Source organism: Oncorhynchus clarkii, chromosome 7 (genome assembly GCF_045791955.1).
Source record: "Oncorhynchus clarkii lewisi isolate Uvic-CL-2024 chromosome 7, UVic_Ocla_1.0, whole genome shotgun sequence".
Classification (NCBI taxonomy): Eukaryota; Metazoa; Chordata; class Actinopteri; order Salmoniformes; family Salmonidae; genus Oncorhynchus; species Oncorhynchus clarkii.
The window spans coordinates 42,981,067-43,102,962 of NC_092153.1; the positions used below are offsets into that span (position 1 = coordinate 42,981,067).

The following is a 121,896-nucleotide window of genomic DNA, read 5'->3' on the forward strand; positions in this document are numbered from 1 at the left end:
CAGGGGAAGTCTGTGGAAGGTCAGGGTTGTGTTGGGAGGCTCTCTTAATTAATACCAGGGGGCCAAAGGCCTCTGAGTGAGATGTCATGAAAGACGAATGCTCAGTCAACTATTTTTTTCCGACAGGGAGGAATCCACAAGCATCAGCCAAATGTTTGTGTTTATCTTTTTGTGCAACGCCCATACACAATATATTATTGCAACTCATTGGACGGTTTATATTGAGATTGTCAGGAATGCGTCAGCAGTTGTGTAAACATTTATGATGTGTTGGTGTTCAAAAGTAACTCTGCTTTGGAACTTTAGTTCTTTAGTATTGATCAGTCAAAACAGTTACCCACACATGTACAGTGCATTCGGAAGGTATTCAGATCCCTGGACTTTTTCCACATTGTTAGGTTACAGCCTTATTCTAAAATGGATTCAATTGTATCCAGACCCTTTACTCAGTACTTTGTTGAACACCTTTGGCAGCGTTTACAGCCTCGAATCTGACGGAGTATAACGCTACAAGCTTGGCACACCTGTATTTGGGGAGATTCTCCCATTTTAATCTGCAGATCCACTCAAGTTCTGTCAGGTTGGATAGGGAGTGTCGCTGAACAGCTATTTTCAGGTCTCTCCAGAGATGTTCGATCAGGTTCATGTCCGGGCTCTGGCTGGGCCACTCAAGAACATTCAGTGACTTGTCCCGAAGCCACTCCTGCGTTGTCATAGCTGTGTGCTTAGGGTCATTGTCCTGTTGGAAGGTGAACCTTCACCCCAGTCTGAGTTCCTGAGCGCTCTGGAGCAGGTTTTCATCAAGGATAACTGTATGTTACTCCGTTCATCTTTCCCTCGATCCTGACTAGTCTCCCAGTCCTTGCCTCTGAAAAACATCCCCACAGCATGATGCTGCCACCACCATGCATCACCGTAGGGATGGTGCCAGGCTTCCTCCAGACTTAACACTTGGCATTCAGGCCAAAGAATTCAATCTTGTGTTCATTAGACCAACAAATCTTGTATCTCTTGGTCTGAGAGTCTTTAGGTGGCTTTTGGCAAACTCCAAGTGGACTGTCATGTGCATTTTACTGAGGAGTGGCTTCTGTCTGGCCACTCTACCATAAAGGCCTGATTAGTGGAGCGCTGCAGAGATGGGAGAACCTTCCAGAAGGCCAACCATCTCCACAAAGGTGTCACGTCCTGATCTGTTTCACCTGTCCTTGTGATTGTCTCCACCCCCTCCAGGTGTTGCTTATTTTCCCTGGTGTATTTATCCCTGTGTTTCCTGTCTCTCTGTGCCAGTTCGTCTTGTGTGTTTCAAGTCAACCAGCGTGTTTTCCAGTGCTCCTGCTTTTCTATTCTCTTCTACTAGTCCTCCCGGTTTTGACCTACCCACCTCCATTCCCACCTACCTGACCATTCTGCCTGCCATGACCACGAGCCTGCCTGCCATTCTATACCTCTGGAACTCTGAACTGGTTTTGACTTTTTGCCTGTCCACGACCATTCTCTTGCCTACCCCTTTTGGATTGTTAATAAACATCTTGGACTCTAACCATCTGCCTCCTGTGTCTGCATCTGGGTCTCGCCTTGCGCCCTTATAAGAGGAACTCTGGAGCTTGGTCAGGGCGGTCGCCACCCTGACCAAGGCCCTTCTCCCCCTATTGCTCAGTTTGGCCAGGCGGACAGCTCTAGGAACAGTCTTGGTGATTCCAAATTTCTTCCATTTAAGAATGATGGAGGCCACTGTGTTCTTGGGGACTGTCAATGCTGCAGAAATGTTTTGGTACACTTCCCCAGATCTGTGACTCGACACAATCCTGTCTCGGAGCTCTACAGACAATTCCTTCAACCTCATGGCTTCATTTTTGCTCTGACATGAACTGGCAAGTGTGGGACCTTATATAGACAGGTGTGTGCCTTTCCAAATCATGTCCAATCAATTGCATTTACCACAGGTGGACTCCAATCAAGTTGTAAAAACATCTCAAGGATGATCAATGGAAACAGAATGCACATGAGCTCAATTTCGAGTCTCATAGCAAAGGGTCTGAATACTTATGTAAATAAGGTGTTAATTATTTTAAATTCACTTGCAATTCTAAAAATACATTTTGGGGTATTATTCGTAGATATTTTTAATCCATTTTAGAATAAGGCGAACATAACATGGAAAAAGTCAAGGGGTCTGAATACTTCCTGAAGGCACTGTATATTTCAAAAATAATACATATGGGAGGAGTCAGCCTAATACATCAGGATGCACAACTGCAACGCATTAAGACTTGTATTCTCTTGGGTATATTATGTTAATGGTGGTCCAACTCAAGGTGTTTATAAACATGGATATCTACTTCCCTTTTATGGCACAGTCAATGCCAAACAGGCAACTAGCCAGAAGCTTGAGGGTTCTGACGACCAGAGGAGGAGCACATTCTCCATGCCTGTTTCATGATCAGAGCCGGTTGCTGCCATTGATCAACAAGGGGGAAATCTGATTTTCATATGTCGTGATTTGACTTTTAACATTAACCTCTCTAGGGTAGGGGTCAGCATTCGGAATTTTGGATGAAAAGCATGCCCAAATTACACGGCCTGCTATTTGGGCCCAGAAGATATGATATGCATATAACTAGATATAACTAGATATAACTAGATTTGGATAGAAAACACTCCAAAACTGTTAAAATAGTGTCTGTGCGTATAATAGAACTGATTTAGCAGGCGAAAACCTGAGAAAAATCCATTCAGGAAGTAGTTTTTTTTTTGGTTTTTTAGTTTTCTATTCAATGCCATTACAGTATCCATTGACTTAGGACTCCATTTGCAATTTCTATGCCTCCCACTAGATGCCAACAGTCTTTAGAAATCATTGCTTGTATTCTTATAAATGATGGAGTAAGACCAGTCTGAACGACTGGACCCTAACGTGACACAGAGTTTTTTTCAGGCGCAAGTGCATTTCTTGTTTTCCTTTTATATTGACAACGTTATTGTCCGGTTGAAATATTATAGATCATTTAGGCTAAAAAACAACCTGTGGATTGAATATAAACATTGTCTGACATGTTTCTATGAACTTTACAGTTACAATTTGAATTTTTTTGTCTGATTGTTTTGACTGAGTTTGAGCCTGTGGATTACTGAAGAAAACGAGCTAACAAAACTGAGGGTTTTGGATATAAAGAGACTTCATCGAACAAAAGGAACATTTATTGAGTAAATGAATGCCTTCTGATTGCCACCATATGAAGATCATCAAAGGTAAGGGATTAATTTTATCTCTATTTCTGAGTTTTGTAACGCTTCTGCTTGGCTGGTTACTGTTTGTAATAATTTGTCGACTGGGCTATGTTCTGGGCTAGGTATGTTTTGGGCTAGGTATGCTTTCGCCGAAAAGCATTTTATAAATATGATACTGTGGTTGGTTTAACAAGAAGTTAGGTTTAAAGACTATGTAAAATATGTTTTGTTTTCTGAATTTTTATAATGACCATTTCTGTAATTGAATTTGGAGCTCTGCAACCTCATTGGATGTTGGCCAGATGGGACGCTAGCGTCCCACATACCCTAGAGGGGTTAATCTGAACACTGTTATTTATCTAATCAACTAACTATGTTTAATTGTTACCCAATTAAATTAATAATGCAACAATTAACTTTGAGAGCAGTTCTTTAAACCTCTTGCGGATCAGTGGGATGCTAGCGTCCCATTTTGACAACTTCCGGTGAAATTGAAAGTGCCAAATTCAAATTACTATAAATATTAAACTTTCATGAAATCACAAGTGCAATACAGTGCAATAATCGTGAACTTGTTAATCCAGCTGCCATGTCAGATTTCAAAAAGGCTTTACGGTGAAAGCAAATCATGCCATTATCTGAGGATAGCGTCCAGGACACAAATGCATAACAAATCATTTTCAACCAGGGAGTTGCGACACGAAAGTCAGAAATAGTGATATAATATATGCCTTACCTTTGAAGATCTTCTTCTGTTGGCACTCCAAAAGGTCCCAGTTACATTACAAATGGTCCTTTTGTTTGATAAACTCCTTCTTTACATCCATAAAAACTCAGTTTAGCTGGTGCACTTCAGTCAATAATCCACAATAATCCATAATCAATAATCCCTCCTTCAAAATGCATACATATTGAATCCCAAATGTTACCAATCAAGTCAATCAACGTTTATAATCAAACCTTAGGTACCCTAATACGCAAATAAATGATAAAATTTAAGACGGAGAATCATTATTGTCTTTACTAGAGAAAAATACCAAAGAACCCGCTCTCATTCACGTGCTTGGAAACACTACAGCCAAAATGGGAGCTACCTAGAAAAACTACAATTTCTGGCTCAATTTTCCAAAAACCAGCCTGAAACGCTTTCTAAAGACTGTTGACATCTAGTGGAAGCCATAGGAACTGCAATCGGGAACGATTTCACCCTATTATAAAAGTGCCAGTCATTGAAATCAGTGGTAGGATGACATTTTTGGGGGGGATGGTTTGTCCTCGGGGTTTCGCCTGCCATTTCAGTTATGTTATACTCACAGACATTATTTGAACAGTTTTAGAGTGTTTTCTATCAAAATCTACCAATTATATGCATATCTTAGCTTCTGGGCCTGAGTAGCAGGCAATTTACTTTAGGCACGCTTTTCATCCGGATGTCAGAATACCGCCCAATATTCCAAAGAAGTTAAAGAGGTACCATCTCCCGAATTAAACTCTAAAGGTCTTTACCTATTACATCCAAAACAGTCAACTTATTAATCATAACCTTATACCATATCATCCTTCTGAACAGTCATAACCTCCTTGCATCTGCAAAAACCTGAGCCTTACTTATGATTCAGTACTACACAAATTGTTACAATTATTTATTTACTAGCTAACTAAGTGGTAACACAGGATAAACATACACACGTAATACATTAAAAACAGGTCCCTAGCGGACTGACAACATATATATGTGTGTTACAAAATACATGGAGAGAGGGAGAGAGAGAGAGAGGGACAGACATATTTAACATTGATATATTAACATTGATATATTTAGAAACTACTCACTTATACTTTGCACACAAACCGCCGCTTGCTTGGAGTAAGAATGTATTATTATATATATTATTATATATCAATGTATTTACGTGAAAGGTTGTATCTCTCGGAACCGGGCCACCTTGGAAAGTTGTTTGGGCATTTCTGGCGGCACACTTGTAAGGCTCTGATTGTCCAAGAGCGACATAATTTACATATACAGAGAAAAGAGTCGGCCTGAGAATTTAACCCAGTGGCATTCCCATAGAGACTGCCAGAGGTCCGGACAACAGGCCCTCTGATTTGACACACGGAACTCTATCTGAGAAGTAGTTAGTGAACCAGGCGAGGCAGTCATTAGAGAAACCAAGGCTGTTGAGTCTGCAAATAAAAATACGGTGATTGACAGTCGAAAGCCTTGGCCAGGTCGATGAAGACGGCTGCCCAGTACTGTCTTTTATCGATGGCGGATATGATGTCGTTTAGGACCTTGAGCGTGGCTGAGGTGCACCCGTGACCAGCTCGGAAACCGTATTGCCTATCAGAGAAGGTACGGTGGGATTTACATTTTGGAATTAGTGCAACAGGATGCAAATTTCTGTTTGAAAAAGCGGGTGACTTAAAAAAGCTTTCCTAACTGAATGTGTGTTTTGGTTCCTGACTTCCCTGAACAGTTGCATATCGCGGGGACTATTCGATGCTAGTGCAGTATGCCACAGGATGTTTTTGTGCTGGTCAAGGGCAGTCAAGTCTGGAGTGAACCAAGAGCTATATCTGTTCTTAGTTCTACATTTTTTTAAAGGGGCATGCTTATTTAAGATGGCGAGGAAAGCACTTTTAAAGAACAACCAGACATCCTCGACTGATGGGATAATGTTAATATACTTCCTGGATACCCGGGCCAGGTCGATTAGAAAGTGATGAGGGGTGGTCATTTAACCGCAGACCCCTAATGGACGCAGGCAATGAGGCAATGATCACTGAGAACCTGGTTGAAAACAGTGCAGGTGTATTTAGATGGCAAGATGATCAGGATGATATCTATGAGGGTGCCTATGTTTATGGATTTGGAGTTGTACCTGGTAGGTTCCTTGATAATATGTGTGAGATTGAGGTCATCTAGCTTAGATTGTAGGACTGCCGGGGTGTTAAGAATATCCCAGTTTAGGTCACCTAACAGTACCAACTTTGAAGATAGATGGGGGGCAATCATTTCACATAAGGTGTCCAGGGTATGTGATTTGTAGCTTCTTGTGTTTCTTGTTTTAGTCCATGTGCCGTTTATGATTCCACTCACCACCTGCACTTGCTTCCCAACTCCCAGCGTCCACATTACAGAATACTGCCTAACAAAATGGAAGCAGCAGGAAATCAGAAAATCTCCCAGACGGTCGACGAACAAAGATTACTACTTCATAAGCACCACGACCAGCTGGCGCAACTGGGGACGGCTATGAAAGAGGTTCTTCGCAGACTTCAATGTCTCGAACATGCCCGAGAGGCGTTGTCTTTCGCTAGCAAAGGATACTCTGCCACCAGCCAAGCCAGCACATCAGTCCATTCAGCAGGATAAATATGATGGAACCCCATCTAAATACCATGGATTCCTACTCCAGTGCTCCCTCTATTTTGTGCAACAAATAGGAACCATAACCACCAAGAGGTCCAAGTTTGCCACGGTTATTTCTCTGTTGACTGGGCAGGCGTTGTAGTGGGCTACTGCCGTCTGGGAGAGAGGAGAGGAGGAGCTGGCTTCGTATGAGGGGTTCATGGCTCTATTTTTGATCATCCACCAAAGGGCAGAGAGGGGGGTGAGTGCCTATTACAACTACGACAGGATGACCAGACCACTGCAGAGTACGCTTCACCTTCCGGACAGTAGCAGCATCCAGCAGATGGAATGAGCCAGTGCTCCGTACGTTAGAGAGGACTGCGCAAGGAGGTCCAAACGGAACTGGCAAGTCATGACATCAACCTCTTCTTGGAAGCACACATCGCGATGGCCAAACCCTTTTTAGTGTCGATCACACTAGCTGGCTGTCCCTCATGTACTGTTTCTAAAGCGCTAGTGTATTCCGGTGCTTTATTACCCTTGCCTTCTCTCAGAACATCCCCCTCATACCTGCTCTCCTTTCTGGTTCAAGCCATTGATAATCGGCCACTAGGATCCAGAACCATCACACACATCACCACACCACTCACCCTCACCATGGAGTCCATTCACCAGGGAAAACGTCCACTACATCACTAGTGCACCACCTCACAAGATCATCCTTGGGCTCCCATGGTTCCAACGCCATAACCTTACCATCTCATGGAGGATGAGAATCACAGACTGGTCACCCAAATGCCGGAGGACCTGTTTTCCTGCTCCCTCTTGTCTCGTAGCCCCTGTGGTCTGGGACGTGGATTTGGACATTCGTAAGGCTCTGGAGTGGTAACCCGCTCCCACTACCTGTCCCCCTGAGCGCATCTACGTTCCCACAGGAATAAGGGCACAACTGTTGACCTGGGCACGCACAGCTGTCATCGCTGGAAATCCTTGGATCATCCGTACTATACAATCACTCTCCGAAAGGTATTGGTGGCCCATCTTGGTGCAGGATGTAAATCGCTACTTCAAATCCTGTTATGTGTGTGCCCAAACTAAGTCTAAGTCTCCCCGGCATGCTCCGGCAGGGAAACTCCTTCCCGTGCATCAGCGTCCCTGGTTTCATCTGTCCATTGTGGACAGATTTTCAAAATCATGTCAGTTTATTCTTCTCTGGTCTCCCTACCTCTCTCCAGGTCGCTGAGGCACTGTTCCAGCAGGTCTTCCGGCACTATGGCCTTCCAGAGGACATCGTCTCTGACCGTGGCCCTCAATTCATGTCACGGTATGGAGGGCTTTCATGGAGAAACCAGGCATCACGGTCAGCATCACTTCCGGGTACCGGCCTCAGTCCAACATGCAGGTGGAGAGGATGAACCTGGGGCTGGGGAGGTGCCTGAGTCACTGGCAGGACCGACAGGGGGAGTGGGCCCAATTCCTTCGCTGGGTGGAATACGCCCAGAATTCATTGTGTCACTCCTCCACTGGGCTTACTCCCTTCCAGTGTGTCCTGGGTTATCAACCGGCCTTGGCTCCATGGACTCCAAGCCAGACCGAGGCCCCTGCAGTGGACGAATAGTTCTGGCACACAGAGGAGGTTTGGTGTAATGCTCATGTGAGGCTCTAGCGTGCCGTCCGTCACCATCCTGGTGATCGCATCTGGATCCCCACCAGGAACCTCCCACTCTGCCTGTCCTGCAAGAAACTGAGCCCCCGGTTTGTGGGGCCATTCAAGGTCCTCCAGAGGGTCAACGAGGTGACATATAGGTTACAGCTTCCCAGTGACTACCGTATCTCACCTTATTTATATGTACTTGTACTTATTCCATTCCTTTAGATTTGAGTGTAATAGGTAGTCGTTGGGGAATTGTTAGATATTACTGCACTGTTGGAACTAGAAGCACAAGCATTTCGCTACAATTGCATTAACATCTGCTAACCATGTATGTGACCAATATAATTTGATTAGATTTTCTTTTCATGTCTGCATTCTCAGGCCGGTGTTTCCTGGTCCCCTAGCTGATGTTGCCCCCCACCCCCCGGATATTGAGGGGAGTCTGGTATATGCCATCAGATCCCTACTGGACTCCTGATGTCATGGGGGTCGTCTCCAGTACCTGGTGGACAACCCCTCGTTCTCGGGGTTGTCCATCTGGTTGGAGTTATCCTGCGGCGGGAGCCATACATCAGGGGGGGTACTGTTCATGTCTACTCCCGCTCCTCCCATCCGGCTTTTTGATGTTGCCGGTATATTAAACACTGGTCCTGGGATCCATCATTACGCACACCTGGAATCCATCATTACGCGCACCTGCAGATCATTATGATACCCACCTGGACTCCATTACCTTCCTGATTATCTCCCCTATATCTGTCACTCCCTTGGGTTCCTTCCTCAGTATTGTTCTTGTGTTCATGCGTAAACGCCACTGTTATGTTGTCTTGTTTCATGTTGTTTTTTTAAACGTTTCACCTGCACTTGCTTCACGACTCACAGCGTCTCCGTTACACTTAAATTCCCATGTACCGAATATAAATACAAGTTAAATGAGTTTCCATCACATTTTCAACTCCAGGCCTACTGATGATTTTGTTACAAAAAAAAAATAGAAAAATAGAAAAAAAAGGTATAGAAAATGTTCCCACTCTGGTATTGGCATGTACACTCTAGCCAACAGCTTGCAGATACAGTGCTACTACCAGGTTAGGTTATCATTTTACATCTAAGTCATTTAGCAGAGCGACTTAGTTAGTGCATTCATTTTAAGATAGCAAGGTGGGACAACCACATATCACAGGCATAGTAAGCATGCTTTCCCTCAATGTGGCTATCAGAAAAGTCAGAGCTAGGAAGGGGGGTGACAGGGGTCAAGAGCAAGTGTTGGTTTTGTGGAGGAGAGGGGCTCAAGGTGAGGTGGGGGATTATTTAAGATACTCTTTGAAGTAGGGTTTCAGATGCTTTCGTAAGATAGGCAGGGACTCCGCTGTCCTAGCTTCAGGGGGAATCTGGTTCTACCACTGGGGGACCAGGACAGAGAAGCGCTTGGACTGGGCTGAGCGGGAGCTGCCCTCCAGTAGTGGTATGAAGGCAGAGAGACCAGAGGTGGCAGAATGGGGTGTAAGGTTTGACCATAGCCTGAAGGTAGGGAGTGGCAATTACTCTTGCTGCTCCGTAGGTAAATACCATGGTCTTGTAGTGGATGCGAGCTTAGACTGGAAACCAGCTGAGTGTGCAGAGGAGCCCCAGTCCTGACGGGGTAGAGAGGAGGATCTGTGCGTTCATAGTGTCGAAGGCAGCGAATAGATCTAGGAGGATAAGAACAGAGGAGAGAGAGTCAACTTTGGCGGCAGTGCAGGGAGCCTCCATAGCACAGAGAAGAGCAGTCTCGGTTGAGTGACCCGTCTTGAAGCCTGATTGGTTTTGGTCAAGAGGATCGTTCTGAGAGATATAACGAGAGTTGATCAGAGATAGCACATTGAAGTGTTTTGGAATGAAAAGAAAGAAGGGATACAGGTCTATAGTTTTTGACGTCAGATGAGTCAAGTGTTGGTTTCTTGAGGAGGGGGAGCAACTCTTGCCATTTTGAAGTCAGAGGGGACACAGCCAGTGGTCCGGATGAGTTGATGAGGGAAGTGAGGAATGGGAGAAGGTCTCCAGAGATGGTCTGGAGAAGAGAGGAGGGGATGGGCTGAGCAGGCAGGTTGTCGGGCGGCCAGACCTCACTAGTCGTAGGATTTCATCTGGAGAGAGGAAAGAAAGAGGTCAAGGTGTTGGGTAGTTCTTCATGAGTGGGATGAGTGGACTCAATAGAATGAGTGAATGAGGAGCGGATGTCATCAACCTTCTTTTCAATGTGGTTGACAAAGTCGTCCGCAGAAAGGTGGGAGGAAGGGGGGGTGGAGGATTAAGGAGGGAGGAGAAGGTGGATAAGAGTTTCTTATGGTTATAGGCAGAAGCTTGACATTTAGAATGATAGAAAGTGGCTTTAGCAGCAGATACAGAGGAGGAGAAGGTAGAGAGGAGGGAGTGAAAAGATGATAGGGCCTCTGGAAGTTTAGTTTTCCTCCATTTTGGCTCAGCTGCCTGCAGCCCTGTTCTGTAAGCTCACAATGAGTCACTCAGCCACGGAGCAGGAAGGGAGGGCCAAGGAAAGAGGACAACATGAGTCAAAGGATGCGGAAAGGGAGGAGAATAAGGTTGAAGAGGCAAAATCAGGCGACAAGAGGGAGAAGGATTTAGCAGAAGGGAGAGATGATAAGATACAATAGGAAAGAGTACTAGGAGAGAGAAAGGGAAGATTGCGACATCGCATGACCATCTGGGCAGGGGCTGAGTGGCTAGGGTTGGAGGAAAGGGAGACAGAAAAGGAAACAAAGTAGTGATCAGAGACCTGGAGGGGATTTGCAGTGATATTAGTGGGCGAACAGCCTCTAGTAAAGACGTGGTCAAGCGTATAGACTGTCTTGTGAGCTGGAGGGGATTGGGAAAGGGTGAGGTCAAAAGATGCAAGTAGGGGAAAAGGAGAGTTGGAAATAAATGAAATCGCCAAGTGCAAAGAGCGATGAGCCATCATCAGGAAATGAGCTTATCATGGTGTCAAGCTCATTAAGGAACTCTCCATGGACACCTGGTGGGCGATAGATGACAACAATGTTAAACTTGAGTGGACAAGTGACAGGGACAGCACGGAATTCAAATGAGGAGATGGACAGGTGAGTGAGGGAGAACATCTCCAATTAGGAAAAATTAGTAGCCCTGTGCCACCACCGTGATAACCAGATGCTCTTGGACTACGAGAGAAAACGTAGTCAGATGAAGAGAGAGCAGCTGGAGTAGCAGTGTTCTCTGGGGTGATCCATGTCTCTGTCAGGGCAAAAAGGTCAAGGGATAGTGAAGGGATGCATGGGTATAGCAAATGTGCCCACTCTGGTATTGGCACGTGCACTCTAGCCAACAATTTGCAGATACAGTGCTACTACATGTTGAGATTATTATGGACAAAAGTGCCAGATTATTTATATTTGCCAAGCATTGATAATCATGTCATCAGAATAAGACCCTCAATATTTATTGAAAGGAGCATCAACCTTATCCCTGTACACTTTCACCACCCTGTGAAGTTCATCATAATTCATTTAATCTCTAGGCAGCCTAATGAACTGCATGCTCTTCCCATAATGTGGTGACATTTTTATCAGACATGTAGACTACTTTACTCGCATTAAAAAGGTTGGATGGACCTAGTTCATGTCAAGCCTTTTTGAGGGTGCTGGAATTATATTTTGGATGAACGTGCACATGCTTAGAGGATATGTTTTAAGTAGCCTAATCAGATTAAAACATTGTGACTGGTTGTGTTTATGCCCAAAAAGTTCAATGTTAAATATTTTGGTTATATTGAAGCATTAGGTTCGAGGTGAGCGAGGAATAGTTGCTCCGATTGGAGAGGAGGCAGAGCGTGTGCTAAGCTTTCCTGAGTGACTGGGCCTGCTGGGAGCATGTGTCCGTGTTATCATAGGACGACTTGGGAGAATGATGATCTGCAACAGACAGCGCATTCAGTATCAGAAGTAAAAAATATAGCCAGACCGGCCTGCTACTGTAACTTTCTAGACCTTATAGACTGTCGAGAGTAGACCCACAACTGATCCAAATGAAATGAACCATTCAAATTAAAGGACAAGTGCATAAGGGAAGTACCAGAACACCTTTATACAGGGGAGGTGCGCATGAAGCGCATGAAGAAATGTGGCTAGGATGCAAGACATGACTGTGTGAGTGGGTGTATGTGTGGGTATGTGTCTGGGTATATGAATGGGAGAGTTAGGGAGGGTGCATGGGGATCTGTGTGCGAAGGAGGACGGCGGTTTATGTTGTGTGTAAATGGATGAGTGGGTGGAGGTATAAAGGGATGTTTAAAATATATATATATTTAACCTTTATTTCACTAGGCATGTCAGTTAAGAACACATTTTTATTTACAATGACGGCCTACCAAAAGGCAAAAGACCTCTTGCGGGGATGGGTGCTGGGATTAAATGTGTTTTTTAAAAATATAGGACAAAACACACATCACGATAAGAGAGACAACACTACATAAAGAGAGACATAATACCACAACATAGCATTGCAGCAACACATGACAACACAGCATGGAGTAAACACAATATGACAACAACATGGTAGCAACACAACATGGCAGGAGCACAACATGGTAGCAGCACAAAACAGGGTACAAACATTGTTGGACACAGACAACAGCACAAAGGGCAAGAAGGTAGAGAACAATACATCACGCAAAGCAATCACAACTGTCAGTAAGAGTGTCCATGATTGAGTCTTTGAATGAAGAGATTGAGATAGAACTGTCCAGTTTGTGTGTTTGTTTGCAGCTCATTCCAGTCGCTAGCTGCAGCGAACTGAAAAGACGAGCGACCCAGGGATGTGTGTGTTTTAGGGACCTTTAACAGAATGTGACAGGCAGAACGGGTGTTGTATGTGGAGGATGAGGGCTGCAGTAGATATCACAGATAGGGGGGAGTGAGGCCTAAGAGGGTTTTATAAATAAGTAACAACCAGTGGGTCTTTTGATGGGTATACAGAGATGTCCAGTTTACAGAAGAGTATAGAGTGCATTGATGTGTCCTGTAAAGAGCATTGGTGGCAAATCTGATGGCCGAATGGTAAAGAATATCTAGCCGCTCGAGAGCACCCTTACCTGCCGATATATAAATTACGTCTCCCTAATCGAGCATGGGTAGGTTGGTCATCTGAATCAGGGTTAGGTTGGCAGTTGGGGTGAAAGAGGAGCGATTACGATAGAGGAAACCAAGTCTAGATTGAACTTTAGCCTGCAGCTTTGATATGTGCTGAGAGATGGACAGTGTACCGTCTAGCCATACTCCCAAGTACTTGTATGAGGTTATTACCTCAAGCTCTAAACCCTCAGAGGAAGCAATCACACCTGTGGGGAGAGGGGCTTTCTTCTTACCTCCTGTTTTGGAGGTGTTCAGAACAAGCTTAAGGGCAGAGAAAGCTTGTTGGACACTAGGAAAGCTTTGTTGTAGAGCATTTAACACAAAATCCAGGGAGGGGCCAATTGAGTATAAGACTGTATCATCTACATATAAATGGATGAGAGAGCTTCCTACTGCCTGAGCTATGTTGTTGATGTAAATTGAGAAGAGCGTGGGGCCTAGGATCGAGCCTTGGGGTACACCCTTGGAGACAGGCAGTGGCTGAGACAGCAGATGTTCTGACTTTATACACTGCACTCTTTGAGAGAGGTAGTTAGCAAACCAGGCCAAAGACCCATCAGAGACACCAATACTCCTTAGCCGGCCAACAAGATTGGAATGGTCTACCGTATCAAAAGCTTTGGCCAAGTCAATAAAATAGCAGTACAACATTGCTTAGAATCAAGGGCAATGGTGACATCATTGAGGACCTTTTAAAGTTGCAGTGACAAATCCATAAACCAGATTGCATACCAGAGAGAACACTATAGACATCAAGAAAGCCAGTCAATTGATTATTGACAAGTTTTTCCAACACTTTTGATAAACTGGGAAAAATAGAAATAGGCCTATAACAATTACGATCAGCTTGATCTCCCCATTTAAATAAAGGACTAACCGTGACTGCCTCCTCCCAAGCAATGCAAACCTCACCAGAGAGGAGAGACCGGTTAAAAAGTAGATGGAGAAGGGAGGGGTGGTTAATGAAGGAGAGTAAGGAGGGGAGGTGGTCTTGGGGGGCAAGGGTGGGTAAGGATGGTAGGGTGGGACAAGCTTAGTTTGGGGCGCAAGGGGGAGTAAAGATGGGAGGTGGGGATAAGCTTGGCATGGGCGGGATAAAGGGGGAAACAGGGAAGGGGTGGTGGAGAGGGGTAGATTTTGCTTGGGAGAGGACTTTGATTATATATTGTTGTTATTGATGACTTATAAACCCATGGTAAAATGATTTAAAGTTCTGGGTAGATTATTGTATTGGGAAATTTTGATTGTATGTGACTAACATTGTAGCTTGCACCTGCGTCCTTGTACAGATAAAGTCCTGCCCAAGAACAAGAAACTATAAAGTTATGTGCTTATCACCCATTGCTTCGGAATTGACTGTCTACACTGTGCTGTGTAACTCTGTTCCCTATGAGCTCAGAAATAAATAATCTTAGTTTGACTTGGACACCAGCAAATCCTTATGTTATAATATCCACCACAATTATCAAAAGTCTATTTTTCTAATATGCGTACAATGTATGCATCCACAGTTTAATTTTTGGTACATTAGGAGAAGAATTGTTTGCTTTATATTTTGTTGTGTGTTTTTTGTTAAATGTCTGCTCAGCCCACATGCCCACACGCTCTATACACACTATATATACAAAAGTATGTGGACACACTTCAAATTAGTGGATTTGGCTATTTCAGCCACACCCGTTGCTGACAGGTGTATAAAATCGAGCACACAACTCACTACCGAGTTACAAACTGCCTCTGGAAGCAATGTCAGCACAATTCAATCATGCTGCCAAACATACCCTTGTAAAACTGACCATCCTACCAATCCTCGACTTCGGCGATGTCATTTACAAAATAGCCTCCAATACCCTACTCAACAAATTGGATGCAGTCTATCACAGTGCAATCTGTTTTGTCACCAAAGCCCCATATACTACCCACCATTGCGACCTGTATGCTCTCGTTGGCTGGCCCTCGCTTCATACTCGTCGCCAAACCCACTGGCTCCATGTCATCTACAAGACCCTGCTAGGTAAAGTCCCCCCTTATCTCAGCTCGCTGGTCACAATAGCATCACCCACCTGTAGCACAAGCTCCAGCAGGTATATCTCTCTGGTCACCCCCAAAACCAATTATTTCTTTGGCCGCCTCTCCTTCCAGTTCTCTGCTGCCAATGACTGGAACGAACTACAAAAATCTCTGAAACTGGAAACACTTATCTCCCTCACTAGCTTTAAGCACCAACTGTCAGAGCAGCTCACAGATTACTGCACCTGTACATAGCCCACCTATAATTTAGCCCAAACAACTACCTCTTTCCCTACTGTATTTATTTATTTATTTATTTATTTTGCACCCCATTCATTTTATTTCTACTTTGCACATTCTTCCACTGCACATCTACCATTCCAGTGTTTTACTTGCTATATTGTATTTACTTTGCCACCATGACGTTTTTTTGCCTTTACCTCCCTTATCTCACCTCATTTGCTCACATCGTATATAGACTTGTTTATACTGTATTATTGACTGTATGTTTGTTTTACTCTATGTGTAATTCTGTCGTTGTATGTGTCGAACTGCTATGCTTTATCTTGGCCAGGTCGCAGTTGTAAATGAGAACTTGTTCTCAACTTGCCTACCTGGTTAAATAAAGGTGAAATAAAAACAATACACTTTTTTTTTTTAAATAACTGTTCGTCTGGAGCTTCATGAAGTGGGTTTCAATGGCCGGGCAGCCGCACACAAGCCTAAGATCACCATGCACAATGCCAAGTGTCGGCTGGAGTGGTGTAAAGCTCACCGACATTGGACTCTGGAGCAGTGGAAAAGCATTCTTTGGAGGGATGAATCACGCTTCACCATCTGACAGTTCGATGGACAAATCTGGGTTTGGCGGATGCCAGGAGAATGCTACTTGCCCCAATGCATAGTGCCAACTGTAACGTTTGGTGGTGAAGGAAGAACAATGGTCTCGGGCTGTTTTTCATGGTTCGTGCTAGGCCCCTTAGTTCCAGCGAAAGGAAATCTTAACGCTACACCATACAATGACATTCTAGACGATTCTGTAATTCCAATTTCCAAGCGAGGTCCATACAGAAATGGTTTCTCGAGATTGGTGTGGTAGAACTTGACTGGCCTGCACAGAGCCCTGGCCTCAACCCCATTGAACACCTTTGGGATGAATTGAAACGCTGACTGCAAGTCAGACCTAATCATGCCCATCATCAGTGCCTGACCTTACTAATGCTCTTGTGGCTGAATGGAAGCAAGTCCCCACAGCAATGTTCCAACATCTCGTGGAAATCCTTCCCATAAGAGTGGAGGCTATTATAGCAGCAAAGGGGTGACCAACTCCATGTTAATGCCCATGATTTTGGAATAAGATGTTCTACAAGCAGGTGTCCACATACTTTTTGTCATGTATTGTACAGTATATAATGTAAATAATAACTATTTATACTATGATCCTCCCATTATATGTAATGCCCACCACCCTTATATGTCAGGTCTGTTCAAATGTTTTACTTGGTTCTTTAATGACAGACAGAACGGAAAAGGTTAAGTTAGATTCTATACAAGTAAAGACCAACAAAATCCAAATTTACCACATGGAATGTGCACGGGCTCCATGATGGGGGAAAAAATGGTTCTCGAAACCTTAAAGAGATGGTCAGCAGATCAAATCAAATTGTATTTGTCACATGCGCCAAATACAACAAGTATATATATATATACCTTACCATGAAACGCTTACTAAAAGACCTTAACCAATAATGCAGTTTTAAGAAAAATAACAGTTAAGAAAATATGTACTAAATATAAAAATATATAAAAAAGTAACACAATAAAATAACAATTACGAGGCTTTATGGGGGTACCGGTACCGAGTCAATGTGCGGGGGTACAGTTTAGTCAAGGTAAATGAGAGAATATGTACATGTAGGTAGGGATAAAGTTTCTATAAAAATGTATATGAATCAGAATTAAACTGTGGGATGGATCCCATAGCCTTTTAAGATTCAACAACTCTGAAGCAATCCCGGGAAGTCTTCCTGTGGGCTCGGAAGTTGCCTCGGACCACTCCGCGATTCCCACAGAGTACCAGGACATCCAGGAGGTATTAAGTAAGGCCCGGGCCACTTTGCTTCCTCCGCACTGACCCTATGACTGCGGGTGTCAACCTTCTCCCTGGCACCACACCACCGGGGGGCAACTGTACTCTCTGTCGGTGTCAGAGACCAAGGCTATAGAGACCTACAGCGAGGCGTCCCTAGCTGCAGGGTGTATGCAGGGCGTCCTTCTCCCTACCCAACTGGCAAAGGGTTCTTCTTTGTGGAGAAGAAGGACAAAACCCTGCGACTGTGCATCGACTGCAGGGGCCTCAATGACATCACGGTTAAGACACGTTACCCCCTACCACTCATCGCCTCTGCCTTCGAGCTGCTCCAGGGGGCCACCATTTTCTCCAAGTTGGATCTGCAGAACACCTACCACCTGGTGCGGATACGGGAAGGGGACAAGTGGAAGACTGCCTTCAACATGGCCAGCGGTCACTACGAATATCTGGTCGTGCGATTTGGTCTCACCAACGCTCCAGCTGTGTTCCGGGCCATCTTCGTCTACCTCGATGGCATCCTCGTTTTCTCCCACTCACGTGCTCCATGTCCGACAGGTCCTCCTGCGCCTCCTGGAGAACCAGCTTTTTGTGAACGTGGAGAAGTGAGAATTCCATCGCTCCACCATCCCCTTCCTTGGTTCCATCATTGCTGCGGGGAATGGACAGATGGATCCTGGAAAGGTGAGAGCGGTGGTGGATTGGCCCCAGCCTACGTCCAGAGTGCAGCTGCAACATTTGCTTGGATTTTCCAAATGTTATCACCACTTTATCCAGGGTTACAGCACCCTGGCTTCCCCCTGTCTGCTATCACCTCTCCCAAGGTCCTGTTGAAGTGGTCCCCAGCTGCTGACTGGACCTCAAGCACCACTTCACCACAGCTCCCATATTGGTGCATCCTGACTTGTACCGTCAGTTCCTGGTGGAGGCCGACACTTCGGATGTTGGAGTGTCCCAGCGTTCTGCCCGGGACCTCAAGTTCTTCTCTCATCGTCTTAATGCCACAGAGAGAAATTATGATGTGGGTAATTGTGAGCTTCTCGCCGTGAAGATGCCGTTGGAGTAGTGGAGGCACTGGTTGGATGGGGCGGAACATCCTTTCATTGTGTGGACGGATCACAGGAACCTGGAATATCTCCACACCACCAAGCATCTCAATTCCAGACAAGCTAGGTAGCCCCTGTCTTTCACCTGGTTCACACTCTCCTACCGACCGGGATCCAAGAATGTCAAGCCGGTTGCGCTGTCACGCCGCTATAGCCCCATGGCTACACCCTCAAACCCTGAGACCATCCTTCCCACCACGTGCCTGGCGACGGCACTCAGCCGTCCCTGATGCCGCCCGCCCCTGAGGTGGGCCCACTCCTCCAGACTTGCCTGCCACCCGGGCTCCCATCGGACCCTGGTCTTTGTGCGACAACACTTTTGATGGCTTACCATGGTCCTTGATGTCTCCGCGTTTGTCCCCACATGCACGATCTGCGCGCAGAACAAGACTCCTCGGCAAGCTCCAGCTGGTCTGTTTCAACCACTTCCTGTCCCTCACCGTCCCTGGTCTTTGTCACAGGTCTCCCCCCGTCTGATGGCAACACCGTCATCCTGACAGTAGTGGACCTGTTTTCCAAAGCTGCCCATGTCATTCCTCTCCCCCAGCTACCCTCTGCCAAAGAGACGGCATAGCATGTCTTCTGGATCCATGGATCTCCTACCGGGGTTCTCAGTTCTTGTCCCGGTTCTGGAAGACGTTCTGCACACTCATTGGGTCGTCGGCCAGCCTGTCCTCTGGGTTCCATCCTCAGTCTAATGGCCTGACAAGAATTCTCTGCTGTTCATCTTGTGTTGCACCGTATCCTCTGTATACTGTACATCCCACATTTCATGTGTCTAGGACTAAACCTATGTCTCACAGCCCTTTGTCTCCCGTTTCCCTGTTTTCTAGTTTTCCTGGATTTTGACCATTCTGCCTGTCCTGCTATTTTGTACCTTGTGACACTGCCCTGGATTACTGTCCTCTGCCTGCCTTGACCCTGAGCCTGCCAGCCGTTCTGTACCTTTTTAACTCTGCTTTGGATAACTGACCTCTGCCTGTCCTTAACCTGTCATTTGGCTGCCCCCTGTTTTGGTAATAAACCTTTGTTACTTCAAACTGTCTGCATCTGGGTCTTCTCCTGAGCCGTGATAGCCATCCTATGGGACTACCAATCACGGCCAGATGTGATACAGCCCTGGAGTCGAATCAGGGACTGTAGTGATGCCTCTTGCACTGAGATGCCGTGCCTAAGAGAGCAGCGGTCAAATGTAGCAGATATCAGTATTGGTAAACATTAATATAAACTCAATTTATTTGCAGATGATCACTTTATATACCTGACCAATATTGAAAACTCAATGCCCGCTTTAGTAAAGATGTTCTCAGAATACTAAAACAATATTAGGTTATAAATTTAACTTTGAAAAAAACGAAATAATGGCAAAAGGAAAAAAAAATGAATAACTCATAATTTACAGTAATTCTTTAAGTGGACCACAAAAAATATTAAATACTTGGGATGCTTAATAACTGAAGAAACAACAAATATATAAAGATACCTTTATTCCATTACTCAAAAATATGACAGCAGATCTGATTAAACGGAAAAAAGAAGAAAAAAACATTTTTATTTCACCTTTATTTAACCAGGTAACCTAGTTGAGAACTACAGTGGGGAGAACAAGTATTTGATACACTGACGATTTTGCAGGTTTTCCTACTTACAAAGCATGTAGAGGTCTGTCATTTTTATCATAGGTACACTTCAACTGTGAGAGACGGAATCTAAAACAAAAATAGAGAAAATCACATTGCATGATTTTTAAGTAATTAATTTGCACTTTATTGCATGACATAAGTATTTGATACATCAGAAAAGCAGAACGTAATATTTGGTACAGAAACCTTTGTTTGCAATTACAGAGATCATATGTTTCCTGTAGTTCTTGACCAGGTTTGCACACACTGCAGCAGGGATTTTGGCCCACTCCTCCATACAGACCTTCTCCAGATCCTTCAGGTTTCGGGGCTGTCGCTGGGCAATTCGGACTTTCAGCTCCCTCCAAAGATTTTCTATTGGGTTCAGGTCTGGAGACTGGCTAGGCCACTCCAGGACCTTGAGAGGCTTCTTACGGAGCCACTCCTTAGTTGCCCTGGCTGTGTGTGTCGGGTCGTTGTCATGCTGGAAGACCCAGCCACGACCCATCTTCAATGCTCTTACTGAGGGAAGGAGGTTGTTGGCCAAGATCTCGCAATACATGGCCCCATCCATCCTCCCCTCAATACGGTCGTCCTGTACCCTTTGCAGAAAAGAATCCCCAAAGAATGATGTTTCCACCTCCATGCTTCACGGTTGGGATGGTGTTATTGGGGTTGTACTCATCCTTCTTCTTCCTCCAAACACGGCGAGTGGAGTTTAGACCAAAAAGCTATTTTTTTGTCTCATCAGAACACATGACCTTCTCCTATTCCTCCTCTGGATCATCCAGATGGTCATTGGCAAACTTCAGATGGGCCTGGACATGCGCTGGCTTGAGCAAGGGGACCTTGCGTGCGCTGCAGGATTTTAATCCATGACGGCATAGTGTGTTACTAATGGTTTTCTTTGAGACTGTGGTCCCAGCTCTCTCCAGGTCATTGACCAGGTCCTGCCGTGTAGTTCTGGGCTGATCCCTCACCTTCCTCATGGTCATTGATGCCTCACGAGGTGAGATCTTGCATGGATCCCCAGACCGAGGGTGATTGACCGTCATCTTGAACTTCTTCCATTTTCTAATAATTGTGCCAACAGTTGTTGCCTTCTCACCAAGCTGCTTGCCTATTGTCCTGTAGCCCATCCCAGCCTTGTGCAGGTCTACAATTTTATCCCTGATGTCCTTACACAGCTCTCTGGTATTGGCCATTGTGGAGAGGTTGGAGCCTGTTTGATTGAGTGTGTGGACAGGTGTCTTTTATACAGGTAACGAGTTCAAACAGGTGACGTTAATACAGGCAATGAGTGGAGAACAGGATGGCTTTTTAAAGAAAAACGAACAGGTCTGTGAGAGCCGGAATTCTTACTGGTTGGTAGGTGATCAAATACTTATGTCATGCAATAAAATAAATAAAAAAATCATACAATGTGATTTTCTGGATTTTTGTTTTAGATTCCATCTCTCACAGTTGAAGTGTACGTACCTATGATAAAAATTACAGACCTCTATATGCTTTGTAAGTAGAAAAACCTGCGCAATTGGCAGTGTATCAAATACTTGTTCTCCCCACTGTATGTTCTCATTTACAACTGCGACCTGGCCAAGATAAAGCAAAACAGTGCGACAGAAACAACATGGAATAAACAAGCGTACAGTCAACACAATAGAAAAAAATAAAGTCTATATACAGTGTGTGCAAATGCCAGGAGGAGGTATGGCAATAAATAGGCCATAGTAGCAAAGAAATTACAATTTAGCAGATTAACATTGGAGTGATAGATGAGCAGATGATGGTGTGTAAGTAGTGATACTGGTGTGCAAAAGAGCAGCAAAGTAAATAAAAACAATATGGGATGAGGTAGGTAGATTGGGTGGGCTATTTACAGATGGACTATGTACAGCTGCAGCGATCGGTTAGCTGCTCAGATAGCTGATGTTTAAAGTTAGTGAGGGAAATGTAAGTCTCCAGCTTCAGCAATTTTTGCAATTCGTTCCAGTCACTGGCAGCAGAGAACTGTAAGGAAAGGCGGCCAAAGGAGGTGTTGGCTTTGAGGATGACCAGTGAGATATACCTGATGGAGCGCGTGCTACGGGTGGGTGATGTTATTGTGACCAGTGAGCTGAGATAAGGAAGAGCTTTACCTAGCATAGACTTGTAGATGACATGGAGACGTTGGGTCTGGCGACGAATATGTAGCGAGGGCCAGCCGACTAGAGCATACAGGTCGCGGTGGTGGGTGGTATAAGGCGCTTTGGTAAAAAAAACGGATGGCACTGTGATAGACTGCATCCAATTTGCTGAGTAGAGTTTTGGAAGCTATTTTGTAGATGACATTGCCGAAGTCGAGAATCGGTAAGATAGTCAGTTTTACTAGAGTAAGTTTGGCGGCGTGAGTGGCTTTGTTGCGAAATAGAAAGCAGATTCTAGATTTGATTTTGGATTGGAGATGTTTGATATGAGTCTGGAAGGAGAGTTTACAGTCTAGCCAGACACCTAGGTATTTGTAGTTGTCCACGTATTCAAGGTTAGAACCGTCCAGAGTAGTGATGCTAGTCGGGCGGGCGGGAAAGGGGACCGAACTGTTGAAAAGCATGCATTTGGTTTTGCTAGCGTTTAAGAGCAATTGGAGGCCACGGAAGAAGTGTTGTATGGCATTGAAGCTCGTTTGGAGGTTAGTTAACACAGTGTCCAAAGAAGGGCCGGATGTATACAGAATGGTGTCATCTGCGTAGAAGTGGATCAGAGAATCACCCGCAGCAAGAGCGACATCGTTGATATATACAGAGAAAAGAGTCGGCCCGAGAATTGAACCCTGTGGTACCTCCATAGAGACTGCAAGAGTTCCGGACAACAGGCCCTCCAATTTTACACACTGAACTCTATCTGCAAAGTAGTTGGTGAACCAGGCGAGTGTGGCTGAGGTGCACCCATGACCAGCTCAGTAACCGGATTGCACAGCGGAGAAGGTACGGTGGGATTCGAAATGGTCAGTGATCTGTTTATTAACTTGGCTTTCAAAGACTTTAGAAAGGCAGGGCAGGATAGATATAGGTCTGTAACAGTTTGGGTCTAGAGTGTCACCCCCTTTGAAGAGGGGGATGACCACGGCAGCTTTACAATCTTTAGGGATCTCGGACGAAATGAAAGCGGTTGAACAGACTGGTAATAGGGGTTACAACAATGGCGGCGGATCATTTTAGAAAGAGAGGGTCCAGATTTAGACAATCTGATTTGTACGGGCCCAGGTTTTGCAGCTCTTTCAGAACATCTGCGATCTGGATTTGGGTGAAGGAGAAGCTGGGGAGGCTCGGGCAAGTAGCTGCGAGGGGTGCATAGCTGTTGGCCGGGGTTGGGGTAGCCAGTAGGAAAGCATGGCCAGCTGTAGAGAAATGCTTATTGAAATGTTTGATTATCATGGATTTATCAGTGGTGACCGTGTCGCCTAGCCTCAGTGCAGTGGGCAGCTGGGAGGAGTTGCTCTTGTGAAAAAGCTCTGAGCTTTTCACAAAAGTCTCCACCTCTCTATGTGGAGTTTAATTTTGGATGTGTGATGACATCTGACTGCTTTGTATTCTATCACATAATTTCTTCATTAAAGATGCACTCCTGGTTCTTAAGCAGCACAAATTGGATTTGTAACATACGCAAAATTCATATCATATCACATGAAATGGATGACGTAGTACACAATTGAATGACTTAGTACACAAATAACAGGGACACGTTTTGGCTCGTGGCACCACTTCCAAATTACTGACTGAAATTATACGAAAGTTTAGAGGGCTTATGGGCTGCAATCCATTTTACAAGCTGTTAGCTAGAAATATGATACATTATTTGATTTGTTTGAGGGAATTCAGAGATGAAGAGGGTGAAACGAGATGCTTGAATCTGCACCAAACTCTGTCTGTGCGGAAAATACAATGAGAAGCAAATCAAGTGGGGATTTGTGTGTTTGGAGGTCAATGAGAAATTGATGAATTCAGTCAACATAAAATTGAATAGCTAATTTGATGTGAGGCTTATTTGATCAAATAGAAGTTGTCATGTTTAGGTTCTTACGAATGTAGGAATATAGGTGCCATTCCGGAAACTTGGAGAAAAAATATTTTATATCATATACAGTGCCTTGCGAAAGTATTCGGCCCCCTTGAACTTTGCGACCTTTTGCCACATTTCAGGCTTCAAACATAAAGATATAAAACTGTATTTTTTTGTGAAGAATCAACAACAAGTTGGACACAATCATGAAGTGGAACGACATTTATTGGATATTTCAAACTTTTTTAACAAAACAAAAACTGAAAAGTTGGGCGTGCAAAATTATTCAGCCCCCTTAAGTTAATACTTTGTAGCGCCACCTTTTGCTGCGATTACAGCTGTAAGTCGCTTGGGGTATGTCTCTATCAGTTTTGCACATCGAGAGACTGAAATGTTTTCCCATTCCTCCTTGCAAAACAGCTCGAGCTCAGTGAGGTTGGATGGAGAGCATTTGTGAACAGCAGTTTTCAGTTCTTTCCACAGATTCTCGATTGGATTCAGGTCTGGACTTTGACTTGGCCATTCTAACACCTGGATATGTTTATTTTTGAACCATTCCATTGTAGATTTTGCTTTATGTTTTGGATCATTGTCTTGTTGGAAGACAAATCTCCGTCCCAGTCTCAGGTCTTTTGCAGACTCCATCAGGTTTTCTTCCAGAATGGTCCTGTATTTGGCTCCATCCATCTTCCCATCAATTTTAACCATCTTCCCTGTCCCTGCTGAAGAAAAGCAGGCCCAAACCATGATGCTGCCACCACCATGTTTGACAGTGGGGATGGTGTGTTCAGCTGTGTTGCTTTCACGCTAAACATAATGTTTTGCATTGTTGCCAAAAAGTTCAATTTTGGTTTCATCTGACCAGAGCACCTTCTTCCACATGTTTGGTGTGTCTCCCAGGTGGCTTGTGGCAAACTTTAAACAACACTTTTTATGGATATCTTTAAGAAATGGCTTTCTTCTTGCCACTCTTCCATAAAGGCCAGATTTGTGCAATATACAATTGATTGTTGTCCTATGGACAGAGTCTCCCACCTCAGCTGTAGATCTCTGCAGTTCATCCAGAGTGATCATGGGCCTCTTGGCTGCATCTCTGATCAGTCTTCTCCTTGTATGAGCTGAAAGTTTAGAGGGACGGCCAGGTCTTGGTAGATTTGCAGTGGTCTGATACTCCTTCCATTTCAATATTAGCGCTTGCACAGTGCTCCTTGGGATGTTTAAAGCTTGGGAAATCTTTTTGTATCCAAATCCGGCTTTAAACTTCTTCACAACAGTATCTCGGACCTGCCTGGTGTGTTCCTTGTTCTTCATGATGCTCTCTGCGCTTTTAACGGACCTCTGAGACTATCACAGTGCAGGTGCATTTATACGGAGACTTGATTACACACAGGTGGATTGTATTTATCATCATTAGTCATTTAGGTCAACATTGGATCATTCAGAGATCCTCACTGAACTTCTGGAGAGAGTTTGCTGCACTGAAAGTAAAGGGGCTGAATAATTTTGCACGCCCAATTTTTCAGTTTTTGATTTGTTAAAAAAGTTTGAAATATCCAATAAATGTCGTTCCACTTCATGATTGTGTCCCACTTGTTGTTGATTCTTCACAAAAAAATACAGTTTTATATCTTTATGTTTGAAGCCTGAAATGTGGCAAAAGGTCGCAAAGTTCAAGGGGGCCGAATACTTTCGCAAGGCACTGTATCTGTTGTTCACACACATAACTGTCCTCTCATTGGCTAGAATGTCCCCGCCTGATCCCCACCTCCCCCTGCCTGCCTTCGGTCTATGTGGTCATTTATTCCCAATGTTAGTGCTGCCAGTCCCATTACTCGTCAGTGTATAGATCATCTTTGACGAAGTCGATGCAACATGGCATATGCTGTCATTCACTGCATCAGGATTGTTACGATAAAACAAGGAGTCATGGCGATCAGAAATTAAACTCATTGCATCTTGTGGAATTGTTAGTGTAATTATTATTAATTGAATGTATCAGTATGAGCAAAAGTTCAGAGTACTAATTTAAAACAATCTGTGTTGTCCTTGCAAGCATCAGTATTTATTGAGATGCCCATGGAGGTTATGGGGGATATCTAGTGGGCCATCTTCCACACCTCTCTAAGCAAACATCTCAGCTAATTTCCTGACTTCAGGGGGAGTTTTGTCTGTGCTTTCCATCCATGCAATTTCCTCCTTCTATCTCTGATGGGTACCTGCAGTGAATTTGTTTGTTAGACACTGCTGGAGGTGTCTGATGGCTAATATTTCCAAGGCAGTCTAATTTGTTTTTATTAGATCTGTAACTCGTGTCTTTCTCCCTCTCTAACCTCAGATGCTTTCTGGATTTTTTTTTTCTCTGCATCTTTGGGGGATGTACCTAGAGTAGCTTCTGTAATTACTGAACGTCTAAGGGAATATGGAAAAACTGAGTTCAGAAATAGTTCAATGTGGGTATTAAAAGTCAAATTTCATTCAGATTGTGCTGCATCTACATACGCACCTAATACGTACATTAAACATTACTTGCTTGCTGATGAAAGTTGTCTTTATCGATATGATTATGAAACTGTGCATTTTATTGGAACATTGACAGTGGACCACAATGAAAGGCTTTACCTTACAATAGCTTTTACCACAGATAAGTAATGATCAACAACACCTGTGAAATATAATACAATTCCAAGTGTGAATTTACTACCCCAACATTGTTGATGCCTCTGGCTGAATCCTGTACCTGTTGTTATCAGAGGGCTGAGTCAAAATTCCTAGAGGCTGCGTTTCCTCTCGAAGTGGCTCTGTTAAAATTGCATGAATACATTTCCACAGTAATATTCTATCAATAATGTCTGAATGAAGAGCCATTAATGATGCTTGAGAAGAACTGAGGAAGAAGTGTCAGGCTACTTCACTGGGTTTTCCAGGCAATGCCATCTGTCATTTTCAAAAGCTTGGCTCCGAAGACAATTAACGGAGTTTAGAAAAGGCAAAATTGTCAATTGTGTCTTTACAATGTTCAAAAATCAGCAACTCAGCACTTGACAATCAGTAAAGGGAGTGAAGGACCTTATATTCATGCTCAACTCAGATTTGCTAATCTGTTTGGAGAATCGTTATTTACGATGCATACAGTGAATCAAATACAAATGAGGAATTATACATACAAAGAATCGAGTGACACAGATACGATATGGCAAATTAGAATATGGCATTACCATTCATTTCAAAAAGGTCTCCTGAAGCAGCAGATAAACCAAATGGGATCTTCCACACCTGCTGCCTTTGATGTGAGAAATCCCAACAGGAAATTCCCCCAAATGAGGGATCAAATTCTGTTTGATGCTGTCTACCACTGCATCGCAACATAAAACAATGCACTGACATGTTTTTGTGATGGGCCACTGACTAGCACATAACCAAGCTTGAAGTATTCCTCTCCGCACATGCACCTGCTTATGACCTGCAGTTGCAACTATGACACCACATTCAGGTTCAAATCATGTCATCAAGCCATCTGTTTTAATGGGTCACACATTTTGAAATTGAGTGCTCACAATCCATGAGGCTGGTTTAAAATGTTTTTACAATGTTACCAGTTCACATGGTAATAACAATTATTCCTGAATCATTATTATTATTTTCTTTCTTTCTCCGTTATTTTGCCAGGTAAGTTGACTGAGAACACGTTCTCATTTACAACGACCTGGGGAATAGTTACAGGAGAGAGGGGGACAGTAGACTACGTATGAATCCTAATCATTCATACTATTGTCTTTAGTGTGTTAGCATCTGGTTGGTATGTCAGTAATTCTGTTAGAATGTTTATAGATTTAATAATATCATATATGAAAGCAGCAACCATGTACACGGTGGAAATTGCCTTGCAGTGCTCACAGACTTATTGTTGACCTGGAAAGCAACATCTTTGCTGGATTACAAGACAGCACCCCAGGACATACAGATACTGTTGAGTGCACATGGTGTAAGGGTCGTGGTATTGACCACCCTGTTTTTATTAACCCACTGCCCCCTTTCACAAACATGCCGCATCTCTTATCTAGCCTGCTCTCTTGCTCTGACATGAGATTAGAGGATAGCCTACCCTCGGGCCTTTTAAAGCTCATTGAAGCTGTGTCCAACGAAATGGAATTGTATGCTCAAACCACAATGCTGCCCTAAGTTCATTAATACACTCTTAACTGTAGCATACGCGTGAACTTTATACCCTTAAATTCAGTGCTCTTACATTTACATTTTATTTTTTAGGAAAACAGATAACATCCTGTATTTCTACACATTCTGCCATGGGGCAGAGAACAAATGTGATGTGTAAATGGCATGAGATCGTCTATAAAACATGTTTACATGTTTTAAAGCTAATTTCCTGCAATTCTAATCATTTTGCAATGGGGCAGAGAGAAAATGTTGCAGTTTTCATGTGATCACTCAGGATGAGACTCAGATGCAAACACAGGAGGCAGATGGTTTGAGCCCTTGTTATTTATTAAAATACAAGGGGCAGGCAATAAGCAGGTCGAGGACAAGCAGTTCATTAACCATGTCAGTATCTGAAAGGTACAGGGGGGCAGGCAGGCTCAAGGTCAGGGCAGGCAGAACAGGTCAGAACCGGGAGGGCTAGAAAACAGAGACTAGGAAAAACAGGAACACAGAAAAACACGCTAGTTGGCTTGACAAGATAAGACGAACTGGCAACAGACAGGGAACACAGGTATAAATACACTAGGGATAATGGAGAAGATGGGCAACACCTGGAGGGGGGAAGACAACCACAAAGACAGGTGAAACAGACCAGGGTGTGATATGTAAAGCTAATTTCATGTAATTATAAACATTTTGTCATGGCTTATGACGTGTTCTGTGTACATTTGTCTTAAACAAATCTACTTTGAAATAAAAGTATACACCTCACACACACACACATGATTATGGGCTTATAAAAAGAAGACACCTGTACCACGTCAGGTATGTAATACATTGAGTTTACATCCCAATATTACACGCTATTTACAGTACATCACAGAAGACTGAAATATAAAACTGTTTGACATAGAAACACCGGATTTCCGTCGTAAAAATAAAATGTAATAAAATATTAACATTCCACCCATGAGGCCAAAGGCCTTTTGGTCATTGACTGCAGGAAAGGGCTACAGCTAGAATTCTTAATTGAAACAATAACAAACCGGACACCCAGCCTCTGTTTTGGTATAAAGCTGAGGGATGGGCCCTGGAGAAATGTAGCCCATCTCAAATTCATAGACAGAGCTATGGATGCAAGGACCATCCATGATATATAAAAATATATATATAGTTAACCATGTTGAGACAATAGTGTTTGTTTACAAACATTGGAGTAAATAAAACAAGCTTTTATTTTGGGTTCTCATGGGGTATGACAGTTGAACCAAGCTCATGGAGCATTTATAGGTTATAGTCTTCAATAATCAATATATCATTCATTTATAAGTCCAACAATGGATGTGGCAACTCAGGATTCTAGCTTTAAATAATGAATGTTGACCTACTGAATATGACAATATTGGTTGTCTGTGAGTACACACTACAAACTGTTTTTGTACCTGGGTTTTGTACCTGGGCACTGTACCATTTACTATGTGTTCAGTTCTGTTATGTTTTGGCAAGCTTTGGTATTCCGTGTAATATTTGTGACATGTTCAATCATTTTCAGTCACGCTAGCTCATTAGCATAAAGTATTGGCTTGATATGTTTTCTGATCAAAATTCACTAGAACAACATGTTTTCTAGTCAATCCAATTCGTTTGAATGTAGAAATCATAGTGTAAGTACACTTTAAAAGCCTCAGATGTTAATCAAGATCCCCCTTTCAAAATGAGTCATTCATTAACAGTCAACTAAAAAGCTAGCGAACTAGCTGTTTAGCTTGCTAGCACTCCCACTGTATTGAATACTGAGGGAGAAAAAGGTGTAGAGTCATACGCAGAGCATGGCAGATGTTTATTAAGCCTTTGCAGAGGGCAGGAATCATGGTCACAGGCAGGCAATGGTCAACCACAGGTAGGCAGTCAAAAAAAAATAACAATACCTCACAACCATACAAACAGAAAGAACTGAACTAAATCGGGAGCTGATTTGACCAGGTGAGAAACAAACAGGTGAAATCAATGAAAAAAAATGGAAAAAAAAGACAGGGCTATGTTCCAGAACAAAGACAAAGGTTGTTCCGAATGAACAGGCGCTAGAAGTTACAGAACCCAATGAAACGTTGGAGTTCCTTAACAGTGGTGGGTTTGGGCCAGTTACTGACGGCGGTGACTTTGTTCTCATCCATGCTGACCCCTCCAGGTATCAGTATGAAGCCGAGGAAGTCTACCGAGGTTACATGGAAGGTACTCTTCACATGAAAGTCAAGGAGCAGTTGAAGAACCTTTTAAACATGATGTACACGTATGTGTTCCTTCAGGGAGTAGGACAAAATCAGGATGTCATCAATGTAGACGATGAGAAATCGGTTGATCATATCCTGGATAACCTTGTTCATAAAGGATTGGAAAACGGTGGGGGTGTTCGTAAGGCATGACCAGGTATTCGTAGTGCCCTCGAAGCAGTGATGAAGGCCGTCTTCCATTCATCACCTTCACGTATACTGACAAGGTTACATGCACTTTGCAGGTCGAGTTTAGTATAGATGTTGGCGCGGCCCACTTGTTCAAGGGTCGCTGCGATCAGAGGAAGAGGGGAAACGATTCTTGACGTCATTCAGGGAACAAAAGTCAATACAATAAATGTCAATTTATTTGGTGCGTTTGATCCAAAAAACACTGGTTCCAACTTGCGCAATGTGACTACATAATATCTCAAAAGTTACCTGTAAACTTTGCCAAAACATTGCAAACTACTTTTGTAATACAACTTTAGGTATTTTTAAAGTAAATAATCGATAAAATTGAAGACGGGATGATCTGTGTTCAATACAGGAAGAAAACAAACTGACGCTACCTTTCTGGTCACAGTACACTTGAAGTGACCCTCATTTTGAACAGGGCTACTTCTTCATTACACAAAGGAGAAACTTCAACCGATTTCTAAAGACTGGTCCAGTGGAAGCGGTAGGAACTGCAAGAAAGACCCTTAGAAATCTGGATTCCCAATGAGGTTTCAATGGAGAACTACACTGCACAAAAAAATAAAGGGAACACAAGTCAATCACACTTCTGTGAAATCAAACCATCTGAATGGTTAATCCTCTGGGTTTCGCCTTCTACATAAGTTCTGTTATACTCCGGCGCCGACAGAGATGGCCGCCTCGCTTCGCGTTCCTAGGAAACTATGCAGTTTTTTGTTTTTTTACGTGTTATTTCTTACATTAGTACCCCAGGTCATCTTAGGTTTCATCACATACAGTCGAGAAGAACTACTGAATATAAGATCAGCGTCAACTCACCATCAGTACGACCAAGAATACGCTTTTCGCGACGCGGATCCTGTGCTCTGCCTTACAAACAGGACAACGGAGTGGATCCCATGCAGCGACCCAAAAAAACGACTCCGAAAAAGAGGGAAACGAGGCGGTCTTCTGGTCAGACTCCGGAGACGGGCACATCGTGCACCATTCCCTAGCATTCTTCTTGCCAATGTCCAGTCTCTTGACAACAAGGTTGATGAAATCCGAGCAAGGGTAGCATTCCAGAGGGACATCAGAGACTGTAACGTTCTTTGCTTCACGGAAACGTGGCTTACTGGAGAGACGCTATCCGAAGCGGTGCAGCCAACAGGTTTCTCCACGCATCGCGCAGACAGGAAAAAACATATTTCTGGTAAAAAGAGGGGCGGGGGCGTATGCCTTATGACTAACGTGACATGGTGTGATGAAAGAAACATACAGGAACTCAAATCCTTCTGTTCACCTGATTTAGAATTCCTCACAATCAAATGTAGACCGCATTATCTACCAAGAGAATTCTCTTCGATTATAATCACAGTCGTATATATCCCCCCCCAAGCAGACACATCGTTGGCTCTGAATGAACTTTATTTGACTCTTTGCAAACTGGAAACCATTTATCCGGAGGCTGCATTCATTGTAGCTGGGGATTTTAACAAGGCTAATCTGAAAACAAGACTCCCTAAATTTTATCAGCATATCGATTGCGCAACCAGGGGTGGAAAGACCTTGGATCATTGTTACTCTAACTTCCGCGACGCATATAAGGCCCTGCCCCGCCCCCCTTTCGGAAAAGCTGACCACGACTCCATTTTGTTGATCCCTGCCTACAGACAGAAACTAAAACAAGAGGCTCCCACGCTGAGGTCTGTCCAACGCTGGTCCGACCAAGCTGACTCCACACTCCAAGACTGCTTCCATCACGTGGACTGGGACATGTTTCGTATTGCGTCAGACAACAACATTGACGAATACGCTGATTCGGTGTGCGAGTTCATTAGAACGTGCGTTGAAGATGTCGTTCCCATAGCAACAATTAAAACATTCCCTAACCAGAAACCGTGGATTGATGGCAGCATTCGTGTGAAACTGAAAGCGCGAACCGCTGCTTTTAATCAGGGCAAGGTGTCTGGTAACATGACCGAATACAAACAGTGCAGCTATTCCCTCCGCAAGGCTATCAAACAAGCTAAGCGTCAGTACAGAGACAAAGTAGAATCTCAATTCAACGGCTCAGACACAAGAGGCATGTGGCAGGGTCTACAGTCAATCACGGACTACAGGAAGAAATCCAGCCCAGTCACGGACCAGGATGTCCTGCTCCCAGGCAGACTAAATAACTTTTTTGCCCGCTTTGAGGACAATACAGTGCCACTGACACGGCCTGCAACGAAAACTTGCGGTCTCTCCTTCACTGCAGCCGAGGTGAGTAAGACATTTAAACGTGTTAACCCTCGCAAGGCTGCAGGCCCAGACGGCATCCCCAGCCGCGCCCTCAGAGCATGCGCAGACCAGCTGGCCGGTGTGTTTACGGACATATTCAATCAATCCCTATACCAGTCTGCTGTTCCCACATGCTTCAAGAGGGCCACCATTGTTCCTGTTCCCAAGAAAGCTAAGGTAACTGAGCTAAACGACTACCGCCCCGTAGCACTCACTTCCGTCATCATGAAGTGCTTTGAGAGACTAGTCAAGGACCATATCACCTCCACCCTACCTGACACCCTAGACCCACTCCAATTTGCTTACCGCCCAAATAGGTCCACAGACGATGCAATCTCAACCACACTGCACACTGCCCTAACCCATCTGGACAAGAGGAATACCTATGTGAGAATGCTGTTCATTGACTACAGCTCGGCATTCAACACCATAGTACCCTCCAAGCTCGTCATCAAGCTCGAGACCCTGGGTCTCGACCCCGCCCTGTGCAACTGGGTACTGGACTTCCTGACGGGCCGCCCCCAGGTGGTGAGGGTAGGCAACAACATCTCCTCCCCGCTGATCCTCAACACTGGGGCCCCACAAGGGTGCGTTCTGAGCCCTCTCCTGTACTCCCTGTTCACCCACGACTGCGTGGCCACGCACGCCTCCAACTCAATCATCAAGTTTGCGGACGACACAACAGTGGTAGGCTTGATTACCAACAACGACGAGACGGCCTACAGGGAGGAGGTGAGGGCCCTCGGAGTGTGGTGTCAGGAAAATAACCTCACACTCAACGTCAACAAAACTAAGGAGATGATTGTGGACTTCAGGAAACAGCAGAGGGAACACCCCCCTATCCACATCGATGGAACAGTAGTGGAGAGGGTAGCAAGTTTTAAGTTCCTCGGCATACACATCACAGACAAACTGAATTGGTCCACTCACACAGACAGCATTGTGAAGAAGGCGCAGCAGCGCCTCTTCAATCTCAGGAGGCTGAAGAAATTCGGCTTGTCACCAAAAGCACTCACAAACTTCTACAGATGCACAATCGAGAGCATCCTGGCGGGCTGTATCACAGCCTGGTACGGCAACTGCTCCGCCCTCAACCGTAAGGCTCTCCAGAGGGTAGTGAGGTCTGCACAACGCATCACCGGGGGCAAACTACCTGCCCTCCAGGACACCTACACCACCCGATGTCACAGGAAGGCCATAAAGATCATCAAGGACAACAACCACCCGAGCCACTGCCTGTTCACCCCGCTATCATCCAGAAGGCGAGGTCAATACAGGTGCATCAAAGCTGGGACCGAGAGACTGAAAAACAGCTTCTATCTCAAGGCTATCAGACTGTTAAACAGCCACCACTAACATTGAGTGGCTGCTGCCAACACACTGACACTGACTCAACTCCAGCCACTTTAATAATGGGAATTGATGGGAAATGATGTAAATATATCACTAGCCACTTTAAACAATGCTACCTTATATAATGTTACTTACCCTACATTATTCATCTCATAGGCATACGTATATACTGTACTCTATATCATTGACTGTATCCTTATGTAATACATGTATCACTAGCCACTTTAACTATGCCACTTTGTTTACATACTCATCTCATATGTATATACTGTACTCGATACAATCTACTGTATCTGCCTATGCTGCTCTGTACCATCACTCATTCATATATCATTATGTACATATTCTTTATCCCCTCACACTGTGTACAAGACAGTAGTTTTGGAATTGTTAGTTAGATTACTTGTTGGTTATTACTGCATTGTCGGAACTAGAAGCACAAGCATTTCGCTACACTCGCATTAACATCTGCTAACCATGTGTATGTGACAAATAAAATTTGATTTGATTTGATTTGATTTGACATGATTCAAACAGTTTTAGAAACTTAAGTGTTTTCTATTCAAATCTACTAATAATATGCATCTTATTTTCTGGGGATGAGTAGCAGGCAGTTGAATTTGGGCATGCATTTTATCCGGACGTGAAAATACTGCCCCCTGTCACCAAGACGTTAAGGGAGGGGTGACAGGTGTTAGATCAATGTCAAGCGCTTGTACTAGCTGGTGATTGATAAAATGACCTGCTGCTCGCGAATCTATCAAGCCCTCTACATACTTAGTAACCCCCTTCAGTTATCAATACTAGGATGGAGAATTGCCTCGGATATATTTAGAAATAAGGTCACACCTACCTGCATGGCAGCGGAGGGAGCCTTCTCATCCCTCCGTGGGGGGCGAACGGGGCAATGGCTGAGTAGATGATCTTTCCCTCCACAGTATAGGCAGAGCCCTTCTTGGATTCGCTTTTGACGTTCAATACACGCGAGAGGAGCATGGCCCAACTGCATGGGTTCTGGAATACTCAGACGGGATCATGGAAAGAAGGTTTCGGGTTCCTGGATGGCAGAGTTCTTCGGCGGTCGGCAATTAGGTGGTCAATGGACATACGAATGTATTGATTTAAATCCTGAAGGTCACCTAAGTAAAGCAGCCTCACTCCATCCACTCCCTGCAGCCATGGTGCGGAACTCGAGGGCATCCTCGGAAGCTGAATTGTGTCCTTGTTGAAGTTCTATGAGGAGGTCTCCTATAGGACGACCGGGCAGAGTGATCAAATACCTCTATGAAGAGGGGGTGGAAGTGGGTCTTGGTTCCGAGTTCTGTGCTGTTGGCAGTCCATATCGTGGTGGCCCAATCCAGGGCTTTGCCTGTGAGTAGAGACAACAAAATACACCCTGCTCTTGTCGGTGGCAAAGTTAGTGGGGTTGTGCTCAATGTATTTGCTGCATTGCATCAGAAATCAATGACATTTCCCAGGCAAACCGTCATATTTTCCAGGCATGGGTGTGAACGAAGGAGGGCTATGGGTTATGATACCTGGCTGGCGGAGAAGATGGCAAATTTCCTCCATAAGCTCCTCTTGCTGGGTTAGGTGCTGCTGTAGCTCCACTGAATCCATTCCATTTTTAGGTGAGGTATTCTGTAATGAATACTCAGGGAGAAAAATGTGTAGATTCATGCGCAGAGCGTGGCAGATGTTTATTAGGCCTTCGCAGAAGGCCGGAATCGTGGTCGCAGGCAATGGTCAAACACAGGTAGGCAGTCAAAAAACCTCACAACCATACAAACAGAAAGAACTGAAATAAATAGGGAGCTGATAAGACCAGGTGAGAAATGAACACAGGTGAAATCAATGAACAAAAATGAAAGACAGGGCTAAGTTTCAGAACAAAAAGAAACAGGGCTACGTTCAAGAACACAAAGACCAAGGTTAACTAAGAAAAGAAAAGCAGAACCTTACACCCACAAACTTATTTTTAAACATATTGACCACACATTATTTTGTGAAACTGTCAAATGAGTAGCAAACAAGCCATAAGTTATGCAAAATATTTACATTGCAACATGCAGAATGAAAAAAGCGCAGGGCTGAAAACTGAAAACCAGCTGGCTGGAGTGTTTTTGGAAATATTTGATCTCTCTCTATCCCAGTCTGCTGTCCCCACATGCTTCAAGATGTCCACCATTGTTCCTGTATCCCAAGAAAGTAAAGGTAACTGAACTAAATGACTATCGCCCCGTAGCACTCACTTCTGTCATCGAGAAGTGCTTTGAGAGACTAGTCAAGGATCATTTCACCTCTACCTTACCTGACACCCTAGACCCACCTTCATTTGCTTACTTACCATAGCCCCAATAGATCCACAGATGATGCAATCGCAATCACACTGCCCTATCCCATCTGGACAAGAGGAATACCTGTGTAAGAATGCTGTTCATTGACTATAGCTCAGCATTCAACACCATAGTACCCTACAAGCTCATCATTAAGCTCGAGGCCCTGGGTCTGACCCCACCCTGTGCAACTTGGTCCTGGAGTTCCTGACGGGCCACCCCCAGGTGGTGAAGGTAGGAAACAACACCTCCACTTCGCTGATCCTCGACACTGGGGCCTCACAAGGATGCGTGGTCAGCCCCTTCGTGTACTCCCTGTTCACCCATAACTGCGCTCCCATGCACGCCTCCAACTCAATCATCAAGTTTGCAGATGACACAACAGTAGTAGGTCTGATTACCAACAATGATGAGACAGCCTACAGGGAGGAGGTGAGGGCCCTGGGAGTGTGGTGCCAGGAAAATAACCTCTCTCCCAACATCAACAAAACAAAGTAGCTGATCGTGGACTTTAGAAGGGAGCACCCCCCCCCCCCATCGACGGGACCTTAATGGAGAAGGTGGAAGGCTTCAAGTTGCTCAGCATACACATCACTGACACACTGAAATGGTCCACCCACTCAGACAGTGTGGTGAAGAAGGTGCAACATGGCCTCTTAAAACTCAGAAGCCTGAAGATATTTAGCTTGGGACCTAAAACCCTCACAGACTTTTACAGATGAGCAAGCGAGAGCATCCTGTTGGGCTGCATCACCGCCTGGTACGACAACTGCACCTCCTGCAACTGCAAGGCTCTCCAGTGGGTGGTGTGGTCTGCCCAACGCATCACCGGGGGCAAACTACCTGCCCTACAGGACACCTACACCACCCGATGTCACATTAAGGCCGAAAAGATCATCAAGGACAACAATCACCCGAGCCACTGTCTGTTCACCCCGCTATCATCCAGAAGGCGAGGTCAATACAGTTGCATCAAAGCTGGGACTGAGAGACTGAAAAACAGCTTCTATCTCAAGGCCATCAGACTGTTAAATAGCCATCACTAGCACATTAGAGGCTGCTGCCCTATGTAAATTACTTGAAATCACTTTAATAATTGAACACTAGTCACTTTAATAACGTTTACACATTTTGCATTACTCATCTCATATGTATATACTGTATTCTATCCTATTCTACTGTATCTTGGTCTATGCCGCTCTTACATTGCTCGTCCAAATATTACATTCCTTTACTTTAGATTTGTGTGTATTCAGGGCCTAAGCTACAGGCAGTTAGATTTGGGTATTTTAGGCGAAAATTGGAAAAAAAAGGGGATCCTTAAATTAAACAACATTTTGAAGCTAGGAATCTCCTCTTTTCAACAATATAAACAGCTGAAAATGTATGTTGGGGTCAATACGACTGATATTGATGGAGCAAGTCACATGTATTGCTTTTATTATACAATGGATGGGTCTATTCCGGGATGCTGATTGGTTTAAACTGCGTTCCAGCTGTTCTATCAGAGAAATCACTGTGCTTCCACTGTCCCGTCAGCCCAGCCAGGCATAAACTTGATCTACACTGTAAAAAGGCCTTTAGAAAATATTTCCCCTTGCTTTTAACCTAGCATTTGGTTTGCAACAGCAGGGACTTGTATAAACCTTGCAGTCTGGTCTGTCTTTCTGACTTCTGCGACGTTGTTTTAGTTTTGAAACGTGATCTCCAACATCATCTAGAGAGTGAACGTGTCTGGACAATATAGACAGCTTTTTTGAGCGAGGCGAAATCAAGATCAGCATTATTTTATATAGACAAATGCAACAAAAAAATCCAAATAGAAAACAGGTAAAAGGAAACTAAATGCAGCTAGCATGCTGTCTTTCCATCTTCAGTTTGAAGTGATTTCTGTGTAGTTGGCTAGATAACAAGGGAGAAGAGCCTGCATAGCAACCATTTTTATTTGTCATAGTAACTGCAAGTAGGTTGTTATCAATAAACGTCACAATAAGGTGCAGAACGTTCGATTTGCCTGTTGGGGGGCAAGGCACCGCCAGCTAAAACTATTGTTAACGATTGCCAAATAAATGTTAATATTATTTGGTTGTAATGTGATCACCTCTTGAAGAGCAATTATTCCATGAAAAACAATTGAGCACATTTAGCTCAATAAATAGTTACACAGCAAGTAACTGCATTCATTCCATGATCAGTAAACATAATTTCAGATGTGTGAGGGTAGCCTATCCATTCGGGCATGTAGCTAGTCAAAAAAAGGGTTTTAAACATCAGCAAGTAGCCTATATGTTGAGTCAACACTCAGCTTGGTAAAGTTGTCTGTCTGACTAACAGACAAACTGTCATCAGTACTATAAGCAAATATAAACAATATTTAGAGATAACTAGATAGGCTATCCAACGAGACTAAGCCAATTTGCCCAAGCGAAAATCAATGGCGTCTATATATTTTTTAGCAAGCTAGCTTCATACTTTTTCTGACATGCCGAACATACAGCCTTGTTGATTTAATTTGACACTTCACGGCCACCAGAGTTTGACATGTGACGACAGTTTGCATTGAATTGTGGGTCATACCAACCCCGCAAGTGACCAAAGTTCTTCAAGGCCGAGGGGGAAACGTTTGTGAATTGTACCTCCACTTAAGATGGCAATCAAACTGCATCTGGTTTCGACAGGTATTCCCCGAGGGAAAGTGGCTAGTGGAAGGGCTGAGGGGGTAAAAATAAAATGCTTGGACTGCAGCCCTATAGTACATTTTAGGTAGGGGGAATGGCGCGCTACAGTCACAGTCTGTACATGATCATCACATGGGGATTTACTTCAGAATTAAAGGGTTTTTCCACCTGGGTGCTGAACTTTACCGTACCCAAGTTGGTTATGGTGGGTCTTTTTTTCTATTACTTTTGGGTGAAGTACGGTTCAATTAATGTTCAGCTCAAGTCGGAAGTTTACATAGCCAAATACATTTCAACTCGGTTTTTCATAATTTCTGACATTTAATCCAAGTAAAAATTACCTGTCTTAGGTCAGTTAGGATCACCACATTATTTTAAGAATGTGAAATGTCAGAATAATAGTAGAGAGAATGATTTATTTCAGCTTTTAATTCCTTCACCACATTCCCACTGGGTCAGAAGTTTACTTACACTCAATTAGTATTTGGTAGCATTGACTTTAAATTGTTTAACTTGGGTCAAACATTTCGGGTAGCCTTCCACAAGCTTCTCACAGTAAATTGGGTGGATTTTGTCCCATTCCTCCTGACAGAGCTGGTGTAACTGAGTCAGGTAGGTAGGCCTCCTTGCTCGCACACACTTTTTCAGTTCTGCCCACAAATGTTCTATGGGATTGAGGTCAGGGCTTTGTGATGGCCACTCCAATTCCTTGACTTTGTTGTCCTTAAGCCATTTTGCCACATCTTTGGAAGTATGCTTGGTGTCATTGTCCATTTGGAAGACCCATTTGCGACCAAGCTTGAACTTCCTGACTGATGTCTTGAGATGTTGCTTCAATATATCCACAAAATGTTCCTTCCTCATGAAGTCATCTATTTTGTGAAGTGCACCAGTCCCTCCTGCAGCAAAGCACCCCCACAACATGATGCTGCCACCCCCGTGCTTCACAGTTGGGATGGTGTTCTTCGGCTTGCAAGCCTCCTCCTTTGTCCTCCAAACATCACTATGGTCATCATGGCCAAACAGTTCTATTTTGTTTCATCAGACCAGAGGACATTTCTCTAAAAAAGTACAATATTTGTCCCCATGTGCAGTTGCAAACCGTAGTCTGTCTTTTTTATGGTGGTTTTGGAGCAGTGGCTTCTTTCTTCCTTGCTGAGCGGCCTTTCGGGTTATGTCGATATAGGACTCGCTTTACTGTGGATACAGATACTTTTATACCTGTTTCCTCCAGCATCTTCACAAGGTCCTTTGCTGTTGTTCTGGGATTGATTTTCACTTTTTGCACCAAAGTACGTTCATCTCTAGGAGACAGAACGCGTCTCCTTCCTGAGCGGCTGCGTGGTCTCATGGTGTTAATACTTGCATACTATTGTTTGTACAGATGAACGTGGTACCTTCAGGCATTTGGAAATTGCTTCCGAGGATGAACCAGACTTGTGGAGGTCTACAATTATTTTTCTGAGGTCTTGGCTGATTTCTTTTGATTTTCAAATGATGTCAAGCAAAGAGGCACTGAGTTTGAAGGTAGGCCTTGAAATTCATCCACAGGTACACCTCCAATTGACTCAAATGATGTCAATTAGCCTATCAGAAGCTTCTAAAGCCATGACATCATTTTCTGGAATTTTCCAAGCTGTTTAAAGGCACAGTCAACTTAGTGTATGTACATTTCTGACCCACTGAAATTGTTATACAGTGAATTATAAGTGAAATAATCTGTCTGTAAACAATTGTAGGAAAAATTACTTGTGTCATGCAAAAAGTAGAAGTCGTAACCGACTTGCCAAAACTATAGTTCGAACCTCTTTGGGGTGGGTGGGACGCTACCATCCCACCTGGCCAACATCCGGTGAAATTGCAGAGCGCAAAATTCAAATTACAAAAATCGTAATATTAAACATTCATGAAAATACAAGTGTCATACATCATTTAAAAGCTTAACTTATTGTTAATTAGAAGTTTCAAAAAGGCTTTAAGGCGAAAGCACACCATGCGATTATCTGAGGACAGCGCCCCGCACACAAAAGCATTACATTAATTTTCCAACCAAGCAGAGGCGTCACGGAAGTCAGAAATAGCAATAAAATATATCACTAACCTTTGAATATCTTCATCTCGTTGCAATCACAAGGGTCCCAGCTACATAACAAATGGTCCTTTTGTTCGATGAAGTCCTTCTTTATATCCCAAAAATGTCAGTTTAGTTGACGCGCTTGATTCAGTAATCCACCGGTTTCCCTCGTTCAAAATGCATACAAATAAATCATGTAAGTTACCAATAAACTTCTTCCAAACAAGTCAAACAACGTTTCTAATCAATCCTCAAGTACCCTAATATGTAAATAAACAATAACATTTAAGACGGAGAATAGCATGTTCATTACCGGAGATAAATAACGAAGTGCGCACCCTCACCGAAACGCGTTACAAACACTACAGCCAAAATGGGAGCCACTAACAAAAACTACAAATTCTATCTCATTTTTTTTTAAACAGGCCTGAAACTCTTTCTAAAGACTGTTGACATCTATTGGAAGCCATAGGATCTGAAATCTGGGAGGTATTCTTTTTATATTCCCATTGACAGTCATTCTAATCAGTGGTGAGCTGAAAAAATTTAATTCTAGATCGATTGTCCTCGGGTTTTCGCCTGCCATATCAGTTCTGTTATACTCACAGACAGTACAAGTTCAGTAACTGCAGTCGACTGTGCTATTTTGGACGCAGTAATTTCAGTGTACTGCAGTGGTGTAAAGTACTTAAGTAAAAATAAGTACTACTCAATTAGTTGTTTTTTTTAGGTTTCTGTACTTTACTTTACTATTTATATGTTTGACTACTTTTACTTCACTACATTCTTTAAGAAAATATTGTACTTTTTACTCCATACATTTTCCTTGACACCTAAAAATACTTGTTACATTTTGAATGCTTTGCAGGACAGGAAAATAGTCTAATTCATGCACTTATCAACAGAAGATCCCTGGTCAACTCCTACAGCCTCTGATCTGGCAGACTCACTAAACACAAATGCTTTGTTTGTAAATTATGTCTGAGTGTTGGAGTGTGACCCTGGCTTTCCATAAAAAATATAAACAAAAAAATGGTACCATCTGGTCTGCTTAATATAAAGAATGTTAAATGATTTATACTTTTACTTTTGATACTTAAGTATATTTTAAACCAAATAATGTTAGACTTTTACTCAAGTCGAATTTTACTGGCTGACTTTTACTTTTACTTGAATCACTTTCTATTAAGGTATCTTTAATATAAATTTTACTCAAGTATGGCAGTTGGGTACTTTTTCCACCACTGCAGTTAAACTGCACTCTGACTGCAATATTTTTCGTAAGGGAACCAACACGGAGGTGGACCGGTTAGTACTTAACAATTTCACCAGAGTGCAGGTAATAACAGAGAGTACTGGTACAGCACACCATATACAATCGCCCTCTGGGCCACCATAATCACACCATATTTCAACTGGTCGATCAGTACAGTACCGTTTCCGTTTAATTAAACGTTGAACACAGTTCTGTCGTACTGAACGCACCCCAGGCAAATGCAATCGAGCAAAGCGCCGTGACATTGATCAACCAATGGGTGTGTAAGATACCACCCACATACGTTTGCTTGACACCCCCGCGTGATAATACTGGAGGAACAAAGATAGATCCAACGGTAGGGAGTGCTGTTTTGTCACAGGTAGCTTGTGCACTGACGAGACAGGACTGTATTTGTTGAATGTAGCCTAGATAAATACAGTTATGTAAACCGTTGAGAGATCAACACAATTTGTGATACATTTTAGTAGACTATTGCATATAGACCTACTTGTAAATAGATCTAGTCTAATAGCCCTACAGTGGAATACATTTGAATTGGGCCTATTGACTTGAACACTGGTCTTAATGGCATAATCATATCAGTGACAATGTGATGCTCATTACATTCCCCATGCAATTACCACGAGGTATTCAAATTACCTTGGCAGTCGTGAAAGGAAACTACTGCTGTAACTCCCTCTATCTGGATGGCTGTGACTAATTCCAATTGGGCAACGTATAGCCTATAAATGACCGTGTGCCATATAAAAAAAGATACTTCAGATCATCTTTTTGGCTTTGAATACGTGTAAATTAGAGCATGCTGGGTGAGTATTGAGCTCCCGACCAGTGGTGCATTTCATTTGTGCGCGTGTTTTCACGTGTCAACAGTGGGCGCTTCACTGCCCTTGTACAACGGGTCTGGAGCAAGGGGATGCGCAGAATGTAAATCTCAGCTCAGAGGTCTCTCTGTCACTCACTCTCCGTCCAGACTGGCAGCATTTCCTGGGGTGTCTTCGTTGTTGAAAGACTAGACCAAAGCACCTGTGATTGAGTACAGTTGGCATCCCGACGTCGGAGCTGGAGCCCTGTGACTCCTGAGCTAATTGCGTGGGTGCTTCGGGGATTACAACGAGGAGCATCTCCTCCAAGCCAAGAGGAGAGACGGACTTGCGGGGCTCTTTACGAGAAGTGTGGTGCTGCGATTCCGTGGACCAGCGTTTATCCGCAAACTCTCGTTGGGATCCTGAATAAGAGAGCCACGGCTCTTATGAAAATGTTTATTCTTTAGGAAAATACATATAGACAATCGATAAATACCACTGATGTATGTCATTTGGACAGTGGAATCAATTAAATAGACTAGCCTACTATTTTCTCTGGTCGTCCAATTCCTTGAAGAGGAAAAACACCATTCTGTTTAATAACTCGGTAAGTGTTTATTAGTTTACGTTGATTTGATAAGCTTCCACATAAGGTAAGACGCTATTTTAATGTTTCATAATAGTGGTTACGTTGCATGCGAGTCCGAGTGTCTATCAATTCCACAATATGTCATAGGCTATATAGCCTACTAGTATTTTTCGACATGCTGAGAACTTTTTCTTTATGTTTCAATAATCAAAAAGGCAGTGTGAAATATAACAATTATTTGATAACTGAGCATGTTATGGCAACTACAGTGCAATTCACACGGTGCCTATAGTATAGCCTATTAGGCCAGGGTTATAGTTGGATTTTCTTGCTTGTTCCCATTTCCAAATATGGGAAGTGGCGAGGGTGACACATTTAAACAACACCCTGATTCAAGCACTTATTCAACTTTCTATCTTTTGAATTGCAGAAAAAGCTATTTCCTCAACAACAGCAAAAAAAAAAAAAGATGTGTGTAGCAGACATTTATCGAGATAATGGTTGTGCATGATCATCTCATGCATAATGCTGATATAGTACTCCACCAGGAGCCTTGAATGGCTTTTCCAGGCTACTGAGATTTATCTTGCTGCTCAGGCTCATTTTCTTCATCTAGGGCACAAGTCCACATGGGGCCTGCTTTGTGCCATGCAGTCAGGGAAGGTATAGCCTTCATAGCTCTGACTGCAGATAGGCTAATGCTGGTTGCAATACAGCCCCTTCCTCTACATACAATTCAGTCAGGAGCACCTTATGGATCTTTTGCTCTCTAGCTTTTTTTCATTTTAAGCTGTGATTAGTCATCCAACATAATTCAATTATGCTTTTAATTATGTTGCTGGCACTATTGTATTTCTCATTGACTCCTCTGACTGTGTAAAATGATTGTCTGCATCCCAGGTGGCTGCCCTCTGGGGGACCTTTGTGACCAAAACGGTCTCTCCTTTGTTCTGTTTCCTTTAGATAGATACATATATTAATGTCTCAAAACTCTTCTGGTTGGACCATATTTTGAACCCCTTAAAAAAGACAGAACACCAGCTGCAGCAGAATTGCAGATGCTCAGCCAATATACATCTTCAAAGTATGTGCTATTCATTGGGGAATTTGATCCCTCTCTCCTCTATTCATGTTTATTTATAGATTTCTCTAGCATGCTTTGCTCATCTCGTTTTGTGGCTAACAAGCACAGCCAAAAGAGAGGTGAAAACATCATAAGCAGCTAGGTGCTGAATTATTCCTGAACACTGCAATATGCCGCTGACATTGCTACAGAGGAAAGGACTGTGGCCTTTCTATTTTAGCTCAAATGGTTTTGAAATCCCTTCTGAAGAACATCAGAGTGGCAATCTTGGTACAAAAAGTGCATTTCTGTTTGAAAAAATCTAGGCGGTTCGAATATTCTGTAGTGCTGTAAATTGATGCACAGATCCAGAGGTCTAACTCTAATCTAGAAAGCATCTGTCCCTCTCTTCATCCCACACCTCCAACCCAGTGATGTATCTGTGGCTATTGGGATGGGGGTCTGGGGATATGTCACGACGATGATAGGGTGGTAGAACGGATCACTGCTCCCTGTCTCACTCTCTGTTAAGTGCACTTACTTTTCTGGCCCCATGGTTTGCAGTAGCTGTGGGGTTCACCGATGCACTGGCCCCTTGGTTAACATCTGAGGAAATCACTGGAGCTTCCTGTTGTCTTTAGAACAGTGAGGCCTTCCAGGAATTCTCTAGTTTTCTCAGTTACTAGATCCTTCCCTCTTTGGGTGAAATGTTTTCGACCCGATAATTATCAATCCTTTCACCGTTTGTACACAGCTGCTATTCGGGTGTTAAACAAACTCTCTCACTCACTGTGTGAAAACAGTTCATATCTCCTCATGAAAGTATCTTGATTCATTCCATTTAGTTTAATAGATAACATTTGTGACATTGATTGTGTCTTCAAATGCAAATCATTTTCAGTTTTGAGGTTTGGCCTCAAAAAAAAGAAGTATTTTTTTGTTGTGTACAGTATTTGCTATACTATAATGTACTGTATAATGCATAAAACAATTGTGACTCAATGTCACTATGATGTTTCTCTGAGTGACAAAAGTGAGAAACGTAATAACATCTCCCTTGTCTAAGAGCTCAGTCTATGTTAGTCACCGTTGCGTGCTGTGTATGTTTGGTCTTAGTCACAGCCAGTTTGTCAGTCCTAATCACATTTATCTTATGCACGCATGTATGTAACAACATGCCAATCAGACACCTTCATGGAGTGACTCAGTGTTCTGCGTTATGTGATGTGCTTCCATGGCAGCCGCACTTGAAGCGGCTGACAGAGACATCTCAGGAGAGGTATTCATATGATTATGTAAAACCATTCTTTAATTGGATGAAAATGGTACAAAGCTGTACGGAGAGGAAAGGGGGCAGTATAGTGAGAGATTACAAAAAATATTCCAAGTCAGTACACTTAATTGGTCTTGGACAAACATCATTCAGTTTCTCAGCACGGAGCATTTAGACCTTAATTGTGAAACAATCTCAAAGACTTCTTTCAATGCCCTTGTTCGAAGTCTTTAATACCTAACTTTGATATACTAACATTTATGCGTCCTCGTTGGCCCATGTGAAATTAAGTTTACTCAGCAGCTGGATCGCTGGATAAACTAAATAGTGAGGCACAGATGAGATGGGCTCATTATCTTTCTTGGGTAAATCACAGCTCATGTTGGAAGTTAGAACTTAAATCATTCCGCTTGTTCATACTGGCCTTAGAGATTTTCTAGTGGAGGGCAATAATAGTGATTACAGTAATTATATGTATCCTTTCTCAAATTAGAGATAATCTTCAATATGAATGAGGTTTTAGATGCTGCTGTCTTGTGATATGGTGAATAGCCTACCCAGTGTTTCCCCTAGGATTTATTTCAGAAGCATGGGGTCTTCCTGGGGTCTTCCTGCAGGGGGCGGCCGATGGGCTCTTCCTGGGGCATACTTCTATAACTCTAACAGTGCAGTGACAGCAACGCACCAAAGCATGCATATAGGGGAAACGCTGGCCTACCTATTATCTGTTTTTCTAACTAACTGAGTAACAGTGTCTCCTTTTGAGATGTACACTACAGTCCTTGCTGGTCCAGCTTTGTTTGCCATAGGTCTTGTTGCATCTGAAAACAGCTCAGCCTCCCTCTCATGTTGTGATAGAACCTCTCTCCTTTCTCCCACCCTTATTAGATTCTTTGCTATTATGCGTCCCTTCAGGGGGAAACGGACGCCTTTAACCACCTTTTCTATCAATTATGCACCAAACAACAGCCCCTTTAACCAAGAAGTCATGTCATTTACTCAGGGGTACGTTTAGCCAACGACTTTCATTAGGCTTAGCTATTGTGGAGGTGAAACTGTGATGCATCATTACATTTGGCAGAGAAATCTCGTGTTCATAATTTCACTTCACCTCCGCCAGTGCATAGTGATAACCAGCCACCCTTACCTCTACAGTACACGGCCAAATAGAAGACAGACTTGAATGATAATGCATACCTATGTGTCCCGGCATTAGACTGGGAATGATAGGATGGGATGACTGGGATGGAGCAGAGCAAACCAGACAAACTGGGGAATGTTGCACACATTTCTACCCGGGTATGATCTCAAAGCATGTAATCCAATGTGACACGATTTACAGTGGCAAAATGCCCCCTAAAACTTGAAAGACACCAGGAAATCCACTCTGAGACACACTGTGTCCCACAATTACAGCAGATGAGGAACCATTACTGGCACCAGGAGAATGGTGCTAAGCCAGCACTGGCCGGAAGATTATGTAATCTATAACCAAATGAGATCACTCCCCTGAAGAGTGTGTACTGGGCGACAGTAGGTAGCTGCAGGAGGCTGGTGCTTTGGGCTCCTCACAGAATGTGACTCATAACAATGGTTATGGAATAACAGCTATATTCCTCCCCTTCAAACTAAACATACACAGTTCTGTAGCTATTGAAATGACTGCATGTTTTGTTTTGTAAACATTTGTAAGACGATGAAACAATAGTTTTATATGCCATTTTACTACTATATTAAGAATACCAAAGTTAGTAGCCTATTGGGTTAATCCACAAAAAAATGTAAAGTTTTAAGAAACTGGAGAAGGGTTAGGAATCTTAATCCTGAGAGGAATATCAGTTACCAGTGGTAACAGTGATGTAGGTCAAAGCATTAGGAAAGAAAGCTTTTTACCATTGAAATAATTGGAATTATATAACAATAGGCACCACTTCCAGATCCCAAAATTTTTAAAGGCCCATTACATTACTTGTCAGACAATATTATGTACCAGGCATTGTGAATTCAGTTCACAGACTTTGCAAGCATGACACAGGCTCAATGGAAAAACGTCACTCAATCTACTGGCTGTGGAACCAGGCTTTCAAAGCTTTGACAATTGAAAACCTTAGAGACGTATCAACTAAAATAAAATGCTATTTGTCACATGTGCCGAAAATAACAAGTGTAGACCTTATAGTGAAATGCTTATTTACAAGCCCTTAACCAACAATGCAGTTTTAAGAAAAATACCAAAAGAAAATTAAGAAATAAAAGTAACAAATAATTCAAGAGCAGCAGTAAAATAACAATAGCGAGGCTATATACAGGGGGTACCGGTACAGAGTCAATGTGCGGGGGGCACTGGTTAGTTGAGGTAATTGAGGTATTATATACATGTAGGTAGAGTTATTAAAGTGACTTATGCATAGATAATAACAGAGAGTAGCAGCAATGTCAAAGGGGGAGGGGGCAATGCAAATAGTCTGGGTAGTAATAAGTAGTAATGAGTCAATAAGTATTCAACCCTGTTGTTTTGGCAAGCCTAAATAAGTTCAGGAGTGAGAAGGGTAAGCGTTTCTTTCTCATTGTGGACAAACTCTTTATAGATGGACAGCTATTCCAAGACAGCTCCATAACACCATGGATGTACTAAAATCTACAAGGACTTACAAAAAAAAAGTATTGGAACTAAAAATATCTGAACACTATGAAGTGGCTATAAACACACAGGTACTCAATTACATGCTCGCTTACACATACGGACTTATACATACAGTACACACCTGATCTCGCGCTCTTCTCTCACTCTCTCTTTCTCTCTTTTCTCTTCTCTCCCTCTCTCACCTGTCTCTCTATTGTCAAACTGTTTGTGTATAATTTAATATGATTCTTGTTTGTCTCTTTTTTTATGTATTTGTCTACATGTTTATAAACTCAGCAAAAAAATAAACGTACAGGCCTCGGAGTAATGTTCATTCCTTCGACGATAAACGCGAATCCCGACCATCACCCCTGGTGAGACAAAACCGCGACTCGTCAGTGAATTGCACTTTTTGGTAGTCCTGTCTGGTCCAGAGACAGTGGGTTAGTGCCCATAGGTGACGTTGTTGCTGGTGATGTCTGGTGAGGACCTGACTGGCCTTACAAGCCCTCTTGAATTCTAAATATCAGACATTTGAAAGCTCTAATATTTACCCTCATAATACCTCTGATGGCAGTAACTTTACAAGCACAAATTATGGTCAATTTAGACTGAGAATAGTATCTATTTATGGTAAGGGCTGAAATAAGAAAAGCCAGTTAGAATTGTAACGGTTTAACAGATTATGAAAGAAGATCAGTCTCTATGTGGCTAAAAGGAATATAACATATAATGTTTACAGGAAACTCTACATCCTTAGATGAAGTTGCTCTGGAAAAGGAATGGGGTGGTGAAATAATTTTCGGTCATGGACAAAGGAACTCAAAAGGTGTGATATTAATTAGTCAGGAATGATTCGCAAGTAAGGTGGATCATTTTGGATATGAACGTGGTCGAAAAAGAGTTTTGGCTCATTAATCTATATGGTCCAAATCAGGATGATCCATACTTCTTTGAAAATATTTATACCAATTTATTGAACTTACAGGCAACAAATTATCAAATCATTATGGTAGGAGACTATAACACAGTGTTAAGTACCTCAATTGACCGTAAAGGAAATCACTCTTCAAACTATCATCACCATGCCCTTAAGGAAATCACAAATATTATGGACACATTAGAAATAGTGGATATTTGGAGACTAAAAAACCCAGACCTAGTCAGATATACATGGAGGAAACGTAATCAACTTTCTTGTCTCTTTCTCTCTTGCGTCAAAGGTTCAAAAAGTTTTAATAGGAGACAGAATGCGATCGGATCATAATCTAATGGGCCTTCCCATAACTCTTATAGAATTTCCACGTGGTCGGGGATATTGGAAATGTAATGAAAGTTTACTGGAGGACAACTTATTTTTAACTAAGACCAAATAATTTATAACTGAATTTTTCCAGTATAAAATAGGTTCTGCAAATCCACTCATTGTTTGGGATACCTTTAAATGTACCTTCAGAGGTCATTCAATATCCATCAATATTTTTTTTTAAAGCAGTTTCTGGCTAAAGAGACAAGACTAACAAGGAAAATACATGAACTAATAGTACAGGTAGATAGCAATAAAAACGATCCTATGGAGATACAAAATAAGTTAGAGGAAAAAGAACTTGAGGAACTTATTCAAGAACGATCTAATGTAATCTATTGCAAAAATAAAGCAAACTGGATGGAATATGGAGAAAAAGGCAAAAAATTATTTATGAATCTCCAATACAGGAACACTAACAAAATTAATTTGCGGAAACTCGTTACTGAAAAAGGAGTCATTTATGATTCTCTGAATTATATTTTAAAAGATGAAGCTAAATATTTTAGGCAGGAATATCAAGCCTTTTTGATATATTAAAAGCTCCATTGTTCGATTGTTTTAACTACTCCTATAGAAATGGTAGTCTGCCGGGTACTCAGCAGGAAGGTCTGATTTCACTATTATTAAAACAAGACCCAGATGGCAAATATAAAGATCCAGTCTATCTAAAAAAAACTGGAGGCCCCTTACACTTCAATGTTGTGATGCAAAAATACCTGCAAAATGTGTAACACTCAGAATTAAAAGGGTTTTACCAGGTATTGTTCATCCTGATCAGACAGATTTTTTTACATGGACGATTCATTAGATATAATATATGACAACTACTAGAAATAATTGAACATCATGAAACATCTAAGAAGCCAGGCCTGGTATTTATAGTGGATTTTGAAAAGGCATTTGATGAAGTAAGACTGGATTTTATTTATAAATGCCTGCGTTTTTTTCAATTTCGGTGATTCTCTTATAAAATGGGTAAAAAATAATGTATAGCAACCCCAGGTGAAAAATAATAAATAACGGTTACTACTAAAGTTTTCAATTGTCAAGAGGAGTTAAGCAAGGGTGTCTGCTGTCACCATATCAATTCGTTATGGCCATTTGAAATGCAAACTATTAAAATCAGATCCAATAACAATATTAGAGGATTAGAAATCCAAGGCTTAAAAACAAAGGTGTCCATGTATGCTGATGACACAAGTTTTATATTAAGTCCACAAGCTAGATCCCTGCAATGTCTCATTGAAGATCTAGATAACTCTTCTGTACTTTCTGGAGAAAAAAAACATAATTATGATAAGTGTACAATATTACATATTGGATCTTTAAAAAATACAACTTTTACATTACCCTGCAGTTTACCTTTAAATGGGCTGATGGTGAAGTAGACATACTTGGTATTCATATCACAAAATATATAAATAAGCTCTCCACAATTAATTTCAATAGAAAACTTGTAAAAAAAGATCCTGCAACCATGGAGAGGTAAATAACTGTCTATTTATGGAAAAATTGCCCTTATTCACCCCTTAGTCATATCTCAGTTTACTCACTTACTTATGGTGCTGCATACTTCTGATGATTAATTTTCCAAATTATATGAGCTAAAAATATTTTGCTTTATCTGGGATGCTAAACCAGACAAAATATAGTGTGCCTATCTAAACTCAGCAAAAAAAAGAAACGTCCCTTTTTCAGGACCCTGTCTTTCAAAGATATTTTCGTAAAAATCCAAATAACTTCACAGATCTTAATTGTAATGGGTTTAAACACTGTTTCCCATGCTTGTCAATGAATCATAAACAATTAATGAACATGCACTTGTGGAACGGTCATTAAGACACTAACAGCTTACAGACGGTAGGGAATTAAGGTCACAGTTCTGAAAACTTAGGACACTAAAGAGGCCTTTCTACTGACTCTGAAAAACACCAAAATGAAGATGCCCAGAGTCCCTGCTCATCTGCCTGAACGTGCCTTAGCCATGCTGCAAGGAGGCATGAGGACTGCAGATGTGGCCAGGGCAATAAATTGCAATGTCCGTACTGTGAGAAGCCTAAGACAGCGCTACAGGGAGACATGCCAGACAGCTGATCGTCCTCGCAGTGGCAGACCATGTGTAACAACACCTGCACAGGATTGGTACATCCGGACATCACATCTGCAGGACAGGTACAGGATGGCAACAACAATTGCCGGAGTTACACCAGGAACGCACAATCTCTCCATTAGTGCTCAGATTGTCCGCAATAGGCTGAGAGAGGCTGGACTGAGGGCTTGTAGGCCTGTTGTAAGGCAGGTCCTCACCAGACATCACTGGCAACAATGGTTGCCTATGGGCACAAACCCACCGTCGCTGGACCAGACAGGACTGGCAAAAAGTGCTCTTCACTGACGAGTCAAGGTTTTGTCTCACCAGGGGTGATGGTCGGATTCACGTTTATCATCGAAGGAATTAGCATTACACCGAGGCCTGTACTCCGGAGCGGGATCGATTTGGAGGTGGAGGGTCCGTCATGGTCTGGGGCGGTGTGTCACAGCATCATCGGACTGAGCTTGTTGTCAATGCTGTGAGTTACAGGGAAGACATCCCCCTCCCTCATGTGGTACCCTTCCTGCATGCTCATCCAGCCATACTGCTCGGTCTGTGTGTGATTTCCTGCAAGACAGGAATGTCAGTGTTCTGCCATGGCCAGCGAAGAGCCCGATTCTCAATCCCATTGAGCACGTCTGGGACCTGTTGGATCGGAGGGTGCGGGCTAGGGCCATTCCCCCCAGAAATGTCCGGGAACTTGCAGGTGGCTTGGTGGAAGAGAGGGGTAACATCTCACAGCAATAACTGGCAAATCTGGTGCAGTCCATGAGGAGGAGATGCACTGCAGTACTTAATGCAGCTGGTGGCCACACCAGATACTGACTGTTACTTTTGATTTTGACTCCCCCCTTTGTTCAGGGACACATTATTCAATTTCTGTTAGTCACATGTCTGTGGAACATGTTCAGTTTATGTCTCAGTTGTTGAATCTTATTATGTTCATACAAATATTTACACATGTTAAGTTTGCTGAAAATAAACAGAGTTGACAGTGAGAAGACGTTTATATAATGAATATGACTTGGGTGGGTTGAGATTATTAAATATAAAAGCACTAAACCTCTCTCTAATAGCTTCACTTATTCAAAAGTTTACTTGATCCCTAAATGGTTCTCAAGTAGATTGCTAAGAAAAGCTCATCCTTTGTTTAAAATTGGCCTTTTTGCCTTTGTGTAGATTGTCATGTTTCATTTTCGATTAATGGAGAATGATAGTTTGAATAAAGTATCTTTCATTTTCAAACAACCATTGCAGAGCTGGCTTCAATTTCACATTCATCCCCCTGAAAAGATAGAACAAATATTATGGATGAACTCAAATGCTCTGGTTGATAAAATACCTTTATTTATGGGAAATATGTTTGAAAATGTGCATATATACACACAGTCTCATTCAAATACATGCATACATGGACACACACATGGAATAGTGCCAGACATGCACTCAAACATATACAGTTGGCATTGCTGTTATGATTTTAGTTGTCCTTGATGTCCTTTGTGTTTTTGTTGTTTTTTTTTTTTTTTGCGTTGTTTGCTGTTTTTCGTTTGTCTTTTTATTTTTTCTCTTTAGTTCAATTTCTTGGTTGTTGGTGCATTTGGGGATCTTGGGGGTGGGGAATGGAATTGTATTTTTTTTTTCTTCTTGGAGGGTACTGTTGGAGGGGTCTCGGATGGTTGAGGGACAGCTATTGGGGAACTGTGGTGGGATCTTGGAGGGTTCGGGTTCACGTTTTTTGGTCTGGTGGGAGTTCTGTCAATGTGCCCTTGAGAAGGGCATTGACCCTGGATGCTTCTGTGTGTCGCTCTGAATGGGAATCTGTTGGATGACTGGTGTGGTGTAGTTGTTGAGCGGCTTCACTGCAAGTATATTGTCTGTTTCAGATATTCAATAAAAATACAAAATAAAAAAATAAAAATGTAAAGAGTAAAGAGTGTCCTGGATAAATTCTCAGTCTGGCCCTCATATCATGGACACCTAATCATCCCCAACTTCCAATTGGCTCCCCCGTCCTCTCCCCTGTAACTATTCTCCAGGTTGTTGCTGTAAATGAGAATGTGTTCTCAGTAAACTTACCTGGTAAAATAACAGATAAATAAAACTGTGTTAGCTACATTCAGTGTAGCCAAAGATGAAAGAGTCACCTAGGAATCACTTATCAACACTTTGGTTCTTACCCTGTCACAATAACTCCTCCCTGGCATTTGCATTCTTTGTCATGTCAAACAACACTGTATTCAAAGTGCCCACTATTATATTCTAACTGAATAATTAGAATTATCATTATATTTGCATGATTCCAACAGTTCAGCCAAGTGTTTTTCTCTAAATCGCAAGTCAAATCAGAATTTGATTTAAAAAAATAAGGCCTAACTTGTTTGCCCATGTCATGTAGCCCTACGTGGCAGTGTGGAAATGATCTCGAATGAGTGCAGGACATGCAGAAATTGATGAAAATACATATTATAATATTTTGTTAAATTTGAATTGAATGGTATAAAACAATCAGAATTGAGAAAGACTCATTGAAATCACATAGAATGTATGTGTTGCCACCCTAGGGTCACACACTACACATGAAGCAAATGTATTACTTGTATTATTAAAAAACATAAAATACCGTAATATACTGTCACAGCATCCATTCCAAAAAAAATACAGTGATATGATATTTGGTCCATATCGCCCAGCGCTATATGTACCCCACAAATACAATCTGCAAGGTCTCTTAGTCAAGGCAGGAATCTCAAACACAGATTCAAGCACAAAGACCAGGGATGTTTTCCAATGCCTCACAAAAAAATGGCAGCTATTGGTACAGCTTTGGGTATGCTTGTAATCGTTAAGGACGGGGGAGTTTTTCAGGATAAAAAATAAACAGAATGGAGCTAAGTACGGGCAATATCCTAGAGGAAAACCTGGTTCAGTCTGCTTTCCACCAGACACTGGGAGACAAATCCACCTTTTAGCAGGACAACCTAAAACAGAAGGCCAAATCTACACTGTAATTGCTTACCAAGAAGACAGTGAATGTTCCTGAGTGGTCGAGTTACAATTTTGACTTAAATCTACATGAAAATCTACAGCAAGACCTGAAAATGGTTGTCTAGCAATGATCAACAACCAATTTGACAGAGGTTGAAGAATTTTGAAAAGAATAATGGGCAAATATTGCACCATCCAGGTGTGGAAAGCTCAAAGAGACTTACCCAGAAAAACTCACAGCTGTGTTCACTTCCAAAGGTGTTTCTACAAAGTATTGACTCAGGGGTGTGAATATATATTTCTGTATTTAATTTTTCAATACATTTGCAAACACTTCTAAAATAATTTTTTCACTTTGTCATTATGGTATATTGTGTGTAGATGGGTGAGAACCCATTGAATCAATTTTGAATTCAGGCTTTAACACAACAAAATTAGTCAAGGGGTATGAATACTTTCTGAAAGCACTGTAAGCTTTTCTCATTGTATGGGCGTTGTGCAGCACAGTAGGCTATATATTAGTATACTGCTAAATGTATTTAGGTTGTCTGCCAGTTCCTATTAATAGGAAAGTAGCTTTTGAGGTCAATTATTTCCAACCCGCCTCTTTCCTCCGATGTAGCAGATTTTTGCTTGTTGCTCAGGTTGACAGGAAATTTACTATGATGGTTTGTTAATGAAAAAACAAGCTCACTTAGCAATTCTTTGTGTCACTATTCCATAACATTGTCCAAGATGTAGTTCCATAGAATAGGTACTGTTGGGAACCTGTGAGTCATTGCAGCTGAATAATATTCACACTTCTTCCATGTTTGATATGTAGTATCTTCCTAAGAGTTTGTCTGGACCAGGTTTTATGGTGAACATTTGACATTGTCACAGATGATGGAATAGTGATCACTGGCTTTCCATCTATACCTGGTATTGAAATGTGTACAACTGAGCAAGAGGACAAGTACATTAGAGTGTCTAGTTTGAGAAACAGACGCCTCACAAGTCCTTAACTGGCAGCTTCATTAAATAGCAACCGCAAAACACCAGTCTCAACGTCAACAGTGATGAGGCTACTCCGGGATGCCGGCCTTCTAGGTAGAGTTGCAAAGAAAAAGCCATATCTCAGACTGGCCAATAAAAAGAAACGATTAAGTTGAGCAAAAGAACACAGACACTGGAGAGAGGAACTCTGCCTAGAAGTCCAGCATCCCGGAGTCGCCTCTTCACTGTTGACCTTGAGACTGGTGTTTTGCGGGTACTATTTCATGAAGCTGCCAGTTGAGGACTTGTGAGGCACTTGTTTCTCAAACTAGACACTCTAATGTACTTGTCCTCTTGCTCAGTTGTGCACCAGGGCCTCCCACTCCTCTTTCTATTCTGGTTAGAGAGAGTTTGTGCTGTTCTGTGAAGGGAGTAGTACACAGAGTTGTATGAGATCTTCAGTTTCTTGGCAATTTCTCTCATGGAATAGCCTTCATTTCTCAGAACAAGAATAGACTGATGAGTTTCAGAAGAAAGTTCTTTGTTTCTGGCCATTTTGAGCCTGTAATCGAACCCACAAATGCTGATGCTACAGATACTCAATTAATCTAAAGAAGGCCAGTTGTATTACTTCTTTAATCAGGACAACAGTTTTCAGCTGTGCTAACATAATTGCAAAAGGGTTTTCTAATGATCAATTAGCCTTTTAAAATGATCAACTTGGATTAGCTAACTTAACGTGCCATTGGAGTGATGGTTGCTGTTAATGGGCCTCTGTACGTTTATGTAGATATTCCACTAAAAATCAGCCGGTTCCAGCTACAATAGTAATTTACAGTATTAACAATGTCTACACTGTATTTCTGATCAATTTGATGTTATTTTAATGGACCAAAAATGTGCTTTTCTTTCAAAAACAAGGACATTTCTAAGTGACCCCAAACCTTTGAACAGTTAGTGTATATATATATTTTTTTATGCACTCTATATGTCCTTACTTACCCCCAATGTGTCAACAGCTGTATTTTCCATTACATTTAGGCATCACACAGTCATCAAAAGGCATACAGTATAATTAATAAAATAATTAATCAACCGTTGCCTAATGGCTGAAATCATATGCATGTGTTGTCTCGTGAGTGGATTTCATTTACATTGCTTTCAGAGTTCTTTGTATTTATTTTTACTTCAAGCCTTCTAAAAACTGTGAAAGAACACAAATAGTGAAGCTTTTGTAATACTGTAATCATGTATTGATGTTGAATGCTTGTAATGTTTGGCTCAAAATATCTTATTTTACTTATTTGTTTAATTACTTTCCCCTCAGATCAAAGATTCTCGTATTCAGGGGAGAACATTCCATTCACAAGCAATTGGATGAGAGTCTTATTTGCCCTTGGCAACGGAAGATGATGTTACTATGGAAACAACTTGTGCTGCTATCAATCATTGGTTGCCTTGCAGGTAAGATGTTTTACTACACATTTTATTTAGGAAGAGGTATTTACTATTAGAATTCTACAAGCTCCAATATGATTTTTCATTCGAAGGATGATTTATGTTTACATTAACATTGTGCAAGTAACAATGTTACCAGGTCTAATTGCTCTCTTTGTTACAAACGAGAAACTGCTCAGCAAACCAAAATTGGTTCTGTGAAAGTTCCCAGAACATTTGTTAGGTCGTGGCAAAAGTTCTCATAACACAAAAACTGTCCAGTTGTGGTGATGATTGTAGAATGTTTGTATAAAAAAAAATTAAATTGCATTTGTCACACGCCGAATACAACAGGTGTAGGTAGACCTTACGGTGAAATGCTTGCTCACAAGCCCTTAACCAACAATGCAGTTCAAGAAATAGAGTTAAGAAAGTATTTGCTAAATAAACCAAAGTAAAAAAATAGTAACACAATAAAATAACAAGAACATGGCTATATTCAGGGGGTACTGGTACCGAGTCAATGTGCGGGGGTACAGGTTAGTCGAGGTAATATGTACAGGTAGGTAAGTGTAAAGTGACTATGCATAGATAATAAACAGTGAGTAGCAGCAGAGGTCAACGTAAATAGTCCGGGTGTCCATTTGATTAATTGTTCAGCAGTCTTAGGTTTGGGGGTAGAAGCGGCTAAGGAGCCTTTTGGACCTATAAAACATTTGCCTGGTGTTGCAAGAACGTTACTAAAACACATTTAATCTGTTCTTTAAAGTTTCCCAGAATGTTTAATTAGTTTGTGGGTAAAGTCTGGTGAGAACAATGTAGGGACATCACAAAAGATGTTCCCAAAACACAAAAACTGTCCAGTTGCGTGGATGATTGTACAATGTTTTTTAAGTGTACAAAAACATTCAACTGATGTTACAAGAATGTTCCCAGAACACGGATTATTTGTTCTTTTAAAGGTTCCCAGAATGTCTAATTAGGTTGTGGGAACAGTCTGGTGGGAAAATTGTGAGAACATCACATAATATATGTTCCCAAAACACAAAAACTGTCCAGTTGCATGGATGATTATACAATGTTTATTTTAGCGTCAAAAACATTTTTTACCTTATATTACAAGAAAGTTCCCAGAACACATACAGTTTGTTCTTTAAAGGTTCCCAGAATGTTTCAATAGGTTGTGGGAACCTTCTGTTGGGAACATTGTGGGGACATCACAAAATATCTGTTCCCAAACAGGGGTGGCAGCCTAGCCTAGTGGTCAGAGTGTTGGACTAGCAACTGGAATGGTTGCAAGATCAAATCCCCGAGCTGACAAAGTAAAAATCTGTTGTTCTGCCCCTGAACAAGGCAGTTAACCCACTGTTCCTAGGCCATCATTGAAAATAAGAATTTGTTCTTAACTGACTTGCCTAGTTAAATAAAGGTTTTTAAAAACACAGACTGTCCACTTGCACAGGTGATTATAATTTTTTTTATACAACTGGTGGGTCTAATCCTGAATACTCATTCGTTAAAACTGCATTCCAGGCGGTGTCTATTCCACAAACTAAATCTCTGACGTAAAATGTCTATTTACTCGATTCCATCTGACTGCACAATCCACTATCTCATCAAACCCAGCCAGGCACTTTACAAACTTGATCTCCACTATAAAAAGCATCTAGACATTAACACACATTTCTTTTAGACTAACATGTAGTTGTGAACAGCAGAGATTTGTATAAACCTTGCTGTCTGTCTCTCCGACATTTGCACCATTGTTTCAATATTCAAATGCAATCTCATGCTGTCCCATAGTAATAAACGTGTCAGGAGTCGGGACGAGACGTTTCTCAGCCAGTCGAAATCACGAATCAGCTGGCATCAGTTCTATGGATATATACAAATAAATGTTAATTGAAAAAAGGTAAAACCAAACAAAGTGCAGCTAGTTTGCAGTATTTCCAGCTTCTGTTTGAAAAGATTGTTAGATGTGTTGTTGGCTAGCTCCTCTGAACAACAGTGTCCTGACGAGAGAGCACATTTTCTATGCCAGGCTAAATCGTGCCTCATTAGCTCATTGTTATGGATGTCTCCAAATAAATGTCACTAGAAAAAAAGCTTCAACAAATGCAAATGCCGCTGCTGTTGTTATTCTGGCTGCACTGTTTGACGTGACTGTAGGTTAGCGGTAGTTGGCTAGCTAGCAAGTAAAGGATAAGAACGTTGCCAGCTAGTATTGCAATGGAACATTTAGAACCAACGACTGGGTCTCGTCCACAGATGTAGAACAAAAAGACAGAACGACTAGGTCGCTTCTCTGGCAACCGAACAGAAAGAACGAGTGACCAGCCAGCTTGTGTTGCAACCCTAGATTTGTGTCGGAACTATATCTTGTGGAAGGATGAAATCGTATGAATAAATATGTTAGTAACCCATTGTATAAAAGTGATAATATTTTAGGGTGCAAAACATTCACCCGATATTACAAAAACGTTCCCAGAACACATTTCGTATGTTCTTTAACTGCTCACAGAATGTTTCATTAGGTTGTGGTAACATTGTGGGGCGATAACAACAGATTTGTTCCCAAAACACAAAAACTGTCTGGTTGTGCTGACATTCAGATAATGTTTGTATCAGGGTGCAGAAACCATTCCTTTAATGTTGCAAGAATGTTGACAGAACAGCCTTCCTGAGTTCTTTAAAGGTTCCCAGAACATGTAATTAGGTTGTGGGGAAAGTGTGGGTACATTACAAGAGAGAGGTTTCCAAAACACAAAATATGCTCAGACACTCATACAATGTTTAAGTTAGGTTGTACAGGAACATTTTGTAAGAATTCAATAAGACCATTTTTATGATGTTCATAACATGTTTGTTTTAGGTTTAGCTTAATATTCCAGGGCCTCCCGAGTGGCACAGCGGTCTAAGGCACTGCTACGCAGTGCTAGCTACGTCACTCCAGTTCCTGGTTTGATCCCAGGCTGTGTCGCAGCCAGCTACGACTGGGAGACCCTTGAGGCTGCGCACAATTGGCCCAGCGTCTTCCGGGTTAAGGGAGGGTTTGGCCAGCCGGGTTGTCCATGTCCCTTCGCGCTCTAGCATCTCCTGTGGCAGGCTGTGTGCAATGCACGCTGACACGGTTGCCAGGTGTACGTTGTTTTCTCCTACACATTGATGCGGTTGGCGTCCGGGTTAAGCGAGCATTATGTCAAGAAGCATTGCAGCTTGGCGGGGTCGTATTTCGGAGGACGCATGGCTTTTGACCTTCACCTCTTCCGAGTCCGTATGGGAGATGCAGCTATTGGACGAGACTGTAACTACCAATTGGATATCATGAAATTGGGGAGGGGACGTAATTTTCCATTGATATTCACGCAATATACACAGAATATTACAAGTACACTTAGAAAATGTTACGTTTAAGTTTTACCTAATATTACCACAACATTATCAGTATGCAAATGAAAGCATAAAAAAGCAGATTGGAATACATCCCCATTATGTTTCTCTACAGATTTAATGGTAATTTGCATTTGAAGACTATATTGTAGAGACACATGGCATTTTAATTTCATTCATAGGACATTTGGACAGCATTTAATCATCCAAACACAACCATATTTTTTACACTTCATATGTTGACAATATATAGCCATGGCAGTATGGTCGCACAGGAGTTCCATGCTTCCTTTTCTGCTTTCTTAGATATAACTAACCCAGTGGAATACTGGTAACTTGGTTATTCACCACCATACTCTTTATATGCTGCGTACCCCTAGGCCCATATATAGACTATGAGGACTGATCTAGGTTCACTTTTTTTTCAGATCATGAACAATAAGACAGGAGGACCATATTAAGAACTTCAAAATAGGAATAGGGTGCGTTTTTTTTAAGTTGAACAGTCCATTTTTACACAATGTTTTAATTATTATTTATTTTTTTACAGTTAGTCTAAATTCTACATGTCTTTCTAGATTTATAAATCTGGATGAAATAAAGACATCCTCTCTTTTGGTAGAGTATACCTGAGCCTTAATTTCACATTTTCTTTTGTCCCCACAACAATCTCACAAAACTGCTCCCACAAACTAATGAAGCATTCTGGGAACCTTTAAAGAACAGATTAAATGTGTTTTAGGAACGTTCTTGCAACATCAGACAAATCTTTTATATACAGGTATGTTATGAGAACATTTGCTGTGAGCTAACGAATGTTCCGGGAACTTTCACAGAACCATTTTTGGTTTGCTGGGAAAACATTACTGGTACATTGTGTTATTACATTACCTGGAAACCTAATGAGAACTTTGGGGTAATGTTCTGTGGTTGTTGTTATAGATGTTCTGCACAACAGTTGAATGAATGTTAGGAGAACATTCCAAGGATATTTAATTTAAAAAATTCATTCAAATATTTGGTTCTGAAAAACATTCTCTTAATGTTGTCATCCTAGTGTTAGATACAACCCTAACTATAACTTAATGAGAATCTTAGCTAATGTTCTGGGAATGTTCCCAGTTTGCTGGGTGGTATACCTTTTAGGCAACAGTACTGCAATACCTCTCAATAGAGCACTAGTTTGAAGTCGACAGTATTACACTGATGTGTGTGCGCTATGTTGTCTCTTTTGTCTCATATGGAAATGTAGGAAATCTAATGCTTACAGTGTTCCCTACATCATTTTGAAGTGCTTTGGATATTCTCTAGATTCTGCTTGACGTTATGAACTGAAATGAACCATACTGTGCACTGACTACACAATTCTACAGAATCTGTATTGCATTACATTGCATTAGCCTAGATCTAATCTTCTCTTTAGCTGTTGATAAGAAAGTGATAGAGACACCCACACAGTATTTGCAAGCAACCGTATTATATTTCATAGTGACAAGGTTAAATTGATTAAAATGCAGTTTTTCATATACGGTAGGCTACTGTTGCCCTTCAGCCATCCCTTGAGCAGCCTACTGCATTTGCACCTCCAGGGACATCTGCGATTCCATTCCTATTCCTGTGTATGACATGTCAGAGATCATTATCAGGATCCTTGGGGTGGAACTGCGCCTGCATTTTAGAACAAACCTCTTGCTACACTGGCTCGTTATGCCCTTGTGGTCACCTGGGATTGGGACAGAAATCCATTCTCTCTCTCTCTCTCTCTCTCTCTCTCTCTCGTAAGACAACCACAGCAAAGCAGACTTTGAATGTACATATAATGCAGTATACAATAGGTGTATGCTTTTAAGGGGCTCAACAAGTATTCAAAACAGTTTTGAACAGTCCATGGAGATTTATTGTATGTGTTAGTGCTATCTTACTGTTGAGGAATTTTTCTCTATTTCTGACACACTGTAAAGTTGGAATGTTTTTACCTTTTATTTTCACTACGAACTTGATTTCAGAAATCATGTCAAATTATCGCCTGACAGATTGTGGTGAGATGTATGTACATCGATGTGCATACAGTATGTACAAAGACATAAAGCCATAGTTTGAATCTAAGTTTAAGGACTTTGAATCATAGTTTGTGGAATCCACAGCCTACTGGATTGGAAGATGGCAGATAGCAGGTTAACACTTACTTCATGACCTTTCTTTATTAAAAAACAATACCCTAATAAAATATCATGATTTAAGAGGATTGAAATTTGTTTCAAAGTTTGGCAACTTTGTATAATACTATACATTAATATTAGTGGAACGTTGCAGCAATGTTTTAAGAACTACTTCCATTATTGTTAAAGTATGTTTTTAGAACATTATTGGAACGTCATGTCATAACATTACAATATAACTTTATAAGAGTCTCACAGAAATGTTTGTAGTTTGTTGCTATACACTATATATACAAAAGAATGTGGACACCCCTTCAAATTAGTGGATTTAGCTTTTCCAGCCACACCTGTTGCTGACAGGTGCATAAAATCAAGCACACAGCCATGCAATCTCCAAAGACAAACATTGGCAGTAGAATGGCCTTACTGTCTTCAGTCAATTTCAACGTGGCACCATCATAGGATACTACCTTTCCAACAAGTCAGTTCATGAAATTTTTGCCCTGCTAGAGCTTCCACGGTCGACTGTAAGTGCTGTTATTATGAAGTGGAAACATCTAGGAGCAACAACAGCTCAGCCGCGAAGTGGTAGACCACACAAGCTCACAGAACAGGCCCGCCGAGTGCTGTAGCGCGTAAAAATCATCTGTCGGTTGCAACACTCACTACCGAGTTCCAAACTCCCTCTGGAAGCAGCGTCAGCACAATAACTGTTTGTCGGGAGCTTCATAAAATGGGTTTCCATGGCCGAGCAGCCGCACAAAAGCTTAAGATCACCATGTGCAATGCCAAGCGTCGGCTGGAGGGGTGTAAAGCTCGCCACAGTTGGAAAAGCATTCTCTGTAGTGATGAAACACGCTTCACCATCTGGCAGTCGAACCAACAAATTTGGGTTTGGCGGATGCCAGGAGAACGCTGCCTGCTCGAATGCAAAGTGCCACTGTAAAGTTTGGTGGAGGAGGAATAATGGTCTGGGGCTGTTTTGCATGGTTTGAGCTAGGCCCCTTAGTTTCAGTGAAGGGAAATCTTAACGCTACAGCAATGACATTTTAGACGATTCTGTGCTTCCAACTTTGTGGCAACAGTTTGGGGAAGGCTCTTTCCTGTTTCAGCATGACAATGCCCCCGTGGACAAAGCGAGGTCCATACAGAAATGGTTTGTTGAGATTGTTGGGGAAGAACTTGACTGGCCTGCACAGAGCCCTGACCTCAACCCCGTTGAACACATTTGGGATGAATTGGAAAACCGACTGAGAGCCAAGCCTAATCGTTCATCATCAGCACCCGACAACATTAATTATCTTGTGGCAGCATGTCACCGCAGCAATGATCCAAAATCTAGTGGAAAGCCTTTCCAGAAGAGTGGCCAGAAGAGTGGAGGCTGTTATAGCAGCAAAGGGGGGACCAACTCATGCCCATGATTTTGGAATAAGATGTTCGACGAGCAGGTGTTCACATACGTTGGTCATGTAGTGTAGGTATTAGTGCATTGATATCAACATTAGCTGAATTTGATTTATTTTTACTATTTTCTACATTGTAGAATAATAGTGAAGACATCAAAACTATGAAACAACACATATGAAATCATGTAGTAACCAAATAACTGTTAAACAAATCAAAATCTATTTTATATTTGAGATTCTTCAAATATCCCCCCTTTGCCTTGATGACAGCTTTGCACACTCTTGGCATTCTCTCAACCAGCTTCACCTGGAATGCTTTTCCAACAGTCTTGAAGAAGTTCCCACATATGCTGAACACTTGTTGGCTGATTTTCGTGCACTCTGCGGTCCGACTCATCCTAAACCATCTCAATTTGGTTGAGGTCAGGGGATTGTGGAGGCTGGGTCATCTGATGCAGCACTCCATCACTCTCCTTCTTGGTATATTAGGTCATTGTCCTGTTGAAAAACAAATGATAGTCCCACTAAGCCCAAACCAGATGGGATGGCGTATCACTGCAGAATGCTGTGGTAGTCATGCTGGTTTAGTGTGCCTTGAATTCCAAATAAATCACACACAGTGTCACCAGCAAAGCACCCCCACACCATAACACCTCCTCCTCCATGCTTTACGGTGGGAAATACACATGCGGAGATCATCCGTTCACCCACACCGCATCTCACAAAGACACAGAGGTTGGAACCAAATATTTCCAATTTAGACTCCAGACCAAAAGACACATTCCATCAGTCTAATGTCCATTGCTCATGTTTCTTGGCCCTAGCAAGTCTCTTCTTATTATTGGTGTACTTTACTAGTGGTTTCTTTGCAACAATTCGACCATGAAGGATTGCTTCACACAGTCTCCTCTGAACAGTTGATGTTGAGATGTGTCTGTTACTTGAACTATGTGAAGCACTTATTTTGGGCTGCAATTTCTGAGGCTGGTAACGCTAATGAACTTATCCCCTGCAGCATTCCTGTGGGGGTCCTCATGAGAGCCAGTTTCATCATAGTGTTTGATGGTTTTTGTGACTGCACTTGAAGAAACGTAAAATGTTATTACATTTTTCCAGATTGACTGACCTTCATGTCTTAAAGTAATGATGGACTGTCGTTTCTCTTTGCTTATTTGAGTTGTTCTTGACATAATATGGACTTGGTATTTTACCAAATAGGGCCATCTTCTGTATACCAACCCTACCTTGTCACAACACAACTGATTGGCTCAAATGCATTGAGAAGGAAATAAATTCCACAAATTAACTTTTATCAAGACACCTGCTAATTGAAATACATTCCAGGTGACTACCTCATGAAGCTAGTTGAGAGAATGCTAAGAGTGTGCAAAGCTGTCATCAAGGCAAAGGGTGGCAATTTAAAGAATCTCAAATATAAAATATATTTTGATTTGATAAACACTTTTTTGGTTACTACATGATTCCATATCTGTTATTTCATAGTTTTGTTATCTTCACTATTATTCTACAATGTGGAAAATAGTACAAATAAAGAAGAACTTTAATGAATAGGTGTTCTAAAACTTTTGACCGGTATTGCATATGAGAGTTACGCAGAAATGTTCCCTGCATGTTGTTTTGAATGTTTTGGATGATGTCTCCATGAACATTAAAATAACATTCCTGTACTGTTTTCTCAGAACCAATTTAATTGAATCCAGACATAATTGCTGAAATATGTTGAGGGAATATTTTTGGAACATCATTATGTCATAACGTCACACTGGAACTTTATTAGACCATTGTAGGAATATTCCCTGCTTGTTTTTATGAGTGTTTTGAATATAACATACATATCCATCAACATTAGCAGAACGTTCCTGTAAAGTCCCACCCATAAGTTTTGGCAACCAATCGCAGTGCTCCGATGGATAGCAATTGTCGTCGAGTCTGACACCTCTGACAAGCTCATGTTTAAATCGTCTGAAGGCAAATGAGGGCTATGGCAAAAACTGAGAGTTTTCTTTAAAAAATACACGTTTAAATGGATGAATAATTGAACAATGCACCAGGAGTAATTATTAATGTGATTCCTGAGATGCATTATTTTTTTTGATTCCGAAATTATACTTTTGTTACATTGTTTGCCAGCTCAGCTGGTTAGCTATCTCTCAGTCTCTGACCACCAAATGTAGCTAGCTAGCCACTTATTATAGTTTGTTTTCTCAAAATGTACAGTGCCTTGCGAAAGTATTCGGCCCCCTTGAACTTTGCGACCTTTTGCCACATTTCAGGCTTCAAACATAAAGATATAAAACTGTATTTTTTTGTGAAGAATCAACAACAAGTGGGACACAATCATGAAGTGGAACGACATTTATTGGATATTTCAAACTTTTTTAACAAATCAAAAATTGAAAAATTGGGCGTGCAAAATTATTCAGCCCCTTTACTTTCAGTGCAGCAAACTCTCTCCAGAAGTTCAGTGAGGATCTCTGAATGATCCAATGTTGACCTAAATGACTAATGATGATAAATACAATCCACCTGTGTGTAATCAAGTCTCCGTATAAATGCACCTGCACTGTGATAGTCTCAGAGGTCCGTCAAAAGCACAGAGAGCATCATGAAGAACAAGGAACACACCAGGCAGGTCTGAGATACTGTTGTGAAGAAGTTTAAAGCCGGATTTGGATACAAAAAGATTTCCCAAGCTTTAAACATCCCAAGGAGCACTGTGCAAGCGATAATATTGAAATGGAAGGAGTATCAGACCACTGCAAATCTACCAAGACCTGGCCGTCCCTTTAAACTTTCAGCTCATACAAGGAGAAGACTGATCAGAGATGCAGCCAAGAGGCCCATGATCACTCTGGATGAACTGCAGAGATCTACAGCTGAGGTGGGAGACTCTGTCCATAGGACAACAATCAGTCGTATATTGCACAAATCTGGCCTTTATGGAAGAGTGGCAAGAAGAAAGCCATTTCTTAAAGATATCCATAAAAAGTGTCGTTTAAAGTTTGCCACAAGCCACCTGGGAGACACACCAAACATGTGGAAGAAGGTGCTCTGGTCAGATGAAACGAAAATTGAAATTTTTGGCAACAATGCAAAACGTTATGTTTGGCGTAAAAGCAACACAGCTCATCACCCTGAACACACCATCCACACTGTCAAACATGGTGGTGGCAGCATCATGGTTTGGGCCTGCTTTTCTTCAGCAGGGACAGGGAAGATGGTTAAAATTGATGGGAAAATGGATGGAGCCAAATACAGGACCATTCTGGAAGAAAACCTGATGGAGTCTGCAAAAGACCTGAGGCTGGGACGGAGATTTGTCTTCCAACAAGACAATGATCCAAAACATAAAGCAAAATCTACAATGGAATGGTTCAAAAATAAACATATCCAGGTGTTAGAATGGCCAAGTCAAAGTCCAGACCTGAATCCAATCGAGAATCTGTGGAAAGAACTGAAAACTGCTGTTCACAAATGCTCTCCATCCAACATCACTGAGCTCGAGCTGTTTTGCAAGGAGGAATGGGAAAAAATTTCAGTCTCTCGATGTGCAAAACTGATAGAGACATACCCCAAGCGACTTACAGCTGTAATCGCAGCAAAAGGTGGCGCTACAAAGTATTAACTTAAGGGGGCTGAATAATTTTGCACGCCCAATTTTTCAGTTTTTGATTTGTTAAAAAAGTTTGAAATATCCAATAAATGTCGTTCCACTTCATGATTGTGTCCCACTTGTTGTTGATTCTTCACAAAAAAATACAGTTTTATATCTTTATGTTTGAAGCCTGAAATGTGGCAAAAGGTCGCAAAGTTCAAGGGGGCCGAATACTTTCGCAAGGCACTGTATGTTAGCTAGCTAAGTTAGGAATGTTATTAATACAACTCCCATCTGCTGTCGACATCAGGATACGGTTTTTGTGCAATAGTTCCAAAAGTGGTTATAGCTTTGACTGCATGCTAACAATGAATTCAGAGACATTCAATGGCTAGCTACACTACACACATAATTTGACCAGGTTCCCATGAAGCAATTGTAATGACAGTCCACCACAACATACCCAAGAGTTTCCTGATTTAGCAACGGGTGATTGATCTGTGTTCAATTTCATTTTTTTTTAGAAACAGTTTCATTGGTCTCAAAAGAAGGAAAAAAAACACAGTTTGAGTTTATTGTGAGGGGATTTCACCAATGGTTGAATGGGGAATTGGTCTTCCTGGAAAAATGTTGTCCAGGTTTGCAACAGCAACCATGGGGGGCTGGGCATAGCAAAGGGTCAATTGATTTTGTTGCGGCAGTATGTTCTTAGAACATTACTGGAACATTGTGTTATTACCTTAACCTTAAGAGATTGTTCTGTGGTAGTTTTTACAGATTTTGTGAACAATATTTTTGTGAATGTTAACAGAACATTCCAATAATATTTTCGTTTGGAAAATGTTTTTTTTTTGTAATCAAAAATGTTGTCTCAAACCCTAACAAGAACTTAATAGGTATATGTTAGCTAATGTCCTGTGAATGTTCCTGGTTTGCTGGATTCACACAGGTGCAATCATGTGACTAACGTTTCAACGTCAGCAAGATTTTTGCAGTGCTCAGATTTGTGCCAACATTGAATAGTTAGGCCAACATTTAAGTTTTTCATGGATTAGCTATTATAATTATTTGGGTTAGTAGCACACTATTTAATCAAATAATGGTTTCCTTATGTCTATTCCAAATCAAATATTTGAATGGCCCTGTCTCAGTGTATTACCATGTTGCAATCATAGACATGATTTAAAAAAATGCAAAATTGTCACCAGTTTTTGTCAGGATTCACAAGTTTTCACTGTCTACCTGTTTGTTCAGACTAATTTATTAATTCCGTGTTAGATGACTGAAATGTCACACATTGACAAATGTCAATTGTTAAAGGCCTGAGTATTACAGCCTGTGTTGTTTTTGTTCTCCAGCTCATGCACAAGATGTCCTGTTCCAAGGGCCAAGATGGAGGACAGAGCCCAGTGACCTCATTCTCCCCATCAACTTCCCTGACCAGGAAGCTACCATTAGATGTGAGGCAGAGGGGAACCCCACCCCACAGTACAGGTAAAGGATTCCACCAATCTACACTATAATTCCACAATTCAGTGTGGAACTGCCATTAGCTACCATTTAACATGGATGTTTAACCAAATATTCAGTCGCTCTCTCTCAAGGCAATCAAACAGGATACTGAGAGCATTGATTGGTATTGATTTGGTGGAGAGCGATACACATTGGGCTTACCATAGTAGCAGTAGAGATACTGTAACATCCAAGAAACAAGATTCACCTTTTACTGCAGTTGGCTAAATCACGGTTGCATATAGTGTTTCTTGGTAGTCTTAAACAAATCTACTTTGAAACAAAAGTACACACCTCACAGGGTATGGGCCTAAAAAAAAGATGACACCTGTTCCATGTCAGATATGGAGTTAAAATGTATTCCATTTTGAGTTTGCATCCCAATATTACACTTTATATACATTACAGAATACTGAAATATAACAAACCGTTTGACATAGAAACACCAGATTTTCTGCATAAAAAAAATTATAATATGTTTAATAATGATTCAATTATGACATATTAATAACATTCCACCCATGAGGACACTGGGTCATTTGACTGCAGGAAAGGGGTATGCAGACATTTAACCAGACACAGAAACTGATTCATATGGTATGCTCATTCCAAAAAAACTAAAAGCTGTAAACTAATGCAGGCTTTGAGCTATGATTTAGATTTAGATGGGAAGTCAGACAACCATTAGCTTATAAATACTTCAGAGATATGAGTCTAGTTATCTTTATTACAGATTTTTATTTAGGTTGCTCTAGGATTGAAGCTAATGTTTTATAATGTGCTGCACTGCTTAGGAAATCATTAGGAATGTAGGGAGATTTCAGTTACTAATTCTACTCTAGATTCTTTGATATCCCCCAGGGTTATTCCCCGGTGGTAAGTCTGCCTGAAAATGGCAGCCCGCGTTGGTTTGGTGGTAGATTGTGTTTCGTAGCTTGGTCAGCATCATGTAAATGCACAGCAGGCAGTCGAGAGAGGTAATAACCTTGTGAGTGACATTCTGTTAAATGCTTACATTTCCTCTAATGCGTATGTGCTGGAAACATGGGTCTTAGAGCAGCAGCAGGGGGTATCGTTATACTTGTTGTGCAAGCTGAGCGATCCAAGGATGAGCTGAACCATTACAACTTGCACTAACTCTGAAAAAGAAGTCGAGTGGACGTGTTCTCACCATCACACTGAACAATTAGGATTGTTCTTTTTTTTTTATATATATTTTTTTTAACTTAAGTGCACAGGGAAAGCATAGATCGTGGGTTATGATTATGTGTGATAAAATGTGGTCTAGTCATCTGTGCCACAAATTGGAATAACCCTTGAATGCTGTAAGTAGAAGCCTCTTTAGATTTTTAAGTGCTGCGCAAAAGTTTCCTACATTAGTAAAGTAACAGTGATATGTTTTCTCTTGATTAATATTGGATGTATTGGAACGGATAACACATTAGTCATCATAAGCAATTCCAAATATTATGATTGTTTTCATGCAGGCTAATAACACTCCAGTTAAGTGTGTCTAATGAGCTATTTCACACGATTAATGTTATTTGTAAAGTCAAATCCAAGACTAATTAAAGACAATCCAAGCTTTCGTTGTGAAATGGATAGAACCAAGTCGATCAAATTGAAAAGTTGTACTTCAAGCACCCATTTTTTACGTAAGATAAGTGTATTAAAACCAAATGAATACAGAGCACATATCTGAGTAGAATTTAAGTGAATCACTTTATTGAAACAAACTCCCATGGCAGGGGATTGACGTTTATGGGAATACTTTTAAAGACACTGCATCGTTTAGTCCTTGGACTCACTGCAAGTAAAGGGATCATTTGTGGATTTATTTGGGTTGCACCAAAGTGTATGTTTGACACTGACTGTTCTTGACTTGTGTCCCCTCCGGCAAGGAGAGGACTTTTGTCTTGATGATTAAAAGTGAAACAGAAATGTTTAGCAATACATTTCCCAAACGCAAAAAAAACTCATGCCCCCAATGAGCTGCCCGAGCTGTCCCTCAGAGCCGCAAAGGGACAAGCTTTGATCTCCCACAGGGAGGCATCAACTAACATCAGTCAGTTTCTAGTGAAATTATACTGGAATCACAAGATTTGTGAGTTTTTTTCAAGAGCTTCACATTTTCCAATTCATGTCAAAGTAACCATCTCATATCACTGAAACAATGCTCTTTAGTACTGTCTTTTTTCTTTATCTTTCATAAGCAGTCCCACACAACTCCATACTTGACATCACTCCACACCACAGCGCATGTTAAAGATATTAGTACTTGATCTGTTACAGTAGGGGTAGTTTTTCTCAATATGGTTGTCACATTTGATTTTCTTCCTTGACAGTGACCCATAATGAACACTACATTGGGCAGTGTGTTCTGAACTTACTGTAATGTACTGTAGAACCAAGGGCATGGTGGCCAATGGACATCAATCATTTATTTGTGATGTTCCCTGCCCTCTAATGTGAAATCTGGGAGATGTTGTCACGTCTCTTAATTTATGTAATAGCGCTCCGAGGACACGTTAGGCAATTTGAGTTTCTCATTTAGTCTGGAAGCTATCACAGCATGGAGCCTGAGGAGAGAACTTTGCATCTCCTGCCCTGACAAAGTCTCAGACTACTGAAATATTAATTCTTCCATTTCAAATACAACCATGTTCAATGATGATATTCAGTAATATCTGATGAGCTGTTAGTCTTATTCTCTGCCAACCTTCCGGGTTGAGACCAAGGGCCCTCTTTCTCCTGGTCAGCAATGTGTTTTTTAAGGGCCAATATTAGCTGTGTGTGTGTTTGTCCTCAGGGGAAAAAAGGTGAGGTGCGTGGCTGGAGACAGCGCTGAGTGCGGCACCATTCCCTGCCTGTATTTGATGAAGAGGCCTCATGCAACATTGATGTGAACCTCAAGGTCGGCCAGAGTTCATCCAGACCATGCCATGAGCAGCCCATGGCCTGGAGGCTGTAACAGGCTAGGACAGCCAGAGCAAATAAGGGAGCCATTAGTCTTTGTTGTTGTTTAGGAACCCTACTGTCTGGTGTGTTAAATTCCCTCCATTCACTCTATAAGGCTCCACTAATGCCATGGCCCCAGAGAAATTGTGCTTTTTCGAAGTGCTGTTTTTCCATTTTTGTGAAGCACTTCAGTTGGAGTCCTCATCTGTGGATGAGTTAAGACCTGAGGGGGCAATGAAAAGGAGATGAGACCACTGCTGTTTAGAATGCAGAAAGATTTCCATGGTGTTGGAGTACTCATTCAGTTCCTCATTAGTCCTGTGCTGGCAACAGGTTTGAGGGCACAGACTCCTATACAGGTCAGAGCATGCAGTTTGCAACAATCATATACTCTCACAATACAATATAATTGGCGCCAGCTGTCTTATTTCATGTTTTTGACACCATATTTGAGGTTTTGCTCACAACCTCACAGCTGGTAAGAAGCATTTTACTGACTGTTTAGAGAGAAGGATACACATCACTGCATATGACGATGATGGTGATGATGATGGTGATGACTCAAATACAATATGACTAGGCTCCCATGGATAATTATAGTTTGCATAGTTGATAGTAAAGGATCGTTATGTCCGCATGGGCCTTAATTGGTGGCGTGATCATTTATTATGAGGACAATGTGGAATATCAGTTATATTGGTTCAGGTTCAATAACTCCACATCTGCTTATGGGTGAATTTACACCAGCAGCAGCACTGTGGTTTGCCCTCGTTGTTTACTCCTACTCGCATGGAATGGGTGCTATGTATGTCACCATGTATGTGGTGTTTGATGCTCTATCACCTAGCCTTCATCCCCAGCGGGGATTCATACCAGGCCTTTTCTGGTGGCTACTTAGTGTTGGCAGGTGAGGGGTGTCTCTGACAGCTTGCCCCACTGTTCAAATGGAGCCGAGGCTTGCTGTTCGAGGTGTTGCGGCTGCTTCTGCTGCTTCTGCTAGATGGGATGGCTGGCTGTGTCGTGCGTAGACACGCTCACACCCAGCAGAGGCAGAGCCCAGCCATCTGCTCCAGGGGTGTCTGATCTGCTCAGCCTGCCTACCGTCCTCTCCCATTAAGTTCAGATATGCTGGGGTGGCTGCGAATACAACCAGCAACCCAACCCCCTCTCTCCCGCTCTCCTTTATTATTTTATACGTCAGATCCTTCGGCTAGGCTGTATACGCAGTGTCACCTCTGCTAGAAAATAAATCCAGAGGAAAACACTGGTTTACATACGATAACACGATGGATAATATCAGCCATTTGGAACATGCATAAACAAGATACTCTTTTAAAGGCAATTGAGATTGAATATGGCATCAAATTGCCTTGTTTGAAAGGTTTGTATTTGTGCGCCCAGGAAACATAGGTTTCATCACATAACTTCAAACATTTATACAATTATTTTGGTACCTGGAATGGTGACAAAATAAGTTTGATTAAGTGAAAGCCGCACTGAGATAGATGAATAATGCAGGCGACAACATGAAAGACAGCTATATCTTTTGTAGTCTGTCAGACGGGAGTCTGGGGAAAGTCATGGCTGGTTTTAAGGCTGTGTGGAGCACCACTTTCCCTGCTCGTTAGTTTGCTGAAAATAAAAAAATATTGATTCCCCCCCCCCCCCCCCCATCATTGAATTGTCATTTCACGGTCCCAAATTGCATTGCTCAAGCTAGCTGGCTCCAAGTCTTATCCTAATCATGCCTAATTTCTTGCATTCTTAAGTGGAAAATAATCTATACTTATCATGCCTCTCAGCTTTGTTAACTTTGGAAAAACAAAAAATCATTTCCCCATTTTATAAATTGTTTATTGCAACAAATCATTAGAGTAGTAAATAGTCCAAAACATTTGTATGTTGTGCATTCTTTGACCTCATGCTATCTGGGAATTTAACTTAGCTGCTGATGGATGTTTTTAAAGAAGTTAGAAATAGGAATTATTATGCTCAACCCATAACTTCACATGCAACGTATTTTAGATCAGTAATATGAGATAGATGTGATTTTTTTTTATACATAATACAATTATGTGCAATATTAACAAATAGACTACACAGTGTTTCAAAGGCAACTAGCTAACCCAATACTCAGTGAAAAGTTTCACGCTCAAAATACCAACAATTGCAGCGTGATTATATCCCACATCTTCATTTGATTCAATTGTCTTTATCAAATCGATCCATGTGATAAATGTTTGTGAGTGTGCATCTCCAGAGGCCCGGCTGCTGATTGTGTTTACGTCTTTCCAGATGGTCGCTTAACGGAACACTCATTGATCTGGGGAGTGACTACCGGCGTCACATGTCTGGGGGCAACCTGATCGTTAACCGTCTGGACAGGGACCAAGACACGGGGATATACCAGTGCACTGCCTTCAACACATGGGGGACCATCCTCAGCCGCAGAGCCACTCTGAAATTTGCATGTAAGTGACCGGGCTATCCCTAGCACGTTATAGGGGAGGGGTGTGTGTATGTGTGTGTTTGTGTGCATGCATGCATGTGTAACCCTCTCACCAGGCTCCAATTTGACTCTCACGATATTACCTTACATAGAATATCTCAACAGCATGGGATGTTAGGTGAGAAGGACATCTCCAATAAGAGTCCCTATTGTAAAGTATCTAGGGTGATGACAATTTGGGTAATAACTTCAGATGAAATGATTATAGGTTTCTGTTATTGTATCAGGATAGGCTATCCCATGCATTCAATTACATTGAAACAGTAAATGACTCCACCAAGGCAACATACATAAGGTTCGAAATGTGTATTATTACATTGTCAAAGCACCACATCAAAATAAATAAAAAATAATGAACCCCAATGAGTCGTGCACAACCCATGTCCAAATGATTTCAAGCATGTTTAAACCCGTTGGTGCGCGTTGGAGCTCAAAAAACATGACGACACACATAAAGGCCCGAAGCAACCCACAGTGGTTACTCACTACTCGTAGATATTCCCTCAGTGAAGTATGGCAGTTCCTTTCAGGTTTCCTCACAAGATCCACAGCAAGCACAGCTATCAATGCAGACAGTACTCTTTAGCAGTAACCGATATCCCATGGGAACATGTACTCGTTAAGCTTTCCCAAGCAATTCTCTCTCGGTTTCACACGATGCTAGGCTAACCTCAAGGCTGTCAAATACCTCCACGATACCTCCGTAGCTTCAGTCTTTACTAAGTCTTTCTTAACAAAATTATAACAACTCTCTTATAAAATAAAATCAGTATTCAAAACTGAAAAAATTCAAAAAAATTCAAAACTCGGTAGGTATGGGTTTTGTTCTATTTTTATCGTATTCTTTTATACTTCTTCTTCACCAACGGTCATAATGTAATGTTCATCCTTTTCTCAACGTCTCTCTCCCTCTCTTTTTCCCCAGGCCTCCCGCTAACCAGGTCCATTCTCCCATTGGCCACAGCTTATCAAGTGACCTTATTGGTCAAAACTTAAACTTAAAAGTAAACCAACCTATTCACTTATACATTAAATAAATATTTCTTCAAAAGAAATGCATTAACAACATTACAATTCGGGAGCAATTCAATCACCTTTTAAATATAATACCAATTAATTATAACAAATAAACTCAATACTTGGTTTTAACAAGAGTATTACACTTGCAATTGTGCACGCATGTTTGTGTGTGTGTGTGTGTGTGTGTGTGTGTGTGTGTGTGTGTGTGTGTGTGTGTGTGTGCACTTGTGTTGTGTGTCTGTGGCCTCTGTGTCTTTAGCATTCCGATTTCTTGCTCGGTATGCTTCAAATAGATTTTTTTAAAGGGAAATGGTAATCGAATGAAATGTCAGATGCAACAACCACAGTGGGTGAGGCAGCTTCTGACTGCCCCTGAACTCCATTGATTCTCATTAGTCTCTGTGTTTCTAGCTTTGACAGCGTCTGTGCAACCTCGGTACTGACTGATACTTTGCCAATCTATGCAAGCCTCTGTGATCTGGACTTGAAAGGAAACCTACTCAAATAAAGCTTAAACTTTGCAAACCAGACACAATCATTTTTTACAGTGGAATTGTTTGCCGTTGCAGATAGATCAGACTTGGTTGAACAGCCAGTCTGGTATTCTAGAGAGGGAGATCTGAATATCACAGGAGGTTGGTGGCACCTTAATTGGGGAGGACGGGCTTGTAGTAATGGCTGGAGCGGAATAGGTAGAATGGTATCAAATGCATCAAACAAACGGTTTGATGCCATTCCATAATCTCAGTTCCAGCCATTATTATGAGCCGTCCTCCCCCCAACAGCCTCCACTGGTGAATATGAAGCTTTGGTGTGGGTCTCTACCACATAGAGAGCAGACCAATAGACAGTGTAGAGAGACACCTCTCACTGATCATTGATCACGTCCCAGGGATAGAGAGCATTTCCTTCCTCTTAAGAGATGGACTGCCATTACCCTTATGGGCTGGATAATGAATCTCACTTGTGGGGCCTGGGTGAGGAGGGAACTGCTTGACATTTATTGTCTATTTGAATGCTCAGGGGAGGTCTTGGAGATAGATGGGGATTGCTGCATACACGGCTAGATTTTCTTCGTAATAAAGACTCTTCCATAGACAGGGATGGCTTACCGCACCCATTTCCTGTCTACACAATTCAACTGTCATTTCAATTATATATTTTTTTGCGATGTGTTACGGCCATCAACGTCATCCAAATTTACATTGAATTTCTGAACAACTGTAACGCAACTGTTATACAAATGTACAAACACTGGTGTAATACACACCAGGGAGAGAGAATGAAATGCATTTAAAATGACATTCCCTCTGTACTTGTGACTTGAGTTGCTATTCCTTTGTGGTAAAAATAGAATGAAGAGCTTGCATGGTGTTAGATAGGATACCTTTATATGTTTTTCCTGGCTTCCCTCCTGACACATTCTTATTGCCTCTCAGAGTTGGAGTCTGTGTAGAGGAGACATATTACACAGAAAGCCGTCGTTCTGCTATAGACAAGGCAGAGCCAGCTTATAGAGTGCTGCAGTCCCTACTGACAGCAGTCCCTACTGTCTCTCCTTACACGGAACATTTCTGTGTGAGGGAGAGAGGAGTAGAGAACTGATTCCTACCTCTTAGGAGGTAAGGAATATTATCATAATGATCAGCTGCTGTTTTGGTTATGCTTTCCAACCAGCCTGCACCACCTTTCCCTCGTCTAGATAGCCTAGCCTAACTCCTCCAGTGCTTTAGATTCTGCACCATGTCTGCGAGTTGAAGTTCTCTGTGGCTCTATTAGAAGATGGCGACTCACTGTGTGGCCTGGACAGAATCCTGCTATGCCTTGGCTGTGTTGGATTTCACCACGGTCATCAGAGACTGGCTCATTAATCTTCCATTCACTCTCCCACCCCCCTCTGTAATCCTCCTCTTTTCCCAATTCCTTTTATCGGTCACATTGACTTTATTTTGTTTGTGTTCGGGGCCCGACTGTAGGGCTGCCCAACCCGAGGGTGCAGAGTCAGTAGGGACAGGGGTACAGTAGTTCACCCATCACTCACTAAACTAGAGTAACATTTCATCAGCCCAGGTACAAGCTCAGTCAGGCAGCTTTTCCTCTTTCATTTGCAGGGATGAATTGCTCCCAGAGTATCGACAGGGAAGCTAGTGCTTTTAAGGGCGAGATTACACTGCATTTAATAATGATGTTGGTTATTGCTCTTGGCACTGATTCCTGTTATTCGTCATGTGCTCCGTGTTTGCGCAGTCCCTCCAACTTCCTCCCCTCTTTTTTATCCCTTTGCAATTGAATCTCCTGCTGCTATCACAACGACTGTATGTTGTGAGGTATCCATCACATACCATAAGTCCATCAGTAATATTTAATGTTACAGTTGCCTTTCTAAGTATTGGATAGCATTGGGGTTGTTCTAATGCAATCCATTACTGTACCTGGAAATGGTTTTCCTACAGTACATGGATTTTAGCGCTTTAAAGAAACAAAGATAACTGATACAAACTGGGGAACACATTAGCTGATACGGATTGAGTTATCAGCTGCATTTAGACATAGAGTAATATTAAGGTTGGTGCTTTATATTTATCCGTTCTGTCTTCTCTAATAACACTAAAGCTTACCCTTGATTTTTGTGTTGATAAGACCTAGATAACTTCAAGACCCAAACGACACGGAGTGCCGTCAGTGTCCGGGAGGGCCAAGGAGTGGTTTTGTTATGTGGACCACCCATGCATTCTGGAGGTAGGTTTTTATTCCATATTAGAGATATTGATGAATACCTGAAGATGCCCCTCCTCTGTATCCAATTAAAATCTTTGATGCGGTATATGAGTGAATATACAGGCGCTATTTGGTGTGCTCACATTCCTAACCTAATCAGTTTTTTCATAAAACATTATTTGTTAGAGCCTCAAAGCATGGATTCTTGCTAGCAGCCTCAAATGAACTTATTTCACACAGATGTTTGCAGACTAAAGATATGCTTAGCTGGCCTTCTTTTTCATTCTGAACTTGCTGACAATTAGTGCCAAATCTGGTGGCAATTGAAAAAATATTCCTCAAATTGGAGTCTTAACCTGATCATTAGGCAATACGGTCTGAGTAAAGTGCTTTTAATAAAACCTGTATTAGATAATCAATAGTAACTTATCCTAACTTAAATGGAATGCAGAATTCAAAGGGATTTTGTAAACTAATTTACTCTACACCCTATAGAGGGAAAACAAACAGAATCACTTTCTGGAATATCTTATTTATCTTCCATACTGTTTTCAACTTGTACAGAGGAAGTGACTCGGAACATGCGAGATGGCTATTTGAAGTGTGTGTGATCGCGACACTACTCAATTCCAGTTAGCTTAGTATTGAATAACGGACTTTGCCTACATACAGGCTGACCCTGTTGCAGGACCACTCACTTTTAACATGACATTGTAGAGTGGCTGGTTCTTCTCTAATGTATTGGCCTAAAGTGTGCCTACAGTAGGTGTGTGTATACAGTCTTGTACAGCTGGAGGAGGCGATAATGGCCTGGGGTAGCCAGTGTGAAACACAATGCGACAGCCTCTCACTCAGAAATGAGCTTCTGCCAGGCATGTTGTTGTCACCATAACAGTATTTTTTGTTTGTTTCCCTATTTGAACAAGTGAATAAGACCAAGTAGGTGTGGCACTGTGCTCATTGCACTGTGAAGCATGAATATGCCACACACAAACATGGAACTCGTTGGACCCATCACTATCCACTGACTGTAAGACATCTCTGCAGGTTTTTACTCTGCCTCAGCGGCTTCAACTGCTGGAATAGAGGCTCTCTCAAATGACACATTATATCTCACGTTGCATCGACATGGCCACAAAATAAATATTGTTGCTAGCTAAAGTGACTGCATTAGGGCTCTGAGCCATCATAAATATGTGTTTATTCTCCAGGGCTCAATTATGTTTATTTTTGTGTCATAGCTATTGCATGTTTGTAGCGTTGTGCTTGTTACATAAATAGCCATTGTGTTCAATGAGAAAAGAGGTTGTTGCACTATATTTTCATTTTCCTCTTGATTTGTATTTTCTTGACGAATGCTATCACTGTTCATTACGGCCACATAGCTCAGAGTCAGGGATCCCCGGTCTTGCTTTGCTTCGTCAGAATGAATTGGTTTCGGCTTCAGTGAACCGACTGCAAAGATGTGATCCCAGGAGCCAAGGTTTGCGAGGCGTTCTCCTCCCAGGGGGACAGGAGATGAGCGACAGTACGCTGCATACACACCTTTGTAGTTCCGTACGCGCTCTCGCCTCCACGCCACGGTAGATAGGCTTTCGCTACGGTACCTCGCTCCTATGAATCTGTGCACTGGCTCTTTTCAAGATGACCCAGTATTGCTGTGTGGCAGCGCTCTGTGTTCTTTAGCTAGGCCTGTTGGCTGAGGAGAAGTGTGGCATGCATGAGTCAAGCCTGGAAAAAAAGCCCTGTCCCCAGTTACTCAGGGTAGAGGACAGGGCATGTGTCATGAGAGTGCCAGTGAGGCGCTGTAATCCGTTTTGTTTCGCTCTCTTTCCTTTGGACACTCTTTTTTTTTTGTGCACCAATAGCTGTTCTAATATATTTGCCCTGGTATCTTCTTGGAAGGAAACTGAAATAAGGAAAAGGAAATTGTGTGGAATGCCAACATGATCTGCTTACAGTGTGCTTTTCTTTTTGTTTTCTAATACAGTATTTCATCAATGGGCAATACCGACACTTTGAGCTATTTAGCATACATGCTAAATTATATTTTCAAAAGGGAATTTTTCAATGTAGACTCCTACAAACACATTACTGTGTTGTAATATATTAATACTACTGTACTGTATTTAACACTGTCATATTCCTCTCCCTCCTAGAGCTGACATTTGCATGGATCTTCAATGAGTACCCATACTTTGTTCAGCAAGACAGTCGTCGATTCATCTCCCAGGAGACAGGAAGTCTGTACATTGCTAAAGTGGAGCCTTCTGATGTGGGAAACTATACCTGTGTGGTCAACAACAGCATCACTAAGGGGAAAGTCCTCAGCTCTCCTACACCACTGGTCCTGAGGAATGATGGTAAGATCCCATCCTTTAAACAGACACACTGATCAGACAGCACAACCACAAAAAACTGCCCCGATTTTTTAAAAACTGCGCAGATTAAGCCCCAATTTATAAAACATTGGCAGTCTATGCAGTCTACAATAGACCATTCTATCCAGATATTCTGTAATGCTGATTATAAGTGGTCAAAGAGCAAGAGTAATCTTACCCCCTCAAAAGGTAAAGTCAAAGGGTGAAGCTGTTGCCCTCCTAGCAGCTTGAATATAAGATTCAGTCTGAAAAGGAGAGTAATCCCTGCCTTCACCCAGGTGTGTCCTTCTTTGAACCTTTTGCAAACCTTTTCCGTTTCTCTCCATCTTACCAACCTCTCAGTGATCGCTTCTGTTCCACACACAAATACCTTTGTGTTTCTGGGCCCATGTTATTGTTGTTTTCCAGGGCGTAAAGCGAGTGTGCCATTAATCATTGATGCCAAAATTTGGTTTGTGTATTGTCTCCCTTTCATAGGAGCAATGGGTGAATATGAACCCAAAATAGAAGTTCATTTCCCTGACACTGTTCCAGCTGCGAAGGGATCCACGGTGAAACTGGAATGTTTCGCTCTGGGAAAGTAAGTTGGAGTGAATGTGCAAGTTTGTGCATATGTCAGACATATCATTGTAATCAAATCAAATCAAAGTTTATTTGTCACTTACGCCGAATACATACAATGTAGACCTTACAGTGAAATGCTTACTTACAGGCTCTAACCAATAGTGCAAAAAAAGGTATTAGGTGAACAATAGGTAGGTAAAGAAATAAAAACAACAGTAAAAAGACAGGCTATATACAGTAGCGAGGCTATAAAAGTAGCGAGGTTACATACCGGTTAGTCAGGCTGGTTGAGGTAGTATGTACATGTAGATATGGTTAAAGTGACTATGCATATATGATGAACAGAGAGTAGCAGTAGCGTAAAAGAGTGGTTGGCGGGTGGGACACAATGCAGATAGCCCGTTTCGCCAATGTGCAGGAGCACTGGTTGGTTGACCCAATTGAGGTAGTATGTACATTAATATATAGTTAAAGTGACTATGCATATATGATAAACAGAGAGTAGCAGCAGCGTAAAAAGAGGGGTTGGGGGGGCACACAATGCAAATAGTCTGGGTAGCCATTTGATTACCTGTTCAGGAGTCTTATGGCTTAGGGGTAAAAACTGTTGAGAAGCATTTTTGTCCTAGACTTGGCATTCCGGTACCACTTGCAATGCGGTAGTAGAGAGAATTATGAGGTTGCTGTTTTTAGGACGCTGGAATATTAGTGATATCACCTATAGTCTTGAAGTCAAGTATCACAAACCACAACCTTATCCTGCAACCAACTCACATTACACAGTGACGTCAACAGAGCGCGACTCATGCTGAGAGCGGAACAGTAGAGAATTTGGTTTGTTGTTTTTGAAAGTTTGAAAGTTTTTGTTTACCTGTTTAGTTTGGATCCCGCGACGCAGTTAGCCTCAGTTGCTGGGACTGCTACTATCTGTCCCGGGATACTGCTAAACCCTAAAGGCTGAAGAGCTGCTGATTGGTGAAGCAGCTAGCCTAGCTTTCAAACTAGCCAGGTTTCCTTGAACGTTTGAACACAGCCCGAGACGCAGTTAGCCCTTGTGGCTGGGGCTGCATATAGTCCCGTGCTTGTGGCTGTTTAAATCCCTGCTGTTTTTTGCTGTTTCCATCGGCCCTGTGAGCTGTGCAGGTTGGAATTGCGTGGAGTACCTGTGTTAGCCTACGTTTCTACCGTCTGAAAAACCTGTTACGAGCCCAGGTGACCTATCCAGGCCAATAATGGTCAAGTTCCTAAGGTTCAATGACAAGATGGCTGTTCAGGAGAGAGCCAAGAACTCGAGAGAAACCAACATCTTCCTCAACGAGGACTTCTCTGAAGCTGTTCGCCAGAGGAAAGAACTTATCCCAGCTATGACAGCTGCCAGAGAGCGTGGGGGCATTGCTTACATTAGCTACCATAAGCTCATTGTCCACCCTCCCAAAAGCCTGGGAGGAGTTAGAGAGCCAAGCTTCTGGATCAGTAGCTTCAGCCCGACATCACATATGCACAGGCACACATACACCAACTGACACTCACAAGCGCCTGATTGATTGACTGTTAGCTAAACAAGGTTTTATATATACTGAAAATATAAACTCAACATGTAAAGTGTTGGTTTCATGAGCTGAAATTAAAGATCCCAGAAATGTTCCATATGCACAAAAAGTGTATTTCTCTCATATGCACAAGTTAGTTACCATCCCTGTTAGTGAGCATTTACTCTTTGCCAAGGTAATCCATCCACCTGACAGGTGTGGCGTATCAAGAAGCTGATTAAACAGCATGCTCATTACACAGGTGCACCTTGTGCTGAGGACAATTAAAGGCCATCACAATAACACAGACATCTCAAGTTTTGAGGGAGCGTGCTATTGGCATGCTGCCTGCAGGAATGTCCACATGAGCTGTTGCCAGAGAATTGAATGTTAATTTCTCTACCATTAGCCGTCTCCAACGTTGTTTTAGAGAATTTGGCAGTATGTCCAACCGGCCTCACAACCGCAGACCATGTGGCACCGTGTGGGCGAGAGGTTTACTGATGGCAATTTGAATGCACAGAGATACCATGACGAGATCCTGATACCCACTGTCGTGCCATTAATCCGCCACCATCACCTCAAGTTTCAGCAAGATAATGCACAGCCCCATGTCGCAAGGATCTGTACACAATTCCTGGAAGCTGAAAATGTCCCTGTTGTTCCATGGCCTGTCACCAGACATGTCACCCATTGAGCATGTTTGGGATGCTCTGAATCAACATGTACAACACTATGTTCCATTTCCCGCCAATAACCAGCACCTTAGCACAGCCATTGAAGAGGAGTGGGACCAACATTCCACAGGCCACAATCAACAGCCTGATCAGCGCTATGCGAATGAGATGTGTCGCGCTTCATGAGGCAAATGGTGGTCACCCCAGATACTGAAAGGTGAAAAATCCATATCCTCATTTAAACCAGGGTACTTAGTAGCCTATAGTTTGTAAATCCAAAAATGTTCCCTTTGGTTTAGCTGTTTAAGATGGTCTCCTTATCTAATTGAGGTCGGAACATGTTCAATACCCATAGCTTGTAGGGAGGCAGGGTTGCCATGGTGTAAGGACTTGTAGTGCCTTGCCATGGGGTAGACTTCATTGCCTACCCATATGGCGTACTTGTGTTCCGCTAAGCGGTCTTGAAGGTGTCTCGTTGTCCATCCAATGTAGAACACCTTGCACTATTGGACATTCCAATCTGTAGGTGACATGAGTGGTTTTGCAGTTAATGAAATGCTTGACTTGATACTCCAAGATGTGTCAACAAAATATTTTTTCTGTGCAATATTTCTGCAATGGTTGCACTGGTTGTATTTAAAAGAACCCATAGGTTTGTGGTCTAGCCAAGTTTGTTGAGAGTCAACAGGAAGATGGATGTGGACTCATTTGTCATTTAGGGTAGGACAGTAGCGTATCACTTTGGATGATTCCACAATTCTTTTTGAATGATTTGTTCTCTGCTTCAGTGCTGTATTTTGTAACAAAGTACACTCTCTCTGATGCATCAGGAGGCACTCCCTTTGTTATTTCTGTCAAGTTATTTCTGTCAAGTCGTACGTCCCTTATACCTGCATCTTTCAGGACCTGAGCGCTGTAGCCCCGATTCAAGAAGCGATTATCGAATTCAGCAGATTTGACACTGTAATCTTTTTCCTGATGGCAAATTCTGACTCTTTGGAATTGGAATATTCTCTTTTAGCCTTTTTTTGAAAGCTGTCTGCCCTCAGAATGGTTTTCCCATCTGAAGGTTTCCTAAAGATTGATGTGTGCAAACAACCTTTGTCATTTTTTACTAATGTCAAGGTCCAAAAAAATGTATGTTATCCTTGCTGTAGCCCATAGTTCGTTTGATGTTAGGGTTAATGCTGTTAAGGTATTGGTGGAAGGAAATAAGTTCATCTTCTGAGCCGGACCAGAACAGGCAAGCATCATCAATATAGCGTCCCCACTGTATAATCCGGTCAAAATGAAGTAATTTCCCCATTTACCTAAGTACAAACCAGCATAGGAAAGGCTGTAAGCAAGCTCCACTGGCACATTCTTTGACTTGTTTAAGAATACGGTCCTGAAAGATAAAGATGTTATGATTAAGAGTCCATTCAGTCAGTGAGACAATGAATTATGTGGGAGGCATCTCAGTCTCAGGCCGGGTACTCAAGAAAGGGTGCATAGGGGGTTTCAAGATTCGTGTGGATTTTTGGAAGAAGATAAAAAATAATCCATACGCCGACTGCCATGGAAAGTACATTTGAACTCAGTGTCTGAAATGTAGCCATTCTCCTAAGCCTCTGTGAGGATCCCATTCAATTCAGTTTGTAGGTCCTCTGTATGGTTCAAGGTAAGAGATTGGTAGAATTCATCATTGTCTAATTGACGGTAGGTTTCTGTCACATTTGTCTTTACTCCACACTACTATAGCGCCACCTTGCTCTGCTTTTTAAACCACAATCCATACACTGTTGGACAATGATTCAACTGCATCCCTCTCTGTCTTAGATTATGTTGCGTTTGGTTAGAGTCAATTTTACCCTTAAACGGATTCTCCACATCAGAATCCATCTTCTTGGCAAGTGTATTTAGTGTGGCATCTGGACAATGGGACAAAAGGTGGACTTGGGCTTAAAATGTGTTTTTGAGGGCACAGAAACTGCTTGACCTGAAACACTGGTGTCTGTAGTTGTAGTTGTTTTGCTTATACCAGGCCTTCAAATGTAGATTCCTGTAGAATCAAAATATGTCTATCTTTGTATTTAATTCATTTGTTGAGTATGTGGGGGCAAAGGACAGTCCTTTAGACGACCCTTACACAATCATCAGAAAGGGGTTCTCCAGAAGTGTTGATCACGGCCTTGTTCTGGTCCTGCTCCGTGTGGTTGGATAGTCTTGATTTCTTCCTCCCCCTCCGTGTTGACCTCTTCCGCGTCCTCTCCCTCTCTTGTTGGGGATCCTGTGTGGCTACTCTTCCTGGAGGAGCCGGCCTCTGAGTGTCTGGGGTGAGCCTCATCGCCACTGCTCATAAAGTTGGAATAAACAGATCTTGTGGGTTGGTTTTCTCCAGGAAAAGACCTTGCCATCTCTGTAGTCTACTGCATCTCTTCTACATGTCCTTAGCTTGTCTTGCTTCAATGTCAGAGTGAACGTGTCTATTTCCTCTTTCAAAATCTCATCACATTGTGCTTTGTTAGAATTGTCACTGTGTTCTGTGATTTTCCTTTTTACTTCTTCAACTTCTGTTTGGACTACATGTCCTTTATCACTTCCTCTATTAGAAGTTGCATTAGGTCAAAAGAACACATGTTGAGAATAGCCTCCCATTTATCTCTAAATTCAGTCTTACCTTGTGCTCCATTAGCTGGAAACTTCATAATACGGAGGCCTCTGGGGATTAGGCCTTTTCTCCAATAGTCAGACATGCTCATAGAATTGAGGTCAAGTTTGGTGTCTTTCTCCATAATGTGTTGCAAGTCTCTGTAAGCCTTGTTCAAGTCCGTTCCAGTATTCTCTGTGGCTGTCATCTCATCTAGCAACGAGGCAGTGGTAATAATATTTTGACCCTCTTCATGGGAATAGGAAAATCTTGTAGCCTCTTGGGTAAAATCCATAGTATGAGTTGTAAAATGTCCCCAAAACACAGAAAAAAATGACTGTGGAGCTGCTTCCTCCAAGCACTACACAAGTGCTGTGATTAACTTGTAGAAAAAGGAGGAAGGGAAGCGCTGCAAAGATAATAGTAGATTTTGGTAGGCAGAAGGTGCTCTTGTAAAAGGGGTAAATTGGTCATTAAAAAGAAAGGACAACCAAGGCACTCTTCATATAATTAACTCAAATGATTTTATTTGTATGGAATGTTCAATGGAAACTAAGTTTTAAAATTCTGAAGCGTTCTACAGGGATGCTGGCCCATGTTGACTCCAACGTTTCCCACAGTTGTGTCAAGTTGCCTGGACTATTCTTGATACACACAGGAAACTGTTGAGCGTGAAAATCCCAGCAGCGTTGCATTTCTTGACACACTCAAACTGGTGTGCCTGGCACAACCTGTTCAAAGGCATTATTTTGTCTTGCCCATTCACCCTCTGAATGGCACACATACTTAATCCATGTCTCAATTGTCTCAAGGCTTAAAAATCCTTCTTTACCCTGTCTCCTCCCCATCATCTACACTGATTGAAGTGGATTTAACAAGTGACATCATTAAGGGATCATAGCTTTCACCTGGATTCACCTGGTCAAACTTGTCATGGAAAGAGTTCCTAATGTTTTGTACACTCAGTGTAAATTCAGAGCCATATTCCTATAAAGCTTAGAGAGCTCAAGTCAAATGTTGAAGTTTTGTGGTTGCAAGTTCACCTGCCTCATCTAAAGCCTCTTCTTTTGGGGTGCTGCTATAAGCCACCAAGTCGTAACAGTCAGTATTTTGGATAATATGTGTGCAATGCTTGATAATGTGTGTGATGTTAAACAGAGGTCTATTTTCTGGTTGACCTGAATATTGACTGGTTAGCAACTAGCTGTCCTCTCAAGAGAAATCTTTCTGACTGTGACTAACGCCTGCAATATGACCCAGGTTATCACTCAAACAACTAGAGTGCATATCAATAGTGTTGGATCTGTGACATCCACTTGTATTGATCAGATCTTCACTCATGCTGCAGAGCTTTGCTCGAAAACAATATCCGTTCCCATAACATCGTGGCAATAAGAAGGAAAGCTTAAGTGCCAAAGGTTGAGCCTAAAGTAATTTACAAGAGATCATACAAAATGTTTTCTCATGACTCTTTTTGTTGAAGATGTATAACATGTCTGTTGGCCTGATGTGTATGAGGAAGTGAACCCAGATGCAACACTGGAAGTACGTGTAACATGATTCATGCACCTGTTAATAAATTAACTGTGAGAGCTGTTGGAACCCTCTGGATTGATGATAAATAGAAAAAAATGTTATGGTTCAAAGAAATTATGCAAAAGAGGTAGCAAACAAGTCAGGCTCCTCAGCTGATTAGTTGACATACTTTAAATTGAGACATTTTGTGACTACACTATATTACCAAACCAAGATAAATGACATAAAACACAATAGGTAAAAACTTCGGCGTACTTTAAGTTATATCATGGGCAGAAAAACCAATTAATCTCCATCGTTCATTGAAGTTGATGGGTCATTTATTTTATTTTTTAAACTTTTGATATTGCCAATCATTTTAATTACTATTTCGCTAGTAAAGTGGAAAAATGTAAGTGAAATGAAAACATTGAACAGTGAACCATCATATTTTTGTATAAAATATCTAATAATGAAAGAGAAGGAGTGCTGTTTTGAATTTGGTCAACTTAGTGTGGTAGAGCTGGAAAAACTATTGGTATCCATCAATAATGATAAGCCACCAGATATATACAACCTTGATTGGAAACTATTGAGAATGGTAGTGGACTGTATTGCCTCCCCTTTTTGCTATATCTTTAACCAAAACCTAAAGAGGTGTGTGTACATAGCCGTGGGAGGAAGCTAAAGTCATTCCACTGCCTAAAAATAGTAAAGCACCCTTGCCAGCTCTAACAGACACCCAATCAGTTTGCTGCCTACTCTTTGTAAACTAATGGAAATCATTTGTGTGACCAAATACAATGCTATTTTTCTGAGAACAAGTTAGCTACTGACTTTCAGCATGCATATACTGTAGAGAAGGGCATGCACTTGTACTGCACTGACTCCAATGACAGATGATTGTTTAAAATACATGGATTTCAGTGCAGGATGTGATTTTATTATACATTTTTATTGAAGAAACTGACTTGCTATGGCTTTACATCACCTGCCATGACATGGTTGGAGAGGTATGTATCCAATAGAACCCAGAGAGAGTTCTTCAATGGAAGCTTCTCTAACATCAGATATGTACAGTACGGAGTCCCTCAAGGCAGTTGCCTTAGGCTGTTACTCTTCTCTATTTTTACAAATGATTTGCCACTGGTCTTACACAAAGCTAGAATGACGATGTATGTGGATGATTCCACACTCTACATGTCAGCACCCGAAGCCAGTGAGCTCACTGAAATTCCAAATAAGGATTTACAGTCCGTATCAGAATGGGTGATTAATAATAAACTGGTCTTAAATACATCTAAAACTAAAACAATTTTATTTGGTTCAAAGCGTTCTCTAAGACCTAAACCTCAACTGGAGTTGTGTACAAATGGTGTGACCACTGAGCAAGTTGAGGAAGCTGAACTCCTAGGTGTAACATTGGATGGTTAATAATCAGTTGTTAATTATCAGAAAATTATGAAGAAAATCAAATGTACTAGTTGTTCAGGCTCTGGTCTTGTCCGGTAATATGGTCAAGTGCAGCAAATAAAGAACCAGCAAAGCTGCAGCTGGCTCAAAACTGAGCAGCAAAAGAGCTTTCCCTTAACTGCACACACAGAACTAACATCAACAACATGTATGCCTGTCTTTCCTGGTTGAGGGTTGACGAGAGATTAACTGCTTCTCATAGTTTTTATGAGAAGTATTACTGTAATGAAAATTCCAGATTTTCTGCATAATCAAATAACATTCAGCTCAGACACCCACAAGATGTGCCACCCGGGATCCAAAACAAATCCACGGCAACACACAGTATTATACAGAGCCATGATCACGTGGAACTCCCTTCTATCTCCAATTATTCAAGAAAACAGAAAAATTACCTTTAAAAAATATATTATACAACATCTCATGGAACGGCGGGGACTGTCAGGTGACACACAAACACACGCACACACAGACACGATCTAACACACATTTTTGTGGTATTTGTCTTTTTTAGTTTGGCCTTTTTGAATCGTTTGCATATCATTGTATTTAAAATGTGTGTGACTGCTCTTGTCTGTCAGTTTATCAGTACTTTGTTACTTGTCATGTTTTGTGGGATTTTTTTTGTACCCCAAGAAGAATAGCTACTGCCTCTGCAAAAGCTAATGGGGATAAACAAACAAATATCACAGATTCCCAAGGGGCTACAGAAAGCAATATCACATCGTAAGGATGTGAAAATCAAATGTCCTTTCATACATCTCCCAGGAAGGCAAAGCCGTAGAAATTTGAGACAGTGAAAAATGGATGAGAGACAGATTTGTATGGTTACAGTAATTGTAAAGGTTTTGGCAGCCTCATCCTTAGAGAATAATTGAATTCCATTACACAGTAGAAGCTTCTGTACAGTTAATCACATTTTTTCCACCTCAGACAGTCGTCGTCATTAGGGCTTTTTTTTTCATTCCTAATATTGCAGCCCAGTCCCAGAAATAAGTTGGAGGAGAACCAGTGGCGTCCCGTTTCCCAGTAAGGTGAAGATGAAGAACTCCAACGCAGTCCTTGAAATTCAAAATTTCCAGCAGGAAGACACTGGGACGTATGAGTGTGTGGCAGAAAATAGCAGAGGCAAAAACGCTGCACGAGGTCGTATCTCCTTCCATGGTAAGTGATCCATTTCAAATCCAGAGAGACTTATGAGTCAACGTGCTGTTGTAATAGATATCCCCATTTTTTTATGGAGGCTTCCAGTCGGAATACTGGCTGTGGCCTTGGACGTCTGATAGAAAACCTGGCTGTTTGGAATGCTCAGTGAGATCAGCATAGTAATTGTGTGAAATTATGCAATATTCATTCAATGCTTATATTATTTCAGTGGTCCGTGATAACAATTAATTTTCAGGCTTGACTCAGTTGTCCTTTTTATCGTCATTATGTCTTTTGAATCTATTTCCCTGGCATTTGCATATTCCCTCTTTTCATAGCGAAGCCCCATTGGCTCCAGACAATGATCGACGGGGCCCTGTCCATTGAGGAGAATCTGTTCTGGGAGTGTAAGGCTAACGGGAAGCCCAAGCCCTCCTACAGCTGGCTGAAGAATGGAGACAACCTAATGGCAGAGGTATGTATGGAGCCCTGGCAACCACCAGCTCTGAGCATGCAGATCGTTCACACCCCCCCCCCCCCTCCCCCTTCACAGCACTGTGATGGATCCGATCTGAGGGACCTGTCCCACAGACACATCACATCAACATCTCCACCATAATGTGCCGTGGTCCATAATGTGCCGTGGCTCTCTGAACAGCTGATGGGGTTAAAATTCAGTCTGAGTAAGACATCAGCAAAAAAAATCAGACCTGTCTTAGTGGCTTTTCCAACTGGATGCCCATGGAAAATAAATTGCTTATTAGTGTTCTACTGGTATTGTCAACATTGCTTTTTTTTCCCTTTTCATTGAAGCTGCAGGTCAGCATTTTTTAGCCCCAATCTGAGCATACATACTGCAACAGAGGGATATAAAATAAAAAAAAGTCTTCTTCTCTCTTGCTTTCTTCGTCTCTTCATAGTGTACAAGTAATTGCATTTGCGCCTGTGGACATATTAGACTGCTCCAGCAATACGTATACAGATCTGTCTGCTTTCTCATCCACAGGGCCGGAGACAAATTGAAAACGGGGCTCTCTCCATAGCAGCATTAAACCTGTCAGACACCGGGATGTATCAGTGTGTGGCTGAAAACAAACATGGCATTATTTATTCCAGCGCTGAGCTAATGGTGTTAGGTAAGATTGCTTTCCTCTCCGTTTTTTATCTGTGTCTATCTTGCTGTGTGTTTGATCATATTCTTAAAGGTACAACTAGCATCCTGCGATTACCCTTTTCAAAAATCACTCTGCTGCCTCATTTAATGCCACTTCGGCTCCAGAAAAGAAAATCTGAATCTGATGGAGTGTCTCATTTTAGTTTCAATCATTTCATTATATTGATTTTGATGCTACAGATACGTTGCATAGTGGCGTCAGAGGGCTTTCTCATGTAGATGACATATCGATTTATTTGGAGAGCTTTGATGAGTTCTATCTGACCTACTGGATGAGAAATCCAATTCTGTCTTGATATTTAATGACACTGGGGGTCTCAGATGATGGCTGACAAAACATGATGATGACAGATGAAGCCAAAAGTTTAGAGAATCTCATACTGTGTAGTGAGGACTGGTGGGGGGGGGGGGGGGGGGGGGGGGCTTCATCGCTGAAGCCCTGGAGCAGTTCCTATGGAAATAATGGCTTTTATGCCAGAGGGTAGGGGAAGGAGGGAGGGAATGAGAGTCAATCTCAGCTCAGCACATTTGATCTGGGAGTTGGTTCAAGTTGTCTTCTTTGTGTTTTTTTCACCCCCTGCATCTTCTCTAGCATCACCTCCCAGTTTCTCCAAGAATCCACTGAAGGCCCTGCTAAAAGCTCGCTCAGGCAGTGATGTGGCTTTGGAGTGCAAGCCCCAAGCCTCGCCCCGGGCAATTAGCCTGTGGAAGAAAGGCAATGAGATTGTGCAGAGAAACGAGAGGTAGTGTGGAACTCAGCATGAATTCTCACCCATTCACAAAGTGTGGTTATGTGTGATTAGAATATTTTCAGATGTGTGGATGAATAGGAGTACAGGCTAATGAGAAGAGAACAAAGCCCGGTAAAGTAGTATGCAGCATCTGTGCATGTTGAATGCTTAGTATATGCGAAGACTTACATTTCAGTCATTTAGTCTCTTGGATGACAAGCCTGGGTGGAAGGATTGGCATTAGGACACCAATCTTCATAGGAAATTGAAAAATGCAAAGTCCATTTTCTGAAATGACAGTTGGACTTTCCTCTGGAATAGAAGGAAACATGTAAATGGTGTTGAAAGGAAGGCGATGATGCATCCTAGCACTTGGACTGGATTTAGACACGGCACTTCTGTTCTCTACCCAAGCACAAGCTCTGAATCTCTGCTACTCATCCCCCAGGATTACTCTGCTCCCCAACGGGACACTGAAGATTGCCAATGTAACCAGGAGGGATGCGGGAAGCTACACGTGCATCGCTAAGAATCCGTTTGGAACTGCAAGCACCACTGGAAGGCTGTTTATCACAGGTGAGCTCTCATAACATATTCTCCCAATAATCCCCGAGGCATTGCCCCCAAAACTAGGGAGCGTCGACGGATTTTTCACCTTGCAGGCTCGGGTATTCAAACCAGCGACTTTTCGGATACTGGCCTAACGCTCTAACCACTAGGCTCCCTGCAGCCTACACTTCAATAAGCTTCAGTGAAGCTACAAAACTGTTAGTGTTTAACCTTAACGTGACAACAGTACAACACAACGGATGAACAGGAATGACATTTACCTTTACAAGTTGGCAAAAAGAACCATCTGAAACCCATGCCCCTACTAAGCCACACCTTCTGTTTTCTGCCCCATATCTCAATTACCCAGCATTATTAACCCAGCATCAACAACCCAACCTTTCACTTTTTAAAGAAAACAACCCAGTGGCCCACTGCCTGCAACCCAGTAGTTGGGTCATCCAACAACCCAGCATTTTTTAGAGTGTACTGTCTGATATTTGTATGTACTTCTTTGTGTTGATAAATGTACTAATAATTCCAGCCTAACATCTAATGAAAGTGATCCTTACTATTTTGTCTGTACAACTTAACACAGTCACAGTTGTTATTTTCTAATTAAAGCAATTGCAATGGTGCTTAAATAGGCAATCATTTATTGTACTGCAATTAAGTAACGGTCATTACTTATGGATGCGGAGACCTAACGTGTAGATGCAGATATCTGGTACATGTGTTGTAAACGTCTGTCTCCACCTCCCTTGTTTTTCTCACTCGCTTATTTAAAGTTTTACTCCAACAGCTGATCCCTTTAATCTAATGGAATGTAATTATCCTGACCTTTCCCTTACAAGACTCCCATACTCCACTGCATCCAATTCTCTACAGCCAGCATTGGAAATGCATTCTGCTTGCATAATCCTACTTCAAACATTTCCCCCCAAATTGACCATGCAAATACGAAGAGTCAACCAGAAATGTTTTGAAAGTTAAGTGCTAGAACCAAGATACACGTAGCTATGATGATCCTTGTCGTAATGATAGTATGATATAGTTACACTAGAGTTGTTTGAGTGTAATGGTTCCCACCCAGAGAGTATTAAGATGCATACTAAGCTGTCATTGTCTGGACAGAGCCCACCAGAATCACCCAGCGGCCTGCTAACATGGAGATCATTGTTGGCGAAAGTATCGTGCTGCCCTGCCAGATAGCCAGCGATCCAGCCTTGGATGTGTCTTTCTCCTGGGCCTTCAACGGGCAGCTCATAGACTTCCATGGGGATGCCGACCATTTCGACAGAGTAGGAGGGGTGAGTCATCAGGAGCAGTGGACAACTGCTGTGAGGCTATTCTAGGATTGATTGTTTCACACAGTGTGTCAGACTGCAAAATAATATGCCTCATTTGGAAACTCTGTATAATCTCTGTATAATAGATTAGCTACCTCCTAAACGCCCTACCCTCACACTGTAGGCTACTTTATTAAATGTGTATTCAAGAAGAGTACTGTTGGGATCAAATCTTAGCAGCAGTTTTAACATTGAAGCGATGCTTCAGTAGGCTGTATTTAACTTCCGTTGCTTCAAGTTATGTTTACTCTTCCATTTATCTTTTAACTCCCTGTCTATCAGACAGCCCATAAGAATTGTGATCTTATTTGTAAGACAACATAAAGGTGAAGAGCTGTTTCAATGGTGGAAGAAGCCTGATGAATTAAAAGTGTTTTTACTTTTCATCCCTTAAACTTCTCATTTCTCCACCCCAAGGGAGATCATTTTTTTTTATCATCTCTCTTTGCGTTAATTTAATTTGCATACCTATTTATGAATCTTGTGCCCTGAAATCATTTGTAGTGAGTTGGCTGGCATTAACCAAGGGCAAGCCTTCGCACCAGTAAAATGTTCATCTGAATTCCTCATGCCTTCAATTAACGATAAGAGACTGACTACGCTTTGGCGAAAATATGTGTTCCTTTTGATAGACGAGCACTGTCATTTGTTCTGCGCTCGTCTCTGCCAAATTGTTTTAGAGAATCATTTATCACTGTTTTATGGATTCATTATTCACCCAAGGTTCATTGTATGGCTAGCTATAGCTGAAAAAAATAATAATTAATGGATCAAAGTTGAAGTTGATATCAGAGTTGAACCCCTCCCACGTCGTGGTCATGCTAAGTTCACGCCTGCGTGGATAGACAAATGGCAATTACAAATGACATTGACATGTGGACACACAAATAATGAGATACAGTTTTCACATATTCCGTATCCCCATGCCCAGGGAGATTACCAGCTCCTCTCAACAGCGTCTGATGAATTAATTAACATAATTAAACCAGATCTGCCTCATAGCTTCCTGCCTGCCAAGGCATGGAATTTAACCCCTCGCTCTCCAGTCAGGCAGCTGCTGGCTGGCATGTCAGAGGCAGACATGGCATGAGCATGTTAGCCTTTCAGAGGAGAGGAGTGCCATGCCGTCCCTCAGCAACACATAAGTGCCACTCTGCTCCGCTTTGTCTTTGCCTCCGAGAGGTGAGGATCCTCGGGGCGTTCATGCCCAATTGCAACCGAGCCTAGCTGAGCCATGGTCACTACCCAGTGAGTTGATGAAATTTGGCGTGGCTTGAGTGTGTCTAACCTGGCTAGCCCTCAGGTGAATCCTCTCCAGACAAGCACACTCTATTTTAAAAGGAGTCCTGAAGGATGACATGCTGTGTATGTGTGACAGACCACTGTGTGACAGACCACTCTACTAAGTGAACGTTGGCTCTGAATTTTTAGAATGTGAGTCCCACTCCCCAGATAGAGTGATGGGTACCATTGCTATGTACCTAATAGTTAACTACAGATAAAGATTATCCCATTTCACTCACTTTAAAATATGAAGACATTTAAATTTGATAGCTCTTCCACATTGACTTCTGTAGCTCCACTTAAGGCTCCATGGCAGATGGGAAGATGAACTGAAGCTATTTCATCACATCTCACTCCTCTTTAGGTTTTTCAATAGTTTATCAGCTTTAGTTTCCCCATGGCGTCAAAGAGCATACTGTTTTATTTAGAACAATATTAGCTCTTAGTCTGTAAGTTGTTCTAATTTCTCATCCATCCCTGCTTATGTAATTCTTGAATAATTAGGATCATCTTGCCAATTAGCCGTTGTGTGTTTGTTTTGGTGGTCCTGTGCGAGGCTGAGTAGGGGAGCATGCAGTGCCTGAAGCGTAGCCAACAGGACTGTTTGTTTAGAACACAGCTCACGTTCTTGCTGGTTTCCGTGTGTCACAAGACTCTGTGACCTGAGGGGACCACATGCAGCTCCGTACACAGAGCTTTCTCCATTTTAAAGCTACAGTCACACTTGGAAAGAAAAAGAAGATAGCAGCCACATGATATTGCTCCGATGTGCTGCATGTATTTATTAATCAACCTACAGTAGGATCACACAGGCAGTTGCGTAAAAATAATTATAAAACAGCTCAGAGTGTATTTCCTTTGGATTTCATGATTTTACATCAGATTTTCTTGTGTGTTGTTGTTTTCCCTTGTAGAGTCTCTCAGGAGATCTGATGATTCGTAACATCCAGTTGAATCACGGGGGAAAGTATGTCTGTGTTATCAACACCGACGTGGAGAGCTTGTCTGCTTCAGCCATCTTGGTTGTGAAAGGTAAAAGAACCAACTGTCAAGGTTGTAAAATCTGCCTCTATGGAATTCATGTTCACTCTGGCTCTGAGATTCACATGTGTACAGAGACTTATTTCTCAGAAGTGATTTACATTTGAGCTTCTTCAGAAAAGTTTGAGTGTCGAAATACAATATAGATCGTAGGCTGTGAATGTTTGATCATAGAGCTTCCAATGTAAAATCTTGTGAGCACTTTGACACAATTAAAATTGATTCATGCAATAAATTGGTGCTGGAATTGCAATCTAGATGACATACTTAATTTTATTAGTCTGGGTACCAGTCTGTTTAGCTTACATTCCAGTCATTGTTCTCCATGTCATGTGCTAAAAATTTGGCACATGCCATGGAGTACAAGGAGTGGAATGTGATCTAAACAGACTGGCAACCAGACTATCATTTTATAGGCCTATATGAATAATATTGGTTCATTAAACTTGCTGCCAAGCTACCTATGGGGCGGCAGGTAGCCTAGCGGTTAAGAGCTTTGGGCCAGTAACCGAAAGGTCGCTAGTGCGAATCCCCGAGCCAACTATCTGCCAATGTGCCCTTGAGCAAGGCACTTAATCCTAATTGCTCCTGTAAGTTACTCTGGATAAGAGCATCTGCTGAAAGACTAAAATGTCAAATTTAACCATAAATATATTCATAGTTTGGTGAGAACTCTGCAGACAAATATAATTATCTTACACCAATTTTTTTCATGACATGACATGGTATACAAATGTGACGATGTGTGATGTTGGTGTAATGAGAACATTTGTATGACATGTTTTTGAAAGACAATATTTGGCATTGCTAAAATTTAAAAATGGCACATAATGTGAGCTTCCACAGCAGTAGTTAATATCTGTTAAGCGCAGTGTATCATATCTCATCATTGTAACTTATCTCCAGTGATTTACATTGGCATGCATTGCATGCCCATAACACACTGTAATAGCTGTCCCGGTGTTTTGGAAAGCCATTGTTTGTTACAGAGAATTGCTTTAATTGGCTCATTTACACATTGACAAAAAAACATAGAAGCATCTGAATAATGAAACAGAGGAGCAAACAACAACATCTTTGGAGCATATGTGTGACCAACCACTTTTAGATTTGGTCCTATGAAGCAAAAAAAAATGTATGGTGTTTTTTACATTGGATAAAAGACACACAGCTCAAGAAAATGTTATCTCATAAACTGCAGTTAAGGAACAATGTGAAAGGAATTCTGCTTTGAAAGTGGATACACTTGTAACCACACTGTTAAGAAAATGGCCCTTGAATTGTTTTATACGCCTAATGGAGAGCTCTTCTTTGTCTACACCCATTCAACATCGTTCACACCCTCTTAAACCTTAGTCCCACCCATCTCTTTAAGGATTCACATGTGAGGGCATGTGCTAAACAGAGTGAGTAGTGTAGTAAATATCCAACATTTTCAATACTAAAAGTGGTAAAAGTAGTAGCCTACAATAAGTAAAAACTCCAGGTAAAAATACACTTTATCTAGTCCTTGGCCTACATCCTAATCTGACTTTGGTGCAGGTCATGTTGTTCTTCACATTGCCTTCAATGGTATAAACACACCTTATCAAATCAAATGTATTTGTGACATGCACAGGATACAGAAGGTGTAAACGGTACAGTGAAATGGTCACTTGCATAGTAGCAATATCAAAAACAGGAAGTGTCCAGATTTATACAGATATTGTATAAATTTGTTATAATTATTAGATGATGCTTACCCAGACACACTTGTATAAATTAATTGTCACGTGAAAGAAATGCTATAACCAACCCCCAGCCACATCTAGCTAAATGAATGGGTCACTATTGTCTAGACATATACACATGTTCATGAAATACAATAGATGGCCACAGTCACCCCGACACACCTGGCTGACTTGATGGGTCCTCTGGTGAAGTGTAGCCTTTCATTTAGACATGTAGCTAGATAGCTAGCCAGCTAAACAATGAACCGGCATAATCCCAACTCATACTACTACCAATACAAACATTGTCATAGCTGTAGTATGAATCTGCAAGCAGCTAAAGCTAGCCAACCAGGTTCAATGTTAGCTAGCTAACATTAGGCAGTAACTTGCAATGCAAAGGGATTTCTGATTCAAATAATATTACTACACAGATCATACACGTACTGTTAGCTAGCTACCAAGCCAGCATGCTAACGTTGGCTAGCTAGATAATAGTACTCTTTAACTTGCAATTAAAATTACTTTCTGACAAAATTAGACACGTATAATATCTGAAAATGTAGCTAAACTCTTACCAGTGTACATGGATGAACGCTTCATGGCAAACTGGAACTTTAACTACGTTTTGTTTGTAGCTACATCTTGTTTGGCCAGCGTTGTCAAGTTACTCCGGTTCACACTGACCATGGCGTGTGCAGAAAGTAGTCCATCACAACTGTTTCCAACTGATCTGTTGATAGCACCTGGTAAATTCAGGGCATCAATGTTGTTGAGAAAAGTAGAAAAACTTTTGTAATTCTCGATGGCTAATATCTTTAAAAAACACTGTGATAGAAAGGACTATCAACAGCAGCTCACGTTATAGACAGAGGCATGCAACATGGCAGACCAATCCAAACTCATCTCCCGGCATGTCCAGCCCTTCCATTATCTCAGACAATCATGGCTAGCGGGACAGTTCTCACTTTTTCCTTGGCTAATCCAACTAGGCTCGTAATTTAGCAATTGTATTCATATTTACAGATGGAATACAAGTTTGTTATTGAGGCACATTAAAGTTCACATGCAACAGAAGGCATTTCTGCCAAAAAGCGCACTTTGATAAAAATATACACTACCATTCAAATGTTTGGGGTCACAGAGAGAAATGTCCTTGTTCTCGAAATATATATTTTGTTTGTCCATTAAAATAACATCAAATTGATCATAAATACAGTGTACACATTGTTAATGATGTAAATAGACTGACGAGTTTCAGAAGAAAGCTCTATGTTTCTGGCCATTTCGAGCCTGTAATCGAATCCACAAATGCTGATGCTCCAGATACTCAACAAGTATAAAGAAGGCCAGTTTTATTGCTTCTTTAAACAGGAAAACAGGAAAACATAATTGCAAAAGGGTTTTCATATGATCAATTAACCTTTCAAAATGATAAACTTGGATTAGTTAACACAAGGTGAGGTTGGAACACAGGAGTGATGGTTGCTGATAGTGGGCCTCTGTACGCCTATGAAGGTATTCCCTTAAAAATCAGCCGCTTCCAATTACAATAGATAGTCATTTACAACATTAACAATGTCTACACTGTATTTCTGATCAATTTGATGTTATTTTAATGGACAATTTTTTAAAACATTTTCTTTAAAAACAAGGACATTTCTAAGTGACCCAAAATGCCTCTCCTGTGAAGTAGTGACGTGCGACAAATGCCTAGCTTCCTGAAGCGGGTCACATATTTGCTGTACTTCTCAATCTTGCTGCATCTCTATCTCACTCACTGTCTCTCTCTAACTCACTGTCTCTGTCTCACTCACTGTCTCTCTCTCAATCTCTAACTCTTTCTCTCGCTCTTTCTCTCTTCACAAATGTACCCCTCCCATGTCCCTGTTCGGTGTTAGTGATCCTGTGTTCATAATCACTTCTCAGCCTCACATATCACACGTCTGAATTAAAGGCCCCTGTGAAGCCGGACCAAGGACACAGCCCTTAATTAGATGGAGTGTGATGGCCTTGATATGTAACAGGGTCAGCAGTAAAGGCAAGAGCATAATGAGTTGGGAATGGGAGGGGTGGTGGTGGTGTTGTGAGCCTGGTGTGGAGGCTTACTTTGCTAATTGTCTGATTGAGTCAGGTCCCCCCGGGCCCCCGGACACTGTAGCGGTGGAGGAGATCACAGATAGCACAGCCCAGCTCTCCTGGAAACCTGGTAGGGACAATGGCAGCCCTATCACCGGCTACATCATCCAGGCCAGGACACCCTTCACTGTGGGCTGGCAAGCTGTAGACACAGGTAGCTAATACACCTAGCATACAGTACAGAACAGAGCACACCTTAGCCATGCTTATGTAGATGGTAATGTTGAACGCTCTCCTTTCCACTTCCAGTTCCCGAGGAAATCAATGGCAACACGTTGACAGCCACTGTAGTGGGTCTGAATGCCTGGGTGGAGTATGAGTTCCGGGTGGTGGCCCGCAACAGTGTGGGCATGGGAGAGCCTAGTCCAGCCTCAGCCAAGACCAGGACAGAGGATGCCAGTGAGTGTCACTCCTCTACTCTCTTTAAAATACATATGTAGACTCACACACACACACACACACACACAAAGTGATATACACAGAACCCTGACATCTGACTTTAAATGCTGGTTGAACCAGTTGCTAATGTGACAGATTAAATGTGATGGACCATTTACTTTGGGTAAATACACATCAGGATGCACATGAGTGATCCGCAAATCTTTTGTGCAGAGCCATCCACAAAACAGTTGTCAAGTAAAATGGCATTTTCTGACTATTAAACTTATCAGCTAAATCAAAAACGAAGTTGTTTATTCATTGTGAGACTTGCTATTCGAGTAGGAGGATATACTCCAAAACATGTTGGGTCGTTCGTATCAAGGGAGAAGTTGTGGTTTGTAAAATGAAAAAATATTCTGGATGCATTTTAAAACTGTCGTGGGGCTAGACTTATAGACCTGTAGTTCAGCTATGTTAACTGCCTTCTAATTGCTTTCCTTTGGGCTTTGCCTTACAGTGCCTGATACAGCTCCCACTGATGTTGGAGGTGGAGGCGGCACAAAATCTGAATTAGTGATAACTTGGGAGGTAAGTCATCTGTCAGGTTTTACTGCTCTCTCCATAGCCTGGTAATGGTTTTGCTTAATTGTGCAGAATTGAATGGAGCAATTTTATGACCTGCACTAGAGCCAGCCCCTCCGTTCTGGGGTCTGGCCTCGGAGTGCCAGCCCCCAACGTGATTCAACTCCGGGAAAGAGATTGTTTCTTTGAAGCCCACTTCATCCACAATGATGTACCAATGCAGGGAGAAAAGGATCTGTGGGTTGTGGTGTAGGGGGGAAAACGCTGCATCTAATCATTGCAGCTCGTGGTGAAGCCCTCTTTGGCGGGTGCTTGAGGACAAAGGCAGGGGTGTCAGTGTCTTTGTCTGTATGCGTTTTAATATCACTATAGTTTTGTGTTTCGCTCCCAGCCCGTGCCTGAGGAACTGCAGAATGGAGAGGGCTTCGGTTACATCATCGCCTTCCGGCCACTGGGTGCTGTCACTTGGACGCGAGTGGTCATCTCCACGCCTGGGGTCGCCCGATACGTCTTCCGCAACGACACCATCCCGGCCTTCTCTCCGTTCGATGTGAAGGTTGGGGCGTACAACAACCGCGGGGAGGGGCCTTTCAGTTCCATAGCCACAGTGTTTTCAGCAGAGGAAGGTAAAGGCAATGGCAGCCAGTGGAACCACGCTCAAACTGCTCCTAATCTTTTGTATTCTGGAGGCACGACCTTGAATAGTAATGATGAAATAAGTTGGTTCAGACACTTCTCCCCCTCTCAAGCTGGGAGTTTCAACTTGATATTAGTTATTGTTATTGCAGAGGTAGATTACAGGAAATCCTAGCTGACACTTACTACACTGGGCTGTCAGTGAGGTACTGTGTTAATTGAATTTGCCGTGAAGATAGTCTTCCCTAATGTCAGTCACAGATCCCATTAAAAACCAAGCCCAAGCAATATAGCTCTCTCCAGTGAAACTACAGGTCTATTCTCTGCCTGCTTCTGCTTCCTATTAGTGTGTTTGATGGTGTTGAGTGAGTGGTGCTCACCAGCTCTCTATTTCTGCAGTCCCCAGTGAGGCTCCTAAGAGGGTTTGGGGCAGGAGTGTGTCTGCAGCTCAAATTGAAGTCATCTGGGAAGCCCTCCCTGCCACCCCTGAAAGAGTGCTGGGTTATGAGGTAGGATTCTCTCAATTTGCTCAATAAATAACCATACTTGCATTCTAAATAGTAGACATTTTAGGCATGCGAAAATATAACGGTTTATAGTATGTGAAATTTCAAGTATTCTTTAAATGCCAGGTTATTACTCATTTAGGCTTTTCATCGGGTAGAATTTGCTGAACACTTTTGAGGAAGAGAATCATCTCTCCAGACTCATGTGTGTTTGACAAAAACTGATAATCAGCCAATAATGAGATAAGATGATACGCGCTATACCAAATGAACAAACGGCGTAAATCAATGCAATTGCGCATTAGATGACGCATTCTCAGGATGGGTGAGCCTAGTAGCTTGATATTTGTTGCTTACTGCATCCGTTTTGACTAAACAGTATGTTCTGATTAGTATATGGTATGAATAGTACACATTATGTAGTTGTAGTAAGTAGTAGGCAAGACAGATTTCGGACACGGCCAGACACGTTCTGATGCCATTTCTAATATTTATATGCAAATCAGTAGCTTTATTTAAACTATTTTAAGACGATTCTTGAAATATTCCCTGTAGTGCTGTGTAAATGTAACATTTCACTGAATAAGATATCATGAGAACTTCTATAACGTTGACAACAGCTTGTAAATAGTATAGTATGTTCACTCCTGTACCTGTACCTGTAGGTAACTACAAAAATAATGGAAACACTTGAGTAAATTAGGGATACAGAGAATATTGACAGCAGGTGCTTCCACACAGATGTGGTTCCTAAGTTAATGAAGAAATTAACATCACATCATGCATAAGGTCAAAAATGCTGGGCACGCCATGGCTATGCCTCATGTCAATGCCCCCATCCACAGGGCACGAGTAGTCACTGAATGGTTTTATGCGCATGAAAACGATGTAAACCATAGGGCATGGCCATCTCAGTCACCAGATGTTAACCAAATAGAACGCTTATTTGAGATTCTGGAGCAGCGCCTAAAACAGCGTTTTCCACCACCATCGACAAAACACCAAATTATGGAATTTCTGGTGTCACACTGCTCCAATAGAGTTCCAGACACTTGTAGAATCTATGCCAAGGTGCATTGAAGCTGTTCTGGCTGGTGGTGGTCCAACATACTATTAAGCCACTTTATGTTGGTGTTTCCTTTATTTTGGCAATTACCTGTACATATACATATATATATATATATATATATATATCACATTGATTAAAGGTCAAAAAGGGTGCTTATATTTGTCTTGTTTCACAAATGTACATGTGTGTAATCTGTACAGTGTTTGGTGAACTGGAAATGTTATTTTCTGTGTATATCCCACTCCCCCTGAGACACCCTCAGAGAGTGGGTGTTGCTTAAGGGTTTATCATAGTCCAAAACACACAGCAGTGTTCTAGGATATTGGACCGTTGGCTTTCATACTTTTCGACTACTCAAGCAATTTCTCCAACTAGTGTCAACACATTCAAATGAATGGAGGATGCGTACCAAAGCCGCGTTGGTTGGGAATTGTGGGGAGGTGCCCGTTCAGCTGTGCGTCTCGCTCGGATAGTGTTCTCAGAGCCGCCTAGCTATGTCACATTGGGACACCAGACTATCGCGTCTCAGCTTCCTGCGGACTATGATTTACGCTTTATACACTGTTGCTCTGAAGACCACCCACCAGAGGCTTCTGAAACCTGATGAGGATAGCTATCATCCATCCATTTAAGAACACATTTTTTTCCCAGTGCTCTTTCAATCCCTCTCACCCCTGCCCCTTGGCACAAAACCCATGGTTGCCATGGCAACGGCTATATTGTGTAGATACAATAGTGTTATCATGTCACCAAAAAGGATTTGAGAGAGAGGTGCTTTTACGGAGGAAAGCTGTTGTTATGCATCTTAAACCTTAGACATCGGGTACAGTGGAGGTCATAGGATTCTAAAAGACATCATAGACAGATGCATTAGTGTTGTTTGTTTTAGTATCCAAACAGGCAGGATAGGTCTAAACTGATTTGCACAATAATAGGCCCATCATCTACAGTATGGAGCTAGTTTTTAACTCCAGAACAGTATATTGTTTTGGGGTGAAAAATAGTATCTAATAGATTCATTTAGTTTCATAGCAATACCAGGAATATAGGAGTGCGGGTAGACGTCACTTTTTCTCTCTAATTATGTATTGACTTAACTCTGTCACTTAATACCAGAGACTTGAATATTGTATATGACCCTAAACTAGCATTGGATTATTTCATTTGCTTAATCAAAAATCTCTTCACCTGCATCGTTAATTGAAAGTTAATACCCTCAAGGGAACTAATTAAGCACTGTGCCTCGTGTTAGAGAGAATACAATATTCATCCATGCTGTTGCTGGATGTGTTCATTTCTAAGTACAGAAACTGTATTTTAATCATTGAAAGTACATATTCCCCGTGAGGGGAATATATTTTATTTTACCAAAAAGAGGAGATCTAAAACATAGTATTGACAGAATATCCCTATACTTTGTCACACAAGCACTTTGTCATATTCTACTTTTAGGGTTACTATTGGTGCCTTTGTAGAATGGCCATAGGGTAGAGAGGATGGTGTATCAGCAATTGAGGACCTAGATATTGAAAAATGTATTATTCAGTGGGAAGCCAGTCCCCTACTGCACACTAAATGGCATTACAGATTAGATGAGGAGGAGTGAGTTCTAATAATGTGATGAAATTAATCACTTGTGTGAGTTAATAAAAGTCCCCATGGCTAGGCTTGAATTTTTCCTGTCTGATGTCTCAACCTCTTGTTGTTTTCTTTCCATTGGTAAACAGGTGGTGTATTGGGAAGATGACACCAAGCCTGACACAGTAGGCAAAGTGAGAATCTCTGCTAACTACTCAGCAGTCAACGTGACTGGACTGAAAGCCAACACACAGTATTACTTGGCTTTGTGTACCTTTAACACTGCTGGGACAGGGCCACAGTCTACACCCATAAACGCCACCACCAAGAAGCCACGTGAGTGAATCTCGTCAGTGGGTTTTGTGTCTATTGTACATTCAACTTCAAAATGTAAGCAGAACTGAAACTCTTTCGTTTTTTCCAAGCATACACACATTGCTGTATATGAGCATCTCTCTTTTCTTCTCTCTTTCTTCATCACTACCCTCTCGCAGCACCTGGCCAGCCTCCTCTGAACGTAGAGTGGACCATGATTGGCTCTCTGCTCACTCTGCACTGGGATCCTGTCATAGCCATGGAGACGGAGGCAGAGGTCATCGGATATCTTGTACGTCTCATGTCACTCTAACTCTATTATTTTGTCAAATACAACACAACCATCTCAAACGCAATCTTTCAATTAGTGCTGCTTTGTGTGGGTTGTTTGATTTGAAAAAAGGAAGAAGCAAAGAGCAGGTAGTTGGTCGGGGGTGTAATGAAAGAAGTGTATTCAATACCATCGCCTCTGGTCAACTCAGCCATATTGATAATTAGTGGCTCATATTGGTAGGGTTGTCCACAGGGACAGAACATCCACAGCTTCAATCAGCCAGCCGCGCTGTACTGTCACAAAGCATCAGGATTCATCTTATCATCCAATCAGCAAAATCTAGTCACTCTCGTAGTTTGAATTCCCCCACTCCTCACCGCTCATTTTAGCCAGTCTTTCATTTTGAGGTTGTCTGTTTTTGCAAAGTTACTGTGTGTTGCTACATTTTTGTATTTTGGGGGTTTTGCATTGCTGCTTCTAGGTGCTGTTGAGAAGACACCGGGATAATGAGGTAAACAGCATCATGACAAACAAAACCAGGTTGGAGCTGACGCTGTCTTCCAACGACAACTACCTGATCCAGATCAAGGCCCTGAGTGAGGGCGGTGAAGGTGTGGGCAGCGAACCCATCCACATCCACAAATTAAGTACGCTTGCCATCTCCTCTTCCTGTGTCCATTGATCAAGTTTTGGCGATGATTCAACCAGCCGAACAGAACATTTATTTTGGCCTCGTTGCACCCCTCTTCGACCATGTGTAATATACTTTTTTTGGGGTGCAAGAAAGGCAACCTTTTTAAAAATGCATGTACGGTGCAATCCATCTCTGCCATTGGGTTATTATTCCTTGTTGACTGCACAGCTCGGCTGTGTCTAAAATAGTTGAATGCCCCTCCCGCTGTGCAAAATTGAAACAGGGTTCAGTTTTCTCTAAAGAGATCTGCTCTAATGTGATATAAGCCTTATCATCTCTGTATACTTTAATGGCCTATCCTGTTGAAAGTCATTAATAATGGAGATATGGAAGCACTATATAATTCACAGTTACTCTTTGATTTATGACGACTTGTCAGCCAATTTTGCAGATAGAGACAGAAAATGCCCCGCTTTTTGCTTTAAAAAAAAAATGAAAAAAGAGTGGAATCTTAAGTTCTTGAAGAGCTTCTCTCTAACTGGTGGTTTGTGGTTTCAGGCATGGGCGCACAGGGCTCGGGAGCGTCTCGGCTTAGTCTGCTGTCGCCGTCTCATCTCTCTGCAGTCCTCGTCAGTGCTCTCATCCTCCTCAGCTCCTCCTGGTGATGTCTGGTCACAGCCCTCCTACCGATCCTCCTCTCTCTCCCTCTCCTCTAGGAGGCTGCTCCTGCATTCACCCTCAGTCGGAAGGGGCAACGGGTGAAAACTCTCTGTGGCAGTGCTGGACAGAACAGGAATTTTAAAAGGGCCATGCATTGAGGATTTCAATGACGGGCCGATAGAGAACGTGAATTTGTGTGCATTATATTTTACAGTATTTCCTCTCATGTCATAAGTGCCGTCATGCTGTAAAAACATTTTGGAAGTGTTATTTTGTTTTTGCCAATGGAATATACTTCAATTTGGGAGTAGTGATGTCTACATTCTATATGTTTGATACTGATCCTTGAAGAATACTAATGCCTTAAATCCATGTAGATGCCAAAGTAGTTGACGAAAAAAAAAGGTTTCATTGTCTTTATTTCATTCATTTATTGGTCTTTCAGAGGTAATCTGAGGTTTTAAAAAATTGTTTTTACCAGGTGGAGGTACAGTATGTTCACATACATTTGTAATTGTAGGGTTAGCTGCTCAATGGAGAGATGTGTTTTGGTTTATATGGGTCAGATGGCCTTTGATATAGTAGCTAACTGTAGATGGCATTTTGGATTATTATTATAAGAAGTTGAAGAAGTAGAACTTCAAAAGGTAAAAAAATATATACTAACTAAGTTGTGCAGCTGACAACATGCCCAGACTCATTGTAAATTGGCTACTATAGCACATAAAACCAGTTTTACTTGGTGAACCGAATCAAAAAATATTCTATCAAGTGATTTTTGTAACTGCAGCTAGAACCTTACCTTGTATGTTTTGTGTTTTGAGCTTTGTTAACTCATCAGGACCAGGGCTGGATACTAGATCGATTACTTGTGCCTCTAGCCCACTCATCTCTGCATAGTGAAATAGTATTAGGCATCTTATAGAGCTGTTGGCTATTGAGCTTTAGACCCCCTCTCTACAACAAGCTGATGGGACTTGGCATTTTGGTCTGTATCTCAAGCTCCTCTAAATAATTGATGCAAATCACAATGAATTCGGTGAAATGTTAAAGTCCCAGAAGGAATAGAATCATGTGGTGTTGCCACTTGTAATATTCTGCATTCAAATGACCTCTAAATGCTAAATAAGTCTTACCGATTATCCAGAATTCAGATCACCGGTCTGCAAAATATATATAAAGTATACATGTTTGAGTACAGGACATATTAGTGCCTTCACTGCACATGCATATCTTTCATATTACAAATTGAGGGACATACCCATTCTTTCTGGATCAGTTTTTTGGAAATGAATTATCAGACGGATAGAAACTAAGTAACTGAGTGGGGTGAATGTGAAACCCCATTAATGGAAATGGGTTGATGATTCCAATTGTAATTATATACTGGAACACCTGATATAACAATGGGTTGAAAACTTTATAGAAGTAGAGATGGATCCGACTGTATGTAGTGTGGAAGTTTGGTCTACGTTTATGGTCTGGTGAGATCCTGTGAATAATACATCTATGATTGGATCTGCAGCACAATTTAGCAGCTATTAAAGCCTCTAAATAAATGATGTAACGTTAAAGGAGCTTTGACTGGAAATAGAGGAAAAAGGTTGGCTGCTGTCATAATGTCCCTCTCTGCACACAATGAAGTACATCCTGAGCTGCTATACTAGACACAGTAACTGCTAAAGTACTTCGATTAGCCTGATGTTGAGTGAGAAACTGGTTCCTGTTCATGTTGTTGTCTGATGGGTCCTCCATCATAAGTCATCATTCTGGGGCCACTGGTGTAAGTTTGGACTTGCAGTAAACACTCGACTACTGCTATAAAGAACCGTGCCTTCACTGAACTTGGGACTGATTAGGGCTGGCTGAGCTATGATTACATTGTTGTGAGACTGTCCCGGTCGTCTGCGTTTGCACTCATTTCCCAAAGTCGAATGAAAGCACAAGGAACTGATCCAAGGTGACTGTGACTGTGTCCCTGCTCAGCCACCAGAACAGGTGTGCAGTCCCTAGAGGCCCGTAAAGCCCAAGCAGCGGACACAATCAGCCTATCTGCTCCTTCAGTGGTTTCATAAAGGCCTGTGCTCTTTGATTAGACTGCTGCAGCCCAGTCAATAGGATATTGATTTTCCTGCCCCGTTATTGCAGCTGTCACAATTCAGATGCTTGATTGACTGATGCCGAGGCTTCCTGTTGCGCATGTTTTTGTTGGGTACAGTTGGAGATGTTGGCAGATGTCCTTCCTCACTCAAAGTTAAAATCATAAGAACACAATGTAATATACAGTACATGTTTTTTTTTAATAAGAGCTGCTATGAGAAACTGGTGTTTTAGGTAACATCCCCCTACTAAGAACTTTTAACGGATTCAAACGGCTCCACGTTCATAAGTGATCTTACTGACTTTCATATGAAAATGAACAGCATTTTGTTCCTCTTTTAAGCTGAAATCCGCATAAGGGAAAACAGCACCCCTGTTCGCCCCCGGCACATTTGTTATTGTTTTGTTTTTGAAACGGAGGAGAGGAGCATCCAGCATCGTAGTAAAAAATATCGAAACACATACTCTGCTGTTCTATTGTGCGTGCAATGAGGTGCAATGAGAAAACGGTGTTCGTTGTTTGAAGTAACTTTGTTGTCGTTATATCGCAAATGGACATGGCAGTTTCATCATTACGGATTCCAGGTTTAAAGGTCATGTGTTGGTTAAGAAAGGGAGCTAGTCATTTTCCTTTGTCTTTTTGACTCTTCAGCCCTTTTTTTGAAAAAAACGTCCATCCTACGCTGAAGATTTGCATTGATATAGCAGTGATAGCCTTTGCTTTTTCTCCAAATGATGAACAATAGGCTTTTTAGGTGTCAAACTGTCTGTGGATTAAGCCTGTGTAATAATACTACTATAAAAAAAAGTACAGTGCAATGTCAGTTAATTTCAAGGATAAAACCTTGTAACACAGTGTATAATACAAATAGTGTAACTCGTAGACCTTATCCTCATTCCTGTACCCATCACCTGATCATTATTTCTGTATGCTGGTTAGTAGAATAGTGTATACTTACCAGTACACATCCCTCACACAGTGCTAGAGTATGTGGATTTACAAATGAGTCCTTTATCAAACTTGGCCAGACTATCCTATAATCTACGTAGCTATAGTTCTAAGTACTTGTTCCTTGCTGACTGTAAAATATAGGCCTTTTCTGGCCTTGTACTTTGTTAATTAATTCTAAATGCAATCTAAGACCGTTATGTTAGCCATCAGGTCAACTGAGTTTGATTTTAAAGGATTCAACTTGATATGATAAACACTGATTATGGTTACTCAAATATTCGCTTTAGTTCTGACAAATGTACTTGGTCTAATGTAAATAGCTTGCATATATATTTTTAAAGCTGGCCTACAAAGACAACCTACTGATATTTTATACAACTTGTGGCCCTTGATTTTAATACTGATATTTAACCCATGATCTCCATGAGATAACTGACCTATAGAACTGCGTTTTCATATTGAAAACTAACTGTTTTGTCTTGTATACTAAAATTGTGCATGTGAATCATTGTTTTGTGAGTTTGTGTTGAATTTTCTAAAATTGTAACTTAATAAACTGTTAAAATGTTTACTGCGGCAAGTTGTTTGCGTTCAAGATCCCCTTCTTTATTTAAAGCACTGCATCTGTGACAGCGTGGTCTTTTCCACTTCCACGTTAGACAGTTAATGGTTTTCCAGCACCATTTGACCTTTTAATATTCATCATAAGGGACGTTTAGTATGAAAACAGCAGGGATTTATTATTTGGCACCCATTTGAGGTTTGATCGTCTTCAGCAGCCCCATTCAGTGCTGTTAACATAGCCATTGTAAATCAATTTGATATCTTGGCATAATTTCAGAGTGGTGATAGAATTACTGATATGTAAGTGCTGGATTATGCAGTGTTTTTTTTTTTACATGCACTGGTAACGCATATGAATGCCTAATTGGGTCGAAGGCAGTTCCCTCATGTAATCTAATTCAGGGATCGCAAAGTTCAATAAATCTTGGGGAAGCTGTGCTCCGGGGATTCACACATCAATGATAAGCTAGGCTTTTTAGTCAGTGGGATCCAAATAGGATTACTTTTGCCATAGCAAATTATAGAACAAAGTAGTGCTTCTGCATGTAATCACTGTTCACCATCAGGGAGTGAGTACAGTGTTCAATAGCTTTCATTTCTGCCCATATTAACTACTGTAGCTCAACACACACACACACACACACGCCCAATATATTGCTTAATCACTTAATTACTTTGAATTTAAATGTGAACTAATGCAATTCACCAGACACTGTATGCATCTTCATTTTTAGATTGTCCTAACCTAATGGACGTAGTGTGGAGATACAAGCAAGTGGAATGTAATCTGTACAAACTAGCTATATACATTACGTTTTAATCTCTTTGCCCTTAAAACGTTTTAATGTATTAAAACATGTCCTAAATACATTCATCAAAACTAAATGATAAAAATAATTGCAAATACATTCATCAAAAGATCACTGCAAAAAGATTAATACAAACATACAGTCTAAGCCGACAAAACAGAAAGTTAGTCTTTAAAAAAAATAATTTATCCAGTAGATCAATACATTTTCTTAGCAGTCACTAAATTATGACGGAATACAACTATCAAAGGTGCAGAATTGTGCGAAGTTACTCTGCTTTTATGCAAATGTCACCAGACAATTTTATACACATCAAATCAAATATAATTCCTGATCAAAAAGAAAATGAAAATAAGCGTATTGTGTGCAGGATGGGTTCATCAGTATCATCACAATGCAATTCCATATATTCAACACAAAGGCTGGTCTGCTAAGATATCAGTAGACTTTCCATCGGCAAGCAGAAACACAATCCCCAATAGAAATAAGGAAAGGTGAATAAGTAAAGTGGAGGAACACAACTGATATGAATATACTTTATAGGCTTCAGTCCACGCCATAGCAATGCGCTGTAATAGAAAGTCAACATTTGGGAGATGATGATTTAGGAGTAACCAAAGTTACTTAGAAGTCATTCAACTTCATTCTCTACATCTAAGCAATGTAAAACATATTTTTAAAAACATTGCCTAGATCTTTCCCCATGTTCTACCTGATAAAGCCATTTGCAATTTTGTGCAGTGGTATTTACTGATTGCCAAAAACATTGAACATATTTGCAATATTTCCTCTCCTGATTAGAACAATGTGTTGATATTCTGTGAACAAAACCCTTTACGTTGAGTGAATTTTGTATTCATTGATGACAATTGTATTTAATTAACGCTTCTTAAAAGTTGGTCTAAGATATGCAATCAAGGTACAAAGGTTAGAAAATGATCTGACATTCTGCAAACGTATTTAGGCATTTGATCATTGCTGTTCTGACATACTGTCGGTACATTTAACCACAGTTCCAAAAAATGCTTGCACTTGATTGTGAAAATTAGAATTTGGTGCATTGTTTTCCCTGTGACATTTCGAGGGCTTTGGGAGATTCCAGACAATTTTGAACTGGGCTTGGGATCAGGTCATTAATATTGGCAGCCTGTGCTTCCTCTCAATATTGTGTAATTAGAGGTAGGCACTGTGCATTTTCCTAATTAAGTAGAAATGCCAAGCTCGTCAGACAGTGGCCAACGTAGAGTCTGAATGCCAACAACTGCTTCTATTTGTAAACATTGTCAGTAAAGTTAAGTGAGCCTCTCATTTCTTCACACAGACATGTTCACGGCTTTAACTTTAGCTTTCGCTTATGGCATAAGCAATTTATTTAGAATTATTCTGTTTTATCTTAATTTAATGTCAACACAGGACTGTTCCCTGGGTATGAAAATGTAAAAGGTATACATAATGTTGTACCTTCAGAAGTACACATGGAATCTCTCATCATACTGATTTGTACTTTGTAAGGGCACATGTTTGATTGTTTGGCTCATTTATTTTCTGATTGATTGATTGATCTATCGACCAATAGCGATGGAGCTGAGCGGGCTCGCACTTCAAAGGTTGTTTTGATTTTGGTGCCAACAGACATGATTGTGCAATGGATGAACTGACAACTAACAAACTAAGAATTGGAGAGCTGTCTGAGAAAGTGACTATGAAGTAGTTTTGGCTTGCTAAAACTACATTTTTTTCCTGATTTGGCAGTTATACAGGCATACTTTAGTTATACAGGCACATCTAGCTGACTAACTGAACTTAGCTAACTAGCTAGCATTTTTAGCAGCATCTAGCTAACATTTTCTCATAGATCACGTCTGCTTACATTATCTAAGACTAATATGCTGGGAAAGTCCTTTTAAAAGTGTCACGTCAGTCGTTAGATTGAGACCAAGGCACAGTGTGGGAAGCGTACATCTTTCTTTATTTGGATAGACACCAAAAGACAAAATGACCGTAAAGTTCTGCAGGCTATACAGCAACTAACAAAAACAAGATCCCACAAACTCAGGTGGAAAACAGGCTGCCTAAGTATGATCCCCAATCAGAGACAACGATAGACAGCTGCCTCTGATTGGGAACCATACCCGGGCAACAAAGAAATAAACACATAGATTTTCCCACCCAAGTCACACCCTGACCTAACCAAATAGGGAATAAAAAACGCTCTCTAAGGTCAGGGCGTGGCAAAAAGATATATGTAAAATTGTATTCGTATTCATAGATACCTTTATGAAGGTTTTCGATTACGAAAAAGACAACGCAATCAGAAACCTTTATGAAAGGCATCAGGTGAAGTCAATTAATCCACAAATATGAATAGAATTTCACATACTGTACATCTCAAATTACCGTTTTTTCAATTGAATTATTTAATCTTGAAGCACATTCAAAAACCATACAGGACATGATCCAGGAAATAGGCGGGACTTTCCCAGCATATTGCCATGTACTGTAGATAGGTTGTTAAAACACTAGCTAGGCAGTATTATACTAGTTATAACTTAAACTAGTTAAATTACAAATCTGGTTTATCCGTGATTTGCAGACAAGCTAAACACTCGCTTTGAGGACAACACAGTTCCACCGACGCGGCCCACTATCAAGGACTGCAGGCTCCCCCTCTCCTTCTCCTTGGCCGACGTGAGTAAGACATTTAAACGTGTTAACCCTCGTAAGGCTGCCGCCGCAACAGGTCCACAGATGATGCAATCTCAATCACACTGCACACTGCTTTATTCCATCGGGACAAGAGGAATACCTATGTAAGAATGCTGTTAACTGACTACAGCTCAGCATTCAACATCATAGTACCCTCCAAGCTCACCATTAAGCTTAAGGCCCTTGGTCTCAACCCCGCCTGGGACAATTGGGTCCTGGACTTTCTGACGGGCCGCCCCCCCAGGTGGTGAAGGTATGAAACAACATCTCCACTTCGCTGATCCTCAACACTGGGGCTCCACAAGGGTGTGTGCTCCCTGTTCACCCATGACTGCGTGGCCATGCACGCCTCCAACTCAATCATCAAGATTGCAGACATCAAAACAGTAGTAGGCTTGATTACCAGCAACGATGAGACAGCCTACAGGGAGGAGGTAAGCGCACTCGGAGTGTGGTGTCAGGAAAACAACCTCTCACTCAACGTCAACAAAACAAAGGAGATGATCATGGACTTCAGGAAACAGCAGAGGGAGCATCCCCCTATCCACAACGGACGGGACAGTAGTGGAGAAGGTGGAACGTTTTAAGTTCCTTGACGTACACATCACGGACAAACTGAAATGGTCCACCCACACAGACAGTGTGGTGAAGAAGGGGCTGAAGAAATTTGGCTTGTCACCTAAAACCCTCACAAACTTTTACAGATGCACAATCGAGAGCATCCTGTCGGGCTGTATCAACTGCACCACCCTCAACCGCAAGGCTTTCCAGAGGGTAGTGCGGTCTGCACAATGCATCACCTGGGCAAACTACATGCCCTCCAGGACATCTACAGCACCTGATATCACAGGAAGGCCAAAAATGTCATCAAGGACAACAACCACCCAAGCCACTGCCTGTTCACCCCACTTTCATCCAGAAGGCGAGGTCAGTACAGGTGCATCAAAGCTAGGACTAAGAGACTGAAAAACAGCTATCTCAAGGCAATCAGACTGCTAAACAGCCATCACTAACATAGAGAGGCTGCTGCCAACAAATAGACTCAAATCACTGGCCACTTTAATGAATGGATTTAACAAAGGTATCACTAGTCACTTTAAATTATGCCACTTTAATAATGTTTACATATCCTACATTACTCATCTCATATGTATATACTGTATTTCATACCATTTATTGCATCTTGCCTTTGCCAGACGGTCGTCGCCCATCCCTTAACATTTGTGTGTATAAGGTAGTTGGGAATTTGTTAGATTACTTGTTAGATATTACCGCACTGTCGGAACTAGAAGCACAAGCATTTCGCTACACTCCAATTAACATCTGCTAACCATGTGTATGTGACAACGAAAATTTGATTGGATTTGATTTGAGTTCCCTGCATTTCCCTCTCGTTTGAATAGACAATTTTCCTGACACAAAAGGCTGAATATGAATCCTTGGTTTTGACCCTGGGAGGATGGACACTCCATCAGGCTTGACTAATTAGGAGGGCACCTTTTCAACACATGACAAGGGAGGGAAGACAGGAGGGAGGTTTTGCAATTAATCACTCGGGTTTATTAATAGGGAATGTGCTCCGTATCGCCAGACAACAATATGAGACGTGAACTATCAGAGGCTAGCTCCATCAATCATGGGCTAAACTGTAGACATCAATTGGGCCCGGCTTTTGGAATCTTTATTTGTGTGTGGAATGGAATAAATATTGAACCCAGTTATGGATCTCAAATAGGTATGCATCAGTTATTTTTATTTTACTAGGCAAGTCAGTTAAGAACATATGTTATTTACAGTGATTTCCTACCCCGGCCAAACCTGGACGACACTGGGCCAATCACAGCCGGTTGGGATACAGCTCGGTTTCGAAACAGAGACTGTGGTGACACCTCTTGCACTGAGATGCGGTGCCTTAGACTGCAGCGCCACTCGGGAGCCCACTAGGTTAAAATCAAATCAAATCAAACGTTATTATTCACATGCGCCGAATACAACCTTACAGTGAAATGCTTACTTACGAGCACAATAACCAACAATGCAGTAAAAAAAATAAAAAGAAAAATACAAATAAGAATAATAAATAAAAGTAACAAGTAATTAAAGAGCAGCAGTGAAATAACAAGAGTGAGACGATATACAGGAGGGTACCGGTACAAAGTCAATGTGTGCCCAAGATAGATAAAGTACAGATAAAGTACAGTGAAGTATGTACGTAACACATACAGTACATAATTAAAGACAATGAGGTCGATTTGAAAGACATACATTTTATATGTGAAGGTATCAATCTTCACGCTGCACTTGCAGGTAATGGTAATACAATTATGCTAATTAAGAGGGGGGGAAGGTCTACAGTACATGGTCAGCTCATTAAGGCTGTGAGTCATATTAAGAACAATAACATGAACTATTATAACAAGTAAAACAGTTCCACAAGCAGTAGTTTAATTCCGATGTACACAATGAGCACGTGTACCTAGTTGAATTCCATCTTCTTTCAGTGGACACTTTTTCTGTGCATAAGCTTGTGATTTATCTTGATGTGTGTAGGCAGTTTAACATACTGAGAACAATGTCACTTCCTACCAGGATAATTTTGTCTGAGACTGCCTTCCACAAGACTCCTGATTCCCTTTCCCGCTTACAGCATCCAGGCACTAATAAATCAATATAGTGCTGTATGAATTTCATTTACACCATAACTAGGCTACATCGATGAGGTCGACAAATCCTGGAAAAATTATTTTACTATTTTGTTTTTTCAATTTGTATTTTATTTTATTGTTCTACTATTCTAATATGTCACCCATCTCCAAATAGATTACAACTAAACAGGGGTCAAATTTGATATTCAAATGATTATTTAATGACCTAACTGTGACAGTGTCCTTATGTGGCTATATGCCAGTCCTTAATTCATGTTCTGAAAATTTGATGTTCCAGGTGTGATACTCAATGGATAAAGCCAATGGGGCAGTTAAACAGCATGCAACATGTTTTTGTCCTTAACAATGACATGCAAAGACCTAACTCAATAAAACAGTCCAAGGACATGTCTCAGCTGATTAAGTGTGGAAGGTACTCAATACCTCATTGCTCTGCAGACCTGATGGAACCAAATTATTCTAGCAGACTGCTCATTTTATGTAGTTCTTTGCAATAACTGTGGCTCGGTGATCTTAGTAAGCACAGGCTTTTTCTCTGTTTGTCCTTGTGACTAGTTTGAGTGGCATTTTGACAGGAACCCTCACAGATGCCTATCCAGTGGGTATAATACGCTTTCACCCCTCTTGATTTTCTTTCTTCAAATTTTGTTGCGTTACAAAGTTGGATTGAAATGGATTTCATTGTGATTTTTTTGTTGTCATTGATCTACACAAAATACTCCGTAATGTCAAAGTTTTCAAAGTAATACAAAATGTAATAACTCAAATATAGTCTGCAAAAGTGTTCACCACCTTGAACAACCCTAAACTAGATCAGGAGCAACATTTGGCTTAACAAATCAAATCACATGGACTGTAAATAACTTACATGTAAAATAATAGGGATTGACATGATATTTTAATGACTACCCTTCTTCTGTCCCCCTGTACATACAACATCTACAAAGTCCCTCAGTCAAGTATTGAATATCAAGCACATGGCTCAGCAATATTGTAGTTACTCCACAGTAATGATTTAGATGACAGAGTGAAAATAAGAACGCAAATATACAGAATAATAATACTACAAAACGTGCATCCTGTATGCAACAAGGCACTGCAAAACAACACGGAGAAGGAATACGCTTTTTGGCCTGAATGCAAAGCCTTATGGCAAATCCAACACAAGACGTCACTGCGTAACTGCCTCTTTATTATCAAGCTTGGTGGTGGCTGCATCATGGTATTGGTATGCTTGACATCAGCAAAGACTGGGGAGTTTTTCACTATAAAAATAAATGAGATGGAGCTAAGCACAGGCAAAATCGTAGAGGAAAACCTGCTTCACAGTCTGCTTTACACCAGACACTGGGAGATTAATTCAACTTCCAGAAGGACCATAACCAAAAGCACAAGGCCAAATCTATACCAGAGTTACTTACCAAGGAGACAGTGAATGTTCCGGAGTGGCCGAGGTACAGTTTTGACTTAAATCATCTTGAAAATCTATGGCAAGACTTGGAAATTGCTGTGTAACCTTGACACACAACACTTTCACAGAGCTTGAATAATTTTTAAATGAATACTGGGAAAATATTGCACAATTCAGGTGTGCAAAGCTGTTACTGACTAACTCAAGAAGACTCACAACTGTAATCGCTGGCAAAGGTGTTTCTAACATGTATTGACTCAGGGGGGTGAATACTTATCTAATTAAGGTATATGAGTTTTTTTTACAGAGTATTTTGTGTATACAAAAACCCACAATGAAATACAGTTTAACCCCATTTTGTAAAACAATCAAATATGAAGAAATCCAATGGGGGTGAATACTTATGATACTCACTGTATACTGTTGGCTGTAGCATTCACCTCTAAGGTAGGGTTGTGGGTCTTCTAGTCGACTCAAGATGAATGTGTGTTTGATTGCTCAGGTGCCCCGGAACCCATATGGGTGATGAGGTAAACCCAGCTCTTGAGGGGCATGTCAAAACTGATAAATACAAGCACTCTCAACAAACAATGATTGTATGAAGTTGGTATTCCAACTGAATCAGTCATCATGAATGATGTGTTTTATAGAACTGTAAAAATAATAATAATCCCATGTTGAGCACATGACTGTTCAAATGCCTTTGGGCCATGTAGAACATAAGGATCACTTAACATCTACACCTAATAGTATCATGCTTGTGTTATAGTGTGAGCTACAGTATCATAGGACAAAACAGAACACTGCATTTGAGGTGCAGTACAACAAAGGACTTCTCTGACCCTCTATGACAAGACAAATAAAGAACACTTTTATGAAGAACTGTTGGCTTTATACTAGCATTAGCATTGTAATACATTTTTACTGCTTCTCTTCAACAAAATCATTGTGGTCAGACAGATAGGTGTTGCATGTCTTGGTAACTTGAATAAAGAGCGAAATGTTATGTGGAACAAAGACGCTTTTGACAGTGAATATTGAGCCCTTGGCACTGAGTCGTAGGCTACGAGTCAAATTATGGCAGAATTTGACATATCTATGACCTTAAGGGAACGTATCCAAATCTTGGATCGATAAAAAATGAAAGCATTGTGCCAGAGAGGGAATATGCACATCGATAAGTCACAAATTGGATCAGCCTCGTATATTCAAGAGCCCTCAGCAGTTTGCTAACCCTTTTTTTTGCTGTTTGTTTTTGCCAGTGAATTATTAAAAATGCACCTGTCCCTCTCGATGCTAAGAGCAATATCCCTCTCTTCGTCAAGCCAAAGGTGAGATGGGTCTATTTGCTTTACAAGTAGTGATTTGCATTAAAAAAAAAAATGTCTTCATCAGTGAGTGGGTTCATGTTAGGACTTCTTGAATCATCGATATTACAAAAGTCTTCTGCCAGTTAGCAATGGTTTTAGGATAAACAATATGATTAGTGCAGCAATACGAAAACATCATGCTGGGGGTTATTGATTCATCACTGCAGGCTAGGAATATATAATAGGGCTGTTCTGCCGGGAATTTAGAAGAAGTTTATTTAGTAGACAGTAGTATCACCTTCTTCACCGAAGTTGCTATTTATCTGGCTGCTTTGAAGTGTGATTGTGGAAGTGTTGTGTCTGGGAGCATTCAATAATAATAACGGCACTGAACACAATTCATAATGATATGGTGTTACAAAAGATATTGCCATGGGGGAGGCATCAAAGGCCAACCTATTCAACGGATGCACTCTTTCAATATTCCACCTTGAAAACTTTTGTTGACTGATAGATGCAGCTCGATTTGAATATACTCCAAAACATGACTTTATAGAGTATCTTTGTAAGCTCCTGTCAAACAACCAACCGGCTTTGTTTCGAACATCAGCTGATGACCTTATCTGTGTAGCAGATTGGGATCTCAGCCTGAAGTGTCTCCACTTCCGCTTTCGAATAGCTAGCTTTCTGGTTGTGCAACTGGGTGAGATGCTTCAAGGGGGGCGTCAGGTGTGTTTTGCGAGGCAGAGGTCCTGGGTTTGAGCCCAAGTATGAGCGGAATCAATAGGAAGCGGTACTTGCTAAGCAAGCAGTGTGCCATCCTTTACATGCGTAACAACAGTTGAGTTGATCCTGTAAAATCTCCACCAATAGACATCATCTACAACAGGGCTCTCCAACCCTGTTCCTGGAGAGCTACCGTCCTGTAGGTTTCCACTCCAACCCTAATCTAGCGCGCCTGATTCTAGTCGTTAGCTGGTTGATAAGCTGAACCAGGTTGGTTACAACTGGGGTTGGAGCGAAAAACCTACAGGAGGATAGATCTCCAGGACCAGGGTTGGAGATCCCAGATGTACAAACACGTGTCATTCAAACACCACAACCCAATATCTTGCGTTCAATTTTAAAGCAAGCAAGTTTGGCTTAGCTACTTACATTTTCAATTGCTTAGCACAAGCATTTAAATGTTTTGTTAAAAAGCCACCTTTTTCTTTCAGTCCCAGTGAAGTTAGTATCAGCTCTTCTATGTAGGACTTCAGGGTGTTAGCAACAGCAGCTGTTCTCTTCCCTTTAATAATGAGTGGGGTAATAAAAAAATCTGCCATTCCTAACAACCTATTTTAGGCTTTTGCAACTGGGGAGAGGTTTTTCAGCAAATGACATTTCAGCAAATCTTTTTTTAATTTAAAAGTTTGCAGTCATTCTCATACATCCCTATGGCATTACTGACACATAATTAAGAATTAGAAGGAACTCGGTGCCGTCCAAGACATTGGTAGAAGGGGTGTTACAGGAAATGTGCTAATTTCATGAATTTGCCCATAACAGTTTCCTGTTAA

At 41.6% G+C, this 121,896-nt stretch overlaps 1 protein-coding gene across 1 annotated transcript; it reads left to right on the top strand.

Annotated features, from left to right (window-relative positions):
• Window positions 1–57,958: 57,958 nt before the first annotated feature.
• Window positions 57,959–111,007, top strand: LOC139413342 (contactin-3-like). Its single transcript, XM_071160586.1, has 22 exons — window positions 57,959–58,033; window positions 69,936–70,071; window positions 75,343–75,518; window positions 79,217–79,315; window positions 81,454–81,657; window positions 82,153–82,255; window positions 91,042–91,226; window positions 91,547–91,683; window positions 92,215–92,344; window positions 92,975–93,125; window positions 93,562–93,689; window positions 94,797–94,972; window positions 97,210–97,327; window positions 101,180–101,338; window positions 101,434–101,583; window positions 102,083–102,153; window positions 102,539–102,773; window positions 103,183–103,292; window positions 106,086–106,272; window positions 106,431–106,543; window positions 107,007–107,172; window positions 107,718–111,007. Exons 1-22 carry the CDS (start codon window positions 57,979–57,981, stop codon window positions 107,822–107,824), a joined length of 3,096 nt encoding a protein of 1,031 aa, XP_071016687.1. The 5' UTR covers window positions 57,959–57,978; the 3' UTR covers window positions 107,825–111,007.
• Window positions 111,008–121,896: the final 10,889 nt, after the last annotated feature.

Coding starts and splice junctions, on each gene's coding strand:
- LOC139413342 (XM_071160586.1), top strand. CDS start 57,979: ATGATGTTACTATGGAAACAACTTGTGCTGCTATCAATCATTGGTTGC. Junction 75,519..79,216: donor AGCCACTCTGAAATTTGCAT/GTAAGTGACCGG, acceptor TGTGTTGATAAG/ACCTAGATAACTTCAAGACC. Junction 91,227..91,546: donor AGGTCGTATCTCCTTCCATG/GTAAGTGATCCA, acceptor CTCTTTTCATAG/CGAAGCCCCATTGGCTCCAG.